Source organism: Hyperolius riggenbachi, chromosome 3, assembly GCF_040937935.1.
Source record: "Hyperolius riggenbachi isolate aHypRig1 chromosome 3, aHypRig1.pri, whole genome shotgun sequence".
Classification (NCBI taxonomy): Eukaryota; Metazoa; Chordata; class Amphibia; order Anura; family Hyperoliidae; genus Hyperolius; species Hyperolius riggenbachi.
This window is the reverse complement of record NC_090648.1, coordinates 287,452,658-287,596,836: the sequence shown is the minus strand read 5'-3', so window position 1 is coordinate 287,596,836 and position 144,179 is coordinate 287,452,658. Positions and strand designations below refer to the sequence as shown.

The window sequence follows — 144,179 nt, the reverse complement described above, 5'->3', positions numbered from 1 at the left end:
GAACCCAGCAAAAGGTGCTACGCACCTGTAGAGGGAAATTCCTGTCGGCAGATGGCGCTGGGGAGTGCAGAGGAACCAATCCTCTGTACCTCCACAAGTGCCAGACAGGAATTGTACGAAGCGCAGAACGCAATCGCAAGAGAGGCGATTGCGAATGAGATTGAGCAAAGGGATAGGTTGTATGTGTGTGCGCCAATCCAGTCGCCACCCTGCACACACAACAGCAGATACGAAATAGGAAAGCGATCACGAGAGGTGCGATCGCCAGACGTGACACAAGGCAGATCAGAATAGAATACGAGGGTAGCAAAGGCACAGCAAATACAATAAGGAGATACGGAAAATATCAAACGCTAGCTAACAGCGAACACCGCACTCATTCGCAACAGTGCACACGGTTATGCGCGATCTCCACGTGATAAGCACAATAGAGACAAGCACGCCTAACTAACCATTAACAGACAAACATGAAACAGAGGACGCGAGCGCTTGCTTAACGGTTACCTCACCGAGCCTGCAGCAAGAGCAGCGGACAAGACAGACACACGAAAACAGGGACAAACGAAAGATAGGATCCACAGCACTAGCGAAAAGTGGCTAGCGTGATCCAGGTACAGAGTAGCAGAACAGAAGGATCCCCAGTGCTAGCGAAAAGCAGCTAGCGCGATCCCAGGAAACAGAACAGAAGAGATAGCTGGTAGCAACCGCTGCACCAGCTATACTCCAAGAACAGAGATCAGAACCATTTCCTGTCGACCACCATAGGGGCAGGACAATGGCAACAGGCAAGACAAGACAGAACAGGCAATACAGATAATACAACCTGACTGGGCTAGAAGGGGAGCCTAAAGCAACCCCCAGGAATTAACTATACTAGATAGCAATGGCTGACACTCCAGCAGTGTCCATCAGGAACAGACCATGGAAAGGAAATGTCCAGCAAAGCATTCTGGGAGCAGAATGCTTTTATAGTGCCAGTCATCAAAAGAAGGCAGGTAAGGGGCATGACTAATGTATGCAAATTCCTCAGCAACACAAGCTGCAAAACTGACAGAAGCTTTTCTTTCCAGAGTCCTGCAGCATGCAAATCAAAACAATGGTCAAAAAGCTGCCTGCCTGCACAGGCAGCTGAGCAAATCATCACAATAACGCAATGCAATTGACACAGTGTCAAACTAGCCTTAAAGTGAGATGAATAACACCTCCATTCTCCCACAGTCTGGCCTGATAAATTACCCGACCTGCACAGACAATGACTGGCCTAACGACTGGCCCAAAGATGATTTATATATTACAATGTATCCAGAATTCGTCTTCTCCTGTGTACACTTTTGGCTTGTATTCAGCTGAGACACTGTTAGCAGTGTTTATATTATCTTGTTTGTTTTTGTATCTGCTACTATTGTAATCACTTTCTCAAATTCCCGCTATCACTTCCGCTAAGCTTCCCACTCAAGAAGAAAGTGCTGTGTTCTGCTACCAGCGTTTTTTTTCTAGTAGTACCTTTTTTTGCTATAAAGAGTCTTTTACAACAAGGTAGAAATGCTGAGTTTTCTACCATTTTAACCATTTTAGCCGATTAGACGTGATTGTTACATCCAAGCGGCTGCTGTTGCGCTGCTGCACGCTCCCACGCAATCGAGTGCGCGCCCGCGTGCTCCCATGTTGCCCCCCGTTAGCCCAGAGTTCAATGAATGGGAACTTAGTTCCCATTCATTGATCTAAGTCCCCGGTAGAAAGACCGACAGCTTCTTATGAGAAGCTACGGTCTTTCTGAGCAAAAACAAAACATGTTCTCCTTATACTTCCTGTAAGCAAGAGCTCTCGCTTACAAGATGGAATTTAAATAAATGACTGTGGCCATCTTCTGGCCAAATAGTAAAAATACATGTGCTCATTTTTTTTCACATAAAACACAATAAATTACATTTAAAAAATACCCAAATAAAATTTTTAACTAAAAGAAAAATCAAAAAATTACAATTTGAAAAAAAAAAAAAAAACATAGTTACCTAAGGATCTAAACTTTTTTAATATGCATGTCAAGAGATTATATTACTAATATTTTTTTAAATTATAAGCTTGTAAATAGTGATGGATGCAAAACTGAAAAAAATGCACCTTTATTTCCAAAATTCCAAATAAAATATTGGCGCTATACATTATGATAGGGACATAATTTAAATGGTGTAATAACCGGGACAAATGGGCATATAAAATGTGTGGGTTTTAATTATGGTAGCCTGTATTATTTTAGAAGCTGTAATGAGAAAAGACTGAGAAAGAATTAATTGTTTCCATTTTTTCTTAATTTTCCTGTTAAAATGCATTTAGAAAAAAATAATTTTTAGCAAAATGTACCATCCAAAGAAAGCCTAATTTGTGGCGATAAAAAAATAAGATATAGATCAATTCATTGTGATAATTAGTGATAAAGTTATTGGCGAATGAATGGGAGGTGAACATTGCTCGGATGCATAAGGTGAAAAACCACTGAGGGCTGAAATGGTTAAGCATGTTACCACCCAAAAAGGCCTAGGCCAAAGATTGCTCAAATTATCAGACAATTGCACTTATCTCACATTCTAGCAAGGTAATGCTCAAAATTCTACATGCCAGACTGCAGCAATATATGGACTGGTTCACAATTGGTAATGGAGTGCGACAGGGTTGCATATTGTCTCCTTATTTATGTGTTTAACTTGTATACCACCGAATATGTAATGTCTCTTCAATTCATAAAGGGCTGTCTGTTAAAAAAAAAAAAATCAGGATGGTAAAATACCGCATTAGGTATTTTACACTTTTTTTCAAATTCACAAAGATTTTCACAGATGCGGTAGAAGTTCTGTAATCTACCAAAAAACATGACTTCAATTTACTAAGACCAGTTTGGTAAACAGTAGAACCAGCTGTAGAGTAGGTCTCTGTTCTGTTACAGTGATGTTCTCCCACTTCTGTTCAGTGATAGCAATAATAGTAAGAGGCATCCCTTTAGATCTACATGTCCACTTCTAGTTCCTCTGATTCTGTGTTTCAGTCTTTATTAACATTTTATGCCTGGAGGAGAGAAACTTGTCGGCACCAATAAAGGAAGTAGCAGGACAGGGAGGCTCTTCCTATTGGCTCTCTGCTTTAGTCTGTCAATGTTATCACATGGTGATAGCTAGTTTCAACAGATCAGAGCTGGTCATAAATACTAACTGTTAGCTCAATTTCATCGGAGGCAGCTACAAGATGATTTAGCAGAATAATCTGCAACCCAGGTTAAAGTTCTCCCCCAATCCAAGTGAATACCCTCTCTCCAGCTGGGAGACACGGACCACGAACACTTAAGTTGGTGGAACAGCATCTGAAATCTTTATTTACAGGTCAATCTTATATACCCACTGATGTTGGGGAAAAACCAGATTAGACCGGAGTGCCCATAGAAAGTATTTGAAACAATAGCATAGACATGGTACAGGCAGCAGAGACAATAGGATTTGTTATTCTGTAAACAACTGGCAGAGGTAGACTTTGTTACATGTGTTAATTTTCAATAGACCAGGTTCTTAACAACAATGCATGAATAGGTCTGAGTCTTCAGATCTCTGTCACAGTGGCTTGTATGGTAATATACCAAGTGGGTATTCAAATACAGGTTTGTCTCCTGTATGGCACAATAATGTGTTTCTGGCCAGACAGAAGACAAAATAATAATTTGATGTGCTGTATATCGTTTAATATCAGGGTGGTTCAAGCAGCACATTATTACAACCTTTCAACCCAACCTTTGATCCCAACCTTTTCTAAAGGAAAGGGCGGGATCACTTAGATACTATGCACAGCTCTATGTATGTTAGAGATCAAGGAGTTAGTGTTGTCATTGGTACACAAATACAATATACAGTTTAAAGGGTTACACAACTGCAAGATGAATTAACAGTAGTTAGCTTTGCTAGTATAGCATCCTAATCTAGCCCTGCATAACTTAATGGAAAACTGAATGTGGTAAACTTTAACAGGTTGCCTAAAGCCCCACCTCACCCATAAGGTTAGAACTTCTTAATGCATTTTGAAAAAAAAATGATCCTCGAGTGGGTCCAGGAAATGTCAGTTCATTATTGCAGAGTAGAATATTGTTCATCTGAAGGGTGAAGGAGGACGGTGAATTCATCACCACAAGCCCTCATGATGAATGCAGATGTTTTTCTGCCAAGCTCTCGCTGTCTCGGGGCAAACAGACAGTGGTGGTTGAGAGCTGGCCGTGTAATCACCGTGGCTACACCCAGTGCCTTTTTGTTAGCAGTTTCATTGTATGGCATTGGGCACCCACAAAAGAAATGGAAACAGATTTATAACAAGGATGTAGCACTTGCAGCCAGGTTGTAAAAGGCAGGGAAGGGCAGACTCAACTTCTCATCCCAGTTGAGAAACCTCACATCACAGTTGCAACAGCAGAGGCGGAGTTCTTCCCAAAGGATGACACAAAAGAAAGGCTTGAAGCAGCCATTACCAACACAGGAGGAGGGCAGGTGCAGGAAGGGCTCATCCTTACAGCAGAGGGTAATCCTTCTAGGGCTGCATCAGTGCAGGAGAATCAGATCAGATGATCTCCAAAGTCTTCCATAATCAGGTGATATCACAGGTAGGTCTCCAAGTGAACAGGTAATAAAGAACACTTGTGCAGGCAAATTAGTAAAGATGAGTCAGACAAGAGTTCAAGGTTTGTCAAACTGCATGAGCCAAGTAATTGATAGCTCAGTCTCAATCAAAGCAGTTATGTAGAGGTCCTCAATGGTAATAAGAAGTTAAACAGCTTAGTGGGTGTGTGCAACCTATTTACCACATGTGTAGCTATGTAACAATATTTTGGACAAAGGTTACTCTCTCTATTCTCGTCTCTATTCAAATTTCTTCTACTAACATCATACTGTCTGTAAATCCTAGTACTATAGAGTTCTGACACTTACAACACATTTCTCTGACCTTGCTTTATACAGCACAGTATTAATACAAACAGACATACAATACAATACAATAATAATACAATACAATAACATTTGTAAAGCGCTTTTCTCCCATAGGACTCAAAGCGCATATATATGGAGACAATTACAATCAAATCAACCAATAAGTATTTTACATGACATATTTGTCTCCACCCTCTCCAGGCATGTTAGAACACTGATGTGGGCCGGGTTATGAGGCTGTGTGATTCAGCCACTTGCAGGTTTAGTTGGCCCCCCATCTCACCCTGTGCACAGTGGGTGGTACAGGGAGTCAACGTCTGCTGTTCAAAAACCTCCCCAAATGCACCAACACCAGGGTTTGTTTCCCACACCCCTCAGATTGTAACCAGATACAGACCAGAAACCAACAAAGAAATTGCTGTAAAAGCATTTGTTAGAATTTTACACAATTACAAGTGAAAAAATATAAGTATGTCACTTTGCTTAAGGGACTCATCACCACTAATGTCATACAGGTACCCAAACATTCACACAATTGTTTGCATTATTCTTGGCAATATGAACGGAAAACCTGGAATGAGCATAACTTCTAGTAATTTGAGCAAGATGATTTTGGACACAATCTCTCTCCATTACATTCATTTCAGCATGAGTGCAAGCTCAAGCTCAAATGATTACATTTCATTCACAGCAACTTAATTCCTACTTGAATATTTACAAACCTAATTAACCCATTGACAGCAAAACTGTTGTGTGCTTTGAATTCTCAGGTATATGCAAAATACCTAACAACCAAAACACAAACTCCAGATTGAACATGCCTTATCATCCGTTAATGTGACATTACTGACCTTACATTACAAATGTCAATGCATTTTAAATCTGGTTTCCCTTAAATAAATTGTTGCCTTTTTCAAAGATTAAAATTAAAAATCATTGTAATGGCCAGCAACTTTGTGCATGGGTAATTAATTATGAGGTGAAAACCAATTACACATTCAATCTCACCTGCCTTGCCTCAAGACAATTTACAAACCTTCTCCTATAGTAAACAAAGACAACACATGCAAATGTACATAACCACAGTCAGCAGCATACCTTAGACTAAAACAATAATTTAGCTTTTGACTTTTCTGACTGTAGAAAAAAAACGATCAATTAAGTTAAGAGGTTTATTCCTAACTTTAAAAAAAATGTTTGGATCCTCTCTGTGCACAGACACATACACAAACAGACAAACAACAAATAGCTGGGATCTTCTTTTGTTTCTGTTTCCTGCCACTCTCCTCATTGCCCCCAGTCTTTTCAGGGAAGAGGAAAGAGAAAAAACAAAAGCATTAACACAAGTCTCTCCCAATACATGGAGGGAGGGGGTAGAAACCTGCAACAACTCTGAGCAGATGTCCCGAGATGCATATTTAAAGTACAACCTAGCTGAAAAAGTGCAACCAGTCATACACAAGCAATTTATATCACAGTTCCACAGAAACTACAGTGAGAGGAGATAGACAAACACATTTACAGTAATCAGAAGAAAAGGCTCAGAAACATCTAGTAGCCAGGCCAGAACATTTTGGAGGGACTGATAAAAAAAAGTTATCCTGCGGCCGCAATGCCCATTCAAAATGTCCTGGTCCAGAGAGACACCTGCAACTGCTGAGTGTTTCAGAAAAAAAAATGAAACCCCTAAATAGAGTTATTCAGAAATAAGATTCAAAGCAAATTGTGGAACATGATTCTTTCTAAAACTTACACATCTATATATCCGCTTTAAACAGCATCACAGAATATGATACATCATAAATCAAAAATAACCCTTGGAGTCTCCTTACCTTGAGACTTTCCCATTATGCTAAGCTAAAAAAAAAGAAATAGAGTGAGATTAGCTGAGTTTGAAGGTTTATCTAGGGATGGTGACGTCAGTATTAGACTTTACTGGCAAACCTGGTCTCCAGCTTATGTGATTCTTCTATAGTTTCTAATCAGGTTTATCTACACCCAATTTATGATTTGAATTTTAACTATCCTCTGTGGACAAGTTTATACCTTCAATCTCCGCTTAGCCTCACATACAATCTACACAAATCTATACAGTAACATGCAATCTTATATAACAACTAAAATTCACTTAAGCGACTATACAGCAATATACAATGTTTAGAGAGAATATTCACTTAGACACACAGTACTGCTTTCTTAATTGGGGCATCAGACCCGCTATTTACTTTAGGAATATCAGATTCCTGGGAGAGGCGCTACAGAAGCACTTTCCTTCCGGGTTCTATTAATCCGCTCTGACAGTATAGGGTGGTAATCAAAAATAGAATTACTCACCCGATACTGTATATGGCGGATCCGACTTCTTGACACCAAACTGTTAGCTCAATTTCATCGGAGGCAGCTACAAGATGACTTAGCAGAATAATCTGCAACCCAGGTTAAAGTTCTCCCCCAATCCAAGTGAATACCCTCTCTCCAGCTGGGAGACACGGACCACGAACACTTAAGTTGGTGGAACAGCATCTGAAATCTTTATTTACAGGTCAATCTTATATACCCACTGATGTTGGGGAAAAACCAGATTAGACCGGAGTGCCCATAGAAAGTATTTGAAACAATAGCATAGACATGGTACAGACAGCAGAGACAATAGGATTTGTTATTCTGTAAACAACTGGCAGAGGTAGACTTTGTTACATGTGTTAATTTTCAATAGACCAGGTTCTTAACAACAATGCATGAATAGGTCTGAGTCTTCAGATCTCTGTCACAGTGGCTCGTATGGTAATATACCAAGTGGGTATTCAAATACAGGTTTGTCTCCTGTATGGCACAATAATGTGTTTCTGGCCAGACAGAAGACAAAATGAAAATTTGATGTGCTGTATATCGTTTAATATCAGGGTGGTTCAAGCAGCACATTATTACAACCTTTCACTAACCATCTCACTTGGCTTTACAGCATGCTCTAATCTTTGTGAATTGACATTTACTGACATATGTTGAGGTATTTAACACACAAGTCAGTAATTTACCTCACTGGTTGGCAATTTCAGCTTTCCATGCAGTAACAGCCTTAGTGAATTGACATTTGCTGTTTTCTGCATTACCATATGCTGTAATGCTTTGTGAATTGGAGCCAACGCAGAAAGCTGGTTTGAATAAGTCACATGTTAAATTAAAATAGAGGGCAGGAATATTAACAATCTAAGATTGGGAGATGATACCACTCTGGTGGCTGAAACTGAGGAAGAGTTAAAGAGCCTAGTTATGAATGTCAAACAAAATAAAACCAAAGCTGGTCTACTATGTTTTTTTTTATTCTAAAATGTTTCACATAGCTCTGAACCAGAAAAAAAAATGATATCACACTTTTTTTTTAGCACAGTAAGTGATTGTTGTGTTCTAGAAATGGTGTATCTATTTTTAAGATGTTTTAAAGAGAAGTTTTATGACTCCCAGTCTAGGGCTTCAGCTGTCAGATTACAGAAGTAGCCAGCAGGTGGCAACACACACATAAATGTCCTGGAGTTGTAAATTATTTTACAGATAATGTTTATATGATTCCAGTATGTTCATAAGTGGTTAAAATATATTATTGTTTTCCGGAAGTGATTTCAAATAGCTGGACTAATGCTAAGCCCTTGCTGTGCATTGCAAACTTAAATTATATGCATATGGAATATCAACTTGCAAATTGATTTCTACAAAATCATTTCTTGAATCTGGTTTTACAGTTAATTATCTGTATGAAGACTAAAGTGGTTCTCAAATACAGATTAGTTAATTAAATAACATGTAGAGAGGATACCATATCAATTGCTTCTCAAAGAGGTCTGGCAGCGTTGCCATGATCTTGTTAGAGGATACATTTAATATGCCCAGTGGGGAAAACTTGGACCATACTTTTCTCAAATCAACTAACAAAGCTGTGAGGTGTGTGTGTGTGTGTGTTTGTGTGTGTGTGTGTGTGTGTGTGTGTGTGCGTGCGTGTGTGTGTGTGTGTGTGTGTGTATATTACCACTGGCATGCGTAATATACCTGGGGGGGGGGGGTGAGGTGTATATTACCACTGGCAGCCAACACTGTGTATTTTTAGCACTGTAGACAAAAGCTAACAATCTTTCTCCTGAACTTAAGAAATGTCTCCATTTGTGCTGCATACTATTACCCTTCCAATCCACACTTAACTTAAAGCGGAATATAACATATATGATTCTAAAATCATTTAGAATGCTGAGTAATGTGTAAACTGCAAATATTAGAGAATGATGCAATGTTATAAAAAACACTATATAACTGAAAATAAAAATATGAGAATATTTTCTTTGCTACTAATGTTCTAGTAATTATCCTTATTACACAACCAATTCATTATATCATATTTTCTTTTGCGTCTCTTTAAAGTAAACCTGCATGGGAAAAAGTTCTCAGGGGGGGGGGGGGGTGTACTTATGTCAGAAGGGGGAAGTCTCTCAATACTAATGAGGCTTCCCCTGTCCTCCTCAGCCAGATTGTTCCAGCTCCCCCGCAGCGACACGGTCAATAATAATTACATTTGGCGGTGCACACAGGCGCACTAGTGGTTTCCCGATCAGGCTCTAGCAGAAATAGCCAAGCACGATCAGATCCACTCTACTGCACAAGTGCAAACCATCTCTGCCTGCGCAGTAGAGCGAACCTGATCGGGCTCGGCTACTTTCGCCCAAGCTCATCGGAAAGCCTCTACTGTGCCTGCGCGGACCGCCGATAAGCGGCGACAAGGGAATTTTGGGGGGAGCCAGTGCTGAATCCCCTCTGGTGAGGAGGAAGGGGGGAGCCTCTTTAGGATCCAGAGGCTTCCCCCTCCTGAAGTAAGTACCTTCTAAGGGCACTTTTTCCATTCAGGTACACTTTAACTATTAGTGGAATAAAGTGTCCCTTTAAAGTGTATCTAAAGCAGAATTTAGAGAAAAAGTTTGATACCTCAGCAGAAACTTTAAAGTGTACCTAAAGCAGAAATTAGAGAAAAAGTTAGATACTTACCTCAGTAGAAGGAACCTTCTGGATAATTCAGAGCCTTCCCCCATCCCCCTCAAGCTCACTGCTCTAGCACTCTTTACATATCCGCTTGTTCTTTATGTTTAGGCAGCTGCGCCCCCATCTGTGTACAAGCGTGGCCACAATGCGCAGGTGCAAGGTGGCCCTGCCTGTGCAGTAGCATGGAGTTGCTCATGCAAAGCTTTTTCCTCTGTGCATGAATAGCTCCATTATACTGCGCATGGGCAGTGCAGTCGCGCTCATACATGGGCGGGAGCATGGCTATGTACAAGCACGAAGAAGAAGGATCTTCACAAAGAACAGAAAGGTGTGCCAAACTGCATCATTTATCCAGGTTATCTAGAGAAAAACAAAACAAATTCCTGACTTTCTAACTTGGCTGGTCTAAATTTTTCCCAAGATCCTGCAGCTGTCAGTATCTTAAAGCATCAATAAAGTGGAAATACTGGCTGTACCAGGGAAGTGGAATCTCATGTCCATGCTCACCTTATGTGTCACATACAAGAGCCAGGAAAAGTGATTAGAATGAAATTTATTGCTACAGATGTTTCTTTGTCAATAGCCATTCCTCGTAGTCTTGTTCCAGTACACAATGTCAAGAGCAAAATCCTATTTGCACCACCGCATGGGAAATTATTTCATTACTTTTGCTGTTTAAGCCAACTTTGCTCCAATTTCTGAGGACACTTGTGAACTGTATAGCAAAAGACATCTGCTGGAAAAGAAGCTTACAACTGAATTGATTCAATACAAAACAATGTATTTAGTTAGATTGTAGCAATATTGCCATCTAGTGCATGTTCAACATTCTGCAATTCCTTTTATTTCCACTGAATTCTATGATGTTAATCACTTAACACAAACTACAAATACAGCTACTGAAAGGCACAAAAGAGCAGGTGTTCCAAAAAATGCAAATATTAAAATATAAAATACATATAATGGTGCCCATACACAAAACAATGGTTTAATTTTTTTTCGATCGCAGAAATTTGACTGATTATTCAGTTTGGTCAAATAGTTTTTAAAATTATTTTTGAGGTATGTATGAACCCATGTATGAACATGACTGTTCAATTCTTCCAAATCTATCTAATGGTGGCCATACATGGTACAATTTTTTCATCCAATCTTACCAACTCTATGTAGTATAAGGGAACTGCCTACATTATTTTCAATTTTCACTCTATTCAATTGTTTTGGTAGAATAAACGGGAACATCGAACGTTTTAATTGTACTGTGTATGGGCACCATAAGACAGTGGGCTTGTTTTACTAAAGATCTGCTAAAACAGAGAACACTGGAAAACAGGGATGAGCAGATGTGTTGCTGGTTATTTTGGCCACCTATATTTCCTAACCTAAATTTCCTTTGGCAATGTAGAGTACCTAGGAACTGGGTGGTAAGTATCACGGCTTGCCTTAGGTCACAATTCACCCTCCACAAAGCATTGCCATGGTTACCTCCCGAATGAGAAAACTGCACTGCAAAACTAGTCCTAGGCACAGTTAGATTTGGGCAGAGCCAAACAATGGCCATAATTTAATAGTACGTACAGGTTGCATACTGTAGCCACTGTGTTAAAGTGCCATACTTTACTCAAACAATATGCCACATATATTACCAGATCACGAGAAAACAGCACTGCTTCTTAGTCCATGGAGTCACACCTCCTCCTAAGGGAAAAGAAAGAATTACAGAAAAAGTACAATGAAAATAATCTTACTAAACAATTTTTGTGTGATGAAGTACAATACAACTGCATATTATGCATGTATTTATTATAAACAAAAGGAAAATTCCAATTATAAGGAGATAATATTGACACTCAGACGTCGATAACATACAGGTAATGTAAATTCTAAAGATGTGCAGATAATGCCAAATAAATTCAAGAATACCAAGAACAAGTATATAACAAAATAACAATAGCAGATAATGCCAACAACAGATGGCTAACAATGTCATGCAAATAACAGCCACAACAGGCAGATGGCGATGACATGCACCTAATACCAAACACATTTAGGTAGACATGACAAGCATAAATACCAAATAGAAAGAGACGTGAGGAGGTACAGCACCAACCATACAATAATGAGGAACGTTTACAGTAATATAGTCACTGATCTCTGCTAAAGTAAATAAAAAACAGAAAAAAAACAGAAAGGACTGAGACACACTATGATTTTAAAATGGGGCCCTTATCCAATTAAATTTTGCTCTTGAGTTTCTCCCAGGAGATAATTTTTCATCTTATATATCTGTATCTTTCTGCATTTAGGAATTGAAAAAGCACTAAGTATATTAAAAAAAAAAAAGTAGTATCAAACTAATTTTGAGTATTGTCTTGCATGCTGGAAGTGTAAAGGCGTATTATTGGTAAGGAATTAAATATATTTTCTCAGAAAAAAAACTCAGGAGAAAAGTTAATAGGATATGGGGATCATTACTGCTTAATTTATTTAAGCTCGCCAACTACTCCATAGTGACCCAAATGTAAGCCCTTATTCAATTCACTTTTTCTTCTGGTAGATAATTTTTCATCTTATGTTTAAAATAACTTTACAGCATTTTGCATTTAAAAAAGTACAAACAAGTAGGTGAAAAATTATTATTTTCCTGCTTGCTGGTGGCTTAAAGAAAACCCGAGGTGTGATTGAAGAATGTGATCTGAATACAGAGGCTGGATCTGCCTATACAGCCCAGCCTCTGTTGGTATTCCAAACCCCCCTAATGTCCCCCTGCACTCTGAAATCAGACATAGATCACAGCCGCGCTGTGCGGCTGTGTTTACATCTGTAGCGTCAGTCTCGGCCGGTCCCCCGCCTCCTGCAGAGCTCCGGTCCCCGCCCCCCTCCCTTCCCTCTAATCAGCAAGGAGGGAAGGGAGGCAGGCGGGGACCGGAGTTCTGCAAGAGGTGGGGAGAGCAGCAGACTGACACTATAGAGAAAAACACAGCGGCTGCGACATGCTGTGTGTCGACAGCACGGCTGTGATTTATCTGGGATTGCAGTGTGTAGGGGGACCTTAGGGGGGTTTGGAATACCAACAGATGCTGGGCTGTATAGGCAGATCCAGCCTCACTATGCAGATCACATTTTTCAAACCCAGCTCAGGTTCTCTTTAAAGAGCATTTTATTAATATGGTGTGAAAATTTCTCCTAGGAGAAAACTTAGGAGAAAAATAAGCTGAATAAGGGACTCATGCCTATATGCAATTAACTTTTTCTCCTTAGTTTTCTCAGTGATATTTTCAAAACCAATAAAATGCCCTTTAAACCACAAGCAAGCAATAAATTACTCAAAATAATTTTGATAGTAGTTTTTCAACTACTTTTAGGTACTTTTCCAGTTGCAAAGTACTAAAAATATTTTAAAGAGAAGAGGAAAAATGATCTACCGCCGGGAGAGAACTAAGGATAAAAAGTGAATTGCATATGGGTCCTAGTGTGTCTGATTTACCTTGTCACTGTGCTTTGCCCCATCCACCAGTATCACATTCCATAAGTATGTTAATGCAGGCTGCATTATTTCAGGTTTCCTTAGTACTGTTGGGAAGGAGAGGTATTAAAATCATGATTACTCTACTAAGTGTCATGCTTAGAGTGAAACAGTAGAAAATAGATATTTTTGCCATGATAGAATGGGGCTCACTGGATTGGTGCCACTGTGAAGTAGTGAAGTCAGTCAATCTCTCAAATGTCCCCATTAGTGTCAGGCCTGTACCCAAATTTCACTCGTAGTGTTAGGGAGTACCTCAGTATCTACCTTTTTTAAGGCAGATCTTCCCATTGTCTCCAAAATACCAAGCAGTTTCCCCCAGTGTCCTCCTAGTGTTGCATAGTCTGTGGTGGGTTAGTACCTGGCTGTAATCCATATCTGGCCTGCTAGCAGGGCCGGTTCAAGTAACAATTGGGCCCTAGGGCAAAATTAGCCTGAGGGCCCCCCCTAAGGTTTATTAGAGGCCCTTTGTTGCAGCCAAACTTCCCTCCTGGGCCCCTGAGCTGGCTGCTGACCCTCCCCTAATCACTTCCCAACTTAACAGACTCTGCAGAGACCCTGGGGAGCAACAGTTAAGATGGGGAGGGACAACTTCGGGGCCCTTACAGGCCCTGGGGCCCTGGGGCAATTGCCTTTTTTTTCCTATGGTAGCTCCGGCCCTGCCTGCTAGAGTGATTACAGCTGTTTTGTCTGTGTACTATATGAATTATCTTTCATGTGATGAACGTTGTCTCCAAGTAGAAACCTACTTTAATTCCTTTTAATGAGAGAACTGGCACTTATGGTTCTAAAAATTCAAGTCCTGCCAGCTGCTGGCATTGGGTTGCTAAACTCTCGTTAGATCCACTCAGACAACTGTAAGTCAGCCTTTACTGTTCTATGATGTATCACTGCTGAATATGCAAATCATCACTTTATGCCCCTAAAAGCTAGTCATGCATTGTTGGTGTGCAGTGTCTCTATAGCCTATTAATGTTACAGAGCTCTACCGATCACACAAACATACAGCTGTTTCAGAATTGTTGTTCCTCATCAGTGCAAGACGTAGTAATATTGCTCTATGAAGAAAAATTCTGAACACTGCTGATAACATCCTTCGGGGAGCCATTTTCAGGGCCTTTTGGTCAAAAGGCTCTATGTATTCTGTGTAGTGATTTCAGAAATTCCGGGGGTCTACCCAGCAAATAATTAAAATACACTACACAACGGACTTGATTTGATCTAGCTCTGCTGATTCGGGTATACCTTTCACCTGATTAATGTGTCATATCCCTCTGTTAACAAGGTACTCCAAATACCTGTTATATATAGTAGAGTCTTGGTTATCCGGCACTGACAGGGATCGGCTGATACTAGATAAGTGTGCTTCCTGGTTGCTCAAGAGTAGACTTAATGTTAAAAACCGGCCAAGTTAATACAGTACTACTGTATACCACACTCTATATACATACCATCTACTTTGAATTAATTGTTAAAATACAGTAATTGAACATATAATAAAATTGGGGGAGCTCTGGAAGCTAGTCTTTAAGCATAGGAGAGACCACAAACAGCCTAAGAAGTTGGCCTTCACCATTGTGAGTGTCAGGAACCGGCCCGCGGCACGCCTGCGTATACGGTTCCCGACTGCGGGTTTGACCAGATCAAGCGGGGTGCAGCCTTATTCAAGCTAAAAACAAGGCTTTGACCCCTCAAACACTTCTCACTGCCACCACTAGCTGTTGCTAGACACGTCCACTCAGCTGTCGAGTGTTTAGCGCGCAATCCACGTTTTCGTATTCGGGTCAGCTTTGCGCTTTAGGCCGAATACGGGAATGCCACGCACCCACACACACACACACACACACAGTACAGTTGTACAATAACGCGGCACAATCAGGCACTGACTTGTAATGCAAGTTACACTGTCGTGCAGCAAAACCACTAACCGTCGTTCCGAACGATACTGTTAGCCACTCTGCTGTCGAGCGCAAAAATGCCCCATACACACAATGCAATTACAATCTCATACGGTAGTGTTGCCCAAACGTACAATCAGGCATGGACTTATACACAGTTACACTTCAGTCTCTTCTAGGCTATGAGTGTTAGTTTAGTACAGGAGAAGTCAAACTTATTAAATAACGATTCAATATTCCAGGAAAAAAGTGGAACAATGCAGAAAATAATATATACAAAAGATTTACAAAAAACAGTAAAAGTTACAAAATAAAAGTTGCAAGGATAAAAGTTACAAAGATACACACAAGGCTATTTGCTTACCAAAATAAAAGGGATCAAGATAGAAGAACCTTGGACTTGGGTTTTGTGGACGGACACAGTTCCGGTTGGACCAGGAGCCACTTAGCTTGGACCGGGAGTCCAGCTTCAGCTACCGTCAGGAGTGGACTGATTTTAGGTAACTGCCCCTGCTTTTTATGCTGGGAGATTTGGCTTCAGGCTGCAAGCCCGCTTGGATGGGGGAACTAGTTTTAATTAAATATCCAGACATAATTTAATTCCCAGAGATCTAACTTCCACATGTAAAAAGTGTATTATAGCACACACACACAACAAAAGACTTCCTTACTCCCGGTTACAGGTGACAACACATGGGTGACATTATTTCCTAGCAGATCAAAAGGTAAGGATCTGACTGTCTATTGACTAATACCCATCTCCTTGCCAGAGGCTAGCAAATCCATTTAGCATTCCCTGCTCTTAAGTGTTTCCTAATTAGCAGCAGACAATGATAGAGTTAATTTACATGTACATACAGGAGATTCAATTAGCAGCATCCAGCTTCCAGAGGGGCTGAAGACAAAAGCTCAAATACCTTCATTCTGCCATACAAACAAACACAGCTTTCCCCAAAGTCAGAATGGCTGTAGCCGACATCACATATGATACAGTCAGAAAAACGAAAAATATGCTTCTGTAATATCCCCACATCATAACTAGTTGCTATATCATGACAGTGAGTATAGCCAGCAAGTTGTGCTGGTTGTTTGAGACTTCTGGTTAGTTGAGTTCCGGATAAACGGGACTCTACTGTGTTCAATAATTACCTGTAAACCATTTAAACATTGTGTAGGTTGGATATTGCCTGTTCGTGCACTGTATTGCTGTGGATAATTGGAACACTAATAGTAAGCATCCATTAGTAACTTCTTCCACTGGCTTGGAAGGAAGAAGCATCGGAGTCATGAGAAAATAATGACATTTTTCATATTTAGAAGATATTATATAGTAAACAGTCACAACAGTGGCTAACATACTGTGCCCAGATAGCAGTGATGAAGGAGAGTTGTGAACAATACTGTAGTAAGACAGGGTTCAAGTTTGAGACCATTGTTTGGTAACTTGTCTATACATGTTTTCACACCTTCATTTATAGCATTTTGTCTGTAACGCAAATGGCAAAAAGTTTTTATAGTGTACTACAGTCCATGAAATAGGTCTCCCATTCACAAGCTAGCTAAAGCCTCATACGCACGCTTGATAATCTTCGGATGAGCCAATCATTTTGTGCCCTCTCAACTAAGAATGTAGCATGTGAACAGCTACCTCCCTCATCCCCAACATGGCCTGGAAAATATGGTGCACAGAAATTAGATTATCTACAAAATTACCGTTATTCTACTAGAGCAGTGGTAACTCCAAAAGTAGAATATCATTAAAGGGGCATTTTGGCAAAAAATTGTAAAATTAAAATACTAAGGCCTCAATTCATGGAGCATTATCAAACGTTTATCAAACACCACTTTATCAAACGTTTGATAATTTACCTCATGGGTAAAATCTCATTTTAAATTCACTAAGGTGTTATATATTTATCGAATGTTTTACCGATAAAACGTTCAACAAATATATAACACCTTAGTGAATTCAAAATGAGATTTTACCAATGAGGTAAATTATCAAACGTTTGATAAAGTGTTTGATAATACTCCGTGAATTGAGGCCTGTATGTGCAAACATAGAAAAATAAAAAGTATGTATTTTTTTCCAGAGTAAAATGAGCTATAAATTACTTTTCTCCTATGTTGCTGTCACTTACAGTAGGTAGTAGAAATCTGACAGAAGTGACAGGTTTTGGACTAGTCTATCGCTTCATAGGGGATTCTCAGCAAGGCTTTTATTCTTTATAAATATATTAGCTAAAAAGGCCAGCTTCCCTGCTCGCTACTCAGTTTTTTGGCAGTTGGACAGAGCAACTGCAATTCACTAAGTGCTTTTGAAAATATATAAATCCCTGAGAATACCTCATGAAGAGATGGACTAGTCCAAAACATGTCGCTTTTGTCAGATTTTTTACTACCTACTGTAAGTGACAGCAACATAGGGGAAAAGTAATCTATGGCTCATTTTACTCTGGAAAAAAGTACTTCTTATTTGTATATGTTTGCACATATTTCACATTTTTCAATTTTTCGCCATAGTGTCCCTTTAATGTTTACAGATGTTTTACAATCTTAGAACAGTGGGTGTCTCATAATCAACACCCCTAGTCATAATAAGAGCAGCAGCAGGACTGTGAGACCCCAGTGCCCATAACTCCCTGATATTATTGCTCCCCCATCTGACCAGAAATCCAATGGTGCAAGCAGACGTTGAGGGTAAGGGTGGACTCCGCTGAGTGCCTGTAGCCATAAGCAGTGCAATGGCATGATGACTGTGACCCGAGTGCCTATAGTTCCAGTGCTCTTGCTGGTCTCCCGCCTGATCATGGGCATGGCAGCCGGAAACCGGAGCTATGGGTGTTCATGTCTTGCAGTTCTGCCTCTGTACTAATTGTGGACTCACACAGTGTTAGACCAAGCACTTCAATGGAGATAGGAGTGTGTTAAAACTGATATGATCCTGATGCCCAAGGGTCGCCGATTCAAGAAACCAAGATCAGCAGCACCACTCTTGAAGAAATAGCTCTTTATTCAGACACATAATTTAAAATCACATGCCAAAAAAATGGGCTTAGACGCAGCGCTTTTTCTTCAAGATTGGTGCTGCTGATCTTGGTTTCTTCTGTACTAACTGTGGGTACAGGCACCCAGCTATGCTGACCCTCATTCTCTACAATCAACAGCAGAGAATCACAATGGTGCCTGCCACCGATATACGGATTTGTGTAGTGAGCCATCAGATTGATTAGTCCCTCGCTTAACCGCTATGTGCAAAAGCACTACAATAAAGTTTACAGCTGCAACATCTGTCCTGATTTAAGATTAATGCATAATGGCTGGACCAGTGAAGGGGATACGTGAAAAAGCGTGCCATGCCATCCACTCCAAGATAAGATGCCTCCATAAGTAAACAGATACATGGTACAGTGGGCACCCATAGGCCAGCTCAGATTGAAATGAATTACAGTGGGTTGCAAAAGTATTCTAACTGGGCCATTCTAACACATGGATATGTTTTGTTATAAGGATTCCATTGTTGCCCTGGCTTTATGTTTAGGGTGGTTGTCCTGCTGGAAGGTGAACCTCCGCCCCAGTTTCAAGTCTTTTGCAGACTCCAAGAGGTTTTCTTCCAAGATTGCCCTGTATTTGGCTCCATCAATCTTCCTATCAACTCTGACCAGCTTCCCTGTCCGTGCTGAAGAGAAGCACCCCCAGAACATGATACTGCCACCACCATATTTGACAGTGGAGATGGTGTGTTCAGAGTGATGTGCAGTGTTAGTTTTCCGCCACACATAGGGCTCGATTCACAAAGCGGTGATAACTCAGTTAAAGACTTTAGGTGTAATAACCATCTTATCATGCCTAAACTAAGTTTAGGCATGATAAGTTTAGGCGTGATAAGTTTAGGCATGATAAGTTTAGGCATGATAGGTTTAGGCATGATAAGTTTAGATAAGTTTAGATCGCGCACAAAGTCCCGCATGCAAAGCAGCGCCATTAAACTCTATGCAAAGTGCACCAGACTTTGCTAGCGCAAAACTTTTGATCAGCTGTGCACTGCGGTGCTAACCCAGTTGGTGCTTAAACTTATCACGCCTAAAAACTTATCACACCTAAACTTATCATGCCTAAACTTATTACACCTAAACTTATCACACCTAAACTTATCATGCCTAAACTGAGTTTAGGCGTGATAAAGGGCTTTTCACTAGCGTGCTAACTGTTAGCACCGCTTTGTGAATCAGGCCCATAGTGTTTTGCATTTTGGACAAAAAGTTCAGTTTTGGTCTCATCTGACCAGAGCACCTTCTTCCACATGTTTGCTGTGTCCCCCACATGGCTTGTGGCAAACTGCAAACGGGACTTCTTATGCTTTTCTGTTAACAATGGCTTTCTTCTTGCCACTGTTCCATAAAGGCCAATTTTGTGCAGTGCACGACTAATAGTTGTCCTATGGATAGATTCCCCCACCTTAGCTGTAGATCTTTGCAGTTTGTCCAGAGTCACCATGGGCCCCTTGACTGCATTTATGATCAGCGCTCTCCTTGTTCGGCCTGTGAGTGTAGGTGGACGGCCTTGTCTTGGTAAGTTTACAGTTGTGCCATCCTCCTTCCATTTCTGAATGATCGTTTGAACAGTACTCCGTGGGATGTTCAAGGCTTTGGAAATCTTTTTGTAGCCTAAGCCTGCTTTAAATTTCTCAATAACTTTATCTCTGACCTGTCTGGTGTGTTCTTTGGACTTCATGGTGTTGTTGCTCCCAATATTCTCTTAGACAACCTCTGAGGTCGTCACAGAGCAGTTGTATTTGTACTGACATTAGATTACACACAGGTGCACTCTATTTAGCCATTAGCACTCATCAGGCAATGTCTATGGGCAACTGACTGCACTCAGACCAAAGGGGGCTGAATAATTACGCACACCCCACTTTGCAGTTATTGATTTGTAAAAAATGTTTGGAATCATGTATGATTTTCGTTCCACTTCTTATGTGTACACCACTTTGTATTGGTCTTTCACATGGAATTCCAATAAAATTGATTCATGTTTGTGGCAGTAAATTGACAAAATGGGGAAAACTTCAAGGGGGCTGAATACTTTTGCAAGCCACTGTATGTAAAGGCAGTGGTAGGTAGGTGAGTGTGCTGGCCAGGGAGACTGACTGGCACTAATGGACTGGATTCACAGCAGTGTATAATGATAGTGAGCCCAATTCCATGAACCAGGGCCTTTTCAAGTAACAGTTGGGCCGTAGGGCAAAATTAGCCTGACTGTCACTAATGGACTGGATTCACAGCAGTGTGTAATAGTAGTGAGCCCAATGCAGTGGACTGCCTAGAGGGAGTGACTGTCACTAATGGACTGGATTCACAGCAGTGTGTAATGATAGTGAGCACAATGCCATGAACTGCCTAGAGAGAGTGACTGGCACTAATGGACTGGATTCACAGCAGTGTGTAATGATAGTGAGCACAATGCCATGAACTGCCTAGAGAGAGTGACTGGCACTAATGGACTGGATTCACAGCAGTGTGTAACGATAGTGAGCACAATGCCCTAGACTGCCTAGAGCAGCCTTTCTCAAACTTTTTACCCAGGAGTAACCCTGCAAATTCTTTTTGGCTCTCAAGGAACCCCTGCAAGTAATTTCTGGCATGGTCTTTAAAAGCTGATGTGGCTGTTTATGCCACTACCCCCTATTACAGTGCCCTTTATTACAAATTCTAGTGCTTTTTATTAATGTGCTCATTATTATTCTGACCACCAATTTAGTGCTTCTTTTTACAGTACCCCCTATTATAGTATGCTTGCTATCATACTTCCCCAACCCTCATGATGGGGAAAAATGCCAAGGAACCCCTGTAGAGTACTCAAGGAACCCTGGTTGAGAAAGCCTGGCCTAGAGGGAGTGACTACACTAGAAGACTAGCTACCAAATCTTAGCATTATTTAGCATTGTTATTTGTAGTCAATGTTTGTTTTGTTAGTAATAGTTATTGTAGGCATTTTTTTCTAAATGTTGGTTTACACAATATACGACCGCCTAACACCGATAGGCGTCGGCAGGTCGTTAGTGGTTTCCCATGGAAACGGCCGCCGATCGCGGCTCGCAGGCTAAATGTAAACACGCGGGGAAGAAATCCCTGCTGTTTACATCATACGGCGCTGCTGCGCAGCAGCGCCGTAAAGAAGATCGGCGATCCCCGGCCAATTGATTGGCCGGGGATCGCCGGCATTTGATAGGCTGAAGCCTATCCTAAGCAGCGCAGGACGGATTTCTGTCCTGCGCAGCCCAGAGGGAGAGGGAGGGAGAGGAAGGGAGGGCGGAAAATGCTGCGGAGGGGGGTTTTGAGGAGCCCCCCCCCGCAACACAAACATAGCCAGCGGCGATCAGACCCCCCCCCCCCCCCAGCAGGACATCCCCCTAGTGGGGAAAAAAGGGGGGAAGTCTGATGGCCCTGGTTGAAACCTGATCTGTGCTGTGGGCTGGAGAGCCCACGCAGCACAGATCAGAGCAGAATAGCTCGGTCCTTAAGTGGTTAACATATTTTTTTTTTTAGTTCATTACAATATGGGCTTACTGGCAACATTACAATATACTTAACCCATACACCATAATCACACAGCAAGCATTGGTATAGTCGGTGCCTGTATTGTGGTCTATAGTTGTAAGGGACTTACCTCTGGGATCCAGCGACGCGGCCGTCTCTCTGCCAAAAGCGGGCCGCGTCCTGGCATTCTGGCACTTCCGCATGTCGGCAGCCGTCCTCCGCTGGTGACGCGCGCACTGGGGATCACTCTGCGCATGTTGGTGGGCGGATGTCTTGCTCCTTTTGGCCGCAGAATGGTCTGAGGCGGCGACACTTAGGCAGGGGTTTATTTAATAAATATAAGTGTAGTGGATGCTGACCCTGGCTGGGATTGGGCCCTGGTCTCTTGCGTCGGAGGCGATGCCCTTGGCCAGTATGCTATAGTTGACACACAGTCAGGATGTTTTGCTGGTCAGTACCGGTTAGTCAGCTGACATGTATTGCCACCTGTGTCAGCTGATCTCTCTGTCAGCTGACACTTAAACAGGATTAATGGCTGCGCGTGATTGGAGTGTACATATCGAGTGTACACACATTTAGATATGCTAAGCAAATGTTTGGTTATATATAAGCTGAAGTTTTCTGCAAAAAATCGTAAAGCTGTGTATCTGTGACTAAAAAATATAATAATCATATTAATTCAAGAATGTAAAATCTGGTGAATCATTCATGTAAAATTACCTAGTGCTGGTGACATTTTTTCTTACATTAAAACAGATATATAGGTACGCTTCATTAAAAAGATACATTTTTACTACCAGAGTACAGTTTGAATACCCAATACCTTATAGGGGATTTTAAAAAATTAAAATTTCATTTCTTTGATTACGTACTGGATGTGAGAACAGGGTACAGGGGACATTTCTCACATTAATGAACACGTTTATAGGGAATAAAAGGAGAATAAGACATATGGACTTAATTACAATCTTGCTCCTATACAGAGTATTAGTACAGACTCTCCTTGAATAAAAAATTTAAAGAAAACCTGGATTGAAAATAAACTCAAGAGATTATTTGTTGTATGTGTAGTAGCAATAGTATACAGAACGTTCCTGGTGTCTCATGTTCTTACTTTCACTTTCAGGGGCTTCGTTTGATTTTTGAAGTTTGTACAGCAGCTATGTCAGTGTATCAAGCAGGGTAGACCTTCAGTGGGGGCCTGGTGTATGGGGGCCCAGGGGATTCTGGGGCCCCACCAGGGGGGGTCCTACCATAAAGCCAGGGCCGGCCCGCTCATGAGGCGGGGTGAAACATTTGCCTCAGGCGGCAGATCTGGGGGGCGGCACCCGCCCGTCCATGGACGCTGGGGCCGCCCGCCGAGCTGGAGGGGTAGCGGGCAGAAAGGGGGTATTGGGCCTAGCGGCGGGGAGGGGGGTCGGACCCCCCCTCCCTCGCCTGGGTCCCCCGATCTGCGCTCCTCCTCCAGCGTAAAGTACCAGCCAGCGTGCATATGAGAAGAGGCAACGGGCGGGGGAATCACTCACCTTCCGCGTTCCATCGCGTGCTCCACTGACGTCACTTCCGGCAACACCGCCCACTGTATTGTAAGTGGACGGCCTTGCAGGAAGTGACGTCGGTGGAGCGCACGATGGAACGCGGAAGGTGTGTGATTCCCCCGCCCGTTGCCTCTTCTCATATGCAGGTTGGCTGGTACTTTACGCTGGAGAAGGAGCGCAGATCGGGGGACCCAGGCGAGGGAGGGGGGGGTCCGACCCCCCTCCCCGCCGCTAGGCCCAATACCCCCTTTCTGCTAGCTACCCCTCCAGCTCGGCGGCACCACCACCACCCCCCCCCCCACCCACGGGGGGGGGGGGGGCGATTTTTTTTCTAATTTTGCCTCAGGCGGCAAAAAGTCTAGGGCCGGCCCTGCATAAAGCACATGAAGGAACTTATCGGACATTTGACTAGAAGTGCAATTTCTGAGGGGGGTGCTTGCTGGTATAATGCAGATTCTGAATGTCATTCAATAGTAGCACTTGCCTTTGTCTGTCAGACAGACCTTCCTGACACCCCTTGGACTGCAGAGCTGTCTAGAAAGGCTGTAACTCTTCTGGCAGTCCAGGAAAAAAAAGTTTATTTTTCCTGTCCAGAGAGCCTGACAACTAAGGGTGCAGAGAGAAAAAGCTTTCTGCTCTTTGCACAGTTGTTCTAATGACTGTGTCTGCTCAGCCACTGAAACATACAACGGTTTGTAGACAATCCCTAAGTGTGCATCATGGTCTTTTGTTGTGCACACTACAGAGCCCTGCCTCCCATCAGAGGCTGTGAGGCTATACACTGCACATCACTGGGGAGATACAGACAGCAGAGTGACTGGCTGGCTCGCATATGTTAAAAAAGGGCGCCGGGAAAAAAGGGCGCAGGGTTTTAAACGATAATCATGAATAACGTTTAAAAAAAATTGTGCTATATTTCGTTTAAAAATAATGTTTTATAAAGTTATAAATCATTAAATAATGTGTATGAAATCGGCAATTGTAAAAACGTTAATCTTCCCTGTTTAAAAAGTGAAATTTATAATAACGTTTTATAAAACATTAATAAGAATTTTACTAAAGCTATACCTATCCCTACTCTCACACAGAACCCTCCCTGTACCTATCCCTAACCCCTAGACCCCCCTGGTGGTGCCTACACCTAAGACCCCCCTGGTGGTGCCTAAACCTAAGACCCCCCTGGTGGTGCCTAAACCTAAGACCCCCCTGGTAGTGCCTAAACCTAAGACCCCCCCCCCCCCCCTGGTGGTGCCTAAACCTAAGACCCCCCTGTGATAAGCATTAATAACGTTTAAAAAAAAATATGGTGCGGTTTTTCGTTTAAAAATGTTTTTTTTTTTTTTTTAAATGTACGGTTTTTCGTTTAAAAGTTATGTTTTAAAAATATTGTACTGTTTTTCGTTTAAAAATAATGTTTAAAAATTATAAATCATTAAATAATGTGTAATTATGAGAAGCAGTTATAAAACATTAAAAGTCTCCGGGCGCCGCTTCTAAAACGTTATTTTTCTCCGGAGCCCTTTTTTCCTGTTGGGCGCCCATTAAACGATATTTATTATGGGAGTGAATGGCCGCGCCCTTTTTGTCCACCTGCCTCATGCGCCCAAATTTCCTGCTTCCGGCTGGCTCAGCTTTCCCCCTGCATTTGTCTAAAAGTGGGATTCTGTCTCTACATGTGGGATTCTATCAACTTCTCTGTATAGTATCCCTGAGAGGTGAAGTCTGGAATACTTTCCAAAGAGAGTGGAGATTCAGCTGGTCAGTAGTTATTTTACCACTTCACTGTCACCCTTCAAGAGCCTGCTGTATTATAGAATGCTATCTCTTATCCCCAATCGCCGAACATATACTTCAAGAACTTGTACTGTGATAGCTACCTGTCGTGCAGACCCCCTTCAGGATCCTGCACAAACCCCTTTTGCTGCCACAGCCCCTCTTTAAGAGCCTATTCTTTGATTGCTAGAACAGTACTAGCAGAGCCTCCCTTCAATAATCTATTATATGGCTCTTATGTTGTTATAATATTCACCACTTCTAGCTGATATCTTTAAAGGGAACCTAAACTGAGAGGGATATGGATGTTTCCTTTTAAACAATACCAGTTGCTTGTCAGTCCTGCTGATCTCTTTGGCTACGGTAGTGGCTGAATCACACACCTGAAACAAGCATGCAGCTAATCCAGTCTGACTTCAGTCAGACCACCTGATCTCCATGCTTGTTGATGGGCTGTGGCAACTGGTATTATTTTAAAAGGAAAAATCCATATCCTTTTCAGTTTAGGTTCCCTTTAAAGGTAAATTTAAGTCAACTTAAAAAAAAGAGATTCACTTACCTGGGGCTTCTACCAGCCCCCTGCAGCCGTCCTATGCCCACGCCGGTCTGCAACGATCCTCCGCTCCCCTGCCACCAGCTACTTTTATTTTTGCTGACTCGGAGTCAACGGCCCACTGCGCCTGCGCAGCCTTGGCAACGAGTATCCTTCTTCACGTTCCCCTATTATTGCAGAGTGGAACGCGAAGAGCGATACACGTGACCAGGGCCACGCAGGCTCAGTGGCCCGCCAACTCCGAGTCTTCAAAAATGAAACTAGCTGGCGGGGGGCATAGGATCATTGTGGACCAGTGCGGGCACAGGACGGCTGCAGGGGGCTGATAGAAGCCCCAGGTAAGTGAGTCTCTTTTTTAAGTTGACTTAAAAAGTTTCCCTTTAAAGTAAATCCTTGGTAACTGTAACTAAATAATACTTTTGTCCAAAATGCTCTCTGGACGCAGACAGCATCCTCTGTCAACTTTTTTATTTCATCTCGGATCTCCTATAAGGTGTCAGCTTTGAATTCCTTTTAAAAGGTACCCAACTGACAGTCAATCATAAATAGTGTTCTTTTTAGAGATGGCCCGAATGGTTCGCCAGGGGTTCGCGATCGCGGAGAACCGCAAACTTTTCCGGAAGTTCGGTTCGCCCCCGTAGTGCATCATAAGGGTCAACTTTGACCCTCTACATCACAGTCAGCAGGCACATTGTAGCCAATCAGGCTACACTCCCTCCTGGAGCCACCCCCCCCCCCTTATAAAAGGCAGGCAGCGTCAGGCTTTTCACTCACTCGCCTTGCCTGCAGTAATTAGTGAAGGGATTGCTGCTGCAGACTCTCATAGAGAAAGCTTAGTTAGGATCTTGTAGGCTTGTAAGCTTCCTCATTGCTGATTCTTATTGCTAAAAAAGCACCCCACAACAGCTCTTTTGAGAGCTAATCTTGTTCTTGTAATCTATTTTTTTTTTATGTGTGTCCCACGGACACTTGTGCTGCATAGACAGTCTTGCTAATTCCTACTGTGTGTGCCACTGCCAGGCCCAGCACATTCAGTGACTACTACTTGTGTGTGTGACAGCGTAGTGTTGGGCGAACAGTGTTCGCCACTGTTCGGGTTCTGCAGAACATCACCCTATTCGGGTGATGTTCGAGTTCAACCGAACACCTGATGGTGTTCGGCCAAACCGTTCGGCCATATGGCCGAACTAAGAGCGCATGGCCGAACGTTCCCCGAACGTTCGGCTAGCGCTGTGATTGGCCGAACGGGTCACGTTGGTTCGGACCCTAACGCGCTCTGATTGGCCGAACGGGTCACGTGGTTCGGGTAAATAAATACCCGATCCACGTCATTTCTCCGCCATTTGTCTGTGGGTTTAGCTTTGGGTAGGCAGGCAGGGTAGTTCTCTCTCCAGCCAGGCTAGCCAGGGTCCCCCAGTCATTGTGTCACTGCTGGGAACAGTAGTACACCGCTCACCCACACTATATAGCATTGTGTTTACTGCCACTCTGTGTACACCGCTCACCCACCACTCTATAGCATTGTGTTTACTGCCACTCTGTGTCTCTGCTGGGAACAGTAGTACACCGCTCACCCACCACTGTATAGCATTGTGCTCTGTGTCGCTGCTGGGAATAGTAGTACACCGCTCACCCACCACTGTATAGCATTGTGCTCTGTGTCGCTGCTGGGAATAGTAGTACACCGCTCACCCACCACTGTATAGCATTGTGCTCTGTGTCGCTGCTGGGAATAGTAGTACACCGCTCACCCACCACTGTATAGCATTGTGCTCTGTGTCGCTGCTGGGAATAGTAGTACACCGCTCACCCACCACTGTATAGCATTTTTCTCTGTGTCGCTGCTGGGAACAGTAGTACACCGCTCACCCACCACTGTATAGCATTGTGCTCTGTGTCGGTGCTGGGAAAAGTAGTACACCGCTCACCCACCACTGTATAGCATTGTGCTCTGTGTCGCTGCTGGGAACAGTAGTACACCGCTCACCCACCACTGTATAGCATTGTGCTCTGTGTCGCTGCTGGGAATAGTAGTACACCGCTCACCCACCACTGTATAGCATTGTGCTCTGTGTCGCTGCTGGGAATAGTAGTGCACCGCTCACCCACCACTGTATAACATTGTGCTCTGTGTCGCTGCTGGGAATAGTAGTACACCGCTCACCCACCACTGTATAGCATTGTGCTCTGTGTCGCTGCTGGGAACAGTAGTACACCGCTCACCCACCACTGTATAGCATTGTGCTCTGTGTCGCTGCTGGGAATAGTAGTACACCGCTCACCCACCACTGTATAGCATTGTGCTCTGTGTCGCTGCTGGGAATAGTAGTACACCGCTCACCCACCACTGTATAGCATTGTGCTCTGTGTCGCTGCTGGGAATAGTAGTACACCGCTCACCCACCACTGTATAGCATTGTGCTCTGTGTCGCTGCTGGGAACAGTAGTACACCGCTCACCCACCACTGTATAGCATTGTGCTCTGTGTCGCTGCTGGGAATAGTAGTACACCGCTCACCCACCACTGTATAGCATTGTGCTCTGTGTCGCTGCTGGGAATAGTAGTACACCGCTCACCCACCACTGTATAGCATTGTGCTCTGTGTCGCTGCTGGGAATAGTAGTACACCGCTCACCCACCACTGTATAGCATTGTGCTCTGTGTCGCTGCTGGGAATAGTAGTACACCGCTCACCCACCACTGTAAAGCATTGTGCTCTGTGTCGCTGCTGGGAATAGTAGTACACCGCTCACCCACCACTGTATAGCATTGTGCTCTGTGTCGCTGCTGGGAATAGTAGTACACCGCTCACCCACCACTGTATAGCATTGTGCTCTGTGTCGCTGCTGGGAATAGTAGTACACCGCTCACCCACCACTGTATAGCATTGTGCTCTGTGTCGCTGCTGGGAATAGTAGTACACCGCTCACCCACCACTGTATAGCATTGTGCTCTGTGTCGCTGCTGGGAATAGTAGTACACCGCTCACCCACCACTGTATAGCATTGTGCTCTGTGTCGCTGCTGGGAACAGTAGTACACCGCTGTATAGCATTGTGCTCTGTGTCACTGCTGGGAATAGTAGTACACCGCTCACCCACCACTGTATAGCATTGTGCTCTGTGTCGCCGCTGGGAATAGTAGTACACCGCTCACCCACCACTGTATAGCATTGTGCTCTGTGTCGCTGCTGGGAATAGTAGTACACCGCTCACCCACCACTATATAGCATTTCTGTACTGCCCCTGTACTGCTGCCAGTCAGCGTGTACTTTAAGGATAAGTGAAATGAAGAAGAAATCCTGTGAAAGAGGGAGGGGCAAGGGAAGAGGTGTTTCCCCTAACGGTTCACGTACAGGCCACAGTGGAGCACCGAAGAAAACCCACTCAATACCGCCCATGTTGTCCAGGAAATCAACCCTCACAAATCCAAAAGAACAGGACCAGATAATTAATTGGATGACCTCTCAAGCGTCCAGCAGTGGGTTAAGCAGCACCAGCACATCACGCACGAGGTCCGAGTCCTCAGCCAGTTACAAGGAGCCAGTGGGCACAAAGCTGACACAACCGGCAGCGACACCACGCACACAACTGCCAAATAACCAGTTCGAAGAATTTCCTCAGGACACAATGGGGTATTCGCAGGAGCTATTCCCAGCCCAACAAACTTCCGCCTTTCAAAGGTCAATGGAACAGCCAGAAATGTTGTGCCCGGATTCACAACCATTTACTGTGGGAAATGCACCGCGCACTGAAATGCAAGGCGAGTCCGAGGACTTTGAAACCCAAATCCCAGAGCAAGTTGGGCAGGAGGGGTTTCAATTGCAGGAGGTCGGCCGAGAAGATCTGGAAGACGACGTTGGAGTGAGCTGCGCAGAGGTTGTTCTGGGGAGCTCTACTCCACGGCGGCGGCCCACAATCACATATGACGAGTTTGAGGAGATGGAAGAGGAGGGTTTGGACAATGTGGACACAGACCCAGATTTTGTATGTGAAGGAGAACATCACCGTCGTAGCAGCACAGATGAGTCTGTTGAAGAACTCACTGCTGCACGAGTTCGCCTTGTGCCACAAGGTAGGCGGCGCGAAATTTCAGGCACCACAAGCGTGGAAGTTCAAGTGAGACGCAAAAGAGGCGCAAACAGAAATCGCCAGCAAGGCAGGTGCTCCAAAGTCTGGCCTTTCTTTGAAGACTGCAGTGAGGATGGTACCATGGTGATTTGCAAGGTGTGCAAGACCCGCCTGAGCAGGGGGAAAAATATTAACAACCTCTCCACCACCAGCATGGCCCGCCACATGGTATCCAAACATCCCACTCTGTGGGCAAACGCGGCAGGACAGGGTACCAGCAACACTGCCTCCCTTGGGGTCACCAGACTCACCACCAGACCCTCCTCAGCAGCAGCAGTAGCCCAGCCATTGCGTGGTTCACAACAACATTCACAAACATCAGACGACGCTGACACTGTCACTTTCCGGAATAGTGCTCTTGAGGTCTCCCAGTCTTCATCAAACACAACAACCAACAGCCCTTCAGTGTGCAGCCCTACGGTTCAGTTGTCTGTCTCGGAGATGTTTGAGCGCAAGAGGAAATTGCCAGCAAATGACCCCCGAGCCGTGGCACTAACAGCCAGCATAGCCAAGCTTCTGGCCTGCGAAATGCTGCTATATCGAGTGGTGGAGACAAACAGCTTCAAGGGCATGATGTCAGTGGCCATCCCACGTTACGTGGTTCCCAGCCACTACCACAAGGCGCGCTTTGCAGTGCCTGAGTTGCATGAGCACGTGGTCAGCAAAATAACCTGAAGCTTGAAGAATGCCGTTGCCTGCAAGGTTCACCTCACCACTGACACCTGGAGGAGTGCGTTCGGCCAGGGTCGATACATCTCCCTTACCGCACACTGGGTGAACCTTGTGGAGCCTGGCAGCTGCACCGCCGTCCCTCCCACTGGATAACAACAGCAGCACCTACCTCTCTGACTCCTTCTCCTCCAACGCATCTCAAAGCTGTACCTAATCCGGAAACGCTAACCCAGCAGCAGTAGGATCGTGGAAGCAGTGCAGCACAGCTGTTGGCATGCGTCAGCAAGCGTTGCTGAAGCTGATCTGCCTTGGGGATAAGCAGCACACAGGGGAGGAAATTTGGAGGGGAATAAAGATACAGACGGATTTGTGGCTGGCACCGCTGGACCTGAAACCGGGCATGGTTGTGTGTGATAATGGGAGTAATCTCATTCGCGCTTTAAGGTTGGCTAAGCTGACACACATCCCTTGCCTGGCGCACGTGATGAACCTAGTAGTTCAGCGGTTCCTGAGGACATACCCAGGCGTGGCCGATCTTCTGTTGAAGGTGCGACGAGTGGTCAAACATTGTAGAAATTCCAGTACTGCTTCGGGGGCACTCGCCAAGATGCAGGAGCGCTTCAATCTCCCCCACCATCGCTTGCTGTGTGATGTCCCTACGCGCTGGAATTCTACGCTGCACATGCTAGCCCGCTTTTGCGAGCAGAAGAGTGCAGTGGTCCAGTACATGACGGCGCAGTACCGAGGTGCATCCGGACAGCTGCCAAGCTTCTGTGGATCCGATTGGGCCAACATGTTGGACCTCTGCCAAGTCCTCCGAAATTTTGAGCAATCCACGTTGCTTGTGAGCAGTGACAACTCTTCAGTCAGCATTACCATACCACTGCTGTGTTTACTGAAGAAGTCAATGTTGAAAATCAAGGAAACAGCTGTCATGATGCAACTGGGGGAATCTGAAGGAGAAAACGATCAGCGTGATGATACCAACATCAGGCCATCTGCCTCAGGAAACGCTGGCCCCAGCAGCTATGACGAAGAAGAGGAGGAGGAACAGCTGGAGTTGGAGCAGGAATTTCATGCCACCACTGACGAGGGCCAGAGCGGTGCACGTTGGACTTCCACAATTCAGCGCGAATGGTCAGCAGAAGCAGACCAGGAAGAAGGTGACGACTATGATGCATCACAACTATCACAACGCTCACAAGAGGATGATGAGGATTCTGGCAGGACTCTGGCACACATGGCTCAATTCATGCTAGACTGCATTGAACGCGACCCACGCATTGTGCGCATTCTGGACAACACCAATTACTGGGTTTATACCCTTCTGGATCCACGGTACAAACACAATGTTCCAAAACTGCTTGAAGAAAGAGTCAGACAGGTCAAAATGGAAGAATACCAGCAGGCCCTTGTGGAGACTTTAGAGAGGAGATTGACATCCTCCCCCTCCTCTAGCCAGTTGTACGCCGACAGACTGACTTCCATAAACCCAGGACGACCAGGAGGGCAGCAAACAACACAAGCCACAGCTAGTGCCCAAAAGGGAATGGTATCGGCAATGTCCTTGGAGTGGGAAAATTTTCTGACACCCATGCAGCAGCCCACAGAACAGCAAGCGTGCAGATCCACCTCCAACACCGATCGCCTGGAGAAGATGGTCAAGGACTACATGTCAGATGGCGTAGCTGTGTTGAACAATCCATCTGCACCCTTCAACTATTGGGTATCAAAGCTAGACACCTGGCACGAACTGGCAATGTACGCAATAGAGGTGCTGGCTTGCCCGGCTGCCAGCGTTATGTCGGAACGCTGTTTCAGTGCTGCCGGAGGCATCATCACAGATCGGCGTATCCGCCTCTCCACAGAAAATGCAGACCATCTGACTCAAATTAAAATGAATCAATCCTGGATTGGAACCGACTACGCAACACTCCCGGACCCCAACCAAGTAACATGAACAATGAACATCTGTGATGGGTTAGCGTTTCCGGTCCCTGTTTATTGAACCTCTCATCTGTATTACATTTATGACTGCATGGCGACAAAATGCATTGCTATCCGCACGCTTCTTGTCCTCATGCAAGGCCTGGGTTGTTGTGTCTCAAAGCGTGGCCTTCTCCTCCTGCGCCGCCCTCCTCCTGTTCCATCACGTGTGCTGCTGCTGGGTTAGCGTTACCGGTCCCTTTTCCTGGAACCTCTTATCTGTATTACATTTATGACTGCATGGCAACAAAAAGCATGTTACCTATGCAAAGAAAAATGACATTTTCCGCATTTAAAAGACATTTTTTTCCTTTGAAACTTTACAATCAATTTTCTCAAAAACTATAAGCTCTTTTTTTTTTCCTCTTGTACCCACTCCCAAGGTGCACATACCCTGCAAATTTGGGGCATGTAGCATGTAAGGAAGCTTTACAAAGCACGAAAGTTCGGGTCCCCATTGACTTCCATTATGTTCGGAGTTCGGCGCGAACACCCGAACATCCAGGTGTTCGCCCAACACTAGTGACAGGTGCACATTGTAATACCCACTGCATATACTGTACCTACCTGTTGTTCACTGTGCACCCACCCACCTACGTGAGCGCATGCAGTGTCACTGTGCCTGTCCGGTACCTGTCTGTGTGTGACAGGTGCACATTGTAATACCCACTGCATATACCTACCTGTTGTTCACTGTGCACCCACTCACCTACGTGAGCGCGCGCAGTGTCACTGTGCCTGTCCAGTACCTGTCCGTGTGTGACAGGTGCACATTGTAATACCCACTGCATATACCTACCTGTTGTTCACTGTGCACCCACCCACCTACGTGAGCACATGCAGTGTCACTGTGCCTGTACGGTACCTGTCTGTGTGTGACAGGTGCACATTGTAATACCCACTGCATATACCTACCTGTTGTTCACTGTGCACCCACCCACCTATGTGGCTGCACGCAGTTTCACTGTGCCTGTCCAGTACCTGTCTGTGCATGACAGGTGCACATTGTAATACCCACTGCATATCCCTACTACTACCTGTTGTTCACTTCAGTGCACCCACCCACCAACGTGAGTGCACGCAGTGTGATATACCACTTCGTCAATACCTGTTAACTGCACCTGTGTGACTGCACATTGTATTACTCAAGTCAGTGCATACCTTTCACTTCATCCCCCCCCCCCCCGAAATGGACAAAACAGGCAGAGGCAGAGGTAAAGGCAGACCCAGAGGAAGGTCACCTGGCAGGTCTGTGCGAGGTTGTGGTGGTGTGATTTCGTGCGGCCCTGGTCCAAAGTACAGTGCTTAGAAGAAGGCACATCCCATCAACTGCCAAGATTGTCAGGACGTGGTTGACTATTTAACACAGAACACCTCATCTTCCGCAGCCACCAGCACTACTCCAAGTACCACATCCGCTACATTTGACAGTTCGCAGGAGTAGTTTGGTGGGAAAATCACTGATACACAGCTATTATTGTTACAACCAGATTAAGGCGCTAAGCAAGTTACACCAACTGTGTCTGAGTTAGGCAACACTGTGGACGTAACATGTGCGGAGGGGGATGATGAAATACCTGCTCTTGGTGCAGTTTTGGAGGTTTCTGGGGCAAGCGAAGCTGGGCAGGATGATTATGATGATGATGATGATACAGATCCCACGTATGTTACCAATAGAGGAGATGAACAGGGGGACAGTTCAGAGGGGGAGTCAGAGAGGAGTAGGAGGAGACGAGTTCCTGAAAGAAGCAGGGGGAGCTCGTCATCAGAAACAGCTGGTGGCAGTGTCTGGCGCCATGTATTGCCACCTATGTACAGCCAGCCAACATGCCCTTCAACATCAGCTGCTGTTGCCACAATAGTGCCATCACCCCAGGGGGGCTCAGTGGTTTAGAAATTTTTTTTCCCAAAAAATTTTTATTAAAGGTTTAGACATTTTTTAATGTGTCTGCCTCAGATCAGAGCAATGCCATCTGTTCTCTCTGCCTCCAAAAATTGAGCCGTGGAAAGGCCAACAACCACTTAGGGACAAGTACCTTACGAAGGCACATGGAGAAAAGGTACAAACTGCAATGGGAAGAGCACCTGAGCAAAAGCAGTACACAAAAGAAAAGCCACCCTCATTCTACTCTTCCTCCTTCAGGTGCATCATCTTCAGCTGCTTTCTCCCTTGCACCTTCACAGCCACCCTCCTCCACTCTGCCTCTGACCTTGAGCGGTTCCTGCTCCTCTGCCCACAGCAGCCAGGTGTCTGTGAAGGAAATCTTTGAGCGGAAGAAGCCAATTTCTGCCTGTCACCCCCTTGCCCGGCGTCTGACAGCTGGCTTGGCGGAACTGTTAGCTCGCCAACTGTTACCATACCAGCTGATGGACTCTGAGGCCTTCCGTAAACTTGTGGCCATTGGAACACCACAGTGGAAGATGCCAGGCCGCAATTATTTCTCTAAAAAGGCGATACCCAAACTGTACCGTGAAGTTGAGAGGCAAGTGGTGTCATCTCTGGCAGACAGCGTTGGGTCAAGGGTCCACCTGATCATGGTCGCCTGGTCTGCCAAGCACGGTCAGGGCCGCTACATTACTTACACAGCCCATTGGGTCAACCTGGTGACCGATGGCAAGCAGGGAGTACGTGGCTGTGCAGCGGACCAACTTGTGACACCTCCACGGCTTGCAGGCAGGCCTCCTGCCACCTCCTCTCCTCCTGCTACATCCTCTTCACTGTCGTCATCCTCCTCCTCCTTGGCTGAGTGGCAGTTCAACTCTACGGGTGCTGTGATCTCCTCTCCAGCTACACAGCCCCAGCTCCCCAGGGCCTATGCTGCATGCCAGGTATGACGGCGTCACGCCATCTTAGACATGTCTTGCCTCAAAGCGGAGAGTCACACTGGAGCAGCTCTCCTGGCTGCTCTTAACAAACAGGTGGATCAGTGGCTGACCCCGCACCATCTGGAGATCGGCAACGTGGTGTGTGACAACAGCAGCAATCTAATTTCCGTGTTGAATTTGGGAAAGCTGACACATGTATCCTGCATGGCACATGTGCTGAATCTATTCATTCAAAGTTTTGTGTTAAAGTACCCAGGCTTAGAGGACGTCCTGAAGCAGGCCAGGAAGTTGTGTGGGCATTTCAGGCGGTCTTACACGGCCATGGCACACTTTGCCGAGATTCAGCGGTGAAACAAGTTGCCAGTGAGACGCCTCCTTTGCGATAGCCTGACTCACTGGAAATTGACCCTGGTCATGTTCTCTCGCCTGCTAGAACAGGAGAAAGCCGTCACCCAGTACAATTTCAGTAGAAGGACACAATCTGGAGAGATGGGGATGTTCTGGCCCAACAACTGGACACTCATGCAAAATGCATGCAGGCTCATGCGGCCATTTGAGGAGGTGACCAACCTGGTGAGTCGCAGTGAAGGCACCGTCCATCAGCGACTTGATCCCGTACGCTTACTTCCTGGAGCGTGCCATGCGTAGAGTGGTGGATCAAGCTGTGGAGGAGCGTGAAGAGGAACAGTTACGGGAGGAAGCGTTGTGGGATAAATTCTCAGCAGAACCAGATGTTTCCTCAACACCTGCGGCAGCACAGAGGGGGGAGGAGGAGGAAGAGTCGTGTGGGGAAGAGGAGTCAGATTCGGATGATGAGGAAGGTGTTTCTTTGGAGGAGGAGGCAGAAGAACAACAACCGCAGCAGGCATCGCAGGGGGCTTGTGCTGCTCAACGTTCCCGTGGTATTGTTTGTGGCTGGGGGGAGAAGGAGGACTTACCTGACGTCACTGAGGAAGAGCAAGAGGAGATGGATAGTACGTCTGGATCCAACTTTGTGCAGATGGCGTCTTTCATGCTGTCCAGCCTGTTGAGGGACCACTGTATAAAAAAACTCAAGGGGAATGAGCTGTACTGGGTGGCCACGCTACTAGACCCTCGGTATAGGCACAAAGTGGCGGACATGTTACCAACTCACCTGAAGGCAGAAAGGATGCAGCACTTGCAGAGCAAGCTGGCAACTATGCTTTACAATGCGTTTAAGGGTGATGCAATAAAGGTACCACTGCCAGTAATCCGTCTCCCATGTCCACGCAGGCAAGGACAGGATGCTCCAGCAATCTCATGGTGATGTCGGACATGCGGACATTCTTTAGTCCCAACGCCTCGCCTTAGCACTTCCGGATCCACCCTCCACCAATGCCTGGACCGGCAGGTAGCTGACTACCTGGTCTTAAGTGTGGTTGTAGACACTGTGAGTAGCGATAAACCCTTGGACTACTGGGTGCGCAGGCTTGACCTGTGGCCAGAGCTGTCCCAATTTGCCATCCAACTTCTGTCTTGCCCTGCCTCAAGCGTCCTATCAGAAAGGACCTTCAGCACAGCGGGAGGCATTGTCACTGAGAAGAGAAGTCGCCTAAGTCACAAAAGTTTTCAGTGCCTCACCTTTATCAAAATGAATGAGGCATGGATCCCGAAGGCCTACTGCCTGCCACAAGACTAAGTCCGTCCCCACACACAGCATCTCTGCCTGCACGACGTGTGACTGCCTGCCCCAAGACTAAGTCGCTCCCTACACAGCACCTCTGCCCACAGGCCGCTTGACTGCCTTCTCCGCCACCAAAAAACAGGGTCCAGGACTCCAGGTGGATTCCTGAATTTTTAAGGCTGCTGCTAGCAGTGGCCGGTATAATAATCTTTCTGGTGCGTGTACATGCCTGCCTAATTTTTCTGGCTGCACTGCAGCTGCAACAACAACACAAAAGGCATGTACATGTGCCAATTCCCCTTCGTGATCATTACCTTGCCGCAGTGAAGGGGCTTGTGTATCACAATGAAGCAATGACCGCCGGCTATATTAGTGTCTTGGGGGGGCACACCCACGATAATAAGATTGTTGCTTCATTGTGGACATACCAAATTTGATCAGCTGGACAGTCACTGTTGTTCTATCATTGAGCTACCACAGCCCGGCAACCATATTGGCTTGAAAACCGCCACGGCCTGCACTCTGGCCATGGTGCGCACCAGTCCAGCACGGCCGTCACAGCACAAACAACTGTTTGCGGTGCATTACACAGTGAGTTTGGTGTGTCAGTGTGAAGCAGTACTCTAATTACACTCCCTGATTGATGTATACACATGCAGGATGTTTTAAAGCACTTTAGGCCTGCAATTTAGCATTCAATGTGATTTCTGCCCTTAAAACACTGCTTTGCGTCAAATCCAGATTTTTCCCCAGGACTTTTGGCATCTATGCCACTCCGCCATGCCCCCCTCCAGGTGTTAGACCCCTTGAACCATCTTTTCCATCAGTTTTCTGGCCAGCATAAGTGTTTCAAGTTTTCAAAGTTCGCCTCCCCATTAAAGTCTATTGCGGTTCGCGAACCGAAAATCGGAGGTTCGGGCCATCTCTAGTTCTTTTTGCTTTATTTGCCTGGGGCTTCTTCCAGTGAGAAATGTTGGGTACCTGCACACCAAATTCATTCACTCCATATCACTCATTCTGAGGAGCCACTCCTTCAATATCAGTACCTATGTCCAATATACTCCACACGCTTCCCCCTTACTGGCGCATCCCTGCTCAGTTGAGGGTTGACCAATGCATCATCCTATCACTAGGTTACATCCAAGCCTTTAAGAGTGCAAGATATAGACACTGTTCATCTACGAATGCTCAGACCTGACACCCATAACGTGATGGTGCACCATAACATTATGGGTGTCAGGTCTGAGCATTCCTAGATGAACAGTTTCCTGGAAAGTGGATTGATCATTTTGGGCCAGTTGAATGGCCCCCAAGGTCTCCCGATCTGACCCCCTTAGACTTTTATCTTTGGGGTCATCTGAAGGCAATTGTCTATGCTGTGAAGATACTAGATGTGCAGCACCTGAAACTACAGATACTGGAAGCCTGTGCTAGCTTTTCTCCTGCGGTGTTGCTATCAGTGTGTGAAGAGTGTGAGAAGAGGGTTGCATTGAAAATCCAACACAATGGGCAGCACATTGAACACATTTTATAAGTGTTCAGAAACTTGTAAATAACTCATGAAAGAATAAAGTTATGTTAAAACCAAGCACACCACTGTTTTTCTTGTGAAATTTCCAATAAGTTTTATGTGTCACATGACCCTCTTCCTATTGAAAAAACAAAAGTTACAGTGGGTTGCAAAAGTATTCGGCCCCCTTGAAGTTTTCCACATTTTGTCACATTACTGCCACAAACATGCATCAATTTTATTGGAATCCCACATGAAAGACCAATACAAAGTGGTGTACATGTGAGAAGTGGATCGAAAATCATACATCATTCCAAACATTTTTTTACAAATAAATAACTGCAAAGTGGGGTGTGCGTAATTATTCGGCCTCCTGAGTCAATACTTTGTAGAACCACCTTTTGCTGCAATTACAGCTGCCAGTCTTTTAGGGTATGTCTCTACCAGCTTTGAACATCTAGAGACTGAAATCCTTGCCCATTCTTCTTTGCAAGACAGCTCCAGCTCAGTCAGATTAGATGGACAGCGTTTGTGAACAGCAGTTTTCAGATCTTGCCACAGATTCTCGATTGGATTTAGATCTGGACTTTGACTGGGCCATGCTAACACATAGATATGTTTTGTTTTAAACCATTCCATTGTTGCCCTGGCTTTATGTTTAGGGTCATTGTCCTGCTGGAAGGTGAACCTCCGCCCCAGTCTCAAGTCTTTTGCAGTCTCCAAGAGGTTTTCTTCCAAGTTTGCCCAGTATTTGGCTCCATCCATCTTCCCATCAACTCTGACCAGCTTCCCTGTCCCTGCTGAAGAGATGCACCCCCAGAGCATGATGCTGCCACCACCATATTTGACAGTGGGGATGGTGTGTTCAGAGTGATGTGCAGTGTTAGTTTTCCGCCACACATAGCGTTTTGCCCCAAAAATTCCATTTTGGTCTCATCTGACCAGAGCACCTTCTTCCACACGGTTGCTGTGTCCCCCACATTGCTTGTGGCAAACTGAAAACGGGACTTCTTATGCTTTCTGTTAACAATGCCTTTCTTCTTGCCACTCTTCCATAAAGGCCAACTTTGTACAGTGCATAAATAAATAAATACATAAAACTGCGCTGATACTAAAATACGGGGTTCCGCTGGTGGCGCGCTACTCTACATACAAGTAAAGTCCCAATAGTCAACCAATAGCTGCGCACTTAGATACTGTCAAGCAAGTGTCTCTCTCTTTCATGTAGGTCAATCCAACAATACAAATGAAGTGGAGTCCTTCCTAAATGGCATCCAGGATACAGTAACCACCTCTTACGGAAATTCACCTCCACCACACCCCAAGCAGTGGGAACTCACCGCATACAAATGACCCTCTATTAGATGGGTCTCCAGCGCCTATGGGGTCATCTGGCCATTCAAGGAATCTCCTCCACTGTTGTCACTTTGCTGCAGTATCAATACACCTCAAGAAAACATAACCAGAGCTCCCATAGCGTAAAATTGTAAAACCACTTTAATTTTAAACGAAATGCAAACTTACAAACGTGTCCGTTGTTTAAGGCACAGAGTTTTTATGGGCTCTACCCCAAACGTGGGCCGCCGGGTCGGCTTAGCTGTGCTGGTCCTTTGGCCTCCCTCTGGCTCCCGACGTGTCCCCTTGTGCTCTTTCCACGTTTGCTGGCCGCGTGCGCTTTACCGGTTTCATCGCCTATAGTGACTCATCAGAAGCATGCTGTACAAGCTACCTTTTATACCTATCAGGCCCCTTCCCTCCCCTCCTCGTACCTAACCCGGAAGTGCTGCTCAACACGCTGCCTCCATCAATAGAGATGCGTCTACCCGGAACCTACTCGGGATACGCGTCTCCTTGGCAACAATGTGTCATCCCCGCTCTGCGCAAGATTCACCATGTCACTTTTAACCCGCAGGAAACAGGATTTCATGCAATTGGTGCTTACAAAAAAATGGTAGGTAATGAAATCAGAGAAATACCAGACAAAAAATTCCCTAGAATGGATAAATTGGCTAAAGAACTTTTGGACACTAAAGGGTTGGTTATACGACCAGCAGACAAAGGAGGAGGGGTGGTGGTCCTTAACAAGAATCAATATAAAATAGAATTGGATAGATTAGTTAATGATGTGGATACATACGAACAACTTAGAGGGGACCCCACCCAAAAATACATGGAGGAATTTAGAATATTACTGAGGGAGGGGTTGCGCAGGGGACTAGTGAGTGATGCAGAATTCAGGTTCCTTGTTCCTAACGCACCCCGAATACCGGTTATTTATCAGGTCCCTAAAGTTTACAAAAATCCAACGAATCCCCCAGGGAGACCTATCCTAAGTGGAATTGGGTCGGTGTCCCACCGTTTGGGTAAGCATCTCGACAAATTCCTCCAACCACTGGTGGAAAAGCTTCGTCATGTCCTGAAAGATACGAAACATACGATACAAGAAGTTGAAGGGTATAGAGTAGAAACTGGTACATGGTTGGTCACAGCAGATGTGGCCTCACTCTATACCAGTATACCTCAGGAGAAGGGGATTGAAGCAGTGAAGTATTTTATGTACAAGGATGGAGAGTTATCAACTGAACAGGTGGAATTTTTATTGAAAGTATTGAGATTTGCTCTACAGAAAAATTATTTTTGGCAAGGGGGAAAATTTTATAGGCTGCACAGGGGATGTGCAATGGGGGCGGGGTTTGCACCTAGCATGGCAAATTTGTATATGGGTAGATGGGAGGAACAAATTTTGACACAACCTATATCACGTGGGGTAATTAAGTGGAAAAGGTATATTGATGATTTGTTGATTTTTTGGGAGGGCACTGAAGGGGATTTAAAAACACTGTTTGAAAAATGTAATCATAATGCACTGAATATACAATTATTGTATGAATGCAGCACAGAGAGTATTCACTTTTTGGATCTTCAGATAATGGTAGAAAGCAATATGATTAAAACTAAAACATTTTTTAAAGTCACCGACAGAAATGGTTATAAATCCACTAGAAGTGGCCATCATCCAAAATGGATAAAAAACGTGCCTAGGGGACAATTTATGAGGGTGAGGAGAAACTGTAGTAAGTTGGAGGACTATGAAGATAAATAAGGAGTTTTGAAGAAGAGATTTATGGAAAAGGGTTATGAAGAGAGGTTTTTAGAGGAAGAGATACAAAGGGTGAGAATGGTGGATCGGGAAGAACTAATACATAGGGAAAGAAATTAAGAGAATGGGTGTGAAGAATATAACCATGCCTTCATAACAGAGTTTACCAATCAATATAAACAGTTGGAGAACATAGTTGAAAAACACTGGGAGATTCTATTGTCCGATACAGATTTAGGTAAACTATTACCCCCAAGACCCAAATTTATTTACAAGAAGGCCCCAAATCTTAGAGACCTTCTGGTTCCTAGCTGTGTAGAACCAAAACAAATGCCACCAAAATTTCTGGGTTGGCAGAAGCCTGGCTTTTTCCCATGTAGGGATTGTAAAGGATGTAGAGAGGCTAGATCAGAGAGAGGGGTGCAGGTTAGAAGCCATTCTTATAACAAGGTCTTTAGGATAAGGGACTTTATTACGTGTAATGATAAATCTGTAGTATATGTGGCCTGGTGCCCTTTTGGTTACCAATATGTCGGGAGAATGGCAAGACCTCTTAAAGAGAGGATTGGTGAGCATTTGAGGAATATTAGAAAGGGCCTAATGAGTCATACGCTATCAGCCCACTTTAAAAAAAATGCCGCAACCCGTCGTTGCTTTCTTTCTGTGGAGTAGAAAAAATAGTTAAACCCTGGAGAGGGGGGAGTTTGGTAAAAGGGGTATCACAGAAAGAAACAAAATGGATTTATATGCTGGACACATTGAAACCGAGAGGGTTGAACTCTGATATTGATTTAGTCTGCTTTTTTGAGTAATGATTGAGAACTATAAAAGTGAGTAGAAGCCAATTTTGAATACCCATAATGTCACTAAAAGTTTAAAGGGACTCCGAGCTCAAGTAAAAAAAGAAAGTTGTACTCACCCGGGGCTTTTTCCAGCCCAGTGCTGGTCGGGAGGTCCCGCGACGGCGTCCTGGCTCCTCTCCTAGTCCCCGCTCCGGAATGGCTGACCGGCCGCAGCCCGGGCGACACTCTGCTGAGGAGTCCCTTTAATGGGGTCACGAAAGTTTTTGGGGGAGAAAGGGTGGGACACTAATATTATAAATATTTTTCACGAATTAATTAAATGTGGCTCTTTTAAAGAGGGTGACACTCACTTTTGCAAGTTGGAATTTTGCACTGTATGTATATGTTAATTTGAAGTGTTTCGTTTGGCACAAATGGGGTTCTCAAATTGAGCTAATATGGATAATGCTGTATATTGGAAAAGGAATTGCATGAAATGCGTTTAAGAGGAAAGAAAACCTGTGAAAAAAGTACAAAACCTGTGAAAAATATCTGTTTATGTATATAGATATGACCGATATGTACTATCTCGCTGTTAGGGTGATACCCCAAAGGTCCCCGGGGAAACAGAGGCTGTGCTGAGGCTTAAGGCTTAATGTCATTGCCAAATTTTCAGCAGAGAGTGTAGGTAGATAGTTAGCCACTAGGGGGCATAGGCTAAGGCTGAAATCCGCATAGCATGAGGTATGTACGCTTAGAGAAGATGCAGTTAGGAGAAAGGACACTAGATGGCCACAGTCTTAGATCCCAGTGTTTACGCGACATTGGAGTTGCGTTAGGATGAGGTGGTGAATCTTGCACACAGCGGGGATGACACATTGTTGCCAAGGAGACGCGTATCCCGAGTAGGTTCCGGGTAGACGCGTCTCTATTGGTGGAGGCAGCGTGTCGAGCAGCACTTCCGGGTTAGATACGAGGAAGGGGAGGGAGGGGGCCTGATAGGTATAAAAGGTAGCTTGTACAGAGCCGCGCATGCTTCTGATGAGTCACTATAGGCGACGAAACCGGTAAAGCGCACGCGGCCAGCAAACGTGGAAAGAGCACAAGGGGAAACGTGAGGAATCAGAGGGAGGCCAAAGGACCAGCGCAGCTAAGCCGACCCGGCAGTCCACGTTTGGGGTAGAGCCCATAAAAACTCTGTGCCTTAAACAACGGACACGTTTCTAAGTTTGCATTTGGATTAAAATTAAAGTGTTTTTACAATTTTACGCTATGGGAGCTCTGGTTATGTTTTCTTGAGGTGTATTGATACTGCAGCAAAGTGACAACAGTGGAGGAGATTCCTTGAATGGCAGGGGGCGGCCAGATGACCCCATAGGCGCTGGAGACCCATCTAATAGAGGGTCATTTGTATGCGGTGAGTTCCCACTGCTTGGTGTGTGGTGGAGGTGAATTTCCATAAGAGGTGGTTACTGTATCCTGGATGCCATTTAGGAAGGACTCTACTTCATTTGTATTGTTGGATTGACCTACATGAAAGAGAGAGACACTTGCTTGACAGTATCTAAGTGCGCAGCTATTGGTTGACTATTTGTACAGTGCATGACTAATAGTTGTCCTATGGACAGAGTCTCCCACCTGAGCTGTAGATCTCTGCAGCTCGTCCAGAGGCACCATGGGCCTCTTGACTGCATTTCTGATCGGCTCTCTCCTTGTTCGGCCTGTGAGTTAGGTGGATGGCCTAGTCTTGGTAGGTTTACAGTTGTGCCATACTCCTTCCATTTCTGAATGATCGCTTGAACAGTGCTCAGTGGGATGTTCAAGGCTTTGGAAATCTTTTTGTAGCCTAAGCCTGCTTTAAATTTCTCAATAACTTGATCCCTGACCTGTCTTGTGTGTTCTTTGGACTTCACGGTGTTGTTGCTCCCAATATTCTCTTAGACAACCTCTGAGGCCCTCACAGAGCAGCTGTATTTGTACAGACATTAGATAACACACAGGTGCACTCTATTTAGTCATTAGCACTCATCAGGCAATGTCTATAGGCAACTGACTTCACTCAGATCAAAGGGGGCCGAATAATTATGCACACACCACTTTGCAGTTATTTATTTGTAAAAAATGTTTGTAATCATGTATGATTTTCGTTCCACTTCTCATGTGTACACCACTTTGTGTTGGTCTTTCATGTGGAATTCCAGTAAAATTGATTCATGTTTGTGGCAGTAATATGACAAAATGTGGAAAACTTCAAGGGGGCCGAATACTTTTGCAACCCACTGTAGATTCAAAATGGCCGACTTCAAAATGGCCGCCATGGTCACCACCCATCTTGAAAAGTTCCCCCCCTCACATATACTAATGTGCCACAAACAGGAAGTTAGTATCACCAACTATTCCCATTTTATTAAGATGTATCCATATAAATGGCCCACCCTGTGTGTATATATATATATATCTATATATATATATATATATATATATATATATATATATATATATATGGCCGGCCTTTGACCTAAGCGACCAGAACGGTTGCTCAGGGCGCCGGCTTCCAGGGGGGCGCACGTGATGTGCATTCAGCTGGCCCTGGCCACATTTCTACCCTGGCTGCAGCTGCAGGCTGCAGGTCTGTCTGTGGCTGCTGCAAGTGGTAGCTCCACCCCCTGGTGCTGCTGGGGGTGATGGGGCGAAGACTCCAGGAATCTGTTACTGCCTCTTGCTGAGTCTGTGTGAGCTGGGCGTGCCAGTAGCTCCGCCCCTTGCTCATTAGCAATATCTGCGCTGCGCACTGCGCACTTATCCGAGAGAGACCTGCTTGTCACTCCTGACTCCTGGCCATCTTCTGTCCCCAGCTACAAGCAGAAGAGTAAGATTCCCCAACTGCATCCTGGTTGAGGAAGTGGTGGGGGGGGGGGCCTATATACGCTAAAGGGGGATCTGCTTGTATACTATACACTATTTATCTGCCCAGCTATATACACTAAAAGGGATCTGTTTATATATACTAAAGGGTGGAATCTGCCTATATACACTAAAGAGGGGGGAGAATCTGCCTATATACACTAAAGGGGGATCCGCTTATATATACACTAAAGGGGGGATCTGCCTACATACACTAAAAGGGGGGAATCTACATATATACACTAAGGGGGGGGATCAGCTTCTATACACCAAAAGGGGTCTGACTATATACACTAAAGGGGAGGATCTGCCTATATACACTAAAGGGGATCTGCCTATATATATTAATGGGGGGGATCTGCTTTTATACACTAAAAGGAAGGGGGGGGGGTATCTGCCTATATTCACTAAAAGAGGATCTGCCTATATACTAAAGGGGGAATCTGCCTATATAAACTAAAAAGGGGGGGGGGATTTGCCTATATACACTAAAGGGGGGATCTGCCTATATATACTAAAGGGGGGGATTTGCCTATATACACTAAAGGGGATCTTGCACATGGGCGTTTGAATGTGTGCGCGCGCGCAAAGAGGATGAATGGGGGTGGGCACCAAAATCTGGTTACGCTCAGGGAGATGTGAAACCTAAGGCCGGCCCTGTGTGTGTATATATATATATATATATATATATATATATATATATATTGTGTATATATACAGTGGAGGAAATAATTATTTGACCCCTCACTGATTTTGTAAGTTTGTCCAATGACAAAGAAATGAAAAGTCTCAGAACAGTATCATTTCAATGGTAGGTTTATTTTAACAGTGGCAGATAGCACATCAAAAGGAAAATCGAAAAAATAACCTTAAATAAAAGATAGCAACTGATTTGCATTTCATTGAGTGAAATAAGTTTTTGAACCCTCTAACAATAAAAGACTTAATACTTAGTAGAAAAACCCTTGTTTGCAAGCACAGAGGTCAAACGTTTCTTGTAATTGATGACCAAGTTTGCACACATTTTAGGAGGAATGTTGGTCCACTCCTCTTTGCAGATCATCTCTAAATCCCTAATGTTTCGAGGCTGTCTCTGTGCAACTCTGAGCTTGAGCTCCCTCCAAAGGTTTTCTATTGGATTAAGGTCCGGAGACTGACTAGGCCACTCCATGACCTTAAAGGATACCCGAACTGAAATTTGACATAATGAGATAGACATGTGTATGTACAGTGCCTAGCACACAAATAACTATGCTGTGTTCCTTTTTTTCTTTCTCTGCCTGAAAGAGTTAAATATCAGGTATGTAAGTGGCTGACTGCAGTGTGACCCTCACTGATAAGAAATTCCCATTTTTTACCTCTTTCTTGCTCTCAGAAGCCACTTTCTGCTAGGAAAGTGTTTTATAGTTGGAATTTCTTATCAGTGAGGGTCACACTGTAGTCACTTCCTGTCTGAGTCAGGACTGAGTCAACCACTTGCATACCTTATATTTAACTCTTTCAGGCAGAGAAAGAAAAAAAGGAACACAGCATAGTTATTTGTGTGCTAGGCACTGTACATACACATGTCTATCTCATTATGTCACATTTCAGTTCGGGAATCCTTTAATGTGCTTCTTCTTGAGCCACTCCTTTGTTGCCTTTGCTGTATGTTTTGGGTCATTGTCGTGCTGGAACACCCATCCACGACCCATTTTCAGTTTCCTGGCAGAGGGAAGGAGGTTGTCGTTCAGGATTTCACGATACATGGCTCCGTCCATTTTCCCGTAACTGTGATTAAGTTGTCCTGTGCCCTTAGCAGAAAAACATCCCCAAAGCAAAATGTTTCCACCCCCATGCTTGACGGTGGGGACGGTGTTTTGGGGGTCATAGGCAGCATTTTTCTTCCTCCAAACACAACGAGTTGAGTTAATGCCAAAGAGCTCTATTTTGGTCTCATCAGACCACAGCACCTTCTCCCAGTCACTCACAGAATCATTCAGGTGTTCATTGGCAAACTTCAGACGGGCCTGCACATGTGCCTTCTTGAGCAGGGGGACCTTGCGAGCCTTGCAGGATTTGAATCCATTGCGGTGTAATGTGTTTCCAATGGTTTTCTTGGTGACTGTGGTCCCTGCTAATTTTAGGTCATTCACTAACTCCTCCCGTGTAGTTCTAGGATGCTTTTTCACCTTTCTCAGAACCATTGACACCCCACGAGGTGAGATCTTGCGTGGAGCCCCAGAGCGAGGTCGAGTGATGGTCATTTTGTGCTCCTTCCATTTTCGAACAATCGCACCAACAGTTGTCACCTTCTCTCACAGCTTCTTGCTAATGGTTTTGTAGCCCATTCCAGCCTTGTGCAGGTCTACAATTTTGTCTCTGACATCCTTGGACAGCTCTTTGGTTTTTCCCATGTTGGAGAGTTTGGAGTCTGCTTGATTGATTGATTCTTTGGACAGGTGTCTTTTATACAGGTGACTAGTTAAGACAGGTGTCCTTAATGAGGGTGACTAATTGAGTAGAAGTGTCTAACCACTCTGTGGGAGCCAGAACTCTTAATGGTTGGTAGGGGTTCAAAAACGTATTTCACTCAATGAAATGCAAATCAGTTGCTATCTTTTATTTAAGGTTATTTTTTCGATTTTCCTTTTGATGTGCTATCTGCCCCTGTTAAAATAAACCTACCATTGAAATGATACTGTTCTGAGACTTTTCATTTCTTTGTCATTGGACAAACTTACAAAATCAGTGAGGGGGTCAAATAATTATTTCCTCCACTGTATATACAGAGGGCTGCAGCACACAACAGGAAAACAGTGACAGGGGCTCTTGGTTACGCTTTAACACGTTTAAGCTCACCAACTGTGCCAAAGTGTCCCCGATCAGGTGAGTCCTACTCTAACCAGGCAAAAATGCTAGTTTTTAACAGCGTTCTAGTGGGAACCATGCCAAAAGCCCAAGGGTCAACTAAATAAGAGAAATTTAATTAAAAACACCTCACCTTCTACTAGCTACTAACTAAACTATGAGCTGCGCTCATTTATATGCTTAACTGTGCTAGAGGTGGGGCGTGGTTATGCTCGCTCACAGGGGAAAATAATATATGTCAGGGGATGAGCAGCACAAATCAAATTTTATGCAATACTATGCAAAACATGCACGCATAGCCCACTAGAACGCTGATAAAAACTAGCATTTTTGCCTGGTTAGAGTAGGACTCACCAGATCTGGGACACTTTGGCGCAGTTGTTGAGCTTAAACGCATTAATGCGTAACCAAGAGCCCCTGTCACTGTTTTCCTGTTGTGTGCTGCAGCCCTTTTGTATTTATATATTTCTTATGGAGATTGGGGTTCTCCAGTGCTGCGTGCATGCTTTGCATAGTATTGCATAAAATTTGTTTTGTGCTGCTCATCCCGACATATATTATTTTCCCCTGTGAGCGTGCATAACCACACCCACCTCTAGCACAGTTAAGTATATAAATGAGCGGAGCTCATAGTTCAGTTAGTAGCTAATAGAAGGTGAGGTGTTTTTAATTTAATTTCTCCCATTTAGTTGACCCTTGGGCTTTTGGCATGGTTCCCACTAGAACGCTGATAAAAACTAGCATTTTTGCCTGGTTAGAGTAGGACTCACCAGATCGGAGACACTTTGGCGCAGTTGGTGAGCTTAAACGCGTTAAAGCGTAACCTAGAGCCCCTGTCACTGTTTTCCTGTTGTGTGTTGCAGCCCCTCTGTATTTATATATGTCTTATGGAGATTGGGGTTCTCCAGTGCTGCGTGCATGCTTTGCATAGTATTGCATAAAATTTGGTTTGTGCTGCTCATCCCCTGACATTATTTATATATATATATATATATATATATATATATATATATATATATATATATATATATATATGTATATATATATAATATTGCATATTCTGGCATATAAGACTACTTTTAAACCCTTGAAAATCTTCTGAAAAGTCAGGGGTCATCTTATAAGCCGGGTGTCATTGATGTCGGTGATACGCCCTACCCTGTTACCGGCTCTCAGATCTCGCTGTTGAGGACTGTAGTGAAGCGGCGCAGGTGCACATGTGCGAGATCTGAGAGGCAGAGAAGGAGGTAAATAGGATACCAGCATAGGCCAGAAGGGTGAAAGAGGTGTGTTTTATGGGCACAGCGCAGCCTATTCTTCCATACCGCTCTGATAAACAGGGAGACGGGGAGAGCTGACCAATTCACTTAGGGAGAGGGAGAGTTGATCAATCCAAGCAGTCAATCAATTGCTTCTATACTGTTATATACTGGGTACCACATACAGTACAGCACCAGTAAATGTTCATACATAGCACCAGTAGATGGTGTTTTTTTAATTTTTATTTGGTGTTCGTTGAAAGAGGGGTAGACTTATACGGCGAGTATATCTCAAACTCTATATTTTAACTGTAAAAGTTGGGGGCCGTCTTATATGCCCAGTCGTCTTAGGGCCTGTACACACTGCTGCGCTTGCGCTGCGCTTTTCAAATCGCATGCACTTCTTAATCGCAAGGTCTTTTGGAAAATAATGAACATCGTGAAAACCTGTACACACTGGTGCGATGCGCTTTTCCTATTCTCATGAAGGCTTGCAATTTAAAAATCGCATGCGATTTTAAAAGCGCAGCAGTGTGTACAGGCCCTTATACGCCGGAATATACGGTACGTACACACCACACACACACATGTCAGGCACACTTTACAGGCCGGGGATATCAAAAAACAGTCCTTGAGGGCCGAGGTCCTCACAAATTTTTGACATAGTTCAAATTAAATGGTGGAACTGATTTAGGAAAGGTGTGATTCATCAAGTAGAACACATTTACTGATTTCTCTTTTTATCCTAAACACTGGCATGGATATGGACTGGAGTTTGCCACCTGTGCTGAGAAGTGGCGCTGCTGCGGCTTCTAATGATACCTAGCTCAAAGTCAGGATGGAATCAGGATGGAGTCAGTCGTGAGAAGGTGGGAAGAAGGCTGAATGAGGACATGCAGCAGAAAACAATAGCTCTATGCAGTGGCTTTTGTTTTTTACTGTGAGGCTTTATGAAGGGAGTACTGTGAAGGAAGACATCAGGTGCTTCACATCACAATGCCAAGAAGACAGAATCCTTCTGACGCAATACTGCACTGCATATGCTCCAAACCTATTACCTCTCTTGCCTCTACCTCAACCTGGCCCTGCAGTTATTGGCAGCCATTGCAAGTAAAAACACAAAAGATGGTCAATGCACAGAAACTAGAGGCGACCTTGATATACAATGTATATTGTAGACTAAAACTCAAAAAACTAACAGAAAACATAAAAAGACTGGTATAATATTACTGGAAGCTAACTGATAACTTTGCTGGTTACAGGATACATTATCAGGTTGTCTTGTAATAAAGAAATTGGTGAGCAAATAAAGCAAAGAAAGTTCATTTTAACCCACCTCTGGGGATAGTAATTCACTGGAAAATTAAAATGTTTGCTATTACGTGGATTTGATAGTTTAATTTACTAATTACAGCTTCTGCCTTTTCAAGCCGAATAAATTATAATACACAATCATTAAAAATACTCTATTTTTATGTAAATATTTTAAAAAAAAGTTCAGTCTGGAGATTTGTTTGTGTTACAAGACTTTTGGTGACTATTGTCACCAGCTTTTAAAAATCCTTAGGTAGTGCACTGATTACATATTGCAAGAGCTAAGCAGCTTAGCAATTACAAAACAATAAAAACATGCAAAAGAAAATCATGAAAGTACTTCTGTTAATACTGTACACATTCTATTGCGTACAACAAAGATCAGAAGACTATTTTGGTAGAGTAGGAGTTTACATATTTCTGGTGATGTGCAAGTCAGCAATCAATGATTTTCCTGCACAGGTGCAGCATTGAAATAGCACTTCTAGAGTTGCCAGCCAGTGTTATCTGAGAGGTAGTACAAGTATCCTACTATGTGACAGTGTATGTATGTGTTTAGCCTGGTCTCATATTAACTGTTTAATAATGTAGCTAGCAAAGTGATATGCATTATAGCTATGTACAGTAAAGTTGCATTCTAGGAAGTATTTTCAAGGATAAATAACACAGAAATAAAGTACAGTATATGGTTTACAACCTGCTGTTTACCTTTATTGAAATTGATTGGTCCTGAGAAGATTACTCCACTTTGCCCTCTCATGTCAACCACAAAATAACTGTAGTCTGCTGGGACGCTGTATAAAGAGGCTATTCATTAAACTACAACAAACAGATTTGTAGGTATTCCAGTTTCTCCTGTTTAGTTTTGTTAAGAATACCAGTGTGAGCTATGCATGTGCACTTGTATTTTAGATTCTTGGCGTGCTAAAACAAGGCTTCCTGTTCTGTGCAGTTTATTTTTCTTCTAAAGCCTGGTACACACTTTTTATGAATAAAAGTGGTAAAAGGAGGTGATAAATTGGTCAGTGATTGGCCAATCATAATTAAAAGTGTGTGCCAGGCTTTAGAATGCTGCCATGTTTCCATTTTTCTGAAAGAAAAACTAACTGCACAGAACAGGAACATGGTAAGAGGCAGCGGTCAGGGAATGCGTGTCTTGTGATTTTGTAAGGGAATTTGGACATAGCTGCAAAGATTGAATTGGTGCATCAACTATCTGAAATGAGCTTTTAAGTTTAATCTAGGCCAGGGGTAGGAAGCCTATGGCTCGGGAGTCAGATGTGGCTCTTTTGATGGCTGCATCTGCCTCACAGACAAATCAGTAGGGGTTGATTCACTAAGCTACACTGATCAAGCAGCGCAGCTTAGTGTGGCAGCGCAAATAAAATTTTCAAAGTAGGCACGCTACTCCTGTAGCATGCACTACTAACTTACTCGCGCTACCTCAAAACGAACGGCTGCTCCAATTGTCCCACTCTGGATCCTGTCAGGTCCAGTGACTTTTTAGGACGAGATTCCCGCATTTTGATTGGCCCAATAGACTGCCTGTCACTTGACAGGCAGCCTATTGGGCCAAAGTGCGGAGATCTCATCCTACAAAGTCACTGTATCAACCCCCAAGTCAGCTATCTAATTGTACAAGCTGTTAGTCAGTATTTCTCCTGTCTAGCTCTCAGGGAAATTGCTGATGTTGCTGAAACCCAAGAGAAGCTGAAGATGTGTCTGACTCTTCCCCTGCCCAGCGGATCAACTGTATACACATCACCATGGCAACAGGGCCGAGAGCCCTCTGCTGCGCATGCGCACTATTCCAGTTTGAAACATATTGTATGGCTCTCACAAAATTACATTTTAAAATATGTGGCATTCTTACATAGTTACATAGTTATTTTGGCTGAAAAAAGACATACGTCCATCGAGTTCAACCAGTACAAAGTACAACTCCAGCCCGTCCCCCACATACCCCTGTTGATCCAGAGGAAGGCGAAAAAAACCCTACCAGGCATGGTCCAATTAGCCCCAAATGGGAAAAATTCCTTCCTGACTCCAGATGGCAATCAGATAAAATCCCTGGATCAACATCATTAGGCATAACCTAGTAATTGTAGCCATGGATGTCTTTCAACGCAAGGAAAGCATCTAAGCCCCCTTTAAATGCAGGTATAGAGTTTGCCATAACGACTTCCTGTGGCAATGCATTCCACATCTTAACCACTCTTACTGTAAAGAACCCTTTCCTAAATAAATGGCTAAAACGTTTTTCCTCCATGCGCAGCTCATGTCCTCTAGTCCTTTGAGAAGGCCTAGGGACAAAAAGCTCATCCGCCAAGCTATTATATTGCCCTCTAATGTATTTATACATGTTAATTAGATCTCCTCTAAGGCGTCTTTTCTCTAGACTAAATAAACCCAGTTTATCTAACCTTTCTTGGTAAGCGAGACCTTCCATCCCACGTATCAATTTTGTAGCTCGTCTCTGCACCTGCTCTAAAACTGCAATATCTTTTTTGTAATGTGGTGCCCAGAACTGAATTCCATATTCCAAATGTGGCCTTACTAGAGAGTTAAACAGGGGCAATATTATGCTAGCATCTCGAGTTTTTATTTCCCTTTTAATGCATCCCAAAATTTTGTTCGCTTTAGCTGCAGCGGCTTGGCATTGAGTACGATTATTTAACTTGTTGTCGATGAGTACTCCTAAGTCCTTCTCCAAGTTTGATGTTCCCAACTGTATCCCATTTATTTTATATGGTGCTAGACCATTGGTACGACCAAAATGCATGACTTTACATTTGTCAACATTGAATTTCATCTGCCATGTATGTGCCCATATAGCCATCCTATCCAGATCCTGTTGCAATATGACACTATCTTCCTGAGAGTTGATGATTCTGCACAATTTTGTATCATCTGCAAAAATAGCAACATTGCTCACTACTGCATCTACTAGGTCATTAATAAATAAATTGAAGAGCACTGGACCCAGTACAGACCCCTGTGGGACCCCACTGCTAACAGTCTCCCATTTTGAGTACGATCCATTGACCACAACTCTTTGTTTTCTTTCCATTAGCCAGTTCCCTATCCATGCACACAAACTCTTCCCCAGTCCTTGCATCCTCAACTTTTGCACCAGACTTCTGTGGGGAACAGTGTCGAAGGCCTTTGCAAAGTCCAAGTATATCACATCTACAGCATTCCCAATATCCATATTAGCATTCACTACCTCATAAAAGCTGAGCATGTTAGTCAAACAGGACCTGTCTTTAGTAAACCCATGTTGATGCTGAGAAATAAGATTATTTTCTACTATGAAGTCATGTATAGTATCTCTTAGTAACCCCTCAAATAGTTTGCATACAACTGATGTTAAGCTTACAGGTCTATAATTTCCTGGATCAGATTTTTTGCCCTTCTTAAATAATGGGAAAACGTGGGCTGTACGCCAATCCACTGGGACTCTGCCAGTTGCAAGAGAGTCACAAAAAATAAGATAAAGGGGCTTAGCTATAACTGAACTTAATTCTCTTAGGACCCGAGGATGCATGCCATCCGGGCCAGGTGCCTTGTCTATTTTTAATTTATTTAGTCTTGCCTTTACTTCTTCCTGCGTTAAGTATTTAATATTACAGTTAGAAGATTGAGACTCTTCTGCCTCTGTAATTTGCAACAGTGCTGTTTCCTTTGTGAAGACAGAAGCAAAGAAAGCATTTAATAACTCTGCCTTACCTTGGTCGTCCACCATTGAGTTCCCACCCTCATCCTTTAGGATTCCTATACAGTCAACCTTTCTTTTTTTAGAGTTGATGTACTTGTAAAACTTTTTTGGGTTAGATTTGATATCCCTAGCGATTTGATTTTCAGCTTCGATCTTTGCCAGCCTAATTTCTTTTTTACAATTTTTATTGCACTCCTTATAATTGCTTAGTGCAGCCTCAGTCCCCTCCTGTTTTAGGACCTTATAGGCATTCTTTTTCCTCTTCATTTTATCCCTAACCTTTCTATTCATCCATAGAGGCCTTTTTTTATTCCTAGACATTTTGTTTCCATATGGGATATACATACTACAATATTGATTGAGAATACGTTTAAAAGCTTGCCATTTCCCTTCAGTGTCGTCCCCTTGTAGTACATTATCCCAGTTCACCAAACTTAGTGCCTGCCTAATTTGATTGAACTTTGCTTTTCTAAAATTCATAGTTTTAGTGGTCCCGCTGCCCCGTGGCCTATCAGTCACCAGATCAAACGTTATCATGTTGTGATCACTATTTCCCAAATGTTCTTGAACCTGAACATTTGATACATTATCTGGTCTATTAGAAATGATCAGATCCAGTAACGCATTCCCCCTAGTTGGTTCCGTTACCATTTGAGTCAAGTAATTGTCCTGTAGTGCTGCAAGAAATCTGCTGCTTTTACCAGAATGGGTAGCCTCAATACCCCAGTCAATGTCTGGAAAGTTGAAGTCGCCCATAATTATGACCTCGTTTTTACTTGCAGCTTTTTCAATCTGCTGTAGTAATCGCAGTTCTGCAGCTTCATTAATAAGAGGTGGTCTGTAGCATACCCCAATAAGCAATTGGCAACTTTTATTTCCACCATGAATATTTACCCAAACGGACTCCACATTCTATCTCAGCTAAATTGGTTCCTGACCCCTGATCTAGGCACTTTGAGCCTCATTGGCTTTATTCTAAATAATTTTTGTTGGACCCTCATATAATTGGGGCAGAAGTAGTAGTTTTCTGGTGAAATGCTGCCCGCTGCGTTTGTTTTCTGGTGAAATGCTGCCCGCTGCGTTTGTTTTCTGGTGAAATGTGGCCCACTGCGTTTGTTTGCTGGTGAAATGCTACCCTCTGCGTTTATTTTCTGGTGAAATGTGGCCCACTGCGTTTGTTTTCTGGTGAAATGCTGCCCGCTGCGTTTGTTTTCTGGTGAAATGTGGCCCACTGCATTTGCTTGCTGGTGAAATGCTACCCTCTGCGTTTGTTTTCTGGTGAAATGTGGCCCACTGCGTTTGTTTTCTGGTGAAATGTGGCCCACTGCGTTTGTTTTCTGGTGAAATGCTGCCCGCTGCGTTTGTTTTCTGGTGAAATGTGGCCCACTGCGTTTGTTTGCTGGTGAAATGCTACCCTCTGCGTTTGTTTTCTGGTGAAATGTGGCCCACTGCGTTTGTTTTCTGGTGAAATGCTGCCCGCTGCGTTTGTTTTCTGGTGAAATGTGGCCCACTGCGTTTGTTTGCTGGTGAAATGCTACCCTCTGCGTTTATTTTCTGGTGAAATGTGGCCCACTGCGTTTGTTTGCTGGTGAAATGCTACCCTCTGCGTTTGTTTTCTGGTGAAATGCTGCCCGCTGCGTTTATTTTCTGGTGAAATGTGGCCCACTGCGTTTGTTTGCTGGTGAAATGCTACCCTCTGCGTTTATTTTCTGGTGAAATGTGGCCCACTGCGTTTGTTTGCTGGTGAAATGCTACCCTCTGCGTTTGTTTTCTGGTGAAATGCTGCCCGCTGCGTTTGTTTTCTGGTGAAAAGTGGCCCACTGCGTTTTTTTGCTGGTGAAATGCTACCCTCTGCGTTTGTTTTCTGGTGAAATGTGGCCCACTGCGTTTGTTTTCTGGTGAAATGTGGCCCACTGCGTTTGTTTGCTGGTGAAATGCTACCCTCTGCGTTTGTTTTCTGGTGAAATGCTGCCCTCTGCGTTTGTTTTCTGGTGAAATGTGGCCCACTGCGTTTTTTTGCTAGTGAAATGCTACCCTCTGCGTTTGTTTTCTGGTGAAATGTGGCCCACTGCATTTGTTTTCTGGTGAAATGTGGCCCACTGCGTTTGTTTGCTGGTGAAATGCTACCCTCTGCGTTTGTTTTCTGGTGAAATGCTGTCCGCTGCGTTTGTTTTCTGGTGAAATGTGGCCCACTGCGTTTTTTTACTGGTGAAATGCTCCCCACTGCGTTTGTTTTCTGGTGAAATGTGGCCCACTGCGTTTGTTTGCTGGTGAAATGCTACCCTCTGCGTTTATTTTCTGGTGAAATGTGGCCCACTGCGTTTGTTTTCTGGTAAAATGCTACCCTCTGTGTTTGTTTTCTGGTGAAATGTGGCCTACTGTGTTTGTTTTCTGGTGAAATGCTGCCCGCTGCGTTTGTTTTCTGGTGAAATGTGGCCCACTGCGTTTGTTTTCTGGTGAAATGCTGCCTACTGCATTTGTTTTCTGGTGAAATGCTGCCCGCTGCGTTTGTTTTCTGGTGAAATGTGGCCCACTGCGTTTGTTTTCTGGTGAAATGCTGCCCGCTGCGCTTGTTTTCTGGTGAAATGTGGCCCACTGCGTTTGTTTGCTGGTGAAATGCTACCCTCTGCGTTTGTTTTCTGGTGAAATGTGGCCCACTGCGTTTGTTTTCTGGTGAAATGTGGCCCACTGCGTTTGTTTGCTGGTGAAATGTGGCCCACTGCGTTTGTTTGCTGGTGAAATGTGGCCCACTGCGTTTGTTTGCTGGTGAAATGCTACCCTCTGCGTTTGTTTTCTGGTGAAATGTGGCCCACTGCGTTTGTTTGCTGGTGAAATGTGGCCCACTGTTTGTTTTCTAGTGAAATGCTGCCCACTGTTTGTTTTCTGGTGAAATGCTGCCCACTGGGTTTATTTTCTGGTGCAATGTGGCCCACATTGCATTATTTTCTGCTGAAATGTTGCACACATTGCGTTTATTTTCTGGTGTCTGGGGTAACTTGCTGCATTTATTATTAATGGCTCATTCACACTACAGAACGTATGCACGAATGCGATTTCATGCATGCGCTGCCAACGCACAGTGATCGCACGGAATGCACGTTATGGTGCGCTAAAGCGTGGACGTCGGCAGCTGTACCCATCGGGGAAAAGTATGCGTTGTGCGTTAAAATGTTCCCAGATGCGTTACAACGTAACGCATGGGAACGCACACCTGTAGTGTGAATGGTAACATGGAAGTCTATTGACTTTCATGTTACCATATGAATCTTACATTATGTGCGTTGCGTCAAAACTGACAGTGCAGCAAATAGTGTGAATGAGCCCTTAATGGTCATAGTTGGCTATATTTGCTGCTTTGGGGTTACGGCGGGTATAAATAGCATCATACAGTTTCTGCACACCCATGATGCGAATCCTCGTTTCACCACATCATGGCGGAAACACTGCTTTCTTATGCCTCGCTGTTACATCATTATGTTAGCTCCACCCATACAATATCATGGCCACGCCCATTTTTCGGGACCCCCCCCCCCCCCCAGTGGCACTCGGAGATAAAAAAAGTCGATGTTAGGTCGCAGTTTGGGCACTCGGCCTCTGAAAGGTTAGCCATCACTGGTCTATCTGATACACACACGCACACACACACACACACACACACACTGTGTGCCTCTTGGAGCACAGGTTGATAAGAGGGTAATAAAAGTACAGTGGATACCATCAGCTCCTATGGTACCTACCCATGTCTGTGTTTATAATTTCCAGTGCATGGAGTGCATTGTGCATGTTTTCAGTACATACTCCAGCCACCATCTTTTGCTTGACGTATGCCCATGTTTCTATGCAGCCTGTGCATCAAACCCTAAATAGTTACTGGAATATTCACTACGCACGCACACGGAATGCTCTCAACAGCAACTGCAAACTTGGGAGAAAAGCAGTATAAGTGAGGGGACCTTGTGGGGCCACTGCTGTGGTGAGGCATTGCCATAGGGTAGTGCTTAGTGATGAGCAGAAATTACATCTATGCATAATTACACATCATAATTTGCATTTATGCATCGTAATCATAATGCGAAATTTTGGGGAAAAGCATACTTAATTTTGTATGTAATTGTAAGCATTCGTAATTATGCATGAATTTACGCATCATTTTGTGCTGACTTTGGTGGTGAATAGCAAAGGGGCTTTGCTATTCACCACCAAAGTCAGCACAAAATGATGAAGTCAGCACATACATGCTATTGCTACCAAAATTGCTACATAGGTTAAAGAGAACCCGAGGTGGGTTTGAAGAATATTATCTGCATACAGAGGCTGGATCTGCCTATACAGCCCAGCCTCTGTTGCTATCCCAAACTCCCCTAAGGTCCCCCTGCACTCTGCAATCCCTCATAAATCACAGCCTCGCTGCTGACAAACAGCTTGTCAGAGCTGGCTGTGTTTATCTCTATAGTGTCAGTCTGCTGCTCTCCCCGCCTCCTGCAGAACTCCAGTCCCCACCTGCATCCCTTCCCTCCCTGCTGATTGGAGGGAAGGGACGGGGGCAGGGACCGGAGCTATGCAGGAGGCGGGGGAGCAGCTGAGACTGCACTACAGATGTAAACACGCGTACGTTAAAAAGGGGCGCTGGGAAAAAAGGGCGCGGGGTTTTAAACGATAAGCATGGATAACGTTTAAAAATGTATTGTACTGTATTTCGTTTAAAATTAATGTTTTATAAAGTTATGAAAAACAAAAGTTTGCTTTCCTAAAACAGAAAGAATTTGCGGTAATTCAGGTTGGAGTGAGCTCGAGATGTCTCCCAGGCACCACTGCTGAATATATGCAAATTAACCATTGTACCCTTAGAAGCTAAACACACCTCCAGAACCGCTGGAATGCATTGATGTGTCAGCTTGTTAATATGTACAGAGCCATAATAATCCAACATGCATACAGACTGTTTCGGATTGTTTGATCCTCATCAGTGCATGGCATGGATTAATTTGGCTCTATGGAGTAGGGCTTGTAAATCCGAGAGGCACAGACTAACCAGCAAGCTCATGGTGACCCAGAACTCATTGGGGTGTGTAAGGGACTACAATGGTCCTAAAAGCCCCCTTACTAAGATGTTAAGAAAAACAAAAGTTTGCTTTCCTAAAACAGAAAGAATTTGCGGTAATTCAGGTTGGAGTGAGCTCGAGATGTCTCCCAGGCACCACTGCTGAATATATGCAAATTAACCATTGCTTCCTTATAAAGTTATAAATCATTAAATAATGTGTATTAAATCGGCAACTGTAAAAACGTTAATCTTCCGTTTAAATAGTGAAACGTATAATAACGTTTAAATTTTTTTTTACTAAGTAACCCTCCCTGTACCTACCCCTAACCCCTAGACCCCCCTGTTGATGCCTAAACCTAAGACCCCCCCCCCCCCTGTTGGTGCCTAAGTAACCCTCCCTGTACCTACCCCTAACCCCTAGACCCCCCTGTTAGTGCCTAAACCTAAGACCCCCCTCTTGGTGCCTAAACCTAAGACCCCCCCCTGTTGGTGCCTAAACCTAAGACCCCCCTGTTGGTGCCTAAACCTAAGACCCCCCTGTTGGTGCCTAAACCTAAGACCCCCCTGTTGGTGCCTAAACCTAAGACCCCACTGTTGGTGCCTAAACCTAAGACCACCCTGTTGGTGCCTAAACCTAAGACCCTCCTTAGTGCTCACTGTATTGTGTGTAGAATAATGTTTTAAAAACAGTAAGGGATAAAATATATTACAATTTACATTACGTACTGATCGCTTTGTTTCGTGAATAATAATGTTTTACAAACAGTAAGGGATAACATTTAAAATATTGTTTTATTGAAATAAGAAACGTAAATCATCACAAGCAGTTATAAAACATGAAAAATCTTCGGGCGCCGTTGGAAAACGTTATTATTCTCGGGCGCCTTTTTTTCCTGTTCGGCGCCCATTAAACGATAATTATTATAGGAGTGAATGGCGGCGCCCGATTTGTCCACTAGCCTCCTGCGCCCTTTTTTACTGTTACCTGTAAACACAGCCTCACAGCACGGCTGTGATTTATGAGGGGTTGCAGAGTGCAGGGGGACCTTAGTGGGGTTTGGGATAGCAACAGAGGCTGGGCTGTATAGGCAGATCCAGCCTCTGTATGCAGATAACATTCTTTAAACACACCTCGGGTTCTCTTTAAGGAGGATAGATGGTACAAGTCAAATTTTTTTTTTTTTTTTCAAAAAGACCTTTGAGAAAATCGATTTAAAAGATGCAAAGAAAAATGTTTTTTAAACTGTCATTTTTCAGAGTTTAAAACCATTTTTCTTTGCATTGTTAAAATAGTTTTCTCAAAAACTACAAGGTCTTTTTTTGCCTTGTACCCACTATTTGCCCTGCAACCCCTCTCCCTGCCGCTCTGTGCTAGCTCCTCCCCCTTCCAGGCTACTGGGGACACCTATAGACCTGGCTACCTAATCTGGGGACACCTATAGACCTGGCTACCTAAACTGGGGACACCTATAGACCTGGCTACCTAAACTGGGGACACCTATAGACCTGGCTACCTATACTGGGGACACCTAAAGACCTGGCTACCTACACTGGGGACACCTATAACTTGCTACCTATACTGGGGACACCAATAACTTGCTACCTATACTGGTGGTGCCTATAGCTAACTACCTATAATGGGGACACCTATAACTTGCTACCTATACTGGAAGCACCTATAGCTAACTATCTATACTGGGGACACCTATAACTTGCTACCTATACTGGGGACACCTATAACTTGCTACCTATCCTGTGAGCGCCTATAGCTAACTGCCTATAATGGGTGTGACAATCCAGTCCCGTGATCCCGTCTACAAGACGTTAAAAGACCGGTTGCTGGATCGTCAGAAGAAGGTAGTAATGTGACAGAGCGTGCCAATCCCGTCTAATCTGCTCCCGTTAGCATTAGCAGGAAGTACAGTGAGCAGACTAACAATAAAGATTGGTCGCAACGCTGTCGACAATATGTAATGTGACAATCACTCACCAATCCCGTAATACTAGGCCACTGTTGCCATGCAGGTCTCGTGCACTAGATACTTCTGGAGGCAGATTCACTGTGCGTGTAGTAAATGGTTAAGATTGGTTGGAGGTGCCCATACATGTACAATCACGATTGTATGTACAATCGGCAAACTAAAAATATCGATTTCGCACTGGAAATCTGGTAATTTCACTGCCACCACTCTCTCGTGTTCAGGGAGGAAAGAGACTCCCGCTAACTACACCTAAAAGGAAAAAAACGGTTATTTACAATCTAGCTAGAAAATCAACAATTTATAAGAAAATAATAAAACAATGCGGTAGTATAACTGACTCTTCAGAGAGCAGATTCTTTGTAGCAACAATCAGATGACCAGAACAGGGACAAGCCTACTTTAGCCCACAGATAAATATACCTGTCCGGCAGAACAGATCGGTTTGATAGATAGAGATGAAAGATAAACAGAATGTCTTAATGTACAGTTCAAATGCCGTTATTGGTAGTCCATGCGGCAATCGCAAGTCTTTGGCAGAAAGTCCAAGATTATATAGTTGGCTACCTATACTGGGGGAAACTATACTCAGGCTCTAGGCCCTTCATATGACACATGCCTGAGGCCCTGCAAACTCTAAGGCCGCCCAGCATTGCAGGCAGTAGCAGCACCCAGCAAAGCACTCAGCCCTCCCCAGCCAGCCCCGGCTATCTAATACTGATATATATGGGCACATGGCTACTTAATTCTGTTTTCTGGGCATGGCCGTTTCTAGGGCCGTGCGGCCCGTGCGGGCGCCCTGAGCGCTGTTGGGAGGGGGAGCTGTGATGGAGGGGGGAGCCACAGCCGCGGGGAGGGCAGCCCGACCTCTCTCTCCCTTCCTCTCCCCGGCCGCCCTCCGTGCTCCCCCCTCGGACTGCAAAGCAATGGGCAGGGAAGCGCTATACAAAACTACTCACCTCCCTGGTTCCAATCGCTGCTCACTCGCCGCCAGTCTCCTCTCTGCATAGACGCTGACACATACACACACATGCTGCTTCCTGCTAAACAGGAAGCAGCGTGTGTATCAGCGTCTATGCAGAGAGGAGACTGGCGGCGAGTGAGCAGCGATTGGAACCAGGGAGGTGAGTCGCTTTGTATAGCGCTTCCCTGCCCATTGCTTTGCAGTCCGAGGGGGGAGCACGGAGGGCGGCCGGGACAGGTCGGGCTGCCCTCCCCGCGGCTGCGGCTCCCCCCTCCATCATGGGGGGCACCTACCTAACCTATACTGGGGCAGCTACCTATCTAACCTATCCTGGGGGGCACCTACCTATCTAACCTATCCTGGGGGGCACCTACCTATCTAACCTATACTAGGGGGCAGCTACCTAATCTAACCTATACTGGGGGCAGCTACCAAATCTAACCTATAATGGGGCAACTACCTATCTAACCTAACCTGGGGGGCACCTACCTATGTAACCTATCCTGGGGGGCACCTACCTATCTAACCTATACTGGGGGGCACCTACCTAATCTAACCTATACTGGGGGGCAGCTACCTAATCTAACCTATACTGGGGGCAGCTACCTAATCTAACCTATACTGGGGGGCAGCTACCTAATCTAACCTATACTGGGGGCAGCTACCTAATCTAACCTATACTGGGGGGCAGCTACCTAATCTAACCTATACTGGGGGGCACCTGCCTAATCTAACCTTTACTGGGGGGCAACTACCTATCTAACCTATACTGGGGGGCAGCTACCTATCTAACCTATACTGGGGGGCACCTACCTAATCTAACCTATACTGGGGGGCAACTACCTAATCTAACCTATACTGGGGGGCAGCTACCTAATCTAACCTATACTGGGGGCAGCTACCTAATCTAACCTATACTGGGGGGCACCTACCTAATCTAACCTATACTGGGGGGCAGCTACCTAATCTAACCTTTACTGGGGGCAGCTACCTATCTAACCTATACTGCGGGGCACCTACCTATCTAACCTATACTAGGCAGCACCTACCTATCTAACCTGGGGGGCAGCTACCTATCTAACCTGGGGGGCAGCTACCTAATCTAACCTATACTGAGGGGGTAGCTACCTACTCTAACCTATACTGGGGGCACCTACCTATCTAACCTATACTGGGGGGCACCTACCTATCTAACCTATTCTGGGGGGCACCTACCTATCTAACCTATACTGGGGGGCAGCTACTGTACCTATCTAACCTATAGTGGGAACATTAACTTATCTAACCTGTATTGGGGGCACCTACCTACCTAGCTAGCCTATACAGGTGATAACTATACTGGCTACCTATATTGGAGGCACCTACCTAACTAACCTATACTGGGGGCAACTACCTATCTAACCTATGCTGGGGGCAACTATTCTGGCTACCTATATTAGAGGCACCCACCTAGCTAACCTGTACTGGGGGCAGGGCCGGCCTTAGGTTTCACAGCGCCCTGAGCGTAACCAGGTTTTGGTGCCCCCCCCACCCCCCCAATTCATCCTCTTCGCGTTTCAGCGCACCACACACATACACTAATGGGGGGGGGGGGGGGGCGTATCCGTCCATCCTGAATCCTGACATATAGCTATAAGTCCCCCCCCAGTATAGGTAGCCAGGCATAGGTGACCCAGTAAAAGTAGCCAGCTGTAGATCCCTCCCAGTATAGGTTAGCCAGGTAGGTGTCCCCAGTATAGGTAGCCAGTATACTTTCCCCAGTATAGGCTAGATAGGCATTTGTCCCAGCTATAGGTTAGATAGGTAGGTGCCCACAGTACAGGTTAGATAGGTAGCTGCCCCCAGTGTATAGGTTAGATAGGTAGGTACCTGCAATATAGGTTAGATAGGTAGCTGCCACCAGTATAGATTAGATAGGTAACTGCCCCCAGTATAGATTACATAGGTTGCTGCCCCCAGTATAAATTAGATAGGTAGGTGGCCCGCAGTATAGATTAGATAGGTAGGTGGCCCGCAGTATAGATTAGATAGGTAGCTGCCCCCCAGTATAGATTAGATAGGTAGCTGCCCCCCAGTATAGATTAGATAGGTAGCTGCCCCCCAGTATAGATTAGATAGGTAGCTGCCCCCCAGTATAGGTTAGATAGGTAGGTGACCCCAGTATAGATTACATAGGTAGCTGCCCCCCCAGTATAGATTACATAGGTAGCTGCCCCCCCAGTATAGGTTAGATAGGTAGGTGCCCCCCCAGTATAGGTTCGATAGGTAGGTGCCCCCAGTATAGATTAGATAGGTAGCTGCCCCCCCAGTATAGGTTAGATAGGTAGGTGCCCCCAGTATAGATTAGATAGGTAGCTGCCCCCCCCCCAGTATTGGTTAGATAGGTAGGTGCCCCCAGTATAGAGTAGGTAGATAGGTAGGTGCCCCAGTATAGAGTAGGTAGGTAGGTAGGTGCCCCCAGTATAGAGTAGGTAGGTAGGTAGGTGCCCCCTCATACTGGAGGGGGAGCCGCGGGGAGGGCAGCCCGACCTCTCCCTCCCTTCCTCTCCGGGCCGCCCTCCGTGCTCCCCCTTCAGATGTACACTGCAGCAGAGCCAGAGAAGAACAACTCACCTCCCTCGCTGGTTCCGATCGCCGGCGCCTCTCACTTCCCGCTGGTCGCCTCTTCTACATTAGTTACTGATGCACACTAAACTTCCTGCTTAACAGGAAGTTTAGTGTGTATCAGTAACTAATGTAGAAGAGGCGACCAGCGGGAAGTGAGAGGCGCCGGCGATCGGAACCAGCGGAGGGAGGTGAGTTGTTCTTCTCTGGCTCTGCTGCAGTGTACATCTGAGGGGGGAGCACGGAGGGCGGCCCGGAGAGGAAGGGAGGGAGAGGTCGGGCTGCCCTCCCCGCAGCTCCCCCTCCATCACGGTGGCTGGCTGCACGGGCATCATGTTTGCGCCTATCACGGCACCAGGGGGCGGAGCTTCCATGCGGCAGGAGCGCCCCCTGGAAGCCGGCGCCCTGAGCGATCGCACAGGTCGCTCAGGTCAAAGGCCGGCCCTGACTGGGGGCACCTACCTATCTAACTTATACCGGGGGCGCCTGCCTATCTAACCTATACTGGGGGCAACTATACTGGCTACCTATACTGGAGGCACCTACCTGGCTAACCTATACAGGAGGCAACTATACTGGCTCACCTATGCCTGGCTACCTATACTAGGGGGGACCTATTCTGGGCTACCGATACTGGGGGAATCTATACTGAGTGCAACTAGACCTGGTTAACCTATACTGCGGGCACCCATACCTTGCTTTGGGGGGGGGGGGGCGCAATTTTTACACCCTCGCCCTGGGTGCATTTTAGCCTAGAAACTGCACTGTTTCTGGGGAACATGGCTACTTAATCTATGTATAGGGCCCATTGGGCTACTAAATTATTTTATTTTGACGCACTTGGTTATTTATTTTGTTCACTGTAAGGCACCTGTGGCTATTCAATTATTGTATCTGGAAGTGTGTGACTACTTAATACTTTTATTTAGCAGCATTTGACTACTTGATGAATTATTATGAGGCATGTAACTACTTGATTATTTTATCTAAAGTATATCTGGTCAGAACCACTCTATGTGAATAACACCCTTACTTATTTTGATATTTTGTGTATTTTTTGGGTCTGCCCATGACCCATCATGACCATGCCCATGTTTCATGGCATGACAACACTTTTTTTTTTTTTTTTTGCTGCATCATGCTGCGTGTGCCGCATGTGGCTGTCTCCCTGTCATGTACTGTCCTCAGAAGAGCTCACAATCTATTCCCTACCAGAGTCATAGTCTAATATCCTGTGCAAAATTTCTAAAGTACATGTGTATTTGAGCCCAAAATGGCGGGGGAGGGGGTTGGGGGGAACCAAGGCTGAAACTTTCCTGTTGGGCCCTTGGTGTTCCCGTCCGACCATGTGTAAAATCCATGCGTAATTATGGATGATTATACAAAATCAATTGAATTAACAATTTTTAATTGTGTATAGGCGTAATTGTGAAAATTTACACAAAATTTACGTAATCGTAATTAGCTGATTATGATCATCACTGGCAGTGCTGAATGGGAGATAAACTGCAGGTTACATAGCAAGATAGGGATGGTTCTGAAGGGAGAACAGCTACAGATGCCATTGCTGTGTTTGGGAGGAAGAGGTGACATGGAGGCAGCGCTGAGATAAAGGAGGTGGTTTGGTGCAATGCTGAATGTGGGAAATTGGCCTGAGACCAGAGCCAAATTGAAGCAGATGAACTAGGGAGTTGTTTTGATGAGTCAATAGCATTAAGTGATGATGGGTGTGGGCTACACTAAGAACTATTCACACTAGAGCGTTTTTCCGCAATTTCGGCAAAACGCTCAAACGCTAGCGCTTTTTAAAATCGCTCGCGTAATGAAACCCTATGGGCCCGTTCTTACTTGGGCGATTTGCGCTATTCGCCATAAATCGCCCAAAAACAGGAAAAATGCATACGCGTCGCCTGCACCATTTTCAGGCGATTTCCTGGTGATCGCGTTTCAGTGCTATAGAAGCGCTAAACGTGATCGCGGCAAAATCGCCGTAGTGTTCAGTGATTTTTCCGCGTGAAATCGAGTAAAAATCACTCCTGCAAAACGCCGGAAAAAAATCTCCTGCGTTTTGCGTTTCTAAGTGTGAATGGGGCCTTAAGGTGAAGTATGGTGTCGTGTTAGACAGAGCAGTGCTATTGGGATAATGCTGATGCTATGGCAGGGAGAAGTGACTGGGGGTAACAGTATATGGGTCAGTGAATACTGATAAGCAGATCACAGAATGCTGATGCTGAGCTAGCCATACAGTATATGTCACAATTTCCAAAGCCACACATGCTCAATCGCTATTGCTCTTAATTGATTGATTGGCTACAGCAGAGCAGCTTGTACAATTTGATGGAGAGGGGGAAAGGGACAATTGGTGGTGAATAAACTATCAGCCTTTTGTGGTGTAGGGGATAAAAAGAGTGCAATGTACTTCTTTGTGGTTCTTCTACCATTGTGGATTGCTAAGTGACAACAGCTGTACACATGCTAGATTCTTGGCTGAGACAGTCAAAAGCAAGATTGTGTAATGCATACAAGACAAGACTACATCTATGCCAATGCTCTCTCATTTCTCAACTCTCTGTCAAACATCTATCCACCACTACTGCTCATTGTCTACCAATTCTATCACCTTTCACTTGCTGTCCGCAGTGTTTGCCACTTATGTCTCCTGATGTCACCTCTCTGTTGAGACCCACTATAGCTACCATCACCTCCTTCTCTTGCTGCTCACCCTCTTCTCCCTCCAACTGCTAGCTCATTTTTTCTGCCTACTGTCTGTCTGCACTTCTTTTTGTCCCATATAATTGATTCACTAACATGCTGCCATTACCACCTCTGCCATGCTTTCTCTCTACCCCAGCACATCTCTGTCACTCACTTTTTCTGCATCCCCTGTTTCTTTCCTAGCCTTGTCTGTCTATCTTTGGTGAAATGCTCTATCTCTTACCTCTCTCTATCATTTCCTTTATCTCCCCCCTTCTCTAATAAATATACATGTATCACATAGAGAAAGAACAAGAGTGCTGGCACTGCAGTGTAAATAGTTCCCGTGGAGGGGGAGAGGGGTTTGTAGTGATGCAGTTTTCCAGTAGTCCGGCAACAATTGAAGCGTGCTCAGGTCAAGGAATGATCTGTGTCAAAGAGAGAGAAAAGCACCGGCAGCCTCCGTAGAAGCGCACCAGCGCAAAACGGCTGTAAGGCTCCTCAGCCCCTGCACCCACCGCACCTCTTGCAGCAAACTCCGGTATGTGTTCCACAATGTTTTGATGTATGTATGTATGCAGCACTTTTTGATTACGCAATTCAAATAAAGCAACTGAAGCAGTGCTTTTCTCTCTCTTTGACACATATATCTAATAAATATACTGTTCATTATATACATATTACACATTTGTTCAAATGGGCACACATCTGCTATTATTCCCTAATAAAATAATAATATTTCACATGTAAATACTGTAGATAATGTACAATGTGAGTGTATGCATCGGCAGAAACCAAAAAGTCCACAAAATGACTGCAGCACCAAGATGTGGTTTATTCTGTAAGCATAAACAGTCATATAATGTATCTTATCATCAACAGTTTCACAGCCCTTTCTAATGCCAAAAGAAACAATAAAACAAGGGTGTAACCATTTAAGGGTGAACTATATACCTAAGTGTGTGTCTTTGTTGACATATAGCTTAGGTCAGGTTTGCGTTAATGATTTCTATGTTTCCTATTAGTACAATATTAAAGAATACACTCTATTATTATTATTATTTAGTATTTATATAGCGCCGACATATTACGCAGCGCTGTACAGTGTATATATATATATATATTTATCTTGTCACTAACTGTCCCTCAAAGGAGCTCACAATCTAATCCCTACCATTGCCATATGTCTATATTATGTAGTGTAAGTACTGTAGTCTAGGGCCAATTTTAGGGGTAACCAATTAACTTATCCGTATGTTTTTGGAATGTGGGAGGAAACCGGAGTGCCCGGAGGAAACCCACACAGACACGGAGAGAACATACAAACTCTTTGCAGATAGTGCCCTGGCTGGGATTCGAACCAGGGACCCAGCGCTGCAAGGCGAGAGCGCTAACCACTACGCCACCGTGCTCTAGAGCCATAACTGTCCATACCTTGGATTGATGAACATCACCTAGCTTGAAACAACAGTATGCAAGATGGACTAGTGCAACTTTGTAAAATGAATGGCTTAGACACACCATACACTGGCAGCTTTGGATGTATGTGTGGCATTTCAGAGACATAAAGGAATGATCTACATATTCACTCACTGGCCAGGTGCTGTAGAGGGGACCCCAGGAGACCAGCTGAAAGTGGAGCTGCAGCAAGAGACCAATGAAATGGCTCAAACAGCGGACCAATGGGGAGCCCCAGCTGCGGATTCATAGATGCTTTGCTCGGGCTCCTATGAGCAGTAATTACAGTGATAGATACACTGTAATTACACGACGAAATTTGCGGCGATAGGTGGCAGGTAATTAGTGGCGGTACATAGAATGACAGGAGTGCCCGGCATAGCTACATGGGGGGGGGGCTTTAAAGATGTGCTACGACCCGACGGGGAGCTCTGGGGGTCTCCTTATTAAAGGAGACCCCCCCAGATGTTGCGGTGACAAGGTACATTAGCTGGTTTAGACTTGCTCTTTGCAGATCTAAGCTAACGCTAATGTCTGCTGGGAAGCATCGCTTCCCAGAGGCATAAAAAGGGAAATAGGATAGCATGTAAAGAACTCGCTGGGCGATTATATCGCCCGATCGATTTCTTTTCCGCCTGGGGGGTCTTAAGTTGAATAGGATTAGACGATGCCCCCATCACCTAAATTAAGAACTTAGTGCTTAGCTGGCGAGTTCAGCAATAGGATATGGCCCTTAGTCTGGAATAGCACATTTGACTTGTCCTGCTAAGGAGGCCCTACCAGTAGCTAAGCTACCGCCGGCATAGCTCTCAGGATCACTTATTCACACAAGGCCCAACACTGCAACAAAGTAATGATGATACCTTTGGTGGGGGGAAAAACAAAAACTAACTTTATTTAAACTCAGAGACAGGAAGGGGCCTATTTATACAAATGGCAATCTAATCTGGTGGTGTCAGCACTTACAATCACAATTTTTAGAAGTATGTGTTAAAGTATGCACAGACATAAGATATTTGATATCTGAAACAATTATTAATAATTAATCATTACAGACAGTTGTCAGTCTAATGTCTGTGTTGCCAGTCTGCATGCGCAGTATGGAAGTCCTCGTCTTTGGAATCCTATTGAGGCTTCCCTCTGCTTTCTGCATTCTGCCCTCACCTAGTGCAAACCCCCAGAAGTCTCTGACAATGGATAGTTGGCAACCATATGGGGGCTACGCACCTTCTTTGGGCATCAGCGTGGCTGCGCAGTAGCCACGCAATCACAGCCGCATGTGCACAGTAAGCCAGAGCCTGTGCTACTGTGCATGTGCAGCCGTGCTCATCACAGGCACTGTAGGCACATACCTACAGGCGCGGACGGATGGGTGAGTGCCTTGCCACTGCTGTTCTGCATGGAGGTGGAGGAGAGCACCAGAGGGGGAGCCTAGGAAAGGGAGGAGAGAAATCAGGCCGCACTCCGGCGAACAGCAGCCCACCCCCCTTCCTCTGCTATGCGAAAGGGAATACTCAAGTTTGCCTCTGGCGGCAAAAAGCCTAGAGCCGGCCCTGCGCATCAGGGCACTTGTGCCAGAGGGGCCCACCCTGAACCACAGTATTAGCTCTTTATTGGTCTGATTACAATTACTTATAGAGATGCTTTGAATAGTAGTAATCTTTAAAGCAGGACGATTAGCCATACTATGCCAGGGAAAAAAAACCCCACATATATAAGTAGATAAAAACTTGATCTACTTACATAGCACATGTATTGTTCTGTCCACGTTTTGATTTCAGCGAATTTTATATAGTCAATGAAAAGAATGCTGTTCCTGGTGGGAACCATGTCTTTTGCCCACAGTTTGAGGCTAAATACTGATGTCATTTCTTCCCTTAACTTTTTTTTCTTTTCTCCTCCAATTGCTGAGTCACCTCAGCCTTGCTTGTGAGCAGAGGATCATGTTTCCGCTAGACAGCTAGGCAGAGAAATAAAGGGAAGAGGAGGAATATATTATAGAAAAAAAGAACCCCCAGCATGCAACTGTTTGGCAATGGCTATTGAAGAGCCAGTGCTCCTAAGGAATGTGATAGCTCCAAACCGTAACAGCAGAAAAAGTTTTAAAAGTTTTGAATGCAGGATTAGCATCTTTATCACTTTAATACACTCAGACCAGTTGCTGTTCTAACACCTCTTACACTGTGGTAGTCATTGATTGGTTTTGGTGCACTGTATTTAATTATTATCCACTTTGTCCTCCTTGACGCGTTCACGCGTACTCCCGGCCACGTATTCGGTAGCCCAGGAATCAATGAATCGGGCTATGGTGCCCGATCACTGATTCCTCTCCCCTGCAGAAAAAGCGACAGCTTCTCTCGGAAGCTTCGCTTTTTCTGACTCTATGTCCCTCTAAGCGTACATTGTACGCTTAGAGTGATGTCATGTAAACAAACTCAAGGTTGCCATCTTGTGGCCAAAGAGTAAGGCCTGGTGCACACCAAAAACCGCTAGCAGATCCGCAAAATGCTAGCAGATTTTGAAACGCTTTTTCTTCTTTTTCTGTAGCGTTTCAGCTAGCATTTTGCGGTTTTGGGAAGCGTTTTTGGTGTAGTAGATTTCATGTATTGTTACAGTAAAGCTGTTACTGAACAGCTACTGTAACAAAAAACGCCTGGCAAACCGCTCTGAAGTGCCGTTTTTATGAGCGGTTTGCGTTTTTCCTATACTTAACATTGAGGCAGAAACGCATCCGCAATCCAAAATCTGCAGCAGCCCGGGAGTATGCATTTCTGCAAAACGCCTCCCGCTCTGGTGTGCACCCATTGAAATACATTACCCAAGCGGATCCGCACCCGCAAGCAGATCGCAAACCGCAGCCGAAACGCTCTGGTGTGCACTACGCCTAATACTACATCTAAAAGTAAAAAAAAAATACACTACACAAATATTTCCCTAAATAAAACACTATTTACTTCCCACCCTCCCAAAAATACCCACATAAAATGTTTATTAAAATAATAAAAAACAAAAAACACATAAATATTTACCTAAGGGTCTAAACCAGGGGTCTCAAACTCAATTTACCCGGGGGCCGCAGGAGGCAAAGTCAGGATGAGGCTGGGCCGCATAAGGGAGTTCACGTGTCCCCGACCGCAAAACGAGGGCTGCAGAGCCCCCAAATCGCCCCGGGGGGCAATCCGGCGGCATTTCCTGGAAGGGGCAGAGCTTTCAGCTTCAGCTCTGCCCCTCCTGACGTCAATCGCGGCGGATCGCCGCCTCTGCCCGCCCCTCTCACTCTTCCTTCACAGAGAGGGGCGGGGGAGAGGCGGCGATCCATTCGGCGATTGACGTCAGGAGGGGCAGAGCTACAGCTGGAAGCTCTGCCCCTCAGCGCAGTCGTGGATGTTTGCGCGATGGATTTGGGGGTCTGCAGCCCTTGTTTAGCGGCGGGGATGCGGCGGATTACTTGGGAGCACTGAAGCGAACTATAAGGTAAAATGGGCAAATATAGTTCGCTTCCATGTCTCTTTTGCTTTTGCCGGCAGGCAGGGCCGGTTTAAGCAACAATGGGGCCCCAGAGCAAAATAAACCTGCCCCCCCCCCCCCCCCCAACAGATACCCTGGAACAAAAATCGGCATTAAGGGACCTTTTTTGCAGCTGGTATAGTCAGGGTGTGAAGCCCCAATCGGTCGGAGCTCCACATTCTGGCTACCCCAGCCTGCATGGGGGACAAGGAGTTAAAAAGTTTCAGGAGGGGGGACCCCACATAATTTAAAAAAAAAAAATTCCCACACTCTAAACATACAAAAAAAATTGGGAAAATAGGAAAAAATGCCAGGAATCTTCATACAGCCATATTGCGGCTGTATAGCGATCCCTGGCCAAAGCGCTGTGGCTGCGTATAGACCCCCTAGAAACCCCGTCAGGAAATTTATTGCGCTTTCGTTTGATACATGTAAAATTACACTACCGTTAGGTTTGCTACTAAAAGTGACATTTACCGCATTTAAAAGTATACTATTTTCCTTCGAAACTTTAAAATCGATTTTCTCAAAAACTATAAGGTCTTTTTGAAAAATTGTTTTTTCCTCTTATTTCTAATGATCTCCTTAACATATCCTGCAAATGTAGGGTTTCTAGCATTTAAGGTGGATTTGCTATTAACCATTAAAGTCGGTGGGTTTTTAAATGTGTATTTTTTTCCTTTGCAACTTTAAAATCGATTTTCTCAAAAACTATAAGGCCGATTTGAAATTTTTTTTTTCCTCTTGTAGCCACTGGGGGCCCCTACAAGCAGCGGCGGGACAAGGTCCTCCAGCACCCAAGGCTGAGACACCAAAGTGCGCCCCTCCATCCCTGCCACCCCAGCCATCACACACTGATTGCTATTAAAGTAAGAGGTGCCACAGGGCCCACAACCTCCCCAACACCTTAATCTCTAGTTATCTGGCTTGCAGTCACTGCTATGTATCCCCTCTTCTTATTTCTTTCTGCTTCAAACACAATTAGGAATGACAACTGAATGAATTGTGCGCCCCCTCCTACACTGCGCCCTGAGGCTGGAGCCTCTCCAGCCTATGCCTCGGCCCGGCCCTGCCTACAAGCTCTGGGGCCACAAAATATTGTATCGAGGGCCGCAAATGGCCCGCGGGCCGCGAGTTTGAGACCCCTGGTCTAAACTATTTAAATATCTATGTAAAGATGAAATATTTCTATATTTTTTTTTTATAAGCTTGCAAATAGTGATGGATGCGAAACGGAAAAAATGCTCTTTTATTTCCAAATAAAATATTGTCGCCATACATTGTGATAGGGACATAATTTAAGTGGTTATGTATAGAATGCATGGGGGTCCCGTCCCAATGTAAAACTTGCACTTAGCCCAGCTCTGCAAGGCAAGAGTGCTATTCACTACACCACTGCGCTAAATGATTATGCTGATTTAGGCAGCTTGAAATGCAGCACTTGATTAGTCCATATTTAAGCTGCATAAATTAGCATAATTATTTACATCAGCTGGGAAAATACAGTATTGCCATATGTGCATTTGACATCCCTAGTTAGGAGCAGACGAGGTTGACTGTGCAGACAGGAATACCCTGCCTCTATTCCACAATTGAATCTGCGCTCGCTCCCGCCAGTCCCAGCACAGGCGCGGTCACGCACACTTCTGCTCACAGGGCAGGCGGTCGCGTGACGTCAGGCTCCGCCCTCGGGAGCGCGCGCAGTCAGCCAGGAAAAGGGGGTGGAAAGATGGCGGATGTGGAGGAGCAGCTGTCCGATGAGGAGAAGGTTGGTGCCGTGTTTGTGGCGCTCTGTAGAGGTGGCAGCATTGGCTTCTTGTTCTGGGACTGGCATAGAGCAGCTGTGCGGGCACGGAGGAGTGTGTCGGGCCGCTCCCTGTATCTGTGCGGTTAGTGGGCAGGTGTCGCAGGTGAGGGGGGTCAGTGACAGCTCTGGGCTGGATGACTTCCGCTTGGCGCGGGGTGGGGAGGGTAGGCTGAGGCTCCGCTATATCCGCTCCTTGTACGGCCTCTACCGAAAATAGGAAGCACAAGGGTGGAGACCCGAGCAGCCAGACATGGCTCCCTCCCTGACTGCTGTCTATCTGTCTGTCTGTGGGTGAGGTGCTCGGCAGCACCTCCGTGTAGTGTGTGTGGTGTGAGTGTGCCTGCGGGCATTTCTGCCCAAATCACTGGCAGCGATAGGGCGAGCAGGAGTCTGCTACTACTACTGCTGTCTCCTCCTCGCCTGATCTTCACTTATTAATGATGAGCCTTGTATTTGTAGACGTTGTCTCCTGATAGAACCCATGTGTTCCTACTTAGTGTCCCTTCCCTCTCCAATGCTGCAATACTTCCTGGAGAACTTCACTACTGCTTTCCTTGCTTATGGGCTGCTTGGGTGCACACACTGCTACTGATGTGGTAAATAAGAACAGCTTGCAGCTGATCAAGAAAAGAAGCCATTTCACTGTTTTCACATAGCCATATAGGGAATCAAAATGTAGATTGCCTCTGAAATGATTGGTGAATGTAGGTTTTGTGGGTTAAACCACCTTATGTGGGTGTTTGTGCAGGCTGGCCAAATACAAGGTAATCAAGGTCCTTAATTACAGGAAGACCTAATGTTTGATATAGATAGATTATCTATATAATTTTTTTCCCCCTCAAGGAGCTATCATTAGGAAAAGTTCAATCCTATGTTTGCTCAAGGCTAATCAGATTTTGATGCGAATTATAAATCGATATCTTAATTGATAAAGCTGTTGGCATTATGCTGGGAATGGGTCAATTTTGCTGCTCGATTCTCCCGCTCGATCGTTTCACAGTTCGATTCTGCAGTCAGTACTGTTATCTTCCGCTCGTTTTTATTATCTTTTTCATTATCTTTTTCCAATCACTTCAAACCAGGAATCAAGTGGCGAAATGATCGGGTGGGAGATTGGACATGTTGGAAATTATCTATCGAGCCATCTTAATAGCTCAAAATCGAGCCGTGTATTGCCAGCTTAAGGAATATGATTAATTTTATACTAATTGTAGATAAAAATGGAGATTCTAAACCTGGATTTATCTTTTTCTGTTTCACATTTAGAGATAGAACAGGGTTAGTATGCGCCCAATGTTGAAGCACTAAATATGTTTATAAACAGGATGAATTGCATGGTAAATATACCATGTACAATCCTGTTTTACCGGTTTTCGGGGGGTGGTGCTACCAGGTGGCGTAGCGGCGGTGATGCGACGTAGAGGCGGGTAAACGAACATTGACGAGGATAAGCAAATACTCACTTGCTGGCAGCCGGGTCGTCCTGCATGCTGTTCTAGCTTCATTCTACTTCCTTTTCTTGTCCTATTTCCCTGAATCAGCGCCCCCTGGGCACTATTACAAGGAGATGATGCAAGAACAGGAAGTAGAATGAAGCTAGTACAGCGTGCAGGACAACCCGGCTTCCGGCAAGTGAGTGTTTTTCCATTAACCTCCAGGACAGGTCCACCATGAGAACGACAGGCTCCTCCCAGGAACAGGAAACGTCCAGATAGAGTACTCTATAAATCTTTGTCCAACCCCTTGATCCTCAGTTGACGTTTCCTGTTCCAAGGAACAAGGAGTGCTCTAGTCGCTCGCCGGTCCGTCAGACCAGGTGTGTTTGGGACCCGGTTGGCGGCGAATGGTGGACCTACCTAGAGAGGTATTTGGGTCTAGTAAGGAGAAGCGAGGTGTACCTTCTCCTGTGGCTGTCCTGGCTGCCCGAGTTGCAGGTGGATCCGGAGGACACGCGCGGTGTCCATGATTCCCCTAGAGCGGAGGCTAATGGCGCACCGGGAGTGACGTGGGAAGTCTAGCAGGCCTCCGGAGGGAAGGTGGCTGATTGCCCTCAATGGCGGCGTCCTTGTGACGTACTTCCGCCCTTACGCGGCGTCACTTCCGGTGGCGCGGGGAAGAGACGCCGGAAGCCCGCATGGTTCGGCATTTCGTGTCACGAACGGAGCGGGAGGGACGCTAAGCAGGAGCCAGGAAAGGTGAGAGTGGCGGAGGCCTGGGGACCTATATGGTATGAGCCGTACGCCTTATGCCGCGTCTGTACGGAGGTCTGTTACTTATTATCTGACTGTGCAGTATAATATAAAGCCGGCTTAGCGTCTGATCTGAGGTCTGTATAAACTTATGCATATAGCTGGAGATATATGTTTTGCAGATATTCAGTTGTGATATTGCTGGGTCATATGTTGTGTGTGTGTGTATATATATATATATATATATATATATCACCCAATATACAGAACACCAACACCAGTTTAGCTGCACTCATAAGAGAGAACCATTTATTGCACGAAAATATGCTTCACTGTTTGAAAATTTGAGCAAAAGAACCCCCAATAAATATAGGGTATAAATTGCATAAATCTAAAAATGACAAGATCCAATTGGGGCCCCAATACATCTACCAGAGAGAAACCACACTCACATCACCCACTCATAAATATGCAATGTAATGCTGAGGCAATGTCCCAATAAGGTTTACTTGTCATAATAATGATAAAAGGCAGCATACGACTTGGTAGATAAAAAAAAAAAAAAAAAAAAAAAAAAAAAAAATCACTTAAGGGCAGCTGCACCACGTACCAAACAGCATGATTGCAAACTGTATGTGTGATCATCAGTCCTTGCCACACTAATCCTTATCCAGTTAGCTGATAGCAGTAATGCCCCTTCCAGACAGTTCACATAGAAAGTTGCTGAAATGCAATATGTATTTCCCTCAGCACTTCATATAAGTATGCAGACTACTGCCTATTTCCACTTATCTGTATACTGTGCTCTGCTGCCATAAGATGTAGTAAGCAGAGGATAATTGCCACGTGGGAACTGCCCAAACATTCAGATCATCCAGGATGCACACCAGCAGCGGCCATCGCTAATGCATTTCACCCCTCCCTTGGGGCTTCTTCAGAGCGTGCCAACATAGGGGCCAACATAGGATCAGTGTACAGGCAATAGGTGTATATAACCCTGTTGGCAGTTTATGTGGTATCATCCCCTGTCTAATATATATAGGGGGATTATATAGATGGCCTCAAATAAATCATATGTATATGATATTTCTATACATGTTCTTATCCATCTGGGCTCAGGGTTACTTATCACTCTTTGACAGATGCGCACCAGGGTGTTCTTTCTTTAGGTTTAGAAAGAAAAATGACACTATATTTTTTGTTTGTATTGTTATAGGGCACAGAGTCTACTGACCCAGCAAGGCCAAGAAGGTGGTGCCCGCTCTGTGATACAAAAATGGCCCATACTTATAATAAGCAGTTTTGTCAAACCGGTTTAAGTAAAGTTAATGTAGGAACATTCAGGGGACTTAAAGGAACAATTAATGTCAGCCGTAAAAATTGAGAGGGCTGAGACAATTAAGTCATTAAGGGAAGTATTTGTTTCTGCTATCATCCCAGCAACAGAAGCAGTAATCCCTGGTACTAGTACGACCAGGCCGGCCGTAGATCTACCAAATACAGAGGGTGAAGAGGAGGATAATGATGAGTCAGACTCTTCTTCTAAAAGTATGGACAGCCAGACTGAAATCAGAAAATCCCCAGGTTTAGATTTCCAGCTGATGAGACTGAGCAGCTTATCTGGGCTATTAATAAAACTCTAAATATTGAATCTAAGAAATCAGAATTATCGATGCACAATAGATTGTATCAGGGAATAGAACCAAAAGAATCTTTGACTTTCCCTATACATAAGATCTACAACATCTCACAGGTTAATATAGACAATGAATTAGCCTTTGAGGATCCGGGATACCTGAAGGATCCACAAGATAAGAAGGTGGAGTTTGCCCTTAAAAAGGCCTGGACTGCAGCAGGGGCAAATTTTCAACCAGCAGCAGCTACAACATACGTAGCAAGGGGAGACCTGGGGCTATTAATAGAGAGGGAACGAAAAAGAGTTTTCTTTTTCGAAACCAAAATAGTCAAAAAAAAAAAAAGAATTGACGCCAGAGAAAGATTTGGGGGTCGTCTATCGGAATTCTATTCCCAGTGGACGAAAATAAGCAAAAACGATTTCATCCTCAATCTTATAAACCAGGGGTACAAAATTCAGTTTCAGTCCCTTCCAGCAAGAAAATTATTGCTACTCCTCTTCCAAAAGGACAGAGAGAAAAGCCAGCATCATAAAATCAATGTTAGACGAGAACGTGGTCGGACCGGTTCCGGGCAGTCAGATCACTGGCTATCAGGGATTTTATTCGACGGTTTTCTGGTAAGAAAGCTGACGAGAAAATTCAGGTTAATTCTAATCTTAAAAGCTTAAACACCTTTTGTGTCTTATCAAAGATTCAGGATGGAATCAATATTCTCTGTGAGAAACTTGTTAACCACAAACTGCATGATGATAAACATAGATTTGAGGGACGCATATTGGCACATTCCAATAGGAGCGTTGTCTCAGAAGTTCCTGAGATTTGCGGTAAGGGAAAAGAAGACGATTCAACATTTTTAGTTTACTGTCCTGCCCTTCGGAATATCATCAGCACCGAGGATCTTCTCAAAAGTAATGGCGGAAGTGATAAAGTATTTACATGCAGAGGGAATTCTCATAATTCCATATCCAGACGATCTCCTTGTAGTGGCGGAGTCATACCAAAAAAACAGAGAGAAATACAAGAAAAAGTACTAGATCAGTTACAGACACTCGGATGGATAGTAAACTGAGACAAGTTGGTCCTACAACCAACGTCAAAGATTCAGTTTCTAGGAGTCATAATAAATTCAGAAACAGAAAGAATGTACTTAACAAGCGAAAAGATAAAAAGATTAAAGAAAATAATACAAGCCGGGTTTAGATTTCAGAAGATGTCTTAGATGCTATTTAGAAAGGGATAAAACGGTGTATAGAGGAATCCTATAAGATTACAGGGGATACGGTATTATATACAGTTAGAGCTCATTCAGCTAGAGCAGCGGCCACTTCATGGGCTTACAGAGCGAGTGCTACGCCGGAAGAGATCTGCAGAGCAGCTACGTGGTCAAGTCTAAGTACCTTCTCTAGACACTATAGAGTGAACCTGATGTCTGCAGGACAGCAATCATTTGGGAGAAAAGTCCTGCAGGCAGTCGGCCCACCCTAATTGGGTAAGATTCTTGCTCATCTTCTCATGGTGGACCTGTCCTGGAGGTTAATGGAAAAACCAATGTTAGTTACCTGGTAACATCCTTTTTAGTAACCTCCAGGACAGGTCCGTAACCCACCCGAGTAAAGGATTTATATGAGTATATAAGTACAAGAAAAGTATATGTTTATGCAGTATGAATATTAAAACCCCTTTGTTTTTAGGAACAGTACTTGGAATTGACTGAGGATCAAGGGGTTGGACAAAGATTTATAGAGTACTCTATCTGGACGTTTCCTGTTCCTGGGAGGAGCCTGTCGTTCTCATGGTGGACCTGTCCTGGAGGTTACTAAAAAGGATGTTACCAGGTAACTAACATTGGTTTTTGTATCCCCTACTGCTGCTTCCCCCTGGCTTTCTATACTGCAGGCCCAAATCCTGGCTACACCTATCCCTGGCTCTCTCTACTGTGGGCACCAATCCTGGCTACACCTACAGTGGGTTGCAAAAGTATTTGGCCCCCTTGAAGTTTTCCACATTTTGTCACATTACTACCACAAACATGCATCAATTTTATTGGAAATCCACATGAAAGACCAATACAAAGTGGTGTACATGTAAGAAGTGGATCGAAAATCATACATGATTCCAAATTTTTTTTTACAAATAAATAACTGCAAAGTGGGGTGTGCGTAATTATTCGGCCCACTGAGTCAATTTGTAGAACCACCTTTTGCTGCAATTACAGCTGCCAGTCTTTTAGGGTATGTCTTTACCAGTTTTGCACATATAGAGACTGAAATCCTTGCCCATTCTTCTTTGCAAAACAGCTCCAGCTCAGTCAGATTAGATGGACAGCGTTTGTGAACAGCAGTTTTCAGATCTTGCCACAGATTCTCGATTGGATTTAGATCTGGACTTTGACTGGGCCATTCTAACACATAGATATGTTTTGTTTTAAACCATTCCATTGTTGCCCTGACTTTGTTTAGGGTCATTGTCCTGCTGGAAGGTGAACCTCTGCCCCACTCAAGTCTTTTGCAGTCTCCAAGAGGTTTTCTTCCAAGTTTGCCCTGTATTTGGCTCCATCCATCTTCCCATCAACTCTGAACAGCTTCCCTGTCCCTGCTGAAGAGATGCACCCCCCGAGCATGATGCTGCCACAACCATATTTGACAGTGGGGGTGGTGTGTTCAGAGTGATGTGCAGTGTTAATTTTCCGCCACACATAGCGTTTTGCATTTTGGCCAAAAAGTTTCATTTGACCAGAGCACCTTCTTCCACATGGTTGCTGTGTCCCCCACATGGCTTGTGGCAAACTGCAAACGGGACTTCTTATGCTTTCTGTTAACAATGCCTTTCTTCTTGCCACTCTTCCATAAAGGACAACTTTGTACAGTGCATGACCAATAGTTGTCCTATGGACAGAGTCTCCCACCTGAGCTGTAGATCTCTGCAGCTCGTCCAGAGTCACCATGGGCCTCTTGACTGCATTTCTGATCGGCGCTCTCCTTGTTCGGCCTGTGAGTTTAGGTAGATGGCCTTGTCTTGGTAGGTTTACAGTTGTGCCATACTCCCATTTCTGAATGATCGCTTGAACAGTGCTCCGTGGGATGTTCAAGGCTTTGGAAATCTTTTTGTAGCCTTAGCCTGCTTTAAATTTCTTAATAACTTGATCCCTGACCTGTCTTGTGTGTTCTTTGGACTTCACGGTGTTGTTGCTCCCAATATTCTCTTAGACAACATCTGAGGCCCTCACAGAGCAGCTATATTTGTATTGACATTAGATTACACACAGGTGCACTCTATTTAGTCATTAGCACTCATCAGGCAATGTCTATAGGCAACTGACTGCACTCAGATTAAAGGGGGCCGAATAATTATGCACACACCACTTTGCAGTTATTTATTTGTAAAAAATGTTTGGAATCATGTATGATTTTCGTTCCACTTCTCATGTGTACACCACTTTGTGTTGGTCTTTCATATGGAATTCCAATAAAATTGATTCATGTTTGTGGCAGTAATATGACAAAATGTGGGAAACTTCAAGGGGGCCGAATACTTTTTCAACCCACTGTATCACTGGCTCCCTATGCTGCAGGCACCTATCCTGGCTACCCCTATCCCTGGCTCTCTCTACTGCAGGCACCAATCCTGGCTACACCTATCACTGGCTGCCTATGCTGCAGGCACCAATCCTGGCTACACCTATCACTGGCTGCCTATGCTGCAGGCACCAATCCTGGCTACACCTATCACTGGCTGCCTATGCTGCAGGCACCAATCCTGGCTACACCTATCACTGGCTGTCTATGCTGCAGGCACCAATCCTGGCTACACCTATCACTGGCTGCCTATGCTGCAGGCACCAATCCTGGCTACACCTATCACTGGCTGCCTATGCTGCAGGCACCAATCCTGGCTACACCTATCACTGGCTGCCTATGCTGCAGGCACCAATCCTGGCTACACCTATCACTGGCTGCCTATGCTGCAGGCACCAATCCTGGCTACACCTATCACTGGCTGCCTATGCTGCAGGCACCAATCCTGGCTACACCTATCACTGGCTGCCTATGCTGCAGGCACCAATCCTGGCTACACCTATCACTGGCTGCCTATGCTGCAGGCACCAATCCTGGCTACACCTATCACTGGCTGCCTATGCTGCAGGCACCAATCCTGGCTACACCTATCACTGGCTGCCTATGCTGCAGGCACCAATCCTGGCTACACCTATCACTGGCTGCCCATGCTGCAGGCACCAATCTTGGCTACACCTATCACTGGCTGCCCATGCTGCAGGCACCAATCTTGGCTACACCTATCACTGGCTGCCCATGCTGCAGGCACCAATCCTGGCTACACCTATCACTGGCTGCCTATGCTGCAGGCACCTATCCTGGCTACACCTATCCCTGGTTGCCTTTGCTGCAGGCACCAATCCTGGCTACACCTATCCCTGGCTGCCTATGCTGCAGGCACCTATCCTGGCTACACCTATCCCTGGCTGCCTATGCTGCAGGCACCTATCCTGGCTACACCTATCCCTGGTTGCCTATGCTGCAGGCACCTATCCTGGCTACACCTATCCCTGGCTCTCTATGCTGCGGCCACCTAATTCTGGCTACACCTATCCCTGGCTAACTATGCTGCGGCCACCTACTACTGGGGGGTGGTGGGGCACATTATTTAATGTAAGGGGCGGGACCCCCGGGTCCAAATAATTGTTTAATACCGTCATACTGTGGTGTGTGCGGGTTTTTTTTTTTTTTTTTTAATTATATGGTTATACTGTGGAATTTCATACCGTTGCAACCCTACTCTGTGGAGAGGGGAGTTGAAAGAATAAAGAAAAGCTGTCCTGCTGTATATACTACAGTAGAAGCTGGTTGTTGGTCATCCAACATGACACAAACTGTCATTGGTGTTGCAATACAGATTTAAAGTTAACTATGGGAATCCAAACTGCAGTTAAACTTTTTTTTTTTTTTTTCTTCTTTTAACTTTCCTGGGGCTTCTACCAGCCGTCCTGCGCCCACGCTGTCACTAAGTGATCCTCCAGTCCCCTGCAGCGACCCTCTTCTGGCCGGCTGACTGGTGGGCCGATGGCCACTGCACATGCGTCCTCGATTAATAGGTGTGCAGACCAGTGCTGCGCATCTAAATGACAGAGGGTCGCTGTGGGGGACCGGAGGAGCATTCAGTGACACTGGGCACAGGGTGGCTGCAGGGGGCTGGTAGAAGCCCTAGGTAAGTTAAACTCGTTTAGGAAAAAAAAAGCATAGTTTCACAAGGAAGAGTAGCCATGCTCACCCTGCTGGGTTATGGGTTTTAATGGAAAATCAAGTACCGAGGGGTGTGGTCAATTTACAGTCAATCACTAACCACCTGCACTCAAAATATACTCACAGCAATCTAGAACTCCTAGTAGCTGTGTTTGTGGTGCAGAGGGCTAATGATTTTTAGTAATGACAGTTTCAGCTTCTATCTTTGGAGTGATGGTTGTACAAACTTGCTGTTGAAGTTCCCACGCAGACCAAAGGACATCAGGTTAGTTAAATTGAATACTCCCTTTGAGACAAAGGAAGATGGATCACAGCGATGTCCAATGACAAGCACTCCCCATTCCGTTTTCCTGCTGGATGGGTATGCATAACGGGCAGGAACAAGACTTCAAGTGATCACGGTACTTTATGCCGGAGTTGTCAGCGTTAGGCGGTCCTGGGGCTGCCACATTCCCGACGTCTATCAATGTTAGGTGGTTGGGAAGGGGTTAAATATCCGCTGTGACGGTCATTATTGCTTCACGATGCTAAACGAGGTTCATGTGAGTGCACATTTACCCACGTGGTAAGATTGCGGAAACAACGGTTTGTTGCCCAAAAAAAATCACCGGTCATCAGGAAAATCACAGTAGAGAAGGCCAGCATTGTTGTGAATACCTATACACACTTTTTTTTTTTTTTTTTTTTGTCAAGGGAAATCAGAAATGTGTTTAGCTTCACTCATGCTAGATTTCCTAATAATTTTTTCATAAATTAACTGTCCAACCAACAAAATTTCAGTAAAGGTGTCATACATCAAACAATGTATGGACAGATCTCTCTCTGATTGAAAAGAGATCTGGTGCCTGCCCATACACCGCAGGCCGATATCCAGTCTATTTCAGCATGGAATGTCTTGGGGATTTGCTTTGTGATGCCACATCTACTGCCTTGCCACCCTCTACACTGCCCCACCTTCCCCACTGTAAAATGTGCCCGGTGCAGTATACTTTATCTGTCTGCGCCCCCCACGGGCTCTGGACTTTGTCCGCATACATGTGCCCCATGCTTGCTAGTGTGTACATGGGGGGCAGCAGCAGGGACTCTGTCGCATTTGTCGTTTATATCGCACGCTGTTACCGCCTCACACCCGATCGTACATGTCGGCCCTACATCTTGCAGCACGTCCGAATGATACATGCGGACAATTTGGCAGGGCTGTGGAGTCAGTACAAAAATCCACCGTCTCCGACTCCTCGGGTTAGGATTACTCTGACTCCGAATTTACATATTACAACTTTGTTGATTGGACGTATGTAACAAGAAATGCATCTCTTAACCTTCCTGGCGGTAAGCCCGAGCTGCTAGCTGCGTGTGCATTCCGATCGCTGCCGCTCCGCACTGATTCACCGCTGATCGCCGTGCATGCCCTCTTTATCTGCCAACGCTTAGGAATTTTAAAATAAAACTGAAGTGAGAGGGATATGGAGGCTGCCATATTTATTCCCTTTTAAACAATACCAGTTACCTGGCTAGCCGGCTGATCTTCTGGCTCTAATACTTTGTCATACACTAAAACTAGTCCTTGGTAAGAGTACTTGTAGAAGACAGGAACAAAGAACATCTATCAGGTCCTAGGCAGTATAACTGTGGGTACATGTAAGAGTGATGTGCAGTTACTCTGCAGGGGAATGAGGGGATTCTTCCTCTATTACACATTCTTCATGCAGAATCTGAACATGGATCAGGCCCTAGGCAATATAACTGTGGGTATATGTAAGGGCCAGTGCACACCAAAACCGCTAGCAAATCCTCTAAACGCTACAGGTTTTTGAAGCAGATTTTCAGAGCGATTCTAGGCAGGAGGTTTTCTAAACATGCCTAGCGTTTTCTGGAGCGTTTTTGTGTAGCAGATTTCATAAATTGTTACAGTAAAGCTGTTACTGAACAGCTACTGTAACAAACACGTGGAAAACTGCTCTGATCTAGCGGTTTTCAGAGCGGTTTGCGTTTTTCCTATACTTTACAGTGAGGCAGAAAAGCATTCTGCAAAACCGCAAAAGTGCTGCAGGACCCATGTTTGCGGTTTGCTAAAAACCTCACACCGCTAGTGTGCACCAGCCCATTCAGATTCATTAGCCAAGCGTTTTCACAGGCGGAAGCGGTTTGCGAAACGCTTCAAAAACCGCTCGGTGTGCACCAGGCCTATGAGTAATGTGCAGGTACTCTGCAGGAGAATGAGTCTATTCTTCCTCTATTACACAAGTAACAATTTTTTGATTGGTTTATTTCATTTTTGTGGGGTAAGCACAGCTATTACTGTATATATAAATTATTTATGATGACTATCTGAGAAATTGAACATTTATCATATTTTCTATTTTAACCACTTCACCACTGAGGGGTTTTACCCCCTGTCCACCAGAGCAATTTTCACCTTTCAGCGCTCCTTCCATTCATTCGTCTAACTTTATCATTACTTATCACAATTAAACGAACTATATCTTGTTTTTTCCACCACCAATTAGGCTTTCTTTAGGTGGGACATTATGCCAAGAATTATTTTATTCTAAATGTGTTTTAATGGGAAAATAGGAAAAATGTGGGAAAAACATTATTTTTCAGTTTTCGGCCAGTATAGTTTTTAAATGCATGCTACTGTGATTAAAACCCATGAAATGTATTTGCCCTTTTGTCCCGGTTATAAAACCGTTTGAATTATGTCCCTATCACAATGTTTGGCGCCAATATTTGGAAATAAAGGTGCATTTTTTTCAGTTTTGCGTCCATCCCTAATTACAAGCCCATAGTTTATAAAGTAACAGTGTTGTACCCTCCTGACATAAATATTTAAAAAGTTCAGTCCCTAAGGTAACTATTTATGTAATTTTTTTTTTTATTGTAAATTTTATTTTTTTTTAATTACAAAAAAAAAAAAAAAAAAAAAATTGGGAGTGTGGGAGGTAATGAGTTAATTTATTTGTATGTGAAAAATGTTTCGGGTGTAGTTTTACTATTTGGCCACAGTAACTTTTTGTTTAATACGACCTCCAAGCGTCCTTCTGGACTCTTGAAGGAAGTACTAGGAGGCTGGGTAAGTGTTTTTGTTTTTTTTTCACAATGATCGCGCTGCTCATCGGAGAGCAGCGGATCATTGCAGGGCTTAGATCAACGAACGGGAATGGATTTTCCCGTTCATTGATCTCCCGGCGGGCGGCGTGTTTACGAGCGGGAGCGCGGGCAGCGGCGGGAGCGCAGGAAGTATGGATTTCTCCGTCCCTGGGGGTTAAAGGATGGAAAAAGGGACGGAGAAATTCGTACGGGCGGGGGTAAAGTGGTTAATTACAGTTTAAATTCATTAGGAGTCGGTGCATTTTCTCCCGACTCCGACCCCAGGTACCCAAAAATTGCCCGAGCTCAGACTCTTCGACTCCAAATCCACAGCCCTGCAATTTGGGTCACAAATTGTTTGCACAGTCAATCTTGCATGCTCTTGGTGGCAACAATTTTCAACCGATTATTATCAGATGGTTGATCGGCCGCCAAGTTGCTTGATGACCACCTTAAGAATATGAAGCTGGCTATTCACTAAATGGATGCGGTAAATAAAAGATATCATGCAGATAATGGTAATTCTCTACCCTGTCACAGTGCCTCATTAGATGTAAGATCAGATCTCATCAGAGATTTGATCCATTATGCCTCTGCTCATTGCATTACAAAGCCTCACTCTGTGATAATGTTGATAAAGCTAAAATGTATTTATTTTGCATTTAGAAGACTATAAGAGTAAATGGGGTTTTATGCTAGGTACAAACTATGAGATTATTTGACAGATTTACTGTCAGATCGATTATTTCCAACATGTCCAATCTGATTTCTGATCGATTTTTCCGTTCACTTCAATAGGAATAGATTGGAAATCAGATTGGACATGTAAATAATCGATCTAACAGTAAATCTGTCAAAAAAAAATTCAGACCTAGCATACCTCGTAATGCTGGTCTTGTGGTAGTTTATCTAAACCAGTGTTTTGGGATTTTTAAATGCTGATTGGGAATGAGCTGAAACTTTGATTTTAGGTCATCGTGCTCCGTAGGAGGCTCACTATATATTACATAGATGGACTGACTTTGTGATATTCAAAATTTGAATGGAAAGTGGGAGGTCCTATCTGTGGGTGATTATACACCAGGGACATGTGTGAGGGGTCCCTGTATGCAGAGTGCGCTGCGCACCATGCTTCAGCTTGTATAACTGTCGTCACTCCGGCTTGCATCCTCTACTGTCCTGTAGGGATAGCCCTGCCTAGGAGAACTCATGGAGAAGCATGTGATCAGTTTGGTCAGCTGATAGATTTGTAAGGTTTTGATTTGCTGTGTTGACTTCCTGGTTTAACACATGATCATGACCAGCAAATCAGAGCTTTACAAATGTATCAGCTGATCAAACTGATCACATGCTTCTCCATGAGTTCTCCTCCTAAGCAGAGCCATCCCTACTGTCCTTTGCAGCTACTGAACTGACCACCAGAGCTCAGGGGAGGGGGGGGGGGGGGGTGTTTAATCAGCTATACCAGGGTGTGTGTGTGTGTGTGTGTGTGTGTGTGTGTGTGTGTGTGTGTGTGTGTGTGTGTGTGTGTGTGTGTGTGTGTGTGTGTGTGTGCGCGCCCCACAATTACCTTAAAGCGGGTCCAAGATAAAAAATAAACTATAACAAGTAATAGAAGAAAAAGGGCTGCGGGTGATCCGAATGAATGCAACAATGGTCAAATTTAAAAAAAATATCAAGATAACTTTATTAACTATACCTAGTCTAAAATGCACATAAAAAATAAATCAGATTAAAAAAAAAACACTATGAGATAGCCATCCCACCACGTCAGCACACTAACCCACTGTCACACTGTCCACACGCATACATCTTATGGTGGATAAAGGGACATGCAGTGTCAAAGTCTGCCTTGGCAAGGCAACAGGTAATCTCCACAAGTAAGCTGGAAAGGCAAGTGGCAAGCAGTCATAAGTGAGGTGGGTACAGCCGCATGGGTCTGTGGATGTAGTGTAAACCGAGATATGGTTGTTGTCAGTCTCTCCAACAACAATAATATGGGCAAGGTAGTGTCCAGCCGTAGTAGCGACAAATAAAGCAGCGTAAGCTATGCAAGCAGGCACATCCCCGTTCACTGTCAACAGCACTCGAGATTGTCCACTCACTTGTAATGGGACCAGCGGTCGCGCATACTCAGCGTGACAGTCTCTGCAAGGGGATACCACTCAGGAGCAGCAGGTCACTGAGGGTAGTGCACCAGATGGTATGCAGCCAGAGAGGAAAAGAGTGCTCACTAGTCTAGATGCGGGGATGTGCTCAGCAGTAGTCCATGCTGTGATGAAGCGTGGGTCCGGAGATGGTAGAAAACCGGATGGCAGAGTGGTGGTGGAGCCGGTCACGTGGAGGGACGACGTCTCATGAGGGAACTGCGCCCTTACGTGTTTCGCCGACTTCCGGCATCCTCAGGTGTGTCACTATTGCAATGTCATGCATACTTATCACTCTCGGCTGCCAGAGGAGGGGCAGGAGGCCGGAGGTGACGTGCGCTCCAGAGAGAGAGAGAGGAAGCAGGAAGCAAACCTCCCTCAACCTTGCGCAAAGCTGGCCAGTGACACCCCCTCGGGCAACCGAATGACTATGCATCCACATACAACTGTAAGGTGAGTTCCAAAACTATACATTCATTCATTCATTCATTCATTCATTCATTCATTAAATAGTATCTAAGGGGAATTTGAGTGAAAGAGCACATTAACTGTTTTAAATGAAAAAATGCATCCAGCTATGGTAGGCATTAAATAAACTGCGCAAATGCAGTAAAGTGCCTGCATCATCAATAACAGAGGCGGTCAAAATTCCCGCCTCGTATCGTACCGTGGATTCTATCGAGTCCAACAAATCACAATTTATCACCAGTGCAAATCTGACACTCACATGTCATGCAATAGGAGTCAGACTTAGTTGATGTTTCGAAATGCGTCTCCACAATGGTTTTTTTTTTTTTTTTTTTAGTTTTGCCTATATAGAAGGCCCCGCAGGGGCACAACAATAAGTACACTACCAGCTCAATTTGGCAATTCACATAATGCTTAACCACTTCACCACTGAGGGGTTTTACCCCTTGAGCACCAGAGTAATTTCCACCTTTCAGCGGTCCTTCCATTCATTCGTCTATAACCAGGGCTGTGGAGTCGGTCCAAAAATCCACCGACTCCGACTCCTCAGTTTAGGATTCCACCGACTCCACGACTCCGACTCCTCTAATTTGCATATTACAATTTTGTTGATTAAAAGTATGTAACATGAAATTCGTCTCTTAACTGCCAACGCTTAGGAATTTTACAAGACAACTGAAGTGAGAAGGATATGTAGACTACTATATTTATTCCCTTTAGACTAAAACTAGTCCTTGGTAAGAGTACTTGTAAAAGGTACAAACCGGAACAAAGAACATCTATCAGGCCCTAGGCAATGTAAGTGTGGGTACATGTAAGAATGATGTGCAGGTACTCTGCAGGGGAATGAGGAGATTGTAAACAGACAACACCTCTGTGTTCAATGTGCACAGCATTCTCAGTGGATTCCCTGCAGCTCTGTGGGGAGTGCATATGTAGAGTATAGTACTACTGTGTAACAAAGTAAACCTGAGACAGATGAAATTAAAGTTTTATACATACCTGGGGCTTCCTCCAGCCGCCTTCAGGATAATCAGTCCCTCGTTGTCCTCCTCCGCCACCTGGATCTTCTGCTATGAGTCCAAATACTTGAGCCAGTCAGGCGTAGTGCGCATGCACACACTCCGCCGCCAGGAGCATACTACACCTGTGCAGCACTATTGCGCAGGTGCAGAATGTTCCTGGCTGTGGGAGCGGCATGCGGCCGGACAGCGCTGACTGGCTGAATTACCAGGACTCATAGCAGAAGATCCGGGTGGTGAAGGACAGCGAGGGACTGATTAGCCTGAAGGGGGCTGGAGGAAGCCCCAGGTATGTATAAAACTTTACTTTTCATCCGTCTCAGGTACCCTTTAATTTGTAGTCACCAAACCAAATTTTAACAACATATCAAATTATTTGATTTCATCAGCAAAGGAAGTGCATACATTTGCATAAATCAGCATCAATGCAGAATTATTTCCATCTCGTTGACCATCTCTATTAGTGACACAGCTACACATCAGGCTTTATTCTTGCAGCATAGATGTTATTTAGTATATATAAAAGATTCCTGTGTACACATCATGTATACAGTCACAATCAGATATGTATATCTGACCTTAAAAATACGCGGACTGCTTTATTGAAGCAGCACAAGTAACTAATTTTGATTGGTTTATTTCATTTTTGTGGACTAAGCACATCTATTACTGTATATATACTGTATATATACATTATTTTTAATGACTATTATCTGAGAAATAGAACATTTTATCATATTTTCTATTTTAATTACAGTTACAAATTCATTAGGAGTCGGTGCATTTTTTCCCGACTCCGACTCCAGGCACCCAAAATTGCCCGACTCCGACTCCACGACTCCGACTCCACAGCCCTGTCTATAACTATCATTACTTATAACAATTAAATGAACTATATCTTGTTTTTTCCGCCACCAATTAGGCTTTCTTTAGGTGGGACGTTATGCCAAGAATTATTTTATTTTAAATATGTTTTAAGGGGAAAATAGGAAAAATGTGGGAAAAAATTCAGTTTTCGGCCATTATAGTTTTTAAATAATGCATGCTACTGTAATTAAAACCCATGAAATGTATTTGCCCATTTGTCCCGGTTATAAAACCGTTTGAATTATGTCTCTATCACAATGTTTGGCGCCAATATTTTATTTGGAAATAAAGGTGCATTTTTTTTTTCAGTTTTGCGTCCATCCCTAATTACAAGCCCATAGTTTATAAAGTAACAGTGTTGTACCCTCCTGACATAAATATTTAAAAAGTTCAGTCCCTAAGGTAACTATGTATTTTTTTAATTGTAAATTTTTTTTTTTTTATTTTTTTTATTACAAAAAAAAAAAATGGGGAGTGTGGGAGGTAATGAGTTAATTTTTTGTGTAAAAGTAATTGTATGTGAAAAATGCTTTAGGGTGTAGTTTTACTATTTGGCCACAAGATGGCAACAGTAACTTTTTGTTTAATGCGACCTCCAAGCGTCCTTCCGGACGCTTGGAGGAAGTACTAGGAGGCTGGGAAAGTTGTGTTTTTTTTTTTTGTTTTTCCCACAATGATCGCGCTGCTTATTGGCGAAGCAGCGGATCATTGCGGGGCTTAGATCAACGAATGGGAATGGATTTTTCCGTTCATTAATCTCCGGGCGAGCGGCCGGCGGCGTGTTTATGAGCGGGAGTGCGCGCTAGAGCGAGCGCGGGCAGCGGCGGGAGCGCGGAAAGTATGATTTCTCCGTCCCTGGGGGTGAAAGGATGGAAAAAGGGACGGAAAAATTCGTACGGGCGGGGGTAAAGTGGTTAAAGGTGTGTGTTCTACCATTGGGCAGGAGAACCCTTCTTCCCACTCTGATATACCGGCAATAGGGGCAACCTCCACATGTATATGTCCCCAAACTATAACAAATAACTTGCCTATATATCTTATATAAAGTTTAGATACCGTATTTTTCGGACTATAAGACGCTCCGGACTATAAGACGCACCTAGGTTTAAAGGGCAAAAACCAGAGAAAAAAAAAAACTAAACCTGGGTGCATCAATGGTCCAGAAGTGTCTTATGGACCTTTCCTCCCCCCAAGATGTCTAAGTTACACTGCTAGGCTACACTAACAACTCCTGCTGCCCCCACAAACTATACTAAACTACACTGCACTAACCCTTGCTGCCCCCCCCCCCCCCCAGCTACACTGCACTACACTACACAAACCCCTGCTTACCTCCACCCGCCCAGCTACACTGCACTACACAACACAACACCACCTAACACTACAGTACACAACCCCACACTACACAACCCCCACCCCAGCTACAATAACCAACCAATACAATAGCATTAAATGAGATCTCACCAGCCGGGGTGGCAATTGCTGGGTCCGGTGTCCATGATGTCCTAATGAGGTGGTGGCATCAGCAGCAGCGTGATTCACAGCGTTCCTAAACAGCATAGGAGCTGCCTTTGATCTGTAATCTCACCCAGAGTGTCTAGCATTGCGATCCCCATTGTTTCTAAGCGGCATTGGAGCAGCCGCTGTAATCATCACAATGCCTGTCCTTTGATCTTCCATCTGCCTCAACGTTCCCCGCAGCGCGATCCACAATGTCTCTAAATGGATTAAAAAAAAGCAGCTGTAATCCTCCACAATGATTACTCTTTGATGTTGCCCAGCAGCCCCGCAGCAGCGCGATCCATGCTGACATAGCACATCTTCAGCCGCTATAGCGGCAGAGTCAACAGCGGCTTCCGTACTGCTTTGTTTACTTTCATCATCACATGACCCCGGCGCACTTGCGCCGGGGTCATGTGATGATGAAAGTAAACAAAGCAGTACGGAAGCCGCTGTTGACTCTGCCGCTATAGCGGCTGAAGATGTGCTATGTCAGCATGGATCGCGCTGCTGCGGGGCTGCTGGGCAACATCAAAGAGTAATCATTGTGGAGGATTACAGCTGCTTTTTTTTAATCCATTTAGAGACATTGTGGATCGCGCTGCGGGGAACGTTGAGGCAGATGGAAGATCAAAGGACAGGCATTGTGATGATTACAGCGGCTGCTCCAATGCCGCTTAGAAACAATGGGGATCGCACTGCTAGGTGAGATTACAGATCAAAGGGCCAGCATGGGGATTGAGAATAGCATCTTTTTATATGCAGCTCAGAATGTATTGCACTGCTGACACCCCACTGCGGACCAAGGAAACAAGTACCTGAATGTTACATTCGGACTATAAGACGCAGTAACTTTTTCTTCCCACTTTTGGGGGAGAAAAAGTGCGTTTTATAGTCCGAAAAATACGGTAGGTTACACAGCATATCTAGCTGCAAACAGCTTCAACAGTGTGATTATTTATTCCTGTGATACAATGAGCGGCCATGTTCTGTTTGTCACATTACAAATACGCAAGCTGATCTGTATCTCCAGCCCTCAGTCTATGAAAACTTCAGTCCCCTCTCCTCCTCCCATCTGCCTCTGAAATTTCTAGCTAGTAACCTCCTCCTGCCCAGACTGAGCTCCCATAAGCCCTTGCTACTAAGGCTTTTTCACCTACATTTTAGTATTTTTCTAAGTATATTCTTGCCTGCTAGTGGTTTAAAAGACATTTTGACAAGTTTGAAAATATCTCCTAGGAGATAACACAGGAGGAAAAATTAATTGCATATGGGCCCACATCTCTAATGCTGATGTATGGCTATTTTATAGATTACAGGATGCCCTCTTGTTTTCAGACTTGTGTGGTATAATTATCCCCTCCATTTGCTGTCAGCCCACCTGTGTAGTTGGTGTTATGCTAGGTACACACCATACGTTTTATCTGCAGATAGATGGTTCAATAGATTTCGTCATGTCCGATATTCTTTCCGATTGTTTTTCTGGTCGATTTCTCATAGTGAATGGAAATTGATAAGAAAAAAATAAGAGAATCGTTTGGACGGAAAATCAACTGAAAATATGCACCGTGTGTACCTTGCATTCGATGGATTAATGAAGTGACAGCAAGCTTAGTTTTCTTCGCTGTAAGACACAAGGGTCCTTATTTGATTAACTTTTCTCCTGTGGTTTCTCCCATAAGGTAATTTTATCTTGTCAAAAAAACTTTTTAGTACTTAGCAACTAAAGAAAATATTTAAAAATAAAGTAATATAACAATAATGTTGACTGTTTTTTGTTGCTTGCTGTGTGAAAGGATCTCCTTTTTGTAAATTGCATGCAGCTTGGAAATGGGTCATTTTAAGTTTAGTTTCAGCATAGTTTGACTGGTCCATTTCAATTCTGCATCTATTTTACACAAAATATGCATGAACTACTACTTTAATCCTGAAATCCTTATTCATTATGTTCAAAAATGTGTTGTTGGGGTTTGAAAACATGCCCATTGAATGATTAATGTAGCATGCTGTCCATTTTGACGCAGCCGCGTGCACACGCTATCACTCTGGTGAGCAAGAGTCGAGGTGTTTTTTTTTTTTTACCCTTGGCTTGGACAGATTTGCAGTACTAAACGGCACTTGGATTATATGATTTATGCCTTCAAGCTATTTGCCTTTTTATAGAGACTTGTACATTAGCTTCATGGTTTTCATTATGATCTAAGAAACAACTGAGTCTTTAAAGGACAACTGAAGTGAAGACTATGGAGCCTGCCATATTTCTTTCCTTTTTTAAATAATACCAGTTGTCTGGCAGCCCTGCTGATCTGTTTAGCTGCAGTAATAGTGTCTGAATAACACCAGAAACAAGCATGTAGCTAATCTTGTCAGATCTGACAATAACACCTGACCTGCTGAAAGTATTAGAGGAAGAGGATCAGCAGGATAGCCAGGCATCTGATATTGCTTAAAAGGAAATAAATGTCAGTCTCCTTATCCTGCCCACTTCAGTTGTCCTTTTAAAGGTTCGTATACACGTCCAATGAAGATCGTTACCAAGGAACGATCTGTGACGTATGCACGATATTAAAATGAGACCTGATTAGGCGTCCTTAACAAATGACTTGGTACATATGTGAGCTATTTTAGAAAAGTACTGAACGACGACCGATAATGTATGCATGCGCAAACGGAAGTGACGCAAAAATAGATCAGGCGACATAGTACACACATACAGACAACTTTTTACAAATATAACGATTTTTGAGTTTTCATTATTTAGATTAGTGGGAAGTACGTTATTTAACGTTCGTGTATGCGTTTGTTCACAGGGTTTAATTTTCATACAGGGAAACCATGTTATTTTTTTGAGTACGGAGTAAAGGAACTACAAACATGCGCAGAACATCAGATGAAAGTTATCGGATGATCTCTGTACACATGACTGAACAATTATCTGTTGAAAAAATCCGCCGGGTTGGATCGGCTGAATGTCCTGTTGCTTTAAATTAGCAGTTAAGGCTCATACACACATCAGACTATAGTCTTTGGAAAATGAAAAATCACAGACCAATCTTACCACCCTTCATGTAGTATGAGAGCCATACCTTCACAGTATTTTCTATGGTGCTGAACTCCCCATCAGACAGAAATCCTTTGCAAGATGCTGCACACACAGATGCTGTACAGACACAAAAGATCAGTATCTGCAAAAGATCTGTTCCTGCCAAAAATCCATTCCTGCAAATTGCATTCATAGTCTGAGATCTGCAGATCATCATACACACCTTGTTTAACTGACATTCATCTGCAGATCTGAAAATCCATTCTGGTGGATCCCAGTTCTGATTCCCCAGGATTTCCGCGCAAAAAGTGGTACAATTAATTTTCTGAACCTTTTTTCCTGTAACTTACCGAAATGAGTCAAGCAAGAGAGTTTAGTATACATTATGAGTATAATAAAAGTGTCAAACACAAATTCTTGTCAAAAATAAAATTTTATTAATAACAAACAGAAATAGCTTGCATTTTTAATCCATGCAGCAACATCAAGAAAACACAGAAATAAATAAATGAAGGCAGAAAAATGTATACACAGTCTTGAGGTTTACCCCTAAAACACCTCCTTAGTGTGGTACTCCTTGAAGCAAGGTATTATACAAAGTGCCACGTCACAGTCTGGGCAATAAAAACGGGTCTCCTTTCTTATTTTTTTTGCCGTCTTTGCCCTTTTTATTGCAGCAGACCACACACCTCCTTGGAGTGGCTTGTATCAGGGCAGTCTGTGGTAAATGTTCAGCAAAGTGGCGTCCAGAAAGCAGTGTCGGGTTTACGACGTATGACGCCCTGCGCCCCGGTCTAGCTGCTGACTCCGGTGTGGGGTGTTTGACACAGATGGCTTCTGTGAGCTTCCAGATGAAGTCATGGTGGGGTACAAGACTGTCACTATTTTGTTTGTACAGGACATAAGAGGTGAAGTGAGGAGCACTTTGGCAAAAAGAGGTGTGCCACGACCCCGTCCCAGTGTCCCTTGGGACCACAACAGTCAAAAATACAACTGGGTCGGCACCACCAAATAGCAAATAAAGCTCTTTTATTACAGCAGTAACAGACGCTGTAATAAAAGAGCTTTATTTGCTATTTGGTGGTGCCGACCCAGTTGTATTTTTGTACAGGACATAAGCGTTCCACAAACATTGTTCCAGCAGGTGGCAAAATCTTTTTGTAGTATTTCCACTGCTGTTTGCGGACAGCCGGATAAAATGACATTGCTCCATCAGCCCTGTCCACTTTCCCCATCGTTTTGTTGTAATCCAACACTGCTTTGGGCTTCTCAACCTCCTGTCGACTCCTGGTAGTGGTGCGGGCAGTCTCTGCGTTGTGAACAGTGCTGAGGATGCACACATCCCTCTTGTCCCTCCACCTCCAGAGCCATAATTTTGCCCTTCTGCCAGGCAACAACCTCCCCCTTCTTCAGCTTCCTGGCAGTAAAGGCCGATGGCATATGGCAACGGTTAGCCCTCACCGTGCCATATGCGTCAGTCTTATGCTGGATCAGGTGTTCAAATAGTTCCGGGGAGCCGTAAAAATTGTCGTAAGGCAGTACCCCTGATCCAGCAAAGGCTCAATAAGAGTTAGTACAGAGAAGGTAGCACACCCAAACTCCCTGTACTGAGGTGCAAACTTTGTGCCTTTACCTGTGTATATCACAGAGTTCCATATGTAGCCGGTCTTGGCCTCACACAGCATAAAGGACTTCACCCCAAAGCGTGCCCTTTTGGATGCAATAAATTGCACCCAGCTCAGTCTCCCCTTGTACGCCATGAGGCTCTCGTCCATGGTGATGCCTCTGTCTGGAACGTACACAGCCTTGAAATTGGCAACAATCAGCTGATAGATCTCCCAAATTTATATCCGCTTGGGACTGGGTGGGTGGCATCATCAAACTCATCATTGTTGCTGAAGTGCAGGTACTTTATGATGAGGGTGAAGCGGGGCTCGGACATAACGGATACAAAGAAAGGGGTCTTGTTAGTGGTCCAATACCACTTCTGCAGCGGCTTACCGACAACTCCCTGGAGGATGATGAGGCCCAGGAACACCCAGATATCATCACAGGTGACAGGTTCCCACTTCCGGGCTGGAGAGAACCTGGGTAGAGAAACACCCTCCTGCTGCTGCGCTGCATACCGATTGGTCTACTCCACGATCTTCCGGATGACCTCATCGGTAAGGAATAGCTCCAGGTAGGACAGTGGACTGTGGTCGCATGCGATCTTCTGCCCGGGTGCCCCTGTGAAGGGGAACCTGGGTGGCGGAGCTTGAGTGGGGCTCTCCAGCTCACACCAAGTGCGTGCGACACTCACTGGCTCCTCGGTTTCGCCGTCACTGCTCTCCGACTCCGAAGACAGATCACCAGGAATCTCGCTGTCCGTAGACTCAACGAGCTCCTCCTCATTGTCTCTTCCCTCCAGGACATCCAGCAGCTCCTGGTCACACAAACGCCTCCGGGAAGACGAAGCCATGACCCCAAAGCAGGATACGGGGGTCAAAGGTCAGCGACAGGAAAAAAAAATCCAGCAAATGCAAACACACAGGGACCACAGCGTCTTGAAAAAGACTAATATAACTGCAATATGTATGTTGAGTCCTATGGGAGAAAAGCGCTTTACAAATGTTATTGTATTGTAGCAAAGACTGGAAAGGCAGAAATCGCTCAAAGCACAGAAATTGCAAAGCAGAGCTGACAAGCAGACTAAGATATGGACACTGGGACTCTGAAAGAGGAAGAGGTGTAACGGTTCTGGCCTTTTATTCATTGTATACAGGTGTTTGCTAAACAACTTTGAATTACTATGGCATGACTGGATTACATCAGCTTTGTGTACTGATGTAATCCAATTATGCTGATTGCAGCCACCGGGGTGGGTGGGGGGGGGGGGGGGGCTGGCGCCGGCGCCTGATCACCATCCGAGGAAATGACACACCAGGTGACACAGAGGAAGTGGCTGGGCAGCGCCATCTTGCCTGCCCAGCCGATCTGCCCGGGAGAAGGACACAGGCAGCCCGCAGAGCACCCCGCTGAGCAGCCTGGATGGATGGGAGGGAGCCGCAGCAGCAGCCCGCTGAGCCGCTGGAGGGATGACACAGGAGGAAGAGGCACAGAGGAAGTGGCTGGGCAGCACCATCTTGCCTGCCCAGCCGATCAGTACGGGAGATGGACACAGGGAGCCCGCTGAGCAGCCTAGATGGATGGGATGACTGGGAGCCGCAGAGCAGCCTGGATTGCACGGATGCGCCCAAAACAGCGGAGGCAAGTGCAGGTACTGCTGGACGAGCTAAGCTCGTCATAAACAGTTTCAGCTAGATTATTCTGGACGAGCTCAGCTCGTCCAGACCGCTAGGCAGGTTAAACAAGGTGTGTATGAGGATCTGCAGATATAGACTATGAATGCATTTTGCAGGAACGGATCTTTTGCAGATACTGATCTTTTGCAGATACTGATCTTTTGAATGTCTACAGCATCTTTGTGTGCAGCATCTTGAAAAGATTTCTGTCAGATGGGGAGGTCAGCTCCATAGAATAGACTGTGTAGGTATGGCTCTCCTACTACATGGAAGGGGGTAAAATTGGTCTGTGATATTTCATTTTCCAAAGACTATGGTCTGATGTGTGTATGAGCCTTAAGTCTTTGTTTTCCTTCCTCTGTATTCTTTCTGCCCATTTATTGTTGCAAATGTTTTTATGCTTCTAGGTCCGTGTAGCAGCAAAATTCATCATCCATGCACCACCAGGGGAATTCAATGAAGTGTTTAATGGTGAGTAATCAATTCATTTTATTTTTTCCTTAATTGTGCTATCCTTTACAGTCAAGATTGTGGATGGCTTTAAAAATGTAGCTGCTGATTGGTGGATTACAGAAGTGCACTCTGTAAGGGCTAGTGCACACCAAAATCACTATTGCAATAACTAGCACTTAGGCCCGGTTCACACTTGCGGTTTTGCAAAAACCGCACCGGATGTCCGGACCGCACCGGAGCCGGATCGGACCTGAACCGTACGGTTCCTGTCCGGATCCGGTCCGGTTGCATACGGTTTCCGTGCGGTATGAACACGGTTGCGGTCCGGATCCGGATTCTTAAAGAGATAACAACCTGTATAAAAACAAAAAAAAAATGTTGGGGTCTGGGAAGTCAGCAGAAGGGGGACCTGTGGAATCAGGCCCTCCGCTGTTTAGCACTCACCTCCACCTCCAACATGCTGCCAACATCTCCAGCTCGTGCTGCTCCACTCCAAAATGGTTGCCCATGTGTCCCCGATACAATATCGCCGCAACAATCCTCATAGGAAGTGGGGTAGAACATCCGGATTTTTTGCCAGTGTGTTGTGCGCTCTCCGGTTCTCATTGGTTTCCATTGGCCGGATGGTGCAGTCCGGCTCCGCCCCGGATACGGCTGCCGGAGGAGCCGGACCAAAAAATAGCGCATGTTGGAACGGACACCGGAGTCCGGATCCGGTCCGGCTCCGGTCCGGACGAAACGGACACATGTGAACCCTGGCATAGACTTACATTGCTATGCCGTGCGTCCGTTTCGTCCGGCCAGCATGCGGTGCGGCTCCGGCACGGCTATTCCGGATAGCCACCGCTAATGTGAACCGGGCCTTAGCGATTTTCAGTTGTGTGTTTTTTGTTTAGTTTTTTGTTTTTTTAAGAAAAATCACAATGCTCAGTGTTCTCCCCAGTAAAATTTCAGCCGGGTGGCTTGAAAAAGTGGCCGGGTGGGGCACGACAGGGGAATGCAGGGGTAGTGCTTCTCTCTGCAACTCTGCTTACAGCAGAGGAGGATGAGAACAGCTGGTGACAGCCGGGTGCTTGCCAAAATTAGCTGGGTGGAGCACCGGGCTAAAAGAGCCTGTGGAGAACACTGATGCTGCTGTAGGAAAACCCTCATAGGGCTTCAGTAGCCAAGCGCTTTTCAAAGCGCTGGCGATCTGAAAAGCGTGAAGAATCGCTCTTGGTGTGCACTAGCCCTAACTTAAAACACTATTCAGTTGGTTCCTTCTGTGTTTCATCTATGGTAAGTGGACTGCACTATCTCCAACCAAAAATAGATCAATCAATAAGAATCAGAGTGGATTATAAACTATTGTTTGCATAGCTTAAATTGGCAGTATGTGTTCAAGATCAGGTATAGGGTTGTGTATGTTTCTGTGCACTAAAATTTTCCAGTGCGTGAGCATTACGTAGTCATTTAATATTGACTGTTTGCTTACCATAGGTGTGTGGCCTACAAATCACCCCATTATAAAACAAAATAACACTTTTCCTGCCTATCAAACTGTGAGGCAGGCAGGCTCTGCACAGTGCTAATGTAGAAAGGAAAGCAAATGGTTCACGAGTACAAATATAGCATCCATGTTTTAGTTTAGTATTCTCACCAGTATAATATGTTTATTTACATACTGGTGCATGTTTCTACATGTCAACAGCACAAATAGATCACAGACTGCGCTGTGGATGTCAGGGCTGTGGAGTCAGAGCAATTTTGGGTACCAGGAGTTGGAGTCTGATTTCACAAACTGAGGAGTCGGATGATTTTGTACAAAATCCACAGCCCTGGTAAGTATTAGACCGAGGAGTTGGAGCCATTTTGGGTACCTGGAGTTGAAGACGGTGGTTTCATAAACTGAGGAGTCTGAGTTGAAGTTGGAAGATTTTTGTACCGACTCCACAGCCCTGGTGGATTTGTTGCCCACGATCTGCAGCCTAGCACCCCTGGACAGGTGTGCAACCGGCGAAGCTACCATTGTACATTTTTAGTGTCGCTACAATGGTAACTTACTAGCATATTTTTGGGATTTGTGTTCATTGCTGAATAAACCCACTATGTATGACCATATAGTGTATTCCCACTTCTCTGCAAGCCGCAGGGGTTGTTGCTGCAAAAAATTGCCCTCTTCCAGTGTGTGGATGCAGATTGGCAGTGTCTTTTTGATTCCATAGCCAATTGGCAAGCTTCCAGCATTAAGCAACTGCATAAAAGTTGCTACCACCACTGTTGTCTGCACATGGGAGGAAGTGTTATGTCGCTCTAATTTCACTTTAACCACATCATGCCACGAGCTGAAAGGAACAAAATGCACATATCCTACATGTACACTTTGGGCAGAATAGACAGACTTGTATGAAGATCCTGTTTGTACTGAAGGTGCACAAATAGGACATTTAGAATGTCCATATAGTGAGTGGTTGAAGAGACTACTAAGTCTAAAATCAACATTTTATATTTCATTGTCCTAAAAATCTATGACTTTACCTGTGGTGGTGTTGTAACACACCCTCGGGTCAAACACGGTGATTCCAGCCCTGGAGACTTGGGCGCAGCCGTCGTCACCATAGGCCGTAACAGGAATTACGGCTATAGCAGCACACGGAGTAACTTCAGCGCTGTCAGAAGACGGCGTTGAAGTTACTTTTAAAACACAATAATTTTGGCTTCCAGCAATCGCTGGAAGCCAAATTATTTAATTTCCCCGCCATCCATGGCGGCCTGGAGGGGGAATAGTATTTTACACAGCCGGGAACTTGTGCAGCAGCAGGATCAGCTGTATCCTGCGCCAAAGTCTACCAGAGCCGATATCTCTCATACGTCCCTCCGGTTCCCCTCTTTTGTGCTCTTGGTACATGGCCCCCCACTGTTCTCTTTATCTGAGATGGCGCCATGGAATTGCCGCAGCACTTCTCTGTAAGGAGGTGTGGCCACACACACTAAAAGCTGGTGCATGTAGGGCTCTGAGGGTGAGATCAGAAACCCCGTTAGTCATTGTACATTTTTATGACAACGTGATACATGCAACCTTAGATCCCACAATTATAAGACTTTAATAATGGCACAGATACTGCTGCTTCTTACTCCACACTCCCCTTTTTAGTCTTTTCCTCCTTTTTTTTTTTTTTTTTTGTCTTATTCAGTCATATACATCAACACGCCCTCAGCCTCCTGTGTGTAAAAGGCCTTATTCAGATGCTCTTCAGCAGGGTAATACTTTAAAATGCAACATGTAGCGATCTTATGCTTTTCAGTATACTGTACTGTACCAGGGCACATTGGGTAAACAAGAACCATTAGAACTGTATGATTTCCCTTTTAAGCATCCTTTTTGATGTAATTTCTCTTTTACTCCAAAACTGTATTTTATTTTTATCCTTCCTTGGGTGTAGTAGTTTCCAGTTCAAATCTGGGCCAAAACACTATATGCATGGAGTTTTTTTTTTCCAAGTTTGTGTGGGTTTGAATACTCCTGTTTTTTCCCACATCCCAAAAACATACAGATACATTGCCTGGCTTCTCTCCCCACTAAGGCAAAAATATTTAGACTGCTGGTCCCTCTGGAAGAGATTACCAGGGAGGGTGGCAGAAACAATGTCACAAGAATTATTAGGAGATATGGATAACATTGGGAAGAGGTAAATAAAATCTTGACGGCTCATTGGCCTGTATTATGTTTTGATCCATTGATAGAAAAAGTTTGTTGGTCCTAGACCTCATGTTACGGCTCGTAGAGCGAAGAACCTCAGAGATGAATTAGTACACACTATCCTTCCCCCAAAATCGAGTAGTAACTGGTTTGAGAGGAGACCTCCGCCAAACGGGATGTTCAGGTGTGGTCAGTGCACTATGTGCCCATTTGTTGACAGAACAAATAGATTTGAATCACAAGATGGGAAGAAATCTTTCTCTATTCAAATGTTCTGCAATTGTGAATCTCAGGGAATTATCAAGTTCCCTGTCCATGTAGAAAAATGTATATAGGCATGTCTACACGCCCCTTTAAAACTAGATTGGGCGAACATATATCCAATATCACAAGAGGGAAGCCGTTGTCACCTCTTGCAGAACACTTTCAGAAATTCCACGCAGGGCCAGAGAGCCAAGGTTATCCAGGTAGTCAAACCTAATATCCGTGGAGGGAGTTTTGAGAAAATACACTGTACTCCTCCAGCGTGAGGCTGCTTGGATGTATAGCCTTGGCTCAAGGGCGCCTGATGGCCTAAACGTGGATTTTTCATTGAAAAGTTATTTGTAAATATTGAGGATTGCTTCCTTTCCCCCCTCTGTCTGTAAGGAACCATAGATTAGAATAGTCGCAGTGTGTCTCTATGTGAGATTTTTTTAGCGCAATTAGTTGTTCTGCCACTAGATGGCAACCCCTCCATACAGAGTAGTATATGCATGGCTGGCCTAAAACTGGGAGGAGCAGCAGCCATGTATAAGAGGAGCAACTCAATGCACCTCTAGGAGATCACTTCCGCCCTGAGGATGCTTGGGATTGGTCCAAGCGAAATATGTAGGCGTGTCCTCACCGGCACCATGTGGAACGCCATACACGCCGCTGCATACAGTTTTGCTGCCGATAGAGCCTCATGGCTGCTTGCACATATCGCTGTGAAGCTCTGACTCCGGGCAACAGCAACTTGGGACCTCTGGGCAGACTATCTGGCTACATCTGGCATCTTTGGGAGACCTGCAGTAAAGCGGTTGGGTGAGAGACAGCATCTTTGTGAATGACTCTACGCCATACGCATTCACTCTTGTCATATGCAACTTGAATGTGACTGTGCATGTTGAAGGCAAAGTGTTTATTACCACAACCTCTATCAGGAGCAACTGCTAATGTGTTGCCTTGTTGGGAGCGACAGTCTGATCTCTACACCTTTTGCCTCGGTGTTTGATGCTTGCACCATTGTGAGGAATGCGTATCGCTTAGATTGCAGGGACTGCCTGGTTTCATCCTGCTCAGCCGACTCTGCTGCAAAAGGACTTGCTGGCTCCCTTTTGTTGCTAGTTCTGCCTCCATCCCATACTGTGCTTGGCATGCTTCATAAGCTGTAGTGGCCTGTCTTCGGTAGAATTAGTTTTGCTGTGGGGCGGTGTGTGTTTGGCGTGGAGTGTGGGCCGGCCTTGTATTATTTTTAAAGTATTGACAGATCTGTCAACTTTTATGGTTGTTTGTTCAGTTATGCACTTTAACTTTTTGATATGAAAATAAAGTGACCACACAGAGTGGCGTTTTTGGACATACACGCTTGGTTATCCTTTTCTCCCCCTTCCCCTATTGGAAAAATATTTAGACTGCAATAGGTACACAATGTCTATGGTAGGGGTTAGATTGTGAGCTCCTCTGAGTGCCATGACCATACACACTGTGTAAAGCGCTGCGGAAGATGTTGGCGCTACATAAATGCATAATCGTAACAAGTTACCTTTAGAACATATGCATTGGACCTTGAAAGCCACTTTTCAGTGTCTGAAGCCTATTCTATGTTTGCTGGTCACTAATGTCTATTTCATTACATTTTAATTCATAAAGTTCTATAACAATATTTTAATACATTTTATTCCCTTTTTATACAGATGTACGGTTCCTGCTTAACAATGACAACTTACTCAGGGAAGGTGCTGCTCAGTAAGTTCTGACTTCATGATATTCATACTAAACGTTCTAATTTTGTCAATGATTTACAATGAGCATGTTGGCAAATTCATTTGGCATGTTACAGAAAACCTGTACTGAAAAAAAGTTCCCCTGGGGGTATTTGCCTCAGTAGGGGGAAGCCTCTGGACCCTATTGAGGCCGTCCGCGGCCCCCCCCCCCCATCCTCCTGTGTCCCACGGCAGTCTCGATGCAGCCCCCAGAACGCACTGGCGACAAATCCGACAGCCTGTGCAATATTTACTTTTTCGAGCTCCAGCGGGGGCGCTGCTGCGGCTCTTCTGACGGAGACAGTCGAAAATAGTCGATCTTCATCGGGTCCGCTCTACTGCACAGGAGACTTGCGCCTGCACAGTAGAGCGGCCCGACGGAGAGCAGCTATTTTTGCCTATCTCTGTGGGAAGAGCGGATACTACTCCTGCGCTGGAAGGTAAATATTTACATCGCCGCCGCCCCGGGAGGATTTTCTCCGCTGCCGTCGGACCGAGGAGGAAGGGGGAAGCCTCAATAGGATCCGGAGGCTTCCCCCACCCGAGGTGAGTAACCCCCCAGGGGAGGTTTTTTTTTCATTACAGATTTTCTTTAAAGCAGACCTGAACTCAGAACTTCATCTATGCTATAAAAGCTAGGTTCTCATATGCATACCCTATGATGCCCATACCTGCATGGGCATTGTTTTGAGGGCTGGAAAATGCTTATGGCAAGTTGTGTGAGTAAAGAACGCTATTTCAAAGAACATCGTTACCACATACTGTATATTTGATATGAAGTGGCTTTCAAATATAATTTGACTGCTAGTATTTGACCCTTTTTAAAGAGTCTGAAGCCAAATTAAAAATGGCTTTTAAGCTTATATTCAGCAGGGGCATGTTTAAACCTGCTAAAACGCCGCTATCCCGCGGCATAACGAGGTGTCTTTACCCTCCAAATCCCCCCTGCTACCTCCGGGGAGAGCTTCCGTGTGAGGCAGGGCTATGAGCTGCAGCCCTGCCTCACACGCGTCTATCAGCGGCAGATCTCTGCCGTCGCTGAGGGGCGGGGGAGAGGTGGAGATCCGCCGCTGACAGACGCGTGTGAGGCAGGGCTGCAGCTCATAGCCCTGCCTCACACGGAAGCGCACAGGGGCAGCAAAATCCACTACCAAGTTGGTCGTGGATTTTGCAGGGGGGATTTGGGGGGGTAAAGACCCCTAGTTATGCCGTGGGATAGCAGCGTTTTGGCAGGGGCAAATATGCCCCTGCTGAATATAAGCTTAAAAGCCATTTTAATTTGGCTTCAGACTGTCTAAGTCTATTCAGGGGGTCAGTTTAGTGAAAATACAGAGTCCGACTCGAATAAATAAAAGTAATTATCCATAAGGGCTCATTCACACTATGTGCTGCGCTGTCAGTTTTGACGCAACGCACATAGTGTACGATCCACATGGCAACATGAAAGTCCATAGACTTTCATGTTACCATTCACACTACAGGTGTGCGTTCCCATGCGTTACGATGTAACGCTTCTGGGGACATAAAATCGCACGACGCACACGTCTCCCGATGGGTACGGCTGCCGGTGCCTGCGCTCTAGCGCTCCCCGACGTACATTCCGTGCGTTGACCGTGCGATGGCAACGCAAGCACGAAATCGTGTTCGTGCTTGCGTTGTGTAGTGTGAATGAGCCCTCAGTGAACAGATATTTAAAGCACAGGCATTGCTGTTTTGTACCATGTAAGCATATCTGTGTGAACTGAAGTTTTACTGAAAGAGGAACCGAGCTAACAAAAACAAACAAACAAAACCCTTTGAATATATTGCACCCTCAGCATTGTAAAAAAAAATGTACAATACTATATAGTAAAACTTCGCCCACTGTTAACATTTAAGTGGGTTCCTGCCTCAAAATCGGGCTACCACCATCACGCAGAAGCAAAATGCATGTGATTTTTCATAGTTTGCAACTCTGGGAGCCTCTTGAGGGGGGGTGGACTATATTCTTTATAAAAGGCCATTAGTAATGACCATACATTTTCTTGTATGCACTTTCATAAAATGTTACACTTGGGTGAATTGTGCTTGCTGAATTTTTTTTTTTCTTCTATCTAGTGCTTTTGCACAGTACAACTTGGATCAGTTCACACCTGTGAAAATTGATGGTTATGAAGATCAGGTATGTCTCTTTACCCAGATTTTCTTCCTCCTGCTTTTATCATACCTGTTCTAAAATATACCGAAAGTAAATGTGGTGTTGGAGTAGTATGCATTTAAAATTCATATTAATATGGCAAGTGGCAAAATTATACATTTGTTCTAATATACACAACAATTAAACAGCATACCAAAAGCACAATGCAAGCACACAAGAGATCTGTTCCAAGGCTTCAGTAACCTACCTGCAGGAGACATCATATTGACATCATAGCTACCCTCTTTCCCTGAAAATAAGTCCTACCCTGAAAATAAGCCCTAGCTGGAATTTTGAGCATGCTTGAAATATAAGCCCTACCCCGAAAATAAGCCCTAGCGGAAGTCAAAGAGGAGGAAGGATAGCCAGTAAGTGGGGACACAGTGGTGCAGTGCCAATCAAACACTGATCCTGACATCCCAGGCACACAGCAAGGTTATAAGCTGTGTGCAGGGAAGATAGGGCAGGTGCCTGATCAGCACAGCAGCATACTTTCAAATCCAGGAACATCACAGTACAAAGGAACAGGAAATGTTCTGCTGAGAGACACTTCCTAATAGAAATATAAGACATCGCCTGAAAATAAGCCCTAGCACATCTTTTAGAGCAAAAATTAATATAAGACAGTGTCTTATTTTCGGGGAAAGACGGTATTCAACATGGGTAAGTGTTTTTCATTCTGTTGATAATCTGACACAGGTGTCAGACTCCAGGCCTGGAGGGCCAGATCCATGGCAGTGATTAGGATGAACTGAGAAAGAGCGAAATCTTCTATTTGATGGACCACACCTTTCCTGATTCAGACCCATCAAAAAATGTGTGAGGACCTCGGCCCTCGAAGCACCAGTTTGACTTGTCTGATCTATGAGATTAGAGATGGTCAAAAGCAGTAACTCATTAAAGCGAACCTTAAGTCAACAAAAAAAAATGAGATGAACTCACCTGGCGAGTGATTGTTCGCGTTCCCAGCCTGTATATCGCCCCCTATGCTGCTATTGTGGCCAGGAGGCCGCAATAGCAGCATAGGGGGCGATATACAGGCTGGGAACGCGAACAATCACGCGCGTTCTCATGCCTGTCGGCCGGTGACGGCCAAGCCGGAAGTGCTCGCCGGCGGGTCCTGGGACATCGGAGCGGAGCTGCGAGGGCACCGATCGGCTGCTGGGGGCTGAGGGAAGCCCCAGGTGAGTAAATCTCATTTTTTTAAGTTGACTTAAGGTACGCTTTAAAGAGCACCTGTGCCTCAAAGGTGCCCAATTTTTCAGTTTAATTACCACTGTGTAATACATGAGCATGTTTTAAGTGCCCCTTTTTAAGGGGGGTGGTGTTTCCTAGCCCCCCTCCCCCCACTTTTTGTGCAGGTTCAGTGCTGTTTAAAAATAATTCAGCTGAATATTCCAGGGGTCGTTTGTTTTGGTGTGTGTGTGTGTGTGTGTGTGTGTGTGTGTGTGTGTGTGTTTTACTTTAAAAGGAAAAAAAAACTTAAATTTTAAGAAATAATCATGTCAGATGCTGTGGTAGAGAGAAGCCTCTGTGTCCTCCAGAGGCTTCCCACTCCACCACCAATCTTGCGCTGGGACCCTCCGTAAGGGCCCATTCACACTAGAGTGTTTTGCCGGCGATTTCAGCAAAAGGCTCAAACTCTAGTGCTTTTGAAAGCGCGAGTATAATAAAACCCTATGGGCCCGTTCTTACTTGGGCGATTTGCGCTAATTGCTGCAAATCGCCCAACAATGCAAAACCATAGCCTGCACCTCTCACCGTCCTCCTTGGCCCTTCCATTCTGCCGCTATGACTCCTGGTAATCCGGGCAGTTGTAGCCTTCTGCGCATGCACGGATTACTGTGAGTCGTATCGCCAGAACGGAGCGGTTAAAGATGACGAGGGAAGTCCCGGTGCTCATGGGGCTGGAGGAACCAGGTAAGTACAAATTGGTACACTTTAAAAACACAATCCCTGGTCTAAAGGGAAAGTTTGCCAGTTAGAAAAGAGTAATATTGGACTTTGTTTTGAGGTGCCTATGCAGATTCTTTTACAAGATAAAACAAATTGCTAGTAGATCTTGTATATCTCTCTCACCCACCCACCCCTTCTTTTAGGTATTAATAACAGAGCATGGAGACCTTGGAAATGGGAGGTTTTTGGATCCAAAGAACAAGATTTCTTTCAAGTTTGATCACTTGAGAAAGGAGGCTAGCGACCCTAGGCCACATGAGGGAGAAAATGCCATAGAATCCTGGAGGAATGTTGTGGATGCTGCAGTGAAGTCCTACGCGAAAGATCACTATCCAAATGGAGTTTCTACTGTAAGTTAAACTGGCTTGCTGCATTCCTGACTGTGACCTTTTCTTAAGAAGTTAAGGCTAGATGCACACTAAACTGAATGCACAACGGGGTATTAACAGTGTATCTTGAGCGGAAATGCTGTGCCCTGTCGCAGCGGCCAGCTATATATTTGCACCAGCCGTTCTAGGCCTCTGTGCTGCTGACTGGCTCTGGGACAAGCGCTGGTAAGCTCAAAGCCTCGGCAGAAACAAGGGCTACTATTGGATAGCTCAATGTGAATCCTACCTAGCAACAGGGAGATCTCTCATGGTCCACCACTGAACCAATGAGAATCCTCCTTGGTGCCATTGGGAATTCTCATTGGTCTTTTGCAATGCACGATAGTTCTAAGGTTGTGCCCGGACTTCAATACTGGTGCTTGTTCAGAGCCCAGTAGCACTCAATGGTGACCCGAATGGTGACAGAAGACTGGTGAGAAGATCCGGAACAGAGGAGGAAAACAGCCTTGTGAGAACTAACACTGTATGTTCCCTTAAAGCGGACCCAAACCAAACATATTTTTTTTAATTCAAAATATTTAGTTGCACCATTCTGACACATACAAAGATAAATAAACACTCCTTCAAGCCTATGAGCATTTCAGTGCATGCTTTTCACCCTCCTCTTTGCATAACTAGGGTTATACAGGTGGCAGCCATTAGCAATTCCTCCTTTGCTGGACACCATTTACTCCAGCATTTTGCCGGATTCTGTCCCGGCAATTTTGAAAGGAAGGGAGGGGTTTCTCTAATAAATGTAAAATATTTTATATTTGTCATCATGCAGCTGAAAAAAAGGCTGCTATTTATTATTATAATTTAGAAAATAGATTTCATTTCTGAAATCTTGTATTTTTAATTTGGGTCCACTTTAACCTCCCTGACGTTCAATAGTGATCTGCTTAATTTTCTTAACCCTTTTTTCTTTTCCTGTAACTTGCCAAAATGTGTCAAGCAAGGGTCTAGTATACAGTGCAGGAGAGTATTGATGTGCATGCAAGTTTTGCATATTTTATATTGACGTGTATAACCGTTGATACCGCCAGGGAGGTTAAAGGACACCCAAGGTGAAAAAAAATTCATGAAATAAACAATTGTATCTATCCTCCTTCTCCTAAAAATGACTTTATAAGATATTCCACAGTTTTTTATTTTACATTTGAAGTTTTTTTTATTTTTTTTATTTTTTTTATTTTGCTCAATGACCTATTCATTGAAGTATGCCAGAGGTAAAATCTATGAACTATTGACCCCTTTTATCTCTTTCCTGCTCTCAGAAGCCATTTTCTGCTAGGAAAGTGTTTTAACCACTTTACCCCCAGCGGTACGAATTTCTCCGCCCCTTTTTTCCCTCCTAAAAAACCAGGGACGGAGAAATCCGTACCTTCCGCGCTACCGCCGCTGTCCGCGCTCCCGCCGCTCGCGCGCACCCGCCGCTCGTGCACGCCGCCGCCCGCTCGCCCGGAGATCAATGAACGGGAAAATCCATTCCCGTTCGTTGATCTAGCCCCCGCAATGATCTGCTGCTTCTTTCAGAAACAGCGAGATCATTGTGCGTCTCCCAGCCTCCTACTGCTTCCTGTAAGCGTCCTTCCGGACGCTTACAGGTCGCATGTAAACAAACACTCTGTGGCCATCTTGTGGCCAAATAGTAAACTACACCCTAAAAGCATTTTACATACACAAACATTACATTTACACAATAAATTAACTCATTACCTCCCACACTCCCCAATTTTTTTTTTTTTTTTTGTAATTAAAAAAAAAAAAAATACAATAAAAAAAAAGCATAAATAGTTACCTTAGGGACTGAACTTTTTAAATATTTATGTCAAGAGGGTATAACACTGTTACTTTATAAACTGCGGGCTTGTAATTAGGGATGGATGCAAAACTGAAAAAAATGCACCTTATTTCCAAATAAAATATTGTCGCCAAACATTGTGATAGGGACATAATTTAAATGGTTTTATAACCGGGACAAATGGGTTAATACATTTCATGGGTTTTAATTACAGTAGCGTGCTTTATTTAAAAACTATAATGGCCGAAAACTGAAAAATAATTTTTTCCCACATTTTTTCCTATTTCCCCATTAAAACACATTTAGAATAAAATAATTCTTGGCATAATGTCCCACCTAAAGAAAGCCTAATTGGTGGCAAAAACAACAAGATACAGTTCATTTCATTGGGATAAGTAATAATAAAGTTATAGACGAATGAATGGAAGGAGCGCTGAAAGGTGAAAATTGCTCTGGTGGTCAGGGGGTAAAACCCCTCAGTGGTGAAGTGGTTAAAGTTGTAATTTCTTATCAGTGAGAGTCAGTAGTGAGAGTCACACTGTAGTCTGACTCAGTCCTGACTCTGCCACTTACAAACCTGATGTTTAACTCTTTCAGGCAGAGAAAGGAAAAAGGAACACAACATAGTTATGTGTGCTAGGCACTGTACACACACATGTCTACCTCATGTCTCCTCGGATATCCTTTAACTGCCTAAAAACTGCTTTACGCCGATTGGCGTGCAGCGCGGCAGCCCCAGGACCACTCCATGCCAATTGGTGTGAATGGCTGGGGGTGGAGATTGCAGGGGATCGCGCGCTTATCCCGCTGGAATGACGGAGTGGAGCTCCGTCATCAGCCTCCCAGACTGTTAGATGCCGTCTGTACAGTGCTGCGCTCTAAGGCACGTGTGACACGGCTGTCCCCCTGGGAGGCAGAAAAGTGATCCGCTGTCATAGGCTGAAGCCTATGACAGCCGATCATGCTGATTGGCTGGCGGGGGAGGGAGGACTAACCTCCCTGGTGTTCTGATTGGGAATGTTTTTTTTTTTTTTGTTTTCTTCCTATCATTCAGCTAGCCTAGCGCTAGCTACATGATGCGCCCCTCCCACCCCTCCGATCGCCGCTGGCGCCTATGCCCGTCAGAAAATCCCATTCTGAACGGGATTTCCTCTAGGGCTTCCCTGTATGCTAGAGGTGGGCGTGGTTATGCACGCTCACAAGGAAAAATAATCTGTATCGGGATGAGCAGCACAATACTATGCGAAGCATGCATGCAGCACTGGAGAGCCCCAATCTCCATAAGAAATATATAAATACAGAGAGGCTGCAGCACACAACAGGAAAATCAGTGACAGGCTCTTGATTACGCTTTAACGCATTTAATCTCACCAACTGCGCCAAAATGTCCCCAATCTGGTAATTTGTGTGTGTGTGTGTGTGTGTGTGTGTGTGTGTGTATACGTACATACGTAATATGTTGACGCTTTATAAATAAAATTATATATTTTATATATTAAACAAGGCAGGAGGGATCAGGCCCCACCAACAGAAAGCTTTGTTAGTGGGCAGAAAAAAGGGGGGGGGATCACTTGTGTGCTGAGTTGTACGGCCCTGCAGCGAGTCCTTAAAGCTGCAGGGGCCTATTTTGTAAAAAATGGCCTGGTCACTAGGGAGGTTTAAGACTGCGGTTAAGGCTTGCACTGATCCCGTAAGCATCCACAGCGTGTGCAGTCTCAAAAAAAATGCCAGTAGGGGATAGTTTGTTCTGCTCCCCCCTCCCGTTCCACTTTAAGTGGCAAGTGTAAATGGATCCTTAGTCAAATTTGTAAAATGAGATTTATTTTTTCTTTAGCTTCAACCACTTCTGTCTAACCACACTGAACTGTGCCAGATAAGGGACTTAATCTGTACTGCTTGATGCACTGCATATTAACTAGCAATGGTGCAAGTGCTGGAAGGTGATAATTACATTTTTCTGATCCATTATTGATCAGGAAAATGTCAGTCATTCAAACACAGGCACATGGTATATCGGGTAGTGTATGCCTAGCTTAAAGTGAACCAGATACGAAGCACCCTCATGTATTTACCATATATATCAGTGGGAACATTCGCAAAAACACCTACCCTGCTCTATGCTTAATCCTTCACCGCTCAGCCTGCTTATCAGCCCCGATAAAATCCCTGACTGAGCATTCAGTCTGACTTTGCTCAGGAATCATTATAGCAGAGCCAAAAGGGGGCAGGCTTGGGCTTGAAGACATCAGAGAAGACAGACTCAGCTATAATGATTCCTGAGCAAAGCCAATCTGAATACTCAGTCAGGGATTTTATCAGTCCTGATAACAAGCAGACTGAGCAGTGAAGGATGAAGCCGAGAGCAGGGTATGTGTTTTCTCTAATGTTCCCACTGATATACATGGTAAATACATGAGGGTGCTTCGTCTCTGGTTCACTTTAAGATATGTAATAGTGATGAAGCTGAATTGATATATTGTGAACTTTGTATATCAAACCTTCCTTGATCCACTTCTAGTATTCCTCTGTAGGTCATTGACTGTTTTATAATGAGGAATACCAGTATACTTAGCTAATGGTTTCACAAATCTGAGTTCATTGTGCATGAAAATTCAACTTCACTTTTTTTTCTTAGTGTGCGTTTTTACATTTGTCAGGATAACTACATTTTTGTTTTTTCTAATTTAGGTATATGGAAAAACAATTGATGGACAGCAAACCATAATTGCATGCATTGAGAGTCATCAGTTTCAAGCTAAAAACTTTTGGTGAGTTTAGAAGTTCGGAGATTCAGATTACATTGGATTGTACTGTAGCTTGCTCTAATTATTATGATAGTGTATGGTAACCGACTTCTTCAAGGGGAATTGTTTCTTATGCTGTCAGCTTTAAAACGGCTAATACATTACCAGATTTTTCATACTATAAGACGCACTTTCTTTTCTCCTTCAAAAGTGGTGGGGGGAAAAGTCAGTGAGTCTTATAGTGTTAATGTATGTTAAGGTTTTCCCCCACAAGCAAATAAGTGCAGCTGAAATTTTTGTGTCCCTCCACGCTCCTCCTCCTCAGTCTTGTCTTCTGACTCGGCCACTCTTTCCAGCCGCGCACTATGCTGCTGCGAGTGCTGAAGCCTCCTGCATTCCGGGGATCGTGCTGCAAATGCCTCTCTCCTCCTCTGCTCTGATGCAGTCACAGGGATCGTGCTGCAAATGCCTCTCTGCTCTGATGTGGTGCGGGGGATCGTGCTGCAAATGCCTCTCTCCTCCTCTGACCTGATGCAGTGCCGGGGATCGTGCTGCAAATGCCTCTCTCCTCCTCTGATCTGATGTGATGTGGTGCCAGGGATCGTGCTGCAAATGCCTCTTTTCCTCCGATCTGATGCAGTCCCGGGGATCGTGCTGCAAATGCCTCTCTCCTCCTCTGATCTGATGCAGTGCCGAGGATCGTGCTGCAAATGCCTCTCTGCTCTGATGCGGTGCTGGGGATCGTGCTGCAAATGCCTCTCTCCTCCTCTGATCTGATGCAGTCCCGGGGATCGTGCTGCAAATGCCTCTCTGCTCTGATGCGGTGCCGGGGATCGTGCTGCAAATGCCTCTCTCCTCCTGTGCTCTGATGCGGTGCCGGGGATCGTGCTGCAAATGCCTCTCTCCTCCTGTGCTCTGATGCGGTGCCGGGGATCGTGCTGCAAATGCCTCTCTCCTCCTCTGACCTGATGCGGTGCCGGGGATCGTGCTGCAAATGCCTCTCTCTTCCTCCGATCTGATGCAGTGCCAGGGATCGTGCTGCAAATGCCTCTTTGCTCTGATGCGGTGCCGGGGATCGTGCTGCAAATGCCTCTCTCCTCCTCTGACCTGATGCAGTCCCGGGGATCGTGCTGCAAATGCCTCTTTGCTCTGATGCGGTGCCGGGGATCGTGCTGCAAATGCTTCTCTCCTCCTCTGATCTGATGCGGTGCCGGGGATCGTGCTGCAAATGCCTCTCTCCTCTGATCTGATGCGGTGCCAGGGATCGTGCTGCAAATGCCTCTCTCCTCTGATCTGATGCGGTGCCAGGGATCGTGCTGCAAATGCCTCTCTCCTCCTCTGATCTGATGCGGTGCCGGGGATCGTGCTGCAAATACTTCTCTCCTCCTCTGATCTGATGCGGTGCAAGGTATCGTGCTGCAAATGCTTCTCTCCTCCTCTGCTCTGATACAGCCCTGTATTCGTGCTGCACACAGGTGTCCTTCTAGTACTTCCTCCATGCTACAGTCATTCAAGAGACTCTGAAGTGAGAATAAATCTCGCTTCAGAGCTTATATTCAGCAGGGGCATGTGTGCCCCTGCTAAAATGCCGCAATTCTGCGGCTGAACGGGGGTCCCTTACCCCCCCCCCCCCAATCCCCCCTTGCAAAATCTACGACCAACTTGGTCGTAGATTTTGCTGCTCTTGAGGCAGGGCTAACTGCTGCAGCCCGGCCTCTCAGCCCCATCTATCAGCGGCGCATCGCCGCCTCTCCCCCACCCCTCTCAGTGAAGGAAGGCAAAGGGGCGGGGGAGAGGCGGAGATACGCGCTGATAGACTCGTGTGAGGCAGGGCTGCGTGCATTAGCCCTGCCTCAAACTGGAAGAGATCCCCGTAAGTAGACAAGGGGATTTGGTGGGTAAGGGACCCCCGTTCAGCCGCGGGATAGCGGCGGTTTAGCAGGGGCACACATGCCACTGCTGAATTTAAGGGCTGAAGCGAGTTTTATACTCGCATCAGTATCTCCTTCAGTTAAAAACCTCTACTTACGCAGCTTTTTGCCTTGTTTTCTACAGGCCACCATACTGAATCCTGTGGGGGACATGGCTATAGTGTGGAGGAAGTACAATGTATGCCTGTGCAGCATCGGATGATGCTGCATCAGATTGCAGGAGACAGACATTTGCAGCACACTCTCTCGGCACAGAGGCTTCAGCACACTCGTGCTGCAAATGCCTCTCTCCTCCTGATCTGATGTGGTGCCGGGGATCGTGCTGCAAATGCCTCTCTCCTCCTGATCTGATTCGGTGCCGAGGATCGTGCTGCAAATGCCTCTCTGCTCTGATGCGGTCCCGGGGATCGTGCTGCAAATGCCTCTCTGATGCGGTGCCGGGGATCGTGCTGCAAATGCCTCTCTCCTCCTCTGATCTGATGCAGTCCTGGGGATCGTGCTGCAAATGCCTCTCTCCTCCTCTGATCTGATGCAGTCCCGGGGATCGTGCTGCAAATGCCTCTCTCCACCTCTGATCTGATGCGGTGCCAGGGATTGTGCTGCAAATGCCTCTCTCTTCCTCCGATCTGATGCAGTCCCGGGGATCGTGCTGCAAAAATGCATCTCTCCTCCTCTGATCTGATGCAGTGCCGAGGATCGTGTTGCAAATTCCTCTCTGCTTCTCTGCTCTAATGCAGTGCCGGGGATCGTGCTGCAAATGCCTCTCTCCTCCTCTGATCTGATGCGGTGTCGGGGATCGTGCTGCAAATGCCTCTCTGCTCTGATGCGGTCCCAGGGATCGTGCTGCAAATGCCTCTCTCCTCCTCTGATCTGATGCGGTGCCGGGGATCGTGCTGCAAATGCCTCTCTCTATCCTCCTCCTGATCTGATGCAGTCCCGGGGATCGTGTTGCAAATGCCTCTCTCCTCCTCTGATCTGATGCGGTGCTGGGGATCGTGCTGCAAATGCCTCTCTCCTCCTCTGATCTGATGCGGTGTCGGGGATCGTGCTGCAAATGCCTCTCTGCTCTGATGCGGTCCCAGGGATCGTGCTGCAAATGCCTCTCTCCTCCTCTGATCTGATGCGGTGCCGGATCGTGCTGCAAATGCCTCTCTCCTCCTCTGATCTGATGCGGTGCCGGGGATCGTGCTGCAAATGCCTCTCTCTATCCTCCTCCTGATCTGATGCAGTCCCGGGGATCGTGCTGCAAATACCTCTCTCCTCCTCTGATCTGATGCAGTGTCGGGGATCGTGCTGCAAATGCCTCTCCTCCTCTGATCTGATGCGGTGCCGGGGATCGTGCTGCAAATGCCTCTCTCCTCCTTTGATCTGATGCGGTGCCGGGGATCGTGCTGCAAATGCCTCTCTCCTCCTGTGCTCTGATGCGGTGCCGGGGATCGTGCTGCAAATGCCTCTCTGCTCTGATGCGGTGCCGGGGATCGTGCTGCAAATGCCTCTCTCCTCCTCTGCTTTGATGCGGTGCCGGGGATTGTGCTGCAAATGCCTCTCTCCTCCTCTGATCTGATGCGGTCCCAGGGATCGTGCTGCAAATGCCTCTCTCCTCCTCTTCTCTGATGCGGTGCCGGGGATCGTGCTGCACATGCCTCTCTCCTCCTCTGATCTGATGCGGTGCCGAGGATCGTGCTGCAAATGCCTCTCTGCTCTGATGCGGTGCCTGGGATCGTGCTGCAAATGCCTCTCTCCTCCTGTGCTCTGATGCGGTGCCTGGGATCGTGCTGCAAATGCCTCTCTCCTCCTCTGATCTGATGCGGTGCCAGGGATCGTGCTGCAAATGCCTCTCTCCTCCTCTGATCTGATGCAGTGCCGAGGATCGTGCTGCAAATTCCTCTCTCCTTCTCTGCTCTAATGCGGTGCCGGGGATCGTGCTGCAAATGCCTCTGCTCTGATGCGGTGCCGGGGATCGTGCTGCAAATGCCTCTCTCCTCCTCTGCTCTGATGCGGTGCCAGGGATCGTGCTGCACATGCCTCTCTCCTCCTCTGATCTGATGCGCTGCCGAGGATCGTGCTGCAAATGCCTCTCTGCTCTGATGCGGTGCCGGGGATCGTGCTGCAAATGCCTCTCTCCTCCTGTGCTCTGATGCGGTGCCGGGGATCGTGCTGCAAATGCCTCTCTGCTCTGATGCGGTGCCGGGGATCGTGCTGCAAATGCCTCTCTCCTCCTCTTCTCTGATGCGGTGCCGGGGATCGTGCTGCAAATGCCTCTCTCCTCCTCTGCTTTGATGCGGTGCCGGGGATTGTGCTGCAAATGCCTCTCTCCTCCTGATCTGATGCGGTCCCAGGGATCGTGCTGCAAATGCCTCTCTCCTCTTCTCTGATGCGGTGCCGGGGATCGTGCTGCACATGCCTCTCTCCTCCTCTGATCTGATGCGGTGCCGAGGATCGTGCTGCAAATGCCTCTCTGCTCTGATGCGGTGCCGGGGATCGTGCTGCAAATGCCTCTCTCCTCCTGTGCTCTGATGCGGTGCCTGGGATCGTGCTGCAAATGCCTCTCTCCTCCTCTGATCTGATGCAGTGCCAGGGATCGTGCTGCAAATTCCTCTCTCCTTCTCTGCTCTAATGCGGTGCCGGGGATCGTGCTGCAAATGCCTCTGCTCTGATGCGGTGCCGGGGATCGTGCTGCAAATGCCTCTGCTCTGATGCGGTGCCGGGGATCGTGCTGCAAATGCCTCTCTCCTCCTCTGCTCTGATGCGGTGCCAGGGATCGTGCTGCACATGCCTCTCTCCTCCTCTGATCTGATGCGGTGCCGAGGATCGTGCTGCAAATGCCTCTCTGCTCTGATGCGGTGCCGGGGATCGTGCTGCAAATGCCTCTCTCCTCCTCTGCTTTGATGCGGTGCCGGGGATCGTGCTGCAAATGCCTCTCTCCTCCTGTGCTCTGATGCGGTGCCGGGGATCGTGCTGCAAATGCCTCTCTCCTCCTCTTCTCTGATGCGGTGCCGGGGATCGTGCTGCAAATGCCTCTCTCCTCCTCTGCTTTGATGCGGTGCCGGGGATCATGCTGCAAATGCCTCTCTCCTCCTCTGCTCTGATGCGATGCCGGGGATCGTGCTACAAATGCCTCTCTCCTCCTCTGCTCTGCGGTGCCGGGGATCGTGCTGCAAATGCCCCTCTGCTCTGATGCGGTGCCGGGGATCATGCTGCAAATGGTTCTCTGCTCTGATGCGGTGCCGGGGATCGTGCTGCACATGCCTCTCTCCTCCTCTGCTCTGATGCGGTGCCGGGGATCGTGCTGCAAATGCCTCTCTCCTCCTCTGATCTGATGCGGTCCCAGGGATCGTGCTGCAAATGCCTCTCTCCTCCTCTGATCTGATGCGGTGCCGGGGATCGTGCTGCAAATGCCTCTGCTCTGATGCGGTGCCGGGGATCGTGCTGCAAATGCCTCTGCTCTGATGCGGTGCCGGGGATCGTGCTGCAAATGCCTCTCTCCTCCTCTGATCTGATGCGGTGCCGAGGATCGTGCTGCAAATGCCTCTCTGCTCTGATGCGGTGCCGGGGATCGTGCTGCAAATGCCTCTCTCCTCCTGTGCTCTGATGCGGTGCCGGGGATCGTGCTGCAAATGCCTCTCTCCTCCTCTGCTTTGATGCGGTGCCGGGGATCGTGCTGCAAATGCCTCTCTCCTCCTCTGCTCTGATGCGGTGCCGGGGATCGTGCTGCAAATGCCTCTCTCCTCCTCTGCTTTGATGCGGTGCCGGGGATCATGCTGCAAATGCCTCTCTCCTCCTCTGCTCTGATGCGGTGCCGGGGATCGTGCTGCAAATGCCTCCTCCTCTGCTCTGCGGTGCCGGGGATCGTGCTGCAAATGCCCCTCTCCTCCTCTGCTCTGATGCGGTGCCAGGGATCATGCTGCAAATGCTTCTCTGCTCTGATGCGGTGCCGGGGATCGTGCTGCACATGCCTCTCTCCTCCTCTGCTCTGATGCGGTGCCGGGGATCATGCTGCAAATGCTTCTCTGCTCTGATGCGGTGCCGGGGATCGTGCTGCACATGCCTCTCTCCTCCTCTGCTCTGATGCGGTGCCGGGGATCATGCTGCAAATGCTTCTCTGCTCTGATGCGGTGCCGGGGATCATGCTGCACATGCCTCTCTCCTCCTCTGCTCTGATGCGGTGCCGGGAATCATGCTGCAAATGCTTCTCTGCTCTGATACAACCCTGTATTCGTGCTGCATTCGTGCATCCTTCTAGTATTTCCTCCACGCTACAGTCATTCAGTCAAAAACCTCTATACACGCAGCTCTTTGCCTTGTTTACTACAGGCCGCCACCATACTGAATCCTGTGGGGACATGGCTATAGTGTGGAGGAAATACAATCTATGCCTGTGCAGCATGGGACGATGCTGCATCAGATTGCAGGAGACAGACATTTGCAGCACAATCTCTTGGCACAGAGGCTTCAGCACACTCAGTGATATCTGATTACACTGAAGTTGCCAGCAGGAGAGACCACGTGGAGTGGTAAGAGCAGGGCTTAGATGGTTTAGTGCTTCCTGTTTATTGCAGTGTTTCCTCTGAGCTCTGGCCAGGGACATTAGACTATAATTAGAGGGAGATCAATGCAGTCCACAAGATGTCCCTGCACCATGGACGCACCCAGGTTTAAGTTATCAGCTTAAACCTGCCAATTTTACTGCATTGTTTCAATATTTATACAGTAAATTTTATAATGTATCCAGTGATTACTTCTCAGCTCTTTGTGCTTCTGCTATGTGTGCAGTCAGTTTCAGCACTGGCAGGAATATATACTAATTGTAGCTGAGAAAATGTAAACAAAAGAGGTTATCACCTCTTGGATGCTGCAGGAAGATTTCCACTGAAAAAAAAAAACAATAAAGCAACGTGGTATGAAACGTAACATTTCATCTGTGTTTTCAAACTTTAAACACAGCATAAAACAAATATACTGCTATAAAGTCACTGGAAGGCAGAGTTTCACATTATTGAAGCTGGTTGTAGTTGCTGAGCAAACCAGATTTATTTATTTATTTTTGTATTTATTTTTTGTTTTGTTTTAGAATGTGAAGGGTTTAGAGAGGTGTTTTCAAAATTGCAGGCTGTGCTGGGTTTTGGATATGTATAGCTTGTTTTGTTTTAAACCTAAAAATACTAACACTACATAACATTTTTACTAAATGTTCAGAAGGTTAGAGAAATCTGACCACAAACTATTGTAATTCCCTGATTATGGTGATGACATTTCCTTTTCTAAGGCATGTCAAAAAAAATTGTAATTTCCCTTTTGGTATTTGACATTTCCTGTTTGATTGGACATGCCTGTTCTGTGCCCAGTTGATTCCACTATTGCTGCATCAGGCAGTACAAAGCTAGCTGCTGCAGCAGTGGTGCATGTGGTAGACCAGGTAAATGATCAGCATCTGGAAGATGCAAATATTACACCTGATGTAAAGGGTATGCCTAGCTTGAGATGGAGAAATATGCCTTTAAAGGACTTATTCACGCCATCAGGAGCATACTGTGCCTGCGCAGTACGCTCCTGGTGACATGCGCACGTGCAGAAGACTCTGACCCATCCGGGGGGTTGCAATCTTCAGCGGGCTGCCAGAGGAGATAGAAGATCGGAGATGCTGCATGGTCCCTAAATGATTTCTATGAGCTGGAAGAAGCCCTCTAGGTAAGTAGAACCAGGTTTTATTTTTTATTTATTTATTTTTTGGTCCCCTTGAGTCCTTTAAATTGTAAGACCATTATTATTTTCTAATAAGTGATGCAATGTCTGTGGGGAACAGTGCTGTACCATACCATTGTTTCCAATATTGACCATACTACTGTGGTTTTCCATTTGTTGTTCAACTCTTACAATGCAATTTTGAAAAATGGAGTTTAGCATACAAACTTATAAAATCTAATTTGTGTAGGGTGTTAACATTTTAAGCTAATCTGAAGCTGTTTTACAGGAATGGACGCTGGAGGTCAGAGTGGAAATTTACAATAACACAGTCTACGACGAAGGTGGTGGGCATTCTCAAAATTCAGGTGCTAACCTTTGATCTTTATCTGGCGAGACTAAAATATATAATGCATTATCTGCAGGCTTAAATGTACTTTTTTTGACATCCTATTAAAAATCTGGCTTAAATGTTGTTTGATGGCTGCCTGCCATCAGGTGACTGGTCTTAGTTTGTAGTTTTTATTATTATTATATATTTAGTATTTATATAGCGCCAACATCTTGCGCAGTGCTGTACAGAGTATATTGTCTTCTCACTTAACTGTCCCTCAGAGGGGCTCACAATCTAATCCCTACCATAGTCTTATATCTATGTATAAAGTGTATGTATCATAGTCTAGGGTCAATTTAGGAGGAAGCCAATTAACTTATCTGTATGTTTTTGGGATGTGGGAGGAAACCGGAGTACACGGGGGAAACCCACACAGACACGGGGAGAACATACAAACTCCTTGCAGATGTTGACCTGGCTGAGATTCAAAACAGGGACCCAGTGCTGCAAGGCGAGAGCGCTAACCACTACACCACCGTGCTGCCTAATGACAGTGAAACGAGGAAACGAACCATATAACTTATACTAACAAAATTGGGCTACAAGTAAATACAGATTGGGAGAGTGGCCTCACCCCACTTGGACAAAGTTGCAGGTCTGGGCTGTGGTTATGCTCCAGGAAAAACGAGGGGTTCAGGGTAAGGCCTTGTTCACACTAGGGACATTGCTGTAAGCTTTTCTCAGCGCATTGTGCTGTGCGCTTTGCTAGATACAGCTTTTTCCATTGATTCTAATGTGCCACCTTCACATCTATGCACTTAATGTTACTGTCTGTCTGAGAAATGTGGTGTCGCATGCATTTCTGTGCATTGCACTGTGAAGCGCACAACAATGCAAATTAATGGTTGCACTTTTTTAGTACATAGAAGCGCATGATAATGTGTTTTGAAAATGGGTTAACCCTTAATTAAAAAAAAAAAAAAAAAAATCAAATGAAAACAAATCTTTAAGTGCTACAACAAATAAGCAAAATGTGCTGAACAAAAACTTGTTTAAGCGCATGTACTACACATGGGTCTGCTTAAAGTGCAATGTACTGAAACACGTTATGAAACGTGCATCAAAGCATGCATTTTTTTTTTTTTTTAATCAAAAGGTTACGTTTCTGAACGCACCCAATATGAACGAGGCCTAAATCAGAAGGAGCCCATAAACCCCAAAGAGGGGCGTGGAATATAGGAAGCTAATGCTGCGTACACACTGGCGACTACGGTCGTTTGAAACAGCTAATTAACGATCGTTCCACCGACAATCGGGGAAAAAACTTTACCCAACGATCATTAACACGAACGACATTGGGAAGATGGAAATATACAACCTGACGGATCGTATCTACCGACAATCGTTACAAAACTATAGTGTGTACAGACATCGGCCGAGAACGATCGTTACAAGGGCCAATGCGCCTGCGTTGAATACTGCCCAGCTTCAGTACTTCTTTTGTAGCGCGGCCGTAAAGATTGTTACATTGCTCTTTTCAATTAAACTTTGTTTTCAAGTTAACAATCATGTATTTGTATCTATTGTAACTCCATGTCAGTTTTTTTTTAATTTTATATAAATATGTACGCAACATTTCCTTCTGATCGTTCTTTTCTGCGAGAACGATCGTTAAAATGTCTATGATGATCGTTGCATCCCATCGTTGCATTCCAATCTTTCTAAAATCGTTCGTCTGGTAACTATCGTTCCTTGCAAACGATAGTTATTGCAAGTGTGTACGTAGCATTAGTGTAGGTTGTTAGAAGTTAAGAATGCACTCAAGAGGGGAAAAAAAATTTCCCTTCTGGGACCCTGAGCTGGCTGCTGACCTTCCCTACCTCCCCAATCACCTCCCAACTTGACTGTGCTCCCTGGGGCCCCTGCAGAGTCTTTGGTAGTGTATCCTGTCACCTGCCCACCAGCACAGAGGCCCCTACTCTGCCAAAGATTCTGCAGAGGCTCCTGGGAGCAGCAGTTAACATGGGGGAAACTTTGGGGCCCTTACAGGCTCTGGGGTCCTGGGGCGATTGCCCTCTTTGCCTCTATGGTAGCACCGACCCTGACCATAGATGGTCATGACCGCTGTATGCCATTTCATTTCTCATAGGCTTTGAATTATATGCAGCTGGAGAATTAAGGGTTCTTCGTACGCATGCCCTGCCACTTTGCACAAGTGTCTCCACTAACTTCAGATTTATTTACTTTTAAAATAGGTTCATTATTATGAAGATGGAAATGTGCAGTTAGTGAGCCATAAAGATGTTGAGGAATCGCTAACAGTGTCTGTGAGTATAATTATAATTTGTTCTATTTTTATTTATATTTTTTTACTTGGGTCAAGGGATGTGAAGTTTTGGTAGTTTACCTCCCATTACTTTATCTACTGCTAAGGTTGGCTACTTAAATGATACCAGAACCCAAAAGAAGAGAAATGGGGAAAGCAGGCATGTATTGTGAGCTGTCCTGATGCTCACAGCTCCCCCCCCCCATTCTCCTTTCTGTCCTCTTCGATACCTGTAATTGTCCAGTGGCCCCGTCTTCTGGTCAGCTTGGTTGGGACTGGCAGGGCTGCACATGTACTACAGCACGCAACTGCAGCCGTGAGTGCTCTGTGCATGTCATGAGATCTTGGTCATGACATCACACTGTGGGAGGGTTTACACCAAAACATCAGCCCTACAAACCCTGCTGATGATTTATTCGAGAAAAGGTAAAGATTTCTCATGGTTAAAGTTTCTCTTAAAGGGAACCCAAAGCAAGAGGTGTATATGGAGGCTGGCATATTTATCTCCTTAAAAAAAAAAAAAAAAAAAAGTGACCTGGCTTCTTACTGATCAGTTTGGTAACAGTGGTGCCTGAATCACACACCTGAAACAAGCATGTGGCTAATCCAGTCAGAAACGTGATCTGCATGCTTGTTTAGGGTCTGTGGCTAAAAGTATTAGAAATGGAGGCTCTGCAGGACAGCCAGGCAATCTGCATTGTTTAATATGAAATAAGTATGCCAGCCTCCTAATACCTCTTACTTCAGGTGTACTTAAATACATGATAAAACAAATGACTATTACTGCCAACAAGTGATGTATTCATAACAAAGAATGTCAAGTGTCTGCGGGGGTAAAAGCTTAACGGGTTGGGACCACGTGTAGTTAAAGCTACACAGCACTTGTGGCCGACTAAGCTTGATGTGGTGGTGTGTTAACACCATACGATCCTATGCACGAGACATGATTGTGTCTAAAGACAGCTGAGTTCTGTACCTAGGAAGTGAATAATAAAAGGCTCTGGTCCTTAAAGAACAAGCGACACCCATGCTAACCTCGAAATAAACACATAAGTAGATAAATACTACTTCTACTTACATAACAGATGTATTGTGCTATCCACGTAATTATTCCTGTGAATTTTATAAAGGAAAAGCAGAAAATCCTATTCTAGGCAGTGGCCATCTTGCCAAGCTAATGCTGACGTCATATCCTCCCTGACTCTTGTCCCCCCCCCTTTCTCTTGCTCATTGTGTATTCATTAGCTGCCCTCCTCCCAGAGTCTTCAGATACCCCCACTGAGGTGTATACAAACTGCACTTTTTTTTTTTTTTACACATCCAATTACTGAGTCACCTCAGCCTTGCTTGTAAACACAAGTAATCAGAGGGTGTTTCTGACAAGCAGCTAGATAGGGAAATAAATGGAGGAGGATAAATATATTATAGATACAAAAAACTCCCAGCATTCAACTCTTTTTGGCATGGTTTGGCACTAGGGCCAGTGCTCCTAAAACAGTGGTGGCAAACCTTTGAGACCGAGTGCCCAAACTTCAACTCAAGTCTCTTGTCTCTCGTAAAGTGCCAACACGCCAATTTGAACAAAATGACCCCACCCCCTCAGAGATGACAAATACCAGGCCCTCAAACTTACAGTGACCAGATTTTTCTGGGTTCAACATGGGGTGGGGGGTTGTTTGCGGCACGTGTAGCCATGACATTGTATGGGCGGAGCTAATGTAATAATGTAACAGCAAGGCATAAGAAAGCCGTGTTTCCGCCATGATGTGGTGAAACAAGAATTCGCATCATGGGAGTGCAGAAACTGTGTGATGCCATTTATTAGTATACTGTAACCCCAAAGCAGCAAATATAGCCAACTATGACCATTAAATAATAAATGCAGCAACCGTTACCCCAGACACCAGAAAACAAACGCAATGAGGGCAGCTTTTCACCTGCAAAAAAAGAAAAAATTTACTCACTCGACCGGCTTCTGGTGTGCAGCTCCCTGGACGATCCTCCTGCATATCTCCCGCGCTGAATGGAATAGCAGGGCTACGGGAAGATGGCGCCCGAAGCCCTGCACTGGAGACAGTCTCCAGTGCAGGGCTTCGGAAGCCATCTTCCCGTAGCCCTGCTCTGTCTGCCAAAAGACTATGCAGGCTGGAGCGGGCCTGCGGGCTATGAACTGGTGCGGCGTCTATTAGACGCTGCGGCCAGTTCAATGCAATCATACGGTGGCCAGATGAGCAGCGATGGCGTGCCTGCAGATGAGGCCACGCGTGCCAGGTCTGCCATCGCTGTCCTAAAATATGTGATGACTACAAACCATAACAGTAGAAAAAGTTTTTTTTTTTTGTTTTTTTTTGCGAGTTTTGAATACAGGATTAGCATCTTTATACTTAATACACTCAGACCAGTTGTTGTTTTTTTATGGTGAAAATACAGCTTTAAAGAGAACCTGAACTGAAAATTAAAAGTTAAAATATACATACACACATCATACTTGACTCCCGTGCAATCCCCTCATCAATCTTCTCCTCTCCTGCGTCCTGTTTGTCCACTGTGATCAATGGAATTCTCCATCCTCCATATTGAAAATGGCCATTACCCCATAACAGCTTCCTGGTAAGCACACTGTTAATCTGTAATATCACCCACTTGAACCATAAGGAAACATGGACATTACCTTGCACCTTCAGTTGTAACTGACAGTAGCTGATATATAACTGACAGAAACTGGTGTATTTCAGTTCTGACAAAATATTGTCAGAACTGGAAGGGATTACTGTAAGAAGAAAGTGTTGAGCTTTTGAGAGGAACGAATGGAGAGGTAAGTATGCAATATGCATTTGCAACTACATCATGTGTTTGTTTTAAATAATTTTACTCAGTTCAGGTTCCCTTTAAGGTGTGTGAGCCTTGTGGTCCTAAATGTTTGGTACATGGTTTAGATGCATAATGATTGCCCGCAATTTGAACAGTGTTTTTTTTGTTTTTTTTTGTACAATTGCATTCCACAAATTGTTTCAAACAAACTGTAAACAACTGAAAGCTTGTGCATGAGCTTCAGTGTCTGTACATTTATCTGTGTACTTTCCAACAAGAAATCATGGAGAAATCGGTGGAGATTGACTGGATAGGAGGCAAAGCTCTGCCTCCCCAGTGCTGCACCGATTGGCCAGAAGCAGTGAATATTTATTATTGTTAATAAGCCGGGGGGCGGATCCACTCGAGCGAGCGGCACAGAGCTTCACCAATCGCTGGAAAGCGATGGAATGACGGCAGCGGTAGGCGGAGCTGTACAGAGAGTACAGCTCTGCCTATCGCTGCCGTCATTCCATTCATATCCAGCGATTGGTGAAGCTGTGCCACTTGCTTCAGTGGATCCGCCCCCGCTGCCCGGCTTATTAACAATAATAAATATTCACTGCTTCTGGCCAATCGGCGCATCGGTAGGCGGGCCAAAAGCGTACAGACAGCGGGCACTGTGAAAACTGCGGATACTGATCACCAGATCGTCTTTACATGAACCGCTGCCCGGCTCTAAGCACATTTTGTTGTTAAGCCCCCAGCCCAGGGTCATCTTAGACCAAGGCAATGCACATTAGCCTGCTGTGTGAACTGACACAGAGCCCGCAACAGCTAGGCTCCACCCCCCCTTCGCCGCCATCACAAGCTCCAGTCCAGATCATGTTGGTTCAGCCCTGCCCTTGCCATCAACCTGACAGACCCTGACCCCGCCCTCATACATAGATATGTGACTATATCATTACCCCCCCCTGATTTATAATGTATTCAAATCACATTATGTCAAATTAATCCTCCTGGCGGTTTGTCAAAATCCGCCAGGGGGCAGCAAATAAGTTTGGTTTTTTTTGAAAAAAAATAATAAAAAAAAAAATTTCATGTAGCGAGACGAGGTCTTGCTACATGATAGCCGCTGCTCAGCGGCATCCCCCCAGCCCCTCCGATCGCCGCCGGGATGCAGCGCATGGGGGTCTGGGGGGGGGGGGGGCGGCTGCGGCGACGCGTATAGCGGTCGGATCGGCGGGTAGCGGCGGCGATTGGGCACTGCACGCAGCTAGCAAAGTGCTAGCTGCGTGCAGCAAAAAAAATTATGCAAATCGGCCCAGCGGGGCCTGAGCGGTGCCTCCCGGCGGCATAGCCCGTGCTCAGCACGGGCTTACCGCCAGGGAGGTTAAATGGTGGGACTGGGCAGCGCAAGCTGTTATTACAGTCAAGCTTCAGCCAATCAGCCAGTCATCAAGCCTGAAAGTAAGCATAATTTTTAATTTTTTTTTAGAATTAATCACAGCTCCGCCTCTTGTAACACAGTGTGGATGAGGGCACTGCTTGATGTGGTGAGCTGCAAAGCTGGTGTTGTGTGCTTGCCTGCTGCTGGGCATTGTGCAAAGGAGTTGTGAGTAATCCCAAAATTGTGGTTCAAGGGCCAGGCTGTATAACTGGCTGTAGCTTGACTGACAGGCCTACAGAGACTCTTGAGAGCTAAGGAAGGGCTCTAAGTTGCTCACAAACTGATTCTTGTGGCTGGTGCAGTAGGAGAGAGTGAGCAGAGCCGCTGCTGGGAGTGGTGAGGGCCCGTGGCACACTGACTACTGTGCACAGAGCAGCGAGCCGAGCCGTTACTGCACAGCGGGCTTCAGGAGAAGCACTGTCACTGAACTGACACTGACTGACCCGTTCTCTACCCCTACGTCCAGAATTGGTAAGAGTAACGGTCACCATCGTGTTACTTAGCAGTTTATTACTGCACAGCAGGCTTCAGAGAAGGACTGGACCGACCCGCAAGCTGCTCACCTCACCGACACCGACCCAGGATCAGTTGTGTTAGGGCCTGGCTGAGGCTGTCTTTTTGTGGCAATCACGCGACCTACACCTGCCAAGCTCACTAATAGCTCCTGCTCCCTGTGCTTTGAAAACTTGTCATTTGGGCCATGGCTTCTGCTGCAGAACCAGAACCGGAGTTACAAGATTTACTCGGCAAGAAAAAAAGCACGTTGGTCATTTGGAAGTATTTTGGGTTTGAGAGAGCAGATGTGCAACAGAAGCAGGTACTGTGCAGAACTTGTCGCGCTAAAGTTGCAACTTCAAGCGGAAACACAACTAACTTATACCGGCACTTGAAAAATAATCACAAGCTTTTGCACGAGGAATGCATGGTGAAAAAGTCCAGTGAAAAGTCGAGTGAAAGTGCTGCTCAGGCCCACAGTAGTAAACAATCTACAATTACCGAATCTTTTGCTCGTGTGACGCCGTATGAGTCCAGCAGTAAAAGACATCAGGAGATAACAAGAGCCATAACGCATTACATTGCCAAGGACATGGTGCCTATTAACACGGTCACTAAAGGCGGATTTACAAACCTCCTCTGCACACTGGACAAAAGATATGCGATGCCCTCCCGCAACTACTTCAGCCAGGTTGCCCTCCCACAGCTGTACGCAGAGTGTAGAGGAAAAGTAACAGAGCTGAAAAATGTGCAGTATTATGCCACAACTACTGACATGTGGTCAAGCAGAACAACCGAACCATATCTGAGTTTGACTGTGCATTTTGTGAATGACGACTTTGAAATGAAAAGTCGCTGTCTGCAGACAGCATACTTTCCCACTGACCACACTGGAGAGAATATCGCACAGGGTTTGAGAGAGTCTCTGTCAAGTTGGGATCTGAGAGAAGAGGACCAAACGTGCATCACAACCGACAATGCAGCAAACGTCATCAAAGCGGTGGAACTTAATGGGACCAGACTTCAATGTTTTGGACACAGGCTGCATCTTGCAATTGAAAATGCAGTTAAAGATGATGCAAGAGTCAAGCGGGCAACTGGACTTTGCAAACAGTTGGTGTCTTCTCTCATAGCTGGAAAAAGGACAGTGCTGAAAAAGGCACAGCAAGAATTAAATTTACCTGAACACTCACTAATTACAGAATGCATGACAAGATGGGGTTCAAGGCAAAAAATGATAGAGAGGGTGCTTGAACAGAACAAGGCATTGTCGCAGGTTCTATCTGAAGACAAGACACGTCACCTGGTCCCCACTTGGCAGGACACAGATGTCCTTGAATCAATTAACAATGCCATTGGACCTCTGCAGGAATTTACAGATGCTCTTTCTGGTGAAGCATCTGTAAGTGTGTCATACGTAAAGCCAGTTCTCCATCTCCTGAGAACATCCACCCTATGTGAAAATGAGGACACAGCTCTTACTAAGGAAATAAAATCCAGAGCTCTTGCCTACATTGAAGATAAATACAGTGACCCAGCCACACAGGAGCTACTGGACATAACTTCATTCCTTGATCCGAGATTTAAGACCGACTACATAAGTGCTGAAAATGTCCCAGATATCAAAGAAAAGGTGCAGATGCAAATGGAGCAGGTGGCACGAAAGAAGAGGGCTCGTCTTCGCACCACAGATGCCATGTCCCAGGGTGCAGCAGAGGCAGCTCCATCCATCACCGAGAAGGGAAAGCGGTCACTGGGCAGCTTCTTCAAGAGCAAGAGTCAGACCATGCCTTCTTCTTTCTTCACTGTGCAGTTGGAGGATGCTCTTAAAGCTGAACTGGACAACTACCTGATGAGTCCAACTATTGATGGAGAGCAAGATCCACTGGCCTGGTGGAGAGTGCACAAAGTTAACTTTCCATGGCTGAGCAAACTGGCTTGTAAATATCTGTGCATACCAGCCACCAGTTCACCATCCGAGAGACTGTTTAGTGCTAGTGGCAATGTTGTCACATGTCAGCGCTCATGTCTAAAACCATCCAAGGTTGACATGCTGGTTTTCTTGACAAAAAATCTTGAGTGATGATGATGTAGTGTTATGGTTGAGATTTTTGTTGTTTGTATTTCACTCCGACTAGGCTGGCGCCTCTGAGCCTTTGTTTACATAGGGTATATTTGTTATTTTTCAGGAAAAAAGTTTCTATGAGTGTGTGCATTACTGTTGGGCAAGAAGACCCTTTTTATTTTATTTTTTTTTTAGGAATTTTTGCACTTTCTATTTCTTACATATTTAAAGTATTTAAAATCAGATACTTACCCTGAAGAGTGGGAAGTCTCAGGATCCTATTGAGTCTACCTTCACTTATCTGAGGGGTCAGCGGTAGGCGCGCACAGCGATGGGTGACAATGGAGTAGCAAGGGAAGCCTCAATAGGCTTCCCTCTCTTTAGGGTAAATAAGGAAGGAGTATCTGATTTTTAACATGGGTTTACATTTTTTGTATTTAAACCAGGGCTGTGGAGTCGGGGCAGGGGCAATTTTGGGTGCCTGGAGTCTGAGTCGGGAAAAAAATGCATCGACTCTGACTCCTAATGAATTTAAACTGTAATTAAAATAGAAAATATGATAAAATGTTCTATTTCTCAGATAAGTCATCATAAATAATTTATACATACAGTAATAGCTGTGCTTAGTCCACAAAAATGAAATAAACCAATCAAAATTAGTTACTCGCGCTGCTTTAATAAAGCAGTCCCCGTATTTTTACAATCAGATATACACATCTGATTGTGACTGTTTATATGATGTGTACACAGGAATCTCTTAGGGCTGGTTCAGACGGACGTCTGCGTGGCGTCGCGTCTGGGGGCGTTGCGGCAGCTGGGCGGTCAGGCTTTCAGTAGCCTTCGGTCGCGTCGTGATGCGGTCGCGGTTTTTTCTTCCCCTAGGGGAACATTAGCCGTTGCGGTTGGCCGCTCCCTGGAAGCAACATGTCGCTTCCAGGGGCAGCCCGAACGCTCATGGAAATCGGGACCCGAACGCCGCGTTCGGGTAAAAGCGCGCAAAAGCTCGGTGTAAACGTTCCCATTCACTTGAATGGGAGCGTTTACTGCGACGTTCCGAACGCTTGCGGTTAACGCACCGCAAGCGTCCATCTGAACCAGCCCTAATATATACGAAATAACATCTATGCTGTAAGTATAAAAGCCTGATGTGTAGCCGTGTCACTAATAGAGATGGTCAATGAGATGGAAATTCTGCGTTGATTCTGATTTATGCAAACGTACTCATTAAATCAAATAACACTTTGCTCATGAAATCAAATAATTTGATATGTTAAAATTTGGTTTGGTGACTACGAAATAAATGGTACCTGAGAAGGATGAAAAGAAAAGCTTTATACATACCTTGGGCTTCTTTCAGCCCCCTTCAGGCTAATCAGTCCCTCGCTGTCCACCTCCACCACCTGGATCTTCTGCTATGAGTCCTGGTAATTCAGCCAGTCAGCGCAGTCCGGCCGCATGCCGCTTCCACAGCAAGGAGCGTTCTGCACCTGCGCAATAGTGCTGCGCAGGTGTAGTACGCTCCCGGCGGCGGAGTGTGCATGCGCACTACACCAGACTGGCTCAAGTACCTGGACTCATAGCAGAAGATCCAGGTGGTGGTGGACAGCGAGGGACTGATTAGCCTGAAGGGGGCTGGAGGAAGCCTCAGGTATGTATAAAACTTTAATTTCACCTGTCTCAGGTTTACTTTAAGTTACACAGTAGTACTATACATGTGCACTCCCCACAGAGCTGCAGGGAATCCACTGAGAATGTTGTGCACATTAAACACAGAGGTGTTGTCTATCACCCATAAACCTGGTTCAGATTGTGCATGAAGAATGTGTAATAGAGGAAGAATCCCCTCATTCTCCTGCAGAGTACCTGCACATCACTCTTACATGTACCCACAGTTACATTGCCTAGGGCCTGATAGATGTTCTTTGTTCCGGTCTGTACCTTTTACAAGTACTCTTACCAAGGACTAGTTTTAGTCTATGACTAAAGGGAATAAATATGGCAGTCTCCATATCCTTCTCACTTCAGTTGTCTTTTAAAATTCCTAATCGTTGGTAGTTAAGAGACGAATTTTATGTTACATACTTTCAATCAACAAGATTGAAATATGCAAATTAGAGGAGTCGAGGAGTCTGAGTCGGTGGAATCCTAAACTGAGGAGTCGGGAGTCGGTGGATTTTTGTACTGACTCCACAGCCCTGATTTAAACTGAAAACAAGGATTTTTTTGCACTACTGCGTTAAAATGAGGATGGCTCTGTTTAATTCTTAATTTGTAATTGTTAAAAGCTTTAATAGGAAGAAGCAGTCACCAGCCGGCACTGGCATCCATGTATTTATAGCTGTAAGTTTGTCTTATTCAGATCTGTCGCATAGAGATACTCAGTGTTTCGGAGCGTCTGCACTGCTCACTCCTGACCGGTCTGTTAATAACTTGATAAAGGAGCAGTGACAGTCACTCTGAAACATTGTGTATCTATGTGACCGATCTAAATAAAGCAACACTTAGAGCAATGAATACATGGATGGTGCATTGGTTGCCATTGTCCAGTTGTCTGCTGCTTCTTTCTATTATGTTTGGATTGGGTTATCCATTAGCCAGCAAGGCACATCGCCATTGATTTGACGGGTTGCACTGCACACTGACTGCGCTGCACTGCATCTCTCCAAGAACTGCTGTTAAAAACTTTCAAGAATTCTTGAGCAAGACATGCATGTTGCTGTTTAATACAAATACATTTACAACCCAATTCTTGCCTTTAGTTTTCATCTTTGTTTTGCAGTAGATTAACTATTTGTTTTGATAAATTCAATTTCGCAATGCAGTGACATTTACAAACATGACAGAAAATGACTATCATACTACACTCAGTTTGATAATATGATTTCATTTTCTGTCAGTGCATGTTTGTAAATGTTACTGTACATTGTGAATTTAGTGTTAAAGCTTGTTTTGAAAAAAATCGTGAAAAATCAATCGCAATTTGAGAGAAAAATCGCAATTTCAATTTTTCCCCAAAATCGTGCAGCCTTAATCTGCGACCTGCAAAGTCATGGAAGTTTGCAGGTCTAGTTCTCTTGTATAACACTCGTTCTTCCGCGGGAATGCTACAAATCCACTTAGAATTTAATGTTGAACGGGACTGAGGCTCGATCCACACTTGTGAAGTTGCAGATCGGATACGTTTCAAACGGAGCAGTTTTTCTAAAAACTGATGCAAAACTGACCAGTTTTTTAATTTAATTTTTTTTTTTTTTTTTTGCATACGTTTCCAGTCCATTTAAATGTATTTTCTTTCTTCATGTGTGTTTCTATTGGCTAAGAGATGAGGGGAGGAGCAGGCAGTAGGCAAATCCGTCTTTGCCTATGTTTTGTGTGCAAAAGTTCTGTGTAGAGGGAGATCTGTTTTTGTGTAGCCTTTCACTACCCTTCCATATATCTGGGGTTTGTAGAAAAACCTCTCCATTCAGTTTTTCAAAACTGACTCCGCAAATCCGTTTTGTAAGTGTGAGAAGACGGACGCTATTGAAAACATTGGTATCCGTGGCTCCGGTTTTGATCCGGGCCAAAATGCAGAGCCACAGATACGGATAAGTGTGAACCGATCCTAAATTAAATAAACTGTAAAAAAATATAATTTAGAGCAGGGGTCATGAATCTTTTTGACTGAGAGCCATAAACGCCACATATTCTAAAATGTAAGTGTGAGAGCCATACAATGTTTCAAACGGGGATAGTGCACATGTGCAGCAGAGGGCTCTTGACAGTGTTGCCATGGTGATGTGTATACAGTTGATCTGCCGGGCAAGAGAAGTGTCAGACACATCTTCAGCTTCTTTTGGGTTTCAGCAACATCAGCAATTTCCCTGAGAGCCAGACAGGGGAAATACCAACTGACTGCTTGTACAATTAGCTAGCTGACTTGGGGGGTTGATTCACTTTGTAGGACGAGATCTCTGCACTTTGGCCCAATAGGCTGCTTGTCAATTGACAAGCAGCCTATTGGGCCAATCAGAGTGCAGGGATCTTGTCCTACAAAGTCACTGAACCTGACAAGGTCTAGAGAGGGACAATTGGAGCAGCCGTTCGTTTTGTAGTAGCGCAAGTAAGTTAGTAGTGCATACTACAGGAGTAGTGTGCCTACTTTGAAAATGTTGTTTGCGCTGCCACACTAAAGCTGCGCTGCTTCAGCAGTGTAAGCTTAGTTAGTCAACCCCTACTGATTTGTCTGTGAGCCAGATATAGCCATCAAAAGAGCCATATCTGGCTCTCAAGTCATAGGTTCCCTACCCCTGCTTTAGAGTCTCTTTAAAACGCCCGCTGCTCTGCATAGATCTCCCGGTGGCTGCCATAAGTTCAGCTCGAGATAAGCTCCTAGCATGTTTTTTCCACCTCGAGCTGGACTCATGATAACCGCTAAGGAGGTTAATTATAGCATATGATGGTGCTTTTTCAGAATAGTGCAGAATGAACGAACACATGGAAGCCAATGATTTTAATTACCAAAATCACTTTTGTAGAAGACTATGGATTAGTTGCATTGTATGTGGCCTTATCGCATATTCTAGACATGCATAAAAGTGAGTTAATCTACACAAACGCCAAATGTGTAGCTGCTTCTCTCATATTACAATAAATAGTTTTTGTGCAGTGTGTGTAAATGAGTTTGCATGAACTCCTACTACATTTATATTCAGTGGCTGGTTGGGTGTCATTATTATCCACAGTTACCCTAATTAAAATTGGGACTATGCATATTACTTATGGGGAGATGTCAGTGTTTGTCTTCCCCAGTTTCTAATAATTTTATAAGGTTTTCTTATTTTACAATGTGTATCTTTTCAGAATGAAATACAGACGGCAAAGGAATTTATTAAAATTATAGAGGATGCTGAAAACGAGTATCAGGTATGTCTTATGGCTTCCAGATGCTGCAGAACACACCTTGAAATTACACTTCTTTTTTTTTTTTTTTTTTTTTTTTTTTTTTTTTTAGACTTAGAGTCTGAAGCCATAATAAAAATGGCTTTTTTGCTTTATATATAGCAGGGGCATGTGTGAGCTGCAGCCCTGCCTCACACGCGTCTATCAGCGGCTGATCTCCGCCTCTCCCCCGCCCCTCTCAGTGAAGGAAGACTGAGAGGGGCGGAGATCCGCCGCTGATAGACTCGTGTGAGGCAGGGCTGCAGCTCTTAGCCCCGCCTCACACGAAAGCGCTCCCCGGGCAGCACAGGGGATTTGGAGGGGAAAGGACCTTTGTTTAGCCGCGGGATAGCGGCATTTTAGCAGGTGCACACACGCCCCTGCTATATATAAGCAAAAAAGCCATTTTAATTACGGCTTCAGACTCTCTTTAAAGGACATCTGAGGTGAAAATAAGTTAATGCCAAATGACTTTTAAGGGACACTTAAGTCAAACAAAAAAAGAGTTTTACTCACCTAGGGCTTCCAATAGCCCCCTGCAGCTGTCCGGTACCCTCGCCGTCTCCCTCCGATCCTCCTGGCCACGCCGGCAGCCACTTCCTGTTTCGGTGACAGGAGCTGACAGGCTGGGGACGCGAGTGATTCTTCACGTTCCCAGACACATTAGCACCCTCTATGCCGCTATATGGTATATGATATATGCTATAGCAGCATAGATGGCGCTATTGTGGCCAGGAACGCGAAGAATCACTCGCGTCCCCAGCCTGTCAGCTCCTGTCACCAAAACAGGAAGTGGCTGCCGGCGGGGCCAGGTGGATCGGAGGGAGACGGCGAGGGCACTGGACAGCTGCAGGGGGCTATTGGAAGCCCTAGGTGAGTAAAACTCATTTTTTTTGTTTGACTTAAGTGTTTTATGGCTGCAATTCCTTATCAGTGAGGGTTAAGCTATAGTCCGACCCAGACAGAAATTGCCACTTGCATACCTAATTTTTAACTGTTTCAGGCAGAGAAAGAAAAAAGGGAACACCGCATAGTTGTGTGCTTGGCACTGTACATACACGTCTATCTCGTCACGTCACCTCAGATGTCCTGTAGCCACCCTGGCGTTCTATTTCCCCAGGATTTCCGTGCAAAAAGTGGTTCAATTAATTTCCAATAATTTTCAACCAATTTTTGCAATCAATTTTTTTTAATATATTGAATTCAATTCAGGTTATTGTATTGAATTCAATTTAAAAAAGTGTTTGCTGCGAGATGTTGATGATGCTGTGTGACCCTGGTGCCATCAGCGCCGATTTGACGGGAGACATGTGATCGCCGAGGGAGAAGCAAAATCTGCCAAGGGACATGGAAGAAGGCACTGGGGAAGCTATCAGAGGTACGCAACGAGGGATCAGCACGCCAATGGTGAGTATAAGACCCAGATGTATTAGCCAGGTGTAGTTAGCCAGATGTGCAGCCAGGTATAGTTAGCCAGATGTGCAGCCAGATGTATTAGCCAAGAATAGTGAGCCAGATGTTTTGCCAGGTGTATAGTGAGCCAGGTCTAGGGAGTCAGATGTATAGGGAGCCAGATTTGCGGGTGCTTTTGCCCTCCCCCCCCCCCCGACTGTGGCCGGGTGTCCCTTCTGTGGGGGGGGGGGAGATGTCCCCCTTCTGTTCAGCCTGGTCGGGGACGTGTGTGTGTGTGTGTGTGTGTGTGTGTGTGTGTGTGTGTGTAGATTCCCCTCCTATGCGGGCTGCTGGTGGCCTGAGGGGATCCTCCTGTGTCCGGGGGGGTGTCCCCTGCTGTGGGTGGCCTCTCCCTCCATCCCTCCCGGTTCCCCCCCAGTTAGAAGCCCTGATCTACTCACCTGAGGGCTTTCTCCTGCGGTGGAAGCGGAGCACTTCCTCCTCCATCACGAAGTCTCGTGTTCTCTAATTACAGTTCCGAGGCTTAGTGACTCCACCGAGCCTCGTAACTGTAACGACAGAGACCGGGACTTCTCCGATGGAGGAGGAGGGTGTCCATCGCGGCCAGCGCAGGAGAAAGCCCTCAGGTGAGTAGATCAGGGCTTCTGACTGGGGGGGAAGGAGAGAGAGGCCCCCCATAGAAGGGGACCCCCCCCATAGAAGGGGGAGTCCCCGACCGGCCACCACCAACCCGCATAGCATAGGTTCTGCAACCATTGCATGTCAATGGAGTAATTTCTATTGAATGCAGTTGTGCCATTGCAGTGCTGTACGGTGCGCTGCAGAGGAAAGTACGGATTGCATTCTTCACATTTCTCCAGCATGCATCTGATTCCCCAGCAGCGAGTGACAGTCTCATCCGGACTTCAGGTAGACAACCGCGGCCGTCTGTGATACGGAAAGCCAGGTGCAGAAAGCATCTGGCTAGTGGAAACTGGCCCTAAGGCTTTGTTCACACTGCACCTAAGTGATTTGGTGCACTGGTTTTCCGACACATGCAGCGCATGGAGATTTGTGCTAAAGCAATAACTTCAGCGACATTTAAAGAGAAATTGTATGTCTATCATGCTTTTGAATGTAATGGGAATTTGGCAAAGTCTATGGACTTTCATATTACCATGCATATCTTGCACCATGTGCGGTGCATTAGAACTGACAGCACTGCACAGTGTGAATGGGATCAGTAACACCACTGTGTTAGGTCAACATGCAGCGTAAACTCGCACTAGTATTTCCTGTGCGCTGAACGCAATGGTTTTAAAGCTTGTATTTCTTTTTTAGACTGCAATCAGTGAGAACTACCAGACTATGTCGGACACTACTTTCAAAGCCTTACGTCGGCAGCTGCCAGTGACCCGTACCAAGATTGACTGGAACAAGATTCTTAGTTACAAAATTGGAAAGGAGATGCAAAATGCCTAACACGAACAATGCATGACTGGATGATTTTAGTGTCTGTGCATACAAATAAAATTTGGTTGCAAAAGTATATGACGCTCCCAACTTGCCTGGTCAGCATGACCCATTGCTATAAGAAACTAAAATCAATGTAATTATAACACAGCCACAGCACAAAATTTTAAATGAAATTTGTTTACATTTTTGGCTCTTGGGTTAGTACTTCTGCGATTAAATCATTCTCTTGTTTAACATTTTTAGAAAGACAAAATACTTTAAAGTGGAATTCCACTTAAGTTTAAAAAAAATGGTTGACTTATTTTAGTCCTACATAAATTATTTTGTCATTTTAATGTTATTAAAAATTATCTATTGCAGTTTGCAGCCAGCTATAAATGTCCAATATTTGCCTGGAAATGAAATCAGCAATGCTAAAATCTGTTTGGTGTATTCTCTAAAGTAACGCTTTTAGTAGCTCCTCCTCTTCTGCATAAGTTAACTCCACAGCGTGGGAAGCATTTTATACATCTGCACACCTGGAGCAATTGGCAAACCTGGCGGAATGTCTGTATTTGCCTCTGCACATAAACCACAGTAGTCTGCAAAATCCAGTGTAAATTACCTAAAGGGATTGCAGTTTCTATTTACAAAAGTGGAATTTCACTTTGACTGTTTTTTTTTTTTTTTTTTTAAAAGCACTTAAGTCTGAATAATTCAGGTGGTTATATAATCCTTTTAAACTTCCATGTAAAATAATTCTGGTGCCAGTGTGGAACAAAACTGCTCCTTATGTTTTATGCATTCACGCAAGGTATTCCTTGGTGAAATGTAGCCACACAGCTCTTAAAGTTGTGCAAACTCTTTGCCTCCGCTAGGTGGGAAGAAAGTACCTTATTATTGCATTCTGTCAGACTAATCCCTTTCTTTATGAGAATGCCAAGAGAAGGCCAAGTTCTTATTTTACTTTGAGAATTTCTTTCAAATCGGACAATGCTTGAATATAATAAATGCTTTGTTCTTGTTATAGCTATTTAAATTGGCTTGAAATCCATCTACCCTTCTTATTTTATATTATGTAGCCTCCAATGTATTATAACAAGGCAAATTGTAATATATATAATCCTGTACTCATCATGTCTGTCATTTTATTTTTTTTTCTGTTTTCTGCTCTTGAAATGTATTACAACTCAATGTGATATTAAAATGCAGATTTTCTATTTCTATGAGTAGAATTTGCTTGCAGCAAACCCTTTAGTCTTCAAAGTGTTAAGAAGCCATATTTTACTTTCTATGCATCATAGTAATCTAGGATGGCTTGTTAGTTGACCTTTGAATTGGGCTGTATAGGGTATACCACATAATATGAATACCGCAGGGCAGTGGGGGGAGATTAATGGAGAGGACGTTCGTCATTAAATCCATTACAATGAGGTATAAAGCAAACCTGAATGAGTATAAAGGTAGCCATACACTGGTTGATTTGCCATCAGATCGACCAGCTGACAGATCCCTATCTGATCGAATCTGATCAGAGAGGGATCGTATGGCTGCCTTTACTGCAAACAGATTGTGAATCGATTTCAGCCTGAAACCGATCACAATCTGTTGAGCCGCTCCTGCCGCCGGTGCCCCCCCCCCCCCCCCCCCCCCGTATACATTACCTGAAGCTGGCTCCCGGGCGTATTCTCCACGCTGCACCGCTCTGTTCCGGCTCCATCCCGGCGCTTCCTGTGTCACTCCGTGACCAGGAAGTTCAAATAGAGCGCCCTCTATTTGAACTTCCTGGTCACTGCAGTGACACAGAAAGCGCCGGGATGGAGCCGGAACAGAGCGGTGCAGCGCGGAGAAGACGCCCGGGAGCCAGCGTCAGGTAATGTATACCTGAGCGGATCAGCCGCCGCTAGCGACGCGCACCCTACCCGCGGGCGATCGAGGGTAATTTCCCGCACTGCGCGATCGATGGACCGATCCGATTTCGGGAGGAAATCGGATCGGCGGGTGCGTTTAGCGCGAACGATTGGCAGCAGATTCGATCCCAGGATCGAATCTGCTGTCGAAACGGCCGCGAATCGGGCCAGTGTATGGCCACCTTAAAGTTTTTTTTTAAATCCCCTTATGCTGTTTTGAAGTGCAATTATGAAGCATTCCTAAAAAAAATATTTATGAAGTTGTTGCTGTAAGTAGGGGGGATACTTGGCCAGCACAATCATTTATAAAGTATTTCATGGTACAGTAATGTTAAATGGAATATATACATTGTTAACCTACAGTTTTAAAAAATACAAATACACCGGATACTTGAGAGGGAAGGCTCTGACCGATAGAGCCTTCCCGATAGACCCATGGTCCCTGCATTTCTGCGCTGGCTCCCCCGGTATCAGTATTCAACCAACTGGTCAAATACTGCTCTCTGCTGCTGAAGGAGGCTTCAGAAGTCTTTGACCCCTGCCCTCCTCCGTTCGCATCCCCCGCCAAGGGGACTTCGGAAGTCTTTGGGAGCCGAGTCCTCCCGAAGACAGGCGGCGCACAAGCGAGGGCGCACATGCGCAGTGTAGAACGGCCCGTCTTCGAAGCCTCCCTTCGCCCAGGAGACAGTGGTATTTGACCGAAACGGTCGAATACCGCTACGGGGGAGCTGGGAGAGGAGAGGGAATGCTCTATGGGACCCAGAGCCTCCCTCTCCTTAGGTGAGTATCTGACTTGTTTTTTTTAAAACCGGTTCCCATTAGCTTTAAGGGGTGTTTTTTAACGGGCATTTATAACTGTCTTTGTAAAGTGCTTGCTGCTGAACAAGGTTTTCAATGTAACCATCTTAGGGCTCGTTTCCACTATTGCGGTGCGGAATTGCCTGGATTCCACCGCTGATGAAATCGCATGCGATTCCCCATGCGTTTTTGCTGCGAATTCGCTGAGGTGAGGGTATATGCGATTTTAACCATGTCACTGCCTGTGTGAATTTACATTGGTACCTATGCGAATTCGCAACAAACGCATGGGGAAACTGCATGCGATTTTCCTATTAAATATATTGCATACGATTCACATGCATTCCACTCGCATGCGAATTCTGCGGCTCTTTTGTGCGTTTTTTCACCGCTGAAAAAAAGTACCTCAACAATGCTACAGTGGAAACAGACCCATCCACTTGCATTACATGTGCGAATCTGCATGCGGCTAAGTGTGGCTGTACTAAGATGCCTGCAAGATGAGAGGGAATCTTATGCCATAAACATGGAAGCCTCGAGTTGTAAGGTGTCTAGCCAGTTCAAATTATTGCATACAATGAAAAAGTGAGTTACAATTGAAAGACTTGTATGTTCCCACTCTTTCCACCCCCATTTGCTTTTTTTTTTATTGGTAAAATCTCAATTACACAATAACTGAAAAATAAACCAGTAAATTAAAACATATGGTTCTTCATTATAACAACTTGAAAGATCCTGATCAGCTTGGACTGGATCAAGTCATTAAAATGTTTAAGAGCCCATACATTGGCAGATTTGATTGAATAGATCCCTCTCTGATCAGAGCGGGATCTATTGCTGCCACACATCTGCACAGATTTTCAGCATGAAATCCCACCGCCCCCTCCTGGTCTCCCTCATGTATGGCTGTTATTCCCCCTAACCCCAGGAATAAGTGTGCAGTGTACTTTTCCCCCTGCTGCATGTATGGTGTCAGTACATATGGCATGGACACAGTTGCTCTTAGCCGCAATGAAGAGAAGACACGGGTGGACCATGCTAATGGTCAGGTGACAGGTGTAGGTATCAGGAGCCAAAACTACACTGCATGACTTGCCATGGGTCTTGAGGTGCACATTAGACAGTCCATTGGGTTTAATGTCAGGAAACTGAACACTGCTGCCCCCAACTGAGCACTTTTGAACTGAGATCTTTCCAGCATGTTGATCATTTGTGTTGTGTGTGTGTGTGTGACCGTCAGACATCTGTCAGCTGCGCTTTATAGAGGCAATTTTATTTTGGTGGTAATTTTGCTTCTATATTTTCAAATTATAGAAAATGTATAATTCATATTTGCCACTAGATTACAACTATGAAAATGTGGGGTTTTTGAAGGTAAACTATTCTTTTCATTAGAAAGTTCAGAATAAGTGGCGGTTTGAGGTTTTAAGCAAACCGCAAACGTGCAGCAAGAGGCACGTTTGCGGCTTGCTAAAAACCTCAAACCGCCGGTGTGCACCAGCCCATAGAGATACATTAGCCACGCGGATTTTCAAGCGGATGCGGCCGGCGGATCCGCCCAGTGTGCACTGGGCCTCATGCTGTGTTAGTTATCTGAGATCCTCTCACGAGTGATCTCAGTGACTGATACAATGTTTACACACATTCTGAATGAATGAGCACTGTCATTGGCTTTGGCAGTGCTCATTCAAACTTGCAAGCACTTTGATTGGCTTTGTGAACACATGTTCACATCAGCCAATCACGGACCAGCGGGTGCCCGACGCGTACGCGCATCCGCGTGCACGCACAGCAGGAAAATAAACAGGAGTTGCTTATCTACGCCCCGTGACTCAGGTGAATTTTAAAGGGGTGTAGATAAGCGTGGCAGAGGTTGCCAAGTGGCTAAGCAAAAAAAGAACACTTAAAGGGAAGGTCCAAGGAAAATAAAAAAACGAGTTTCACTTACCTGGTGCTTCTACCAGCCTCATGCAGCCATCCTGTGTCCTTGTAGTCACTCACTGCTGCTCCAGTCCCCCGCTGGCAGCTTGCCGACCTCGGAGGTCAGCGGGCCGCATTGCGTACATTTTTACGCATTCACGCTAATGCAGAAACATTAACACATACATTTTTACGCGTTAGTGGTTAATGCGTACATTTTTACGCATTGATCCACTAACGCGTAAAAATGTATGTGTTAATGTTCCTGAACTAACTGGAATGCGTAAAAATGTACGCAATGCGGCCAGCCGACCTCCGAGGTCGGCATGCTGCCAGTGGGGGACTGGAGCAGCAGTGAGTGACTACGAGGATACAGGATGGCTGCATGGGGCTGGTAGAATTCCCTGGTAAGTGAAACTCATATTTTTATTTTCCTTGGACCTTCCCTTTAAGATGGATAGAC

The 144,179-nt window shown here is 45.2% G+C and overlaps 1 protein-coding gene across 1 annotated transcript; it reads left to right on the top strand.

Annotated features, from left to right (window-relative positions):
• The first annotated feature begins 74,410 nt into the window (after window positions 1–74,410).
• LOC137563689 (F-actin-capping protein subunit alpha-2) lies at window positions 74,411–139,182 on the top strand. The gene is made up of 10 exons (XM_068276450.1): window positions 74,411–74,518; window positions 99,470–99,533; window positions 105,132–105,183; window positions 107,298–107,361; window positions 109,476–109,682; window positions 114,193–114,272; window positions 122,151–122,229; window positions 124,451–124,522; window positions 136,164–136,226; window positions 138,975–139,182. The coding sequence occupies exons 1-10, from the start codon at window positions 74,480–74,482 to the stop codon at window positions 139,113–139,115; spliced, it is 861 nt and encodes a 286-aa protein (XP_068132551.1). The 5' UTR covers window positions 74,411–74,479; the 3' UTR covers window positions 139,116–139,182.
• Window positions 139,183–144,179: the final 4,997 nt, after the last annotated feature.

What these genes read in the sequence shown, in the direction of transcription:
- LOC137563689 (XM_068276450.1), top strand. Translation starts at nt 74,480, where the DNA reads ATGGCGGATGTGGAGGAGCAGCTGTCCGATGAGGAGAAG. An exon ending in TTTCAAGCTAAAAACTTTTG is followed by an intron (nt 114,273 to 122,150) that starts GTGAGTTTAGAA and finishes GCTGTTTTACAG; the next exon opens with GAATGGACGCTGGAGGTCAG. An exon ending in TGGGCATTCTCAAAATTCAG is followed by an intron (nt 122,230 to 124,450) that starts GTGCTAACCTTT and finishes CTTTTAAAATAG; the next exon opens with GTTCATTATTATGAAGATGG.